This window comes from Neopelma chrysocephalum, unplaced genomic scaffold, assembly GCF_003984885.1.
Source record: "Neopelma chrysocephalum unplaced genomic scaffold, ASM398488v2 Primary Assembly neopelma1_44, whole genome shotgun sequence".
NCBI classification, from domain to species: Eukaryota; Metazoa; Chordata; class Aves; order Passeriformes; family Pipridae; genus Neopelma; species Neopelma chrysocephalum.
The window spans coordinates 8,107,856-8,251,305 of NW_020897703.1; the positions used below are offsets into that span (position 1 = coordinate 8,107,856).

At 39.4% G+C, this 143,450-nt stretch overlaps 6 protein-coding genes and 1 long non-coding RNA gene across 25 annotated transcripts in view; 3 read left to right on the forward strand and 4 right to left on the reverse strand.

Moving 5' to 3' along the window:
* The first annotated feature begins 7,261 nt into the window (after positions 1–7,261).
* On the forward strand, positions 7,262–45,225 carry LOC113965084. The gene is made up of 3 exons (XR_003533428.1): positions 7,262–7,689; positions 8,986–9,102; positions 45,126–45,225. It is a non-coding gene; the product is annotated as an uncharacterized LOC113965084 (long non-coding RNA).
* CPO (carboxypeptidase O) lies at positions 33,830–48,068 on the reverse strand. The gene is made up of 11 exons (XM_027677919.1): positions 47,951–48,068; positions 44,215–44,290; positions 43,678–43,802; positions 41,869–41,983; positions 40,727–40,828; positions 39,814–39,918; positions 39,096–39,206; positions 37,206–37,296; positions 36,417–36,619; positions 35,376–35,460; positions 33,830–34,180 (listed from the first exon to the last, which is right to left on the reverse strand). Exons 1-11 carry the CDS (start codon positions 48,028–48,030, stop codon positions 33,912–33,914), a joined length of 1,362 nt encoding a protein of 453 aa, XP_027533720.1. The 5' UTR covers positions 48,031–48,068; the 3' UTR covers positions 33,830–33,911.
* An 11,413-nt stretch (positions 48,069–59,481) lies between these two features.
* On the reverse strand, positions 59,482–70,552 carry FASTKD2 (FAST kinase domains 2). 3 transcript variants are annotated; one of them, XM_027678323.1, is made up of 12 exons: positions 70,439–70,552; positions 69,017–69,776; positions 68,512–68,615; positions 67,005–67,113; positions 65,674–65,797; positions 64,438–64,577; positions 63,967–64,139; positions 63,435–63,598; positions 62,219–62,440; positions 61,221–61,305; positions 60,100–60,214; positions 59,482–59,629 (listed from the first exon to the last, which is right to left on the reverse strand). In XM_027678323.1, exons 2-12 carry the CDS (start codon positions 69,674–69,676, stop codon positions 59,510–59,512), a joined length of 2,016 nt encoding a protein of 671 aa, XP_027534124.1. In that variant the 5' UTR covers positions 69,677–69,776; positions 70,439–70,552; the 3' UTR covers positions 59,482–59,509. The 3 variants fall into 3 exon arrangements, with proteins under 3 accessions (XP_027534124.1, XP_027534125.1, XP_027534122.1); XM_027678324.1 differs by lacking the exon at positions 70,439–70,552 and adding an exon at positions 70,119–70,369 and having other exon boundaries at positions 69,017–69,771; XM_027678321.1 differs by lacking the exon at positions 70,439–70,552 and adding an exon at positions 70,167–70,279.
* Positions 70,547–78,193, forward strand: MDH1B (malate dehydrogenase 1B). Of its 10 annotated transcripts, none has more exons than XM_027678326.1 (10): positions 70,547–70,614; positions 71,086–71,198; positions 72,130–72,264; positions 72,430–72,572; positions 73,177–73,459; positions 73,559–73,679; positions 74,671–74,812; positions 75,764–75,927; positions 76,852–76,991; positions 77,694–78,193. In XM_027678326.1, exons 1-10 carry the CDS (start codon positions 70,593–70,595, stop codon positions 77,748–77,750), a joined length of 1,320 nt encoding a protein of 439 aa, XP_027534127.1. In that variant the 5' UTR covers positions 70,547–70,592; the 3' UTR covers positions 77,751–78,193. The 10 variants fall into 10 exon arrangements, with proteins under 10 accessions (XP_027534127.1, XP_027534126.1, XP_027534136.1 ...); XM_027678329.1 differs by lacking the exon at positions 70,547–70,614 and adding exons at positions 71,294–71,389; positions 71,859–71,954 and having other exon boundaries at positions 70,802–71,198; positions 73,177–73,679; XM_027678325.1 differs by having other exon boundaries at positions 73,177–73,679.
* A 2,703-nt stretch (positions 78,194–80,896) lies between these two features.
* On the forward strand, positions 80,897–107,976 carry DYTN (dystrotelin). The gene is made up of 16 exons (XM_027678320.1): positions 80,897–81,937; positions 83,411–83,457; positions 85,494–85,568; positions 87,142–87,343; positions 89,248–89,333; positions 90,202–90,290; positions 90,954–91,025; positions 91,368–91,531; positions 92,377–92,488; positions 95,102–95,247; positions 96,857–97,034; positions 98,701–98,771; positions 100,861–101,020; positions 101,648–102,128; positions 102,686–102,832; positions 107,867–107,976. The coding sequence occupies exons 1-15, from the start codon at positions 81,918–81,920 to the stop codon at positions 102,787–102,789; spliced, it is 2,007 nt and encodes a 668-aa protein (XP_027534121.1). The 5' UTR covers positions 80,897–81,917; the 3' UTR covers positions 102,790–102,832; positions 107,867–107,976.
* FAM237A (family with sequence similarity 237 member A) lies at positions 107,646–111,781 on the reverse strand. Its single transcript, XM_027678336.1, has 2 exons — positions 111,054–111,781; positions 107,646–107,985 (listed from the first exon to the last, which is right to left on the reverse strand). The coding sequence occupies exons 1-2, from the start codon at positions 111,460–111,462 to the stop codon at positions 107,837–107,839; spliced, it is 558 nt and encodes a 185-aa protein (XP_027534137.1). The 5' UTR covers positions 111,463–111,781; the 3' UTR covers positions 107,646–107,836.
* Positions 111,782–125,940: 14,159 nt separating this feature from the next.
* The window catches only part of ADAM23 (ADAM metallopeptidase domain 23), a 71,515-nt gene continuing 54,005 nt past the window's right edge, over positions 125,941–143,450 (reverse strand). For 2 of the 8 annotated variants that reach the window (XM_027678313.1, XM_027678316.1), the window contains exons 25-26: positions 140,718–140,808; positions 125,941–129,195 (exon numbers count right to left, since the gene is read on the reverse strand). In XM_027678313.1, the coding sequence (XP_027534114.1) occupies positions 129,147–129,195; positions 140,718–140,808 (140 nt within the window). In that variant the 3' untranslated portion in view covers positions 125,941–129,146. Of the gene's footprint in view, positions 129,196–133,189; positions 133,245–136,077; positions 136,173–140,717; positions 140,809–143,450 lie in introns of those variants that run through there. The other 6 variants (XM_027678311.1, XM_027678315.1, XM_027678317.1 and 3 more) reach the window with 4 other exon arrangements.

The window sequence follows — 143,450 nt, forward strand, 5'->3', positions numbered from 1 at the left end:
TTTTTATTTATTCTTATTTTCCTCAGACATTTTGGAATTGGGTTTACTTGTTTTTTAGGCTAGCACATTTTCTCTTAATACATGGGGAGAACTGACCAAATACAGATGGGGAAGGAGGACCTGAATGCAAGAGGAGCCCCCAGGTCCTTGCTTTCGAACTGTTTTAACTTCAGGCATAAAAATATAACTAATCACTAGGGTATGTAACTAAAATGGAGTTGATCAATATGATCGTTGCAGTGATTGAGTATATCTTGGCTGTGACCTTTCTGATATCTACAGAACCAGGCTTTCTCCTTCATTTTTATCTGACCCTAGACAATTGGGTTTTTTTAACTGTCTCTAACATAAAAGTTGCTCCTCCTATTTAACATACTTTATTTTTCTGTGTATGAAAAGGTCGTAATTGGTACTTTTGACAAAACTGGTGAAATCCAACTTGCTTAAGTGTTTCCCTTTCTCTGCCTCTTCCCTTAATGTATGTCAAAATCTTTAAATTTAAAAAATAAAAAAGAGGAAAATTTTGTAAATAATTTAATGTTACTAGGCCAGCACCCAGTGGATCAAGGGCTTTTATTCTTGATTTCATTCAGAACTTGGCACATTCTGTCATTCCATCCAGTAAGACTGTTTTTAAGCTTTCATATCTTGGGTGATGCTCTAACCTAACACTCTTAAATTACTTTTTGCTGATTTCAAATAGATTTGTACTTGTAAAGATCCCTACATACCAAGAACAAAAACAATGCTTGACTATAACTCTATTTAACTCTGTCATGAAAAATGGAAATAATTTTCTCCCAAGATACTACAACTACTCAGTGACAAGTCTTTCATTAGCATTAAAACTACACCTTCATGAATGATCATTTCCAGATCAAACTTAGATGTTCTTCCTTTTGTCTCTTTTTATTAATAGTTTAGGGATGACTACTGCAGTGTTTCTCCTCCACAGCGTGCACAGGCTTCAGTGGCAAGATTTAGCATTGTAAGGATTGTTGGATCTGACCTACCAGGTACTAAGATCTGTCTCATAAAGCTGAGAATTTCGTCCTCCCTTAGAGGAAGAAATCTAAGGCTACTTGTGCTATATAAGTTACATATATAATGATATGGTTGTATATATAAATTATATACATAAAAATGTGGAGATCAGGAGTAGACTGCCTTTATCACCTCAAAAATGAGTTTCCCTACCTGATAACTTTCAAATGCAGGCGTCATTTTTCAAACAGGGTTTTATAGTTTTCCTTAATGCTTGTTGATGGCATTTTTGGTGTAATAATTGACGTTGGAATTCTGCGATTTTAAAAATGGAAGCTTTGATGATTTTTTTAAGTGTTTTGGTCCTAACTTCTGTATACTGCCAGAAAACAAGTTCTCCACCCTGTCTCTGTGTGGGTGTGGAGGTATAACAGTATACTGTATATACCTACATAGAAGAGGAAACTGAGCTACTGACTTACAGTTTGTAGTAGCCAACCGTGCCTATTGCTTTGATTTAGGGAGGGCACTTGCTGTTGCCACTGCATTTTAGGAATCATGTCAGCTTCTGTAGGAAAGTTTTCAGCAGTGCTGGGAAATACATGTTGCTGTGTACTGTGAATGAGTAGGCTGCAAATTTGGGGATTGGGAGGGGAGGTGGGAAGGGAGGGGGATGAGGGCTTAGCATGTACACACTAAAGGGGAACTAGAATGGAAAGAAACATGGCAATTTTAGCCTTTATTGTTGGGCTCTCGGGGAAAGGAAAAGCTAACCTGCAGTCCCTGGAAGGCCTATTGGCTGAAGGGCTGGTCTTTATATTTTGCAACATACATTTTACCCATCACTCTGTATTTTAAACCCCAGACCTGTCAGATTCCGGAAGTAGATCAAAACACTGGTTTAAACACTACTTTGTTACCAAGGCCGTGTCTCTACCAGGGAAGCTGCCCTACGTTAAAATATCAGTCTAGTTAAAATCACTTTGTAGCTGCGCCTGTTACTTGATTGCCTGGATTGAATTTGCATTGGCATCCTATGCAGTTAAGCTGAAGTGTAAGAAATGCTTCAACTAATTAACATACCTCTACAGGAAGGTTCTTGCACCAATTTAAGTACCTGGTTTTGAAATCACTGCATATAAACTATGACAGCTTTTCTCTTAGAAACAAGGCCTCAGTTTGGCATGTCTGCACATCTAGTTGAAAAAATAATAATGCAGGCTGAGATTTTTTTTTTTTTGCTTTGCAAAGTGGCCTGTTTTCCTTCTTGTTCTTTGAAACTTTTCTTGCTCTCTATACACATTAGATTTTTGTTTGGGGGATTTTTTTTTTAGCAACAACAACAACAAAAAAGTATGAATGCTCCCTATTAAAAAAAAAGAAAAAAAAAACAAAAACAAAAAACAAACAATATTGCTTGAAGGACTTTCATTTTGCACTATAATTTTTCTTTTACCAGATGTGTCTGACAAGTGCATTTTGGAGATGCCCTCGGTCACGTTCTCTCAGGCCTACTCTGGTATTTCTAATATATCACAGAAGTACCCAATCTTGTAGCCCTCAGTTCTGCCTTTTTTTGACATTTTATTTTTTTTAAGCTTTTTATATATATATATATATATATATATTACTTTGTCAGTTTTTTTGCTGTACAAAAAGTCTTAAGATTTAAAAATATTATTTGTATTATATGATGGTGGTATGTTAATGTTACAAAATTATTAATGAAGAAAAAATTTATTTTTGTTACTGGTCTGTTTCATAATTCTTTTTTAAATTGGTATATTGTAAGATATCTATGCAAAAATGTTATGTGACGCATTTTTATTTAAGAATGTAATATGTGTAATAAACAGTAGAATGTGTTTGGCCTGACAGTGTTTAGTGTGCCTTGTATATTATTTCTTTGTGAAAACTTCTGTGAAGAGTGAAATGACTTTTGAGTATGAGTTAAGGCTATGGTTCTATGAAGAGTTACTGACATAAAAAGTATAACTTCTTAGCATGCTTTAGCTTATCAGAATCATATTTTTGGATTTAAAAAAAAAATTTTAATGTGTTTTATAACAGTTCAAGTGTTGCTTGTTTTCATGCCGTGTCACATGTTGCTTTTGCAAAAGATGCCCAAGAAGGAAGTTCTTATTCTTAAAGCTGACCGGATTTGGCTTGTAATCCTACTTCTTTTGGAGTCAGTGATTTCTCTTATTTGACAATTTACACTCGTTGAAGCTTTCAGCCAGTATTATTTTTGTAACAGATACAGAGAACACTTGCATTTCATTTTCCATGCTCAGCTTTTAAACATTTGTCAGTCAGTGGTCAAAACAGGACTAGACTTTAAGGCTCCTGAGAGCTAGTGCTATGCTCTAGTGTGGATCTCACTGGAGTGCGGTGTTGTTCTCCTTCTCCTGCCTCAGTCATTTAGTCTCCCTCTTTAATGTCTGCAAAATTGCAACACAATTGAATCCACCTGGATACACAAGTACTAAAAATGTATTTAGGCAGTAAAAACAGTTATTTTGAGCACAATTACTTTGCAGTGTCATGGCATAAAATGAAATTACTTTTTCAAATCACGCCAGTATCCCTTTAGGTTTTTGCTGCCTTGTGCTCACATGCTGCAGCAACTTCAGCGGGCATTGCAGCAGAACTATTCTATCTGATGCCAGCTGGCTAGGTTTTATTTCTGGGACAACATGCCTCACTTGCCCTGTTGGGAAACCTGCTAGAACTGTTTATGTCAGACAGACAAAGGGTAGGATTCTCTTCCTGATGTCGGCGTCTAGAAGTCAGATGACCATTCTAACCTGCCCATTTATACTCCCTCTGTAGCTAACGAAGAGAGACACATCCAGAGGTTACTCACTCCAGGCGATGAGTCAAATGCAAAAGGAGCTGGGGTGATGTCAAGCATTTCTGGAAAACCACATTGTTAAGCTGGAAGACAAAAGTTCCACTGATGCCCATGGCTGTTCTGGTTGCTCAGGCTGTACCAGAGGTTTGATGACGGACATAATTTGTAGCGTTTGGGTGTATGTTAACCAACAGCTCTTGAGCACTGGAAAAGGGCTCAGTATAGGTCAAAATTTTGTGCTTGTATTCCAAATGGTCAAAACTGCACCATGCTCTGTCTGCTTCGGTGTGGCAGTGATACCTTGGTGTCATAGAGTGAGAGTGATTGAGGCAGTGAGTTGTCACAGAGCTTTTGGCATCCTACCATGAAAATACAAGGCTGAAGAAACCAGTGTCTTTGTTGTACATTGAAGTATTTGTCTGATGTAGGTATGAATGGAGTTGTGTTCGACACAGAATTAGTTCTGCAAATAGAACTTTGACTTTATAGCATTTTTCTTGTAAAGACAAGGTCTAGGTTCCTTCACTTTCTCTCTTCCTTGAAAACCTCTGGAAGTTTTTGGCATCTCACCTGCCTTGGTATTTTTGACAGTTACATATGTTATGTCTAAACATCTAGACAAAGATACTTCTAGAGCAAATTAGTTCTTTGCTCCCCACCTGTGAGAAGGACTTCCAAAGAGTTCTGGAACAACCTTTTGAAGGATACTTTAGGGCAGCACAGCCTGGAACCCAATTATCAATTACAGGTAGGCATATAACCAGCTTGTTTTCCAGGAACTTTCAGAAAATACAATGCTTTGCTATCACTTTCTCTTAGATGCAAGTAGGTTATTAGTCTCAAGGAATAGCTGTCAGACACTTCCCCAGGCTGGAGGCCAGGGAAAGGAGACACCGTGAATGAACTCATTCCCTCTGAAGTTGTTCAGGTAAGACACAGTCACTCACCTTGGACATTTCTCACTGTTGGGGTACAAAGTTCTCTGAGAAAAGAAACATTTATTCACTTCTGGGGTTAAACTGAATATGACCCTCCTGTTGAGCTCATCTGATGCAAACTCATCATGTGCAAACTTTGCATGACTTTTCAGACATAAAGTTGTACAAGAGTTTGGCTTGAAAGGGACCTTAAAGCTCATCTAGTTCCAACCCCCCTGCCATTGGCAGGGATGTCACCCACTAGATCAGATTGCACAGGATGCCATCCAACCTAGTCTTGGACATTTCCAGGGATGCGGCATCCAAACCTTCTTGGGCTTCACCACCCTCTGAGTAAAGAATTTCTTCGTAACATCTAATCTAAACCTGCCCTTTTTAAATTTAAAACCATTACCCCTTGCCTGTTACTATCTGCCCATGTGAAAAGTCCCACCATGGTTTTCATAAGCCCCCTTAAGGTACTAGAAAGCTGCAATGAGGTCTCCTCAAAGCCTTCTCTTCTCCATGCTGAACAACCACAGCTCTCTCAGCCTGTCTTTGTAGTTCCTTTGCTTCGAATGCCTCTCGGCTGAAGGAGGGAAGGTCTGAGGAGTTTTTATGCCTTTCTCAGGCTATAGGAGGCTGAGCGAGCTCAGCTCTGTCTAACCATGACTCTGCAACATGGATCTGGTGGGCAGTTTACTCCAACAGAGGAGGTTGTTAGATGTTTTAGTTTCCTCAAATATCTTATTTTCCAAGCAATTTGAGCTGAAAAAAAGAAAAAAGACAAATATTCCTTATGAAACTTAAAAATGTAGATTTTTCTCCCTCCATTTTTTTTTTTTGGCTTTACTTATTTCTAATAAAAGGGTAAATAATGAGAACAGCATTAAAAGTGAACAAAAGCAAAGGTTTGCCACCAGAATTATGTTATTTTACTACTTTTTACAAATATTTTTAATACTTCCAGGTTTAATTATTTTTTTAAGAAGTCAGTCAGTTTTGATATGAAATAAACAGTTTTTCATGAACAATTTCTGGTCATCTGGCTGGAAGTCTTTCCAAAGGGCCAGTGACAAGCCATATCTCTTGACTGAAAGCTTGTGTGCCTCATCGTGTACTTCTGTGGTGCTGAGAGATAATGAGAGTTATTGAAATGATTACATTTGGAGGCCTTCTGTGTCTGTGGCTTGTCCATTGACTGCAGCTTTCTGAACATCTTTTGTCTGAAACCATAACAGCCTGTTTACAGAGGCCCTTTGTTGTGTACCCCTGTGCAGTTTCAGATTCATTGTCTGCTTCTGTTTTGGCTGTTTAATGTTCACTGATGGAGAGGCAATAAAACTGAACAAAACAAAGATGTGCTGTAGCTAGTTAGTCATGAGTTTAAAATTCTTTAGGATTTTGGAGACTCTTCCAAACTCAGTCATTTACCTCTATTTGCTGAATTTCTACTGGACTTTTTGGGAGTGCAAACAAGTGGAAAAGGATAGGTGTACTTCAAATTCAACTTGAAATCCCCAAATAATATGGAGTGTGGGATCTAGAAAGCAGAATCCCATTCCAGGCAAATATTTGCCTCCTGGTATGAGGCTCCTATGTAGTATTTCTAATTTACTGAGGTAGTCAAAAGGCAGTGTCCCCTCCAGGATTCAGTCTAGCTGGTGTCATCAAGCTTAGGATCAGTACTAATCACACGAGTAAAGAGAAGTATGGTCAAATGATATCATTTAAAATCATTTTGAAATATTCAGGAAGGATCTTTGGAGAAATGGGAGCTTTACTGCCCTTCAACAAAAGCTTCTTCCACTTTTGCAGAAAGCTGCAAAATAAACACAGGTACCTAAAATTCAGCTATGAGAACCTTGGCCTTCTGACATAAACATTTTGGTCCCTGAAATAGAAGTTTCTTTCCATCTCTTTCCTGTGACCCTGAAATACTGCGGCTAGCTGATGGTGCAGAAAGAACTGCTACAAAGAAGATAATTTGGAATAAGAAAGAGGGCACAGCCCTCATAATCAAAGAGTAACACCTAATGCTCTGGGGAACAGCGAGTGTTGCCAGTTCATGAGGTTCATGAATTTTGGCACAGAATGGAAGGACTGAGCTACAAATCTTTGTCTCCATGTAAAGTCACATGAGGAGCACCAAGGCATCACTTCAAACTACCCTGAAATTCCAAGTAATGGTTAATAAACCTTAACTGTTTCCATTCCACTTTTGTCTTCTGATGCTCACAAGCATTTTCCCAAATTCTCTCAGCCCACTCCTCATCTCCCCCCTTTTCCATGTTTTTATGCTGCCAGATGACAGTTTCCCTTCTTATCCCAAGAACATGATCACCCCTTTACATTTAACTGATTCATTGGTATTTAATGATTCTGTGGCTGTTCAAATCTATAATGATTATCCATTAATTGATAAATTTTCTTCATCGCGTAGGATGAGTTAGAGGGAGATGAAGTGCGTCAGACAGTTTGACCGCATGCTGGTGAGGCAGTGGTGCGACACCCAAGGGACACCTGCTGCTCCCCTACACAGAGACCTGCTTTCTAAGTCATGCCTTAAGCGCTGTGGCGGTGCACAGCACAGAGCCAGTAAGGTGACAGGGCTGGGATGAGAGGGAGCAGGATGTGCTCCCTGCCCTGTGAAGAGCAGGGACCACGGCAGGGGCCCCTCTGGCGCCACACGGCTGAGGCCCTGAGGAGAGGCACGGGGCCCCTCAAAATGGCGCCTGTCTCCCCTCATGTCTCCCAGCAGGAGCCGGCCTGTCCCTTCAGGCACCTTTTGGCATCGACTGCAAACACCAGCCCTGTTCAGTGCTTGAGCAGTGCTTGAGTGCTTGGAAATGGTGCCAGCAGCAGGAGGAGAATTAAGGTTGAAAGGAAGCTGAGGATGGCATGTTCTCTTCCCATCGGATGGGTCCTTTCATGGTACATGGAAGTCATGTTACCCCCTCCCTGTACGGTGATTCTGTCACCCTTCTTCCCCCACCCCATACCTCACTGGTTTGGGGTCCCCCCATGGCAAAGTTGTTGTGGCTTTCTGCAGAGCCATGAGGGTTTTTGTTTTCACAATGCTCGTAACCAAAGAATTATAAATTGCCACAGTTCTTCATGGTGGGCATTGCTATTAACCCCTTGTCTTCTTTTCTCTCAGCATTCCTGGTGCTGGGTGCCTGGTTTTAATCCACACTGTGGCTTGGGGGAGCAGGCACCCAGGCATCCACAGATCATATTTTCATTAGTAAACTCAACCAAGGTCCATGGTCCAGTTGTCCATATTGCTAAATTGACCCCATCAGACACCCCCTGCAGCACTGCCTGTGTAGGGCTCACACTTGGCAGGTGCCCAAAGGCACAGATGTGTTTTGGGAGATTGTGTGGGGAAGGGTAAGAGATTTCACTGGTGTGACACATAATTTGTGCTGAGCCAGGCAGCCTCAGGAGGCCCCAGGTGTGTTTCCATGTCTGTATGAGCACCACCAGCACTCCCACACGGTGCCGTTCCCTCCAGCAGCTGCTCTTGGCCTCTCCCGATGACCACAGCTGTCTGCGAGGGGAGCACTACGGGCTCACGGGAGCTGTGTCACTGTGATCAGGTGTTAACCAAAAATATCTGTGCTGTGAGAAGGTAGCTGTGCTACTTTCTGAACACAGCCCCTGACAGCTGGGCCGCTTTGGCTTGGTGCCACAGATGTCCAACATGGTGCAGAAGCTTCCAGGTGTCGGCTGTGCCAGTAGCAGCTAGGATGGCTGCCAGGCTGGGCAGGCCTCCTCCTCCCCCTACTGCTGCCTGCACTGGGTGTTACTGGCAGTGAGAGGTAAGTGCATGCTCCAGAAGGAAGCTGTCCAGCTACGGTGGACAGGTGAAGAGAACATCCACAGGCTGAGTAATTTTGTTCAGCCCAAAAGACCAGCCCCTGGGTAGTTGCTGCCTGGCAAACATAAGGAAGACAGTTTTCTCTTTGATGTTAGTGGAAATTACATATCAAGGGGAGAATGTGCCCCTAATTAATCAGAAATCACTGTCAATGAGTCACGGTGTTAAAAGGATTTTGGCCACTTATCCTTCACTTTTCAGAAACACCCCGTTTCAACATCAGGAAGGACTTGCTTGAAAGCTACTTGAACATAGTCAACATCACTGAGGATATTGCATGTATGTTTGTCTCAATTTAATAGAGAAATGCATACTCAGATTTAAATGCCTTCTCGATTTATTTACAGAAGAGAAAGGGAGGAAGAGGACATTGAAGACAAAACATGCAAAGAAAATCTCAAGTCAAGTTTGATTTTAAATAGAGCAAGATGTTATGAGAAGCTGTATGGTGAGAAACTGTACCAGTAAGTAGAAATGCCAGATTGTTCCTATACCACCACACACATTTTAGGTAAATATAAATAGCACAAGTGTAGCATGCCCATGGAATTCACTTGCTCCATGGCTCTAGCAGAAACACAGCAAGGTGTTAATATCTGTGTAGACATTTTGCCTGGGTGATTCTGCTGTGAAAGGCTAATGCTAGTTTCCTCTTTCCATGGGGGGAGTAGAGATGGTCCACTTAACAGAAGTTCGAACATTAGGAATAAGCAGTGGGGAGAGAGCTTTTATGGACAGTAGCCAGGCTCAAGGAGGATAGTTTGAACTACCATTTGTTATAACTGGATTCTGTGCTAAATCCAGGAATTTACAAGCTAGTCTGCAGGGGACTTGAGTTGACTTTGACACCAAAATAGGAACGACTTCTCTCCTTGATCAAAACCAAATCCATGTAACTGTAGCCACTGGTTACAGTACCCATTGTTATAAGTGCATAAGCTAATTTTTCTCAGTAAGGTAGAGAGTAATTTCATTACTCCATGTGTTGATTTTTCTTAAAAGAATTTGTAAATAGTTTCAGAAAAATCCACAGTTCCAGCAGAAGATTGTGACCCTCCAACAGTGCTATGGTTTTTATTTGTTTGATTATGGTGCCAGTTGTCTTACAGTGTGATGGGACTGAAAACAAGAAGAGTCTGATGCCAAAATCACCTTATGCTCATGATATTTTTTTTTTTGCTTTGTTTGGTGAAAAATTATGGCTGGTGAAAATACTAGATAAGTCAAGGATGTTTATGATTCTTCCTTCACATACCATGTGTCTCACAGCTGACCAAGAAGAACTATTTGAAACAGAGGACTAAAAGTTTCTGCACCACTTTAGGGTATTCTAACTGCTCTTAGCTGTGTTGAGCATCTCCAGCTGTGGGGGTGACTACACACCTATTAAGAATTAGACTGATATCTATTTTGTGTGCTGGCAACTGTCAGAGTAAACAGGTAATCCCCATCACCATCATTACTGCTTTATGTGTGGACACACACTCATGCATGTATATTTATATGTGTGTATACACACAGGTATTTTGAGATATGTAAGTTCTTATGTTCCCTCCTTACCTTTCTGATGGTACCATAACACAATCCTTAAGAACGTTCTCCTACTCCCATGCCTGTACTTAAGCAATGTGAGAGAGGGGAGGAACAAAGCTCTTCTGAGTGTAATACTAGTATGGCATTAATAAACCTTGTCTGCCAAGCCTGATACTCCTGCGACACTGTAAACCTATCACTTTGGCCCAAATTCACAGTAGAAATCAATACCTAAATATCTTTATTGATATTGGGAGTCTTTAGCCTCCCAACAACTTCCTAAATCAAGGATGGTAGCATTCTACTACCAGACAGGAGTACCTGCATTAATGAAATTATCAGATCCCAGAGACACAGAGGCCCCAGACTGATTTCCCTGGTCTCACCTGTCTGCTAATTTGTTTATAACACCAGGTCATTCTTGATTTATATCACCTTCAATCAAGTTATATCCTGTTGAACATCAGCTTCTCTTTAGCTGGCTGCCAGCCTGCCAAAGTGATAGCTTCAGTGGCAGCACCATGTAGGTGAGTTACAAATACAGTAGCTGAAAGTACGGCATCGTCCTCTCCATTGTATTCTTTGTTGGATTTGTGTGATGCATCACACAGTGGCTGTGTGTAATCTGGAAAGGACCAAGCATGTGCTCGTGAACTGGATGAGCTCTCTGTCTCAGTAGGACTTATTTCTTTTCACACAAAGACATGTAAATTTAAGGTGCATATGTATTTCAGTCTTGGTTGAGGCCATGCTGATGTATGCAGTGTGATTCTGGTATGTATTTTGTGAGGCCAGTGCACCTCTGCTCTCTCATCTGAAAAGGAAGCAGTGCTAAGAATTCTCTGTCAAGGGTGACTGCAAAGATCAAACATTTTGAGGGCTGGGAAAAGTAATATTAAGAATATTTTTTGTTTAATAGAAAGCAGACTTTTTTTTTGCTGTATCCCTCAAAGTCTATTGCCATAAAAGACAAAAAAGTACCATGGTTCTGTAATACAGTATGTGCTAGTACACCTCGAGCTACTTAAGAGAAAAAGGAAGATATGTATGGAATACTTTGTACATGATATATCCTTGGAAGTGCTTAAGGGGATAATCCAGTCTCTTCCTTTCTTGAAGAATTGTAGGGCACAGTTCTTAAAGTTCATGATCCGTATAATATATGGGGAAGGCAAAGAGAAATTAGGGTATTTAGGTAGCAGTTATTCAATCTGATGTTTTTGGAAAGAGCGATCATTTCCAAAGAGAGGAAGATGTTAAGTTCCAACGTGTCTGAGCAGATAGATTTTTATGGACCACTCTTCAGGGCTGAATACAGGAAGAAATTATTTTTCTGAGAAGCTGACCCTAGCCTGGTGTCTGAGCTAAAGACCATTAAAGCTACTAGGCAGGTTTTCAACTTGAGTAGAGTTTAAACTGCAACTTTAATTCTCTGTATGGAGTATGGAGATTTTTTGATTAATACCAAAATTTTAAATTTTGTCATAAAATAAAATAGATTTTTTTGAAAAAGACACCAACAGAAGTGCTAGAAGACAGCCAATCTAGTTACAACACTTCTGTCAGCAGCCATTCTTTTGGCTCCATAAGGAGCAGACTCCATGGTTCTGCTCTTCCACATAGTTCTGATTTTAATAAGAACAGGAGGTATATAGAGAACAGAACATTTTCTGAAGGGGACCAGTACATGCCTCAGCACTAAAAATGTAGTAAATTAACAGTCTTCTCTAAGAACTGCTCCTTTGTATGATGGCAGCTCAGTGTGCTCTATTTCCTACAGAACCAGAGTTTATGACTAATATGCTGGTCAGATGTTACACGTACATTCATGCCAGTGATGGCAGTAACAATGGAGATGTTTTCCAAGCTTTACACAAATTTTTCTTTCCATTTCTCTTTAAAAAAAAAAGTTAATTATCAGTCCACCTCAAGCACTTTTTTCTCGTCATCTAACCGTCACCAACCCCCTCAGCACCCGTCAAGCTGTGTGGAATCTGAGATTCCAAGACCTAAAATCACGTGATATCCTCTTGGATTCATGTTTAATGTGGAATCTCAGTCTGAGTAAGGCCTCAGGATAAAGCATTTACTGACAGGGGGATGGCAAGGCAGTCAGGATTGTGTAGGCGTGCAGAACTGAGGAACCAGGGCTGCTCAATATGTTTTTAATCAAACTAAGAAATACAGCCATTGAATGAATAGAGCTGATTGACATGGGGAGTTCCTTGTTCTCCCCTTCCATCTGCAGCCTTTTCAGTAGCAGAGCAGAATAAAGAAATTTAAAAGGAGACTGGGACACGTATTTTCAAAGAAATGTTATACAAAATAGAAGCAAAATCCTCAATAAAAGAAAAATTGTTCTTTTGCTACAAAAAGCCTAATAAGGTTTTCCATGTTCTTTCCACAGAAAAGAATCAAACCCCCTCTCACAGTTTCCAGTGAACCAGTGGAAGGTTCAGTAATGGAATAGCTGAAAAAAATTCTGAGTAGAAATTGTTTTTCATTATCATTCTGACAGGAAAAAAACTGCTAGAAAAAATCAGCTGTCCCACTGCTTTAAAAAAAGAAAACAAAAAAAAAGAAAAAAATAGAATTGGGCTTTGAAATGTCTTGATGATGAAAAGGGAGCATTTCCAAGGGAAAATGCAGCCCTGATCTAATTATGGAAAGGAGTTCGCAGCCACACAGCTCTGACCTCATCACACCATGCGGGATCAGGCAGAGGATTGTCTGCACTGGGTAGGATGTGGGTAGCCAAGAGTTTGGGTAAAAGAGTGTTTCTGCATTTCCACATACCTGCTTTTTCTCCCATCAGCATGTTAACTGTGTATCCAGGTATAAAACATGGGAACAAAGATAATGGATGACCTTGAGGATAATTAAACTGAAATCACAGTGGTCTATTCTGAAGTAGGGAGCTAGGCAGAGGAGTTGTTTAAAAATAGGTAGATGGCCTACTAAAATAAATATAACAAATAAAAATATTAAAATTAAAAATAAAAAATATCCATGTCTGCATACCACAAGCTTAAAAATAATAACAGGTGACAGCAGAGTGTATGACTGTGGAAGGAGAATTTGACATAATAGATATTTCTGAAGAATGAGGGAGTGTCAAAATTCAATGGGATATTGTAATACGTACTATAATCTCTAGAGCAAGGATGGGTTAGGTTACAGAGTGAAGGGGAGGAAGGGGACTCTGCAGCTGCAAGATCATTCTATATAGACAAGAATTCAGTAGGTGAAGAAAACCAGATAGTAAGATATTTATCTATTAATGGCTGATAAAAGAAATTGTAAGTTAGGAGTAAATAAAAGGGACCATAGCGTAACTCTGAGAAACCTCCTCTGGGTAAGAAGCATGCCTAAGAGTAGCATGCCAATATTCAAATTCATAGAGGAAGAATTTTCTAATAAAAAATACAAGCTGAAACAGAGAAGCTAGTGAACAAGCTGTAGAACTGTGAGTAAGGATATTCAGAGCGTTAGGCTGAGCAAGGAATTTTTTTCTGAGTAACTTATAGTGGTCACAAACAACATACAGTAGATTTTAAAGTCTAGGTTGTCTAATGACTGCCTCTCTAGCTTCCCACTTCATACCCTTACTTTATGCTGAAGTATTTTCTAAGATATTCTTCTTTCTGCTATTCCCCTTCATATCTTCCACAAAACAATTATAACAACAATCCAGCTGTTTTCTTGCTGCTGTTGATATGTGCAGAAGACTCCCACACCACTGTGCAGATGATAGACCAGAATGTCCCAAAGCGTCCTTGAGCTGCTTAAACTCATATCTTGCACACGCTGAAATCAAGGAGCTAAAGTTAGGAGGGCTAGGAGGCTACTCCACAGAGGTTAAGATCAAACATATGCACAGAGTTCTTTGTAGGGAAGGATGTCCAAATGTCATGCAAAAGTTTGAAAAAAACCCAAAACCCCAAACCCCAAACCCCTGTATATTCACAGTCACAACAAAGATTATTTGTATTTGAAAAATGATGTGGCCAGAGCCTGATGCACAATGGCTAATATTCCATAATTAGGTTAGTCTTACTGGCTCTCTCCTGAATCCCACAAATATAAAAATTAAATTAAAAGAGTTCAGAACAGATTTTCTGTAACTCTAACTTCTCGTTCTGGGTCCTAAGTAAGTAGGTGCATGGTGTGCCTCATACAAACTGGACAGCAAAGCCAAGCTCCAACAAATAACTACTAACCCACATTTCAACCAAACTCATTGGTATCAGTGGAAGTTTTGTCTTAACAGTGAAAGTGGATCAGGTTCCATTCTGGGCTAATCTGTGAATGCTTGTGGTATTGGTAGAGTATCCTAGGAGGATGAACATTTTTTAAAAGTACAGGAAAAGGAGTCAGGAAGAAAAGAAATAGTAGTAGCTTTGAAAAATATTTAAATTAACTCCCCTTCCCAAGTTCTTACTTCTTTTTGTTCTAGCAAACCATCTATTTACTCAGGGAGTTTTCATCAGAGTGGTTTTTGCATATACAGGTAATTAGTTCACTGCTTGTCCTAAGTTTGGCTATCGAGTGATACTCCAAGATTTATTCCTCCTATGGACTAACAAGCTGGAAACCTTGTGATAAAATGAACCTTCAGGAGCAACCCTTATAAAAACATGAGGTTATCTTTAAGGAAGTGATTAGATTCCTTTCAAGTACTGCAAGTGAAAAACAGTCAACCTGAGGTCCTCCAGTTAATGAATTACATTTCTAGAATTTTGTTCCCCAGAACTCAGATCCAAAATCACAACTTCTGCCAGCCCTAGGGCTGCATTACGTTTCTGTGAAAATCAGAATAATTGCATTGGCTTTACAGGCAACACATGCAGGCTCATAATGATGATTAAAAGATGAGACTTTTCTATTAAAATGTTTTCAAAGGATTGGCAACATTTTTCCACATTTGTAACATGTAGGAAAATTCTTTTGTCATGGTCACAAACCCTTAGAATTAGGCAGGTATTCAAAACATGTCCTGGAGACGTGGGAAGGATAAATTTTTGCATGTCAGTTTTATTTCTTCTTTCATTTTGTTTTGTTTTACTTGCTATTTGTGCAGCTTCTTGATGCTAATTTGTGGTTTTCAAAAGCATAGTTATGTAGTTAATTTATAGAAGATAAACAATCGATTAAAAAGCTAGGTTCAGTCCTATGTGTACTTAGTCCTCAGGCTTCCAGAGAAATTTAAATGGTCCAGAAGTACAAATTCCTATTAAAAAGTTGGGAATATGCTGCTATTTTTATAACCTATTCCCACATCTTATTATTTAAGTAATTGTGTCCTCACCCACCCACCATGTTTAGGAAAGAAAAGAACTTTGCACAGTTGCATTATATATGACCGGGAAAAAAGAAGAGGGAAAATTTAAAAAAAAAGGAAAAAGGAAAAAAAAAAAGAAGAAAATAAGGCACACAACCATAGGACTGCAGAAGAGAAGAGATAGCCTCTAGTTCTGGAAAAACTTCCTGTTCCTAAATAGGTGATTAATCATGTGCTTGAAGTTAAGCACACACTTATGTGCCTTGCAAAATTGGGATATAGGAGGAAACTGTGTGCTGAGTAGAACATCCTGACTTTGTTTCTTAAAACATCTTCTTGTCTTTAAAATCTTGTCCGGTCTGTCTGACTGGAGAATATAATCACAGGACAAAATCGATCTAGGCTCTGGAGCAACTGATTACTGGCAGGTCAGCTGGAGCATATCCTGAGCTTGGGGCTAATTAGTGGAGTTTTCCAGTTGTTAAGGGATCTGCTGGAGAAGACTATGAAACCCAGCACTTGTATTTCTGATTTTATTAGTACTGGGACAGAAATTGGGAACAGATCCTCATTTGTTATATCCATCCTTACTTGCAAGTATCTGAGTGAAAAAAAAAAATTAATGAACAGATTCTTGTTTACATTCTGGTACCTTTGTATAGCTGGGTATAAAGGCCTTCATGTGAGAATAAACAAAAAAATGAAGCTGAATTATAAAGTGGTATAAATAGCTTTTCTGTAGATGTGAATCTGACCTCAAGTTTTAGGAGCTCCAGAACGAAAGAATAACATTGTTAAAAAATAAAGGGTCAGAGAGGCTTACATTCGGGTACCTAATTGCTTTGCAATTAGGCACGCAATTTGCTATTGAGCACACAAAAATAGAAGGCAAAGACTTGCTAGGAAGAGTAGGACAGTGTGATACGTAAAGACGTTTACCCTTAGGTAAATCATGAGTAGTCCTCCTGCAATCAACGGATTGGTGTAAATTGATCCTGGAATAAGATAAGGCTGAGATAACATTTGCTCAAGTTACCTGCCTTATTATTGGAGGGATTGTCGGCTGCAGCTGCTGCAGCACTAGAGGATAAAAGGAGAATGCTTGAGAACTAATTAACAAGTTACCAGCTGAGTGGGTCTCATTATTTTGAAATGTAAATACTTTTGTTGATTAAATCTGGACTATTAGCTCAGCTCTTTGAGCTGAAACAGGAAATTTCATCAAAAGTGAAAAATGAGGAAGCAAGGAGCTTTGTGGTGTTATTGAAATAGCTGATCCTTTGGGGAGTGTCCCAAGAATGTATGGAGAGCTAAAAGCAGGAGCTTTTATGTTTGAACTTACCCTCTGCAACTGGAGCTGTGAGAGGCTCTTGCTCTCTTCAGACTATGCACGAAGAAAGCCATAACTTACACTGACCAGCAGTTACCAAATAGTAAGCTTAATGATAAGACAACTTCCTATCCAGCAGAATCTTGGTAATGTTTCATATAAATGTAAGTTCTAGCACAGAACAGGCAAAAGTTTCTTCTCAGATCCTTACCACAGATTTTTTGTCTACCTCAGATGTCTGGAGTTCCTGTTCATGAACCCAAATTTCTGCACACATAAAAAAGGACGTGTAGTGGATTTAGACACCTTCCCAACTGACTTAAGTAAGAATAATCATTACTTTAAACACCCACTGAAAGGCACACTTTTTTATATAGGAGGTCTATATAGGTTTATATAGAGCAGGGGGGAGGAAAACCATTGAAGTGGGCAAAACAATAATGGGTAACAAAGCTGTCCTTTCAAAAGTTCTGGTTCTGTGGTGTGAATCTCTAGATCTGAAATATGTGTTCAACTTCTGAACAACATATTCTTGATCTATGTCAGGGAGCCAAGACCATAGCATTTGGATTTTGCAATCCACTTTTCTACTGTCTTCTTTCCAGCATAGCAGGAGACTCCCCAGGCTTATTATTACCAGAAATCGCAGGGATCTTCTGTCTACCTTTGAAGACTGTTACGTGAAATACCTGTATATTGAATGACCAATGGAGCAATGGGATAATCTGAAGTATTACTGCACAGCTGTACAGCTCAGCCACCTTGTCAAATTATCATACTCTGGGTGCTGAAACTTTCGCACAGTGAGCAGCGTTTTTCTTAAAGTTTGTGGTGAAGGGTTTGGGAAAGCTGACCAAACTTGCTATTGTGGTTTTATCTCCAGCATTACTATCACGAATTATTGCTCAAATTCTGGATTAGCATTTGTTTTCACTGCAAAGTAAAACATACAAGATAATTTTCGTGTGTGTTTAATACAGCACTAGTAGAGCATTATCCAAAATGACTTATACCCTCTCCAACAATGACAGCTCTAGGAAAAAGCAAATATTGCCACTCCAATAATGTTCGCCCAGCAATCAGTGAGTGGTATACAGCGCTCAGTATGTCTTTGCTGCAGGAATCAACTAGGAAAATGGAGAACTGAGGTCTTCCAATTAGAAATATATAATAAATGCTGACACTGAAGATGTCCACCCTGTGAATCTTTCTTAAGTAATGCATTTATCTGATTCTTAGTCAGTACCACTTGAAACTCCTACTTCAGTTGACCACCTCCCAGTATCCATACCTTCTATTTTAACATTATCTCCCGCATGTGAAAATAGATGTTTGTCACCCTAGGTCCACACAGCATTCACCAGTTCTGCCTCCAAAAACAATCAGTACCAGCTTTATCAGAGGACATAATCCTGCAGCTGGGGAGATATTGAAAATATGCTGCCGGGGAATGTTTTCTCCTATTCCTATGAACTGCATAGTGCCCTGATACAGACTTCATATACTTTGATTACATGACATCCATCTTCTTCCTGCAAACTCTTGTTTCCTTCTCTCTGCTTGACTGATGCTAAGATTGGCCTTCCTGTGTACCAAATCATTGAGATTTGAAATTAAAAGGCTGGAGTCTTGCTTAAGTTCTCCTTCACCACTTTATACTGTTGGTGAGGCAAGGGGGGCAGCAGTCCACTTCACACAGTGAGGACCGGAGTTCCAGCTCTTCTATATCCCTGGAGCACTCAAAGCAGCTACAGATTATTGATGTGAACCCCACACAGTCAGTGAATGAAAGCTAGTTCCGGTTGTTTGTGTCTGCAGTGCATGGGATAGAACTTCTTAAGGAGAGATTCAGCAACCACTCTAAGCAACTCCATCAAGGACAAATAGTTAGTCTGATTCCTACAGATTGTTAGTCTGATTCATGTATGCTATTTTATTATTCCGTTAGCATTCACAAATGTCTCAATATCCAGCATTTTTCCATTACACCCTCTATAATTTGCCACTGCTTCTCCCAGGACAAATATTTGCTGTGGAAAGATGAGTCTGATTATCTTGTATTTAAGACTGTAGCCTTTTCCTTTCCTTCTTTTCTGATAGCTTCATTATTGTTTTTGGCATCTGAGTCACAAGAAGATGTTACACAAAGGGTATTTACAGTATAATGAGGTTCAGTGTTGTTGAAAGCTAAAGTTCATTAGCCTCACATTTAAGACTATTAGAGCAGAGAGGCTGTAGAGAAGCATTGTGTTTGTCATTTGCACTGTGTTTCTGAAAAGCAAACAACACAGATACTCTGGACACTTCCTGGCTTCCCTTCTATCCTGGGAGCTGATTTTCATTTGCAATAGAGTCCAATATTGCAGAATGGAGATTGATGGAACCATTCAGCACAGTGTCAGCAAGTGCACGTCACCTCTGCTCTGACCATCACCAAAGTTACCAGGAGAATGAATCAGAAAGGATTTGAGCAAAAGATGTTGTCGGTACCATAGTGACTACGCAGTTGCTAAGGATGTGATTAGCACTCCAATTGCAGGAACGGGAGAGTTAATTGCTATGTCCTCATTCCATTTCTCTAGGGGAATACCTGTTTGCCAATTCTACGAGACAAAAAACCCCTGCCTCTTGATTTTATAGCATATGAAGCCAGCACCTGTTTGACCCTAAACATCTCCGTTATGAAACTAGAATACGTAACTGTTATCCACTAAGTGCAGCACATACAATGCTAACAATTGCCCTCTTTTTCCATTTTTTTCCCTGTATTTCTCCCTCCCATGCACAACACTCACTTACTTACTCACTTCCCTCTGGAAGTTTGATAGTCTTTTTTTTTTTTATGTAAGTCTGAAATGCAGCTATTAAGCTGAAGAAGGCTCAGGGAAATGAACTGAAATGTCTAGTGAGAAGAAAAATGGCACTGTAAGGATGGGATAAAAAAAACACTCAGGGTAATAGAGATTGATCACTCAATCTGTCCATGCCCTCAAATAAAACTGCGTGAATTTAACATGATAGGTTACAGTTAAGAAGCTGAATTGTTTATGTGGAAAAAATATAGTTTCAGATTATCGTGAGGGGACATTTATTTATTTTGCATATATGAGTCATTTAGGCAGTCCCTTTATGTGAGTGAAAATATGTTTATTTTCCCACTCCCTGCTGTTGTGTGTTCTATTAATATCACTGGTTGCAATAGATGGGTAAACTAGAAACTATTTGGTGTTGAGTTGGTTTTTCACTTTTTCTCTTCTTTTTCTTCTTTGGGCAGCTATTTTTATAAAGCAGTTCAAAAGCCCCCGGGCACTTTTCATACAAGTTTTCCTCCATTTTTAAAACAGGGCTTAACCCTGCAATAACAATCCACAAGAAAGAAGTAGCCTATGAAAGGCCTGTGATGTCTTTTATCCCTTTCAGACAAGATGGAGGTGACACTGTATTTTCCTAGCTTCCCAAAACAAAGCATTGGGCAGTCAGAAGTGGCCCTGCTTCCAGCTGCTTCTCTTTGACTAAAATAAAAAAAAAAGCTAGTAGCTGTCAAAAGAGATGCTAAAGTGAATAGGACAGGAGTGTTTCTGTGAGATACATGGGTCCCTGTTGTTTACCACTAACCACAACTACCATCTCCCCCTCTGTCACTAAGGACATTCCTGGTAGCTGCCACCACAGATGCTGTTGCCTCTTTCCTTATGGCAGAAGCTAAAGGGACACTGATAAATTTGTTCCTTCTTATGCTCCCCATAACCTCTTGGAGTTGTTTCTCTTTGTTCTGCCATTCCTATGGCTCTGTTTGGATTTTAGTAAATTATGGACACTCCAAGCAGGGATCTGGTGCCATATCATGCTTGGCACTGTACATACAGACTACAGTGAGGATACCGAAGAACTTATTATCTAAAGAGATGATGCACAACAGGTTTACAAAGGAAATCAGTGGAGAAAATGAATGCAAAGGTTCCCAGCTGAGCCAAGCAGTTCCCAGATGAGGGAGGTGTCAGACAGAGGAGAGCTCAAAGTCTAGGAGTTGGAGCCAAAAGACCTGACTTTCCAACCTGACTCGGCTGGTTTTGCTCATGTGAAAATGAGGGGGGGAATTAAAGCACCCATACTTGATGAAAAATGCTTTCCCCTTGATGGAGGCAAGGGGATTTTACTGGGGGCTTCAGGCAGTTATCTGTGGGCTCCTGAACTCACATAAACTGAATTGTGCTATTCCTGCTGTCTGGAGCAAAGCAGGATGGCAATGAAAATGAAATCTACTTCACACCCTCAGCCAGCATGACCCAGTTAGCTTGCAGCAGGCATCAATCAGGATGTTTGCCTCTGCCTGTGACTGAGCAGCAAGCCTTCTTTAGTGTTCCTGGCTTGGCTCTTGCTTTGTCCCTCATTTGTCTCCCATTTGTTATGTGTCACTCTCCTTGTGCTCCATACTGTCTAGGTTGCAAGGTATGTGCTATCTATGGGGAAGAGCACTGGCTTTGTTTTAAATGTCACTATACTTTGTCCAGCATGGCCCTGACCTCTTGGTATTGGTCTTAAGAGCTACAGAAATAGAAATTAATACATAAATTCTCCCAACCTAACAATAAAGGAATGGTGGGCTGGTCGTGACCCCATAATGTGTGTGAAGACTCCCTAGGGGTCTTCAACCGTAAGTTGTCACTCCATGATGGAACACATATTTTGAATGTAACCTCACCTGCCTTCTCCTTGTGGGCAAGCGCTTCTGTCTTTTTGTTCTTTCTTGGTCATATATCTCGGTTCACATACAACCCATCTATGTCCTTGCCCCTGCCAGTGGGAGGACAGTAATTTTGAAAGGGCATTAACAGTCTTATCATTTTGTACATGCTTTAGATCATTGAAAGTGCCAACTCTTCTAAGATACCACTGGGTAGTAAGCAAATGTTACATAAAGGCAGAGAGCTACATATTATGCTTCAATGGCTTAGGCAAACAGATAAGAAGACATGGACAAGCTTCCTGGAGAGGGAATCCGAAAAGACCAGCAACAGGGAGCTACAAATAGGAAGAATGCATTCGAAGAGAAAGCAGGAAATTAAGGACAGCTACATTGGTGTCAGTCCTACTTTCCTAAAGTCCAAGGGAGATGTATCAGCATCTACAAATAAGAGCAAGATCAAGACATAAGAACTTATCCCCTCACTGCCTATTGCTTGCATTGAATATGCTGATATTATCTACTTTCTCAGTTACTTTATTCAGCAAAGGAAATAAGCCTGGTAAAATGTGCCATATGTCTTCCCCAGGAACAAGTTCACATCATCTGAGTGTTTTTGATCTAGGACATAATTTTCCTCTGGTGTTACTAGCAAAATCAGTGGCATAACCCTATGAGTCATCCTGTACAGCAGCAGTTTTTGAAGGTGTTCTTCTTTCTAATGCTGTATATCTTTTAATAAGTCTTTTTCCAAAGTCCTCAGGCCCTAGGAAGCCAATTTATAACACATCCCTTTTTAAATGCATGTGCCAGAAACCCATACTTTCAGCATGTCAAGAATGGGAGCTTGACGTTAATTTCTTAAACCTGTAGCTGGGATCCTAAAATAAGCACCAGGTTTTTCAAGAGGGATGAAATTTAAAAGGCTTCAACCCATTATCAAGAAATTATGTATTTGGTCCTCTTGAAAAGCCAGAAAATAAAATAGACAGGGTTTGTGATGCAGGACTCATTTTCTACCATGTGTAAAGTGTTGTACTGCGTTCTATGCTGGTTTCTTTTTAGAGTTATAGCCATCCATTAGAGAACTGGACCAGGGTCCAGGAATTTTCAGCACCTCTTACTGTTGATCAGATCTCTTGGCTGCACTTTCACCTTCTATAAAATCAAAGGTGGGGAGGGAGGGTAAAAATCTAAGGGGAAGAGGGGAAATTATGATGACCAGATTTAGGAAGCAGATTGAGATCTCCTGATGAAAATGAGACAGAAGAGTCAGCAGTTATCATGGGCACCACAATCATACTGGACTAGAATGTGTGCAGGTAGCCTCCCCAGGAAAAGGAGAACTTGCTTTTATATTTATACAGGGATGTAGGTATAATTGTTATAGGACTGCACAGTCCTGATGTAATGACGGGAAAATTGCTCCTCTGTCCTGTGACTCTGTCTTATAACCAGCCCTCTGACCCAGAAATCATTACCCAATTACATTGTTCTGCTGGAGAAATTTCTGTTACTGCTCCAAAAATATGAAAAATATATATATTCTACCTGGCTTTTGGAGAGCAAAATGTGGCTGTGCCTGGAAAATTACTTCTTTGGCAACTATTTATACTAACAAAGCATGTTCCTTCTGTGTGAGCAGATCCCAGGAGGCAAAAGCATTTAGCATTCCATAACTTGGGATCACAGTGGCAAGACTGGGCCTTGGGGTTTTTTGTTTGTGGTTTGTTTTTTTTTTTTCTGTTTTTTGTTTTGGTTTATTTGTGGAGTTCTTATCATGACTAGAAGTCTCCTAAGCAACAAAATGGTAGAAAGAAAAATAGCAACTAGGCTAATAACAAAGCTAAGGGAAATCCCTGCCTGAGTCATCGTAGAAAAGGGAATTAGCAGTCCCCTTGAGCCTTGAGACACTTATTCAATAGAAAAATTGTTCAAGTTTATCATCCTGTCACCTGATGAAGCTGTGGGATATGTGCTTAACAGGTCTTCCTAATTTTAGAGCAAAAATCTCTCCTTGCCTTGCCTCCTGCTTGCTTTTAAAAAAGCAGCATTTTAACAATTGAAGAGCGAGACAGCCCTCTTTTCAGCAGGAGCTAAATTTGTAGAGACCAGATTTTGTTCCCAGATTGGCTTTAAATGGGAAAAAAATCCGGTATTTCTACAGGCTTGCTCTTACTTTTCAAGCCACAAACAGGAGCAGAATCTGACTCTTCAGTCACTTCCATAAGGGCAGCTCCTGCATAGCGTGTAGTTTCTTCATTTCTCTACACAGGCCTCATCTCAGATCTCTTCTCTCTGAAGGATGTGGTTTCTTAGGGCTGACGCTTGCTTTATCTCTAAGCATTTATGCTGATGCCTTAAGCATATTCCTACAAAAGAGAAGATCGTTCAACTGTGTTTCTAGAGCGTGCAATGGTCAGCTCTGAGTCAACACTTCCACAGGAAGCCACAGTGCAGTAATAAGGTGTTTCAGTTTGTCCAGCTTTCCAAAGGATCAAGGAACTCTCAGAACAACCTTTGGCTGAACTCAGGTATGTTCAAAAACACATACCAATTTTTGAATGAGCCACCCTTACTCTAAATGTCCTGCAGGTTCTTTCCTATTTTTGTGGCCTTTCAGCACATACATTACTTTAATCAACATGCAGTGTAAGTTATATGTTAATCTTAGCTCTCCTTGTGTATTACTTATTACATGGCTTCTCAGTATTAGAGCTTCTTTTTTCATCATCCCCTTGTGGTTTTGTTCAGGCCTTTTCATGTTGGTAATGCAATTACCAGCTATTTCTAATAATCCTCATCATTTTTATAGAAAACAATAATACAACCAAGCAGCAGAATTAACGAAGTCTAGTTTCCTCTGAAATTGTGTCCCTGCCCACACACAGTCTGTAACCCACTTCTGCACAATTTCCATCATAAGTGTGCCAAAAACCACCCGCAATTTCCTCTGCTTTTCTCTTGGAGGGGCCCCCCCTTGCTCTTTTCAAACAAGTCCTACTTGCTGATCTCAACATACACCCCTTTCCCTCTTAAAGGCACTAACGTGGGGTCTGTACTCCACACAGTCACCTTTTCTTATGGAGCTTGCAGAACTTCTTACTTTTGTGACCTCTTTCACATTGCCAGTTTGGCTGAAACAGCCAGCTGGTTCACGAGTTATTAAGGAGAGGCTGAGAGATGGACGGTGTGATCTCTCAGACCTTATTTCTTCAGGAAAAGAGGATAAAACCAGAAGGTGATTAGACCCCAAGTGTTTATGTCTATGGACCTGGGTTTTTAGAGCCGTCTTTATCCCATAGAGCTGGTGATTTTGTTGAGGAGTTATTATGTATACTCCTGCATATTATCTAATCATTACATTTTATCATCATCCACTGAGGACAATATAAATGTTTTGGTATAATAGTTGATTTGTCTAGTTGGCCGTGAGAGACTGGGAATTGCATTTAACCAAGGCAACAATTCCCATCTTTTTTAAAAAGCTTGGAAGTTTACAGGGACTTTATCTGACTCCTGATTCCCTTCTCTTAGTGTTCCCTGTCTTGTAAATTGGCACATGTTGCCAAAAGTGCCTGCTGCCCAAGGAGTGGATGGCATGGCTTCCTGTCGGGCTGTCAACACAGTTCTTTTAATCAGTCAGGGATTTGTTGCCGAATGAAAGAAATCTCCCCCAGACATCTTTCAAGTGAATGGTTTCCACAAAATTCCCAACCCAAGTTGCCGTGGGAAAGTGGGTAAAAAGGTTTTAGAAATCAAGCTGTGGTCTCAAGCATGTTAGGATTTACAGGGTCACATCCAGCATTGCTAAGGCCAGGAGAAGGCTGATAATGGACTCAATGGGTGCAGGATTAAGCCCATTGCCACTTAGCTACCATGGTGACAGAAACCTTAGAAATTTCTGAGACACTGCTGGTGTGCTGGACTAATTTCAAGCTTAAATTTAGAATAGTCTGTACAGCCAGTTTAACACTGCCATTTAAATTATAGTCATCTATCTTTTCTCCTTAAACGTATTAGATAATACTTATTTACAATATTTACTAATCTTGGAGGTACATTGTGGTTTTACCAATTCTCATTCTTTTCATCTAGAAAAAAGGGCTGCTCAACAAAGAGGATGATTTCTCTTTAAGCAGCTTCTGTTTCTACTCTTGGTTTTGGAAAAGGCTGTTGTTCTTTAGTGAAGAGCCCTCTGAAATGCTGGCTTTCTGTGAGGTCAGAACTTGTCTCCCGCTCACTGTAACCTCCTCCTGACACAGCATCATATTAATGTTCCTGGTGGGTTTCTCAAAAGCATCTGTGTGTTTTGAAGCTGAGAAAGAGGTGGAGCCAGTAATTTCACCGAGTACTACTGCACCATGTCAACATTTGGGTTTAGTCCTCTAAGTAAAACCCGCTGCACTTCATATAGAAATCTAAGGACTCTCTCAAAAAAATGTGACCTTTAAGCAGGATGTTTTTCACTAGAATACCTGTTAAACATACTATCAAATGCTTTTCATGGTTTTTCTTTGGAAAAGGAGAATGGGAAATTTGCACTACATTACTAAAATACTATGTGAGAAAAATGTGAAAGGCAAAAAATATTGATTAGATCTAGGATGCTATGTGTATAGCATAGACCTGTGTTAGAGTAGACCTATGGTTAGAAAGTTTCTTTTCCTTTGAAGCCATTTCTCATTTTAAAGCTGTGTCTCAGTTTGAATGCTACAGGGTTGTGAGTAGGGCCCATTCTGTGCTCTGTAGTCCATCTTGGTAGGTACCCTTACGCAAGCTGGTTCTCTTTCCCTTCAGTTCACATGTGCTTTGTTGGGTAGTTTCACTTTCTACTAAGAGTAAGACTTTCAGTAGCCATGTGTGCTGCACTGTGTTGACCTCACTGGAGGTGCTGTAGTCACATAAAAAAATATTTTTGCTGTTCAAATAGAGTTCAAAACTAGTTCTGCAGTAGATGTTGTTGTATTTGATGTACAGGGAGGTGAAATAAATGGTGTCTATCCCTGAAAGGTTACAATATGGGAAAGTGCCATATTAGCCTATTCAGAAAATAAAAATACCTGTTCTTTTCTGGTCACTTTTGCATCAACATAGAACCTCCGAGAGGACCTTCATCTGGACTAAAGAATAACATAGCTAGATCAGTGGGACTGACCAGACTGCCTAATTTGAGTGATTCTACACAGTAGGTGTAGGGTTAGAACAAGCATTGTCTCGACAGCTGTCTTAGGCTACAGAACTCAGCTGGAGTTCCTGATTTTCCTTGGTAGATAGTCAAAGAACTCAGTCTTCTGCTGATAATATAAAGTAAGCATACAGTAGATACAATATCAGATTCCTAATAACCTGGACAAAGCCCATACATTACAGATGAAAAAAGCTTCATGACCATCTTATCCATACAGTCGTTAAGGAAGTGACAATTTCTGGAATTTACTCTTTTTTCATCCCTGGCACACTGTGTGTCACAAGATAATCAATGAGTGAACCAGTGGCTGTCTTTGGATCCTTGAAAGTCCATGGGATCCACAGAAGTAATTAAGACAAAACAAGTATATATAGGAAAAATACATCTGCTGAACAGAGTCATAAATATTGGAAAAGGTTGAAAACTGAAGATGAACATACAACTCCACAGTTTGAAGGGGGACACAGAAGAGAAGAGCTTGAGACTTCAATGACTCAGGCATTGAAGGCAGCCATACCCAAAGATGTACCCCAGAGATCAATCCAAGGAGATAGATAGTCTTACATTGTCCATTTCTAACTTCTTGGATTCCACACATTTCCATGTCCTTTAAATAGAACAGGGCTCCTATCAATCTCTTGATCTGTTCTCCTGGCACACACAATGGCAGTCCTATGTGCAGATGGCACCACAGGGGTTTTACTGACTTTTTTCCCTAAAAAACATGTCAAAACTTCTTTTGGATTCACTGCTTCTCCACCCCATCGTTCTCCTACTTCTTCCCATTTCTTTGCTGATTACATTGCATGACTTTTCTCTCACTTGTAAGATATATGCTTTATTTCATAATGTTTCTCATGCACTAAAAAAACTGCTAAGTCAAGCAGTTACCAGAGCTGGAAGATCTTCCTCCAACTGTCACAGCCATCATGTAGTAGCCATCATGTTAACTTTAAGTACAGATTATTATTAAGGAGCTTGTATTACCTTGGCTGTTTGCCCAGCATGTCCTTGATAACTCAGGGTCACAAAAAATGAGTAATACTCTGGTCCTACCCAGTAAAACATAGGATCATAATGATGAAAATGGCCTTAGCATTCAAGAGTCCTTTAAATTTGGCACTCCAAATTACATGAAAAAATGGTTTAGATTGCTTTCCATGAATAATTGCTATTAACCCTTATTCCCCTTCTTGCCTCTTCCCAGGACTGTTATTGATTCCCAGTTGCTTGGATGACAAGAATATCCTTGAATAGTCTTTTAGGGATTTAAGGCACTAACAAGTTTTTGAAATGAATGGGACTTTCTGGGTAGCAGATGAAATACAGCTGGATAGATTTCTCCATGCACAAGTAGCTCACTATCTGCCTCTGAGATGGGAGCAATACCAAATAATGCATTTTGACTGTGCAGACTTGTGCAATCATTTCCCCGATAGAAATACATTCTCCTGGTGTGGCATGGTTTGTTATCCCTGAGTATTTATAGTATTTTCTTGTCAACTGTTTGACACTGAGCTGGCTTTCCCAGATTTCTACATCTAGATAATGATCCCTTTAAGTGTTTTCATAATTATACCATAATTGGTTCAGAACAATGTCACTAGTAACTGGTGAGGCAAACTCCAACAAATTCATAGACAGTTCCAGTATTGCAAGTGTTGATCACAAGGGACATTGTTAATCCCAAGAAAAACTCATTTTCCAAGTAGAAGCTAAAGCATAAGCCCCTCCAAAACCCCATAAAAAGATCTTCATTTGTTTCTAACTAGGAAATTTGGGAGGAAAAAACTATTGACAGGCAAACCTAAACACTTTGCAGAAACAGTGACTGAAGTGAGAAGAGAGAATTTGGGATAAAGTGGCCTATTTCATAGATTCATGTTTTGTGTTTAGGAACTGGGAACACAGGCATAAAACACAAACGTACTATTTGTGTGTTAGATGATGGCAGTGGATGGAGGATACTTGCTACAGTGGGTTGATTGACCTACCCTGGCACTAGTAGTAAATGACATGAAGGCCTGGACTGAAATCTCAGGATGGGAACTTCTCTTATGTGTCTCTGGGAAATAGACCTTTACACCTAATTATTACAGAGTGTGTTGCCTACTCTGTGTTCCTTGATGCCTGCTTATTGCTTGTGCTCAGTATTTCCCTCATTAGTTTTATCCTTCTTCCGCCCTGTGCCTCACTAATCAGAGCTAAGTAACATTCATCAGTAATCCTTTTTCTTCCCAGGACTCTCTCAGGTAAAGCTGTATGGGTGTTTGAGAACAGGAAGTTTGTATTATAAAAACAAGGACCGTCTCCTTTAGACACTCATGCAGAAGAAGCTAAAGATAGGAAAATGGCATTATTAGTCCATATATGACCTATCCATTTCCTCTTTCCCACTGCTAAAGCCATCTTTGTCAGCACAATAAATTTCCAACATTTTTGCAAATTCTCTCCCTCCTCTAGGGATTTTCCACTGCAGTTGGTACTATGCAATCCTAACTAATTTGCTCTCTAAATTACACTGCCTTCATTTGAGGCACTCCCACACAACAGAGTGCAGCTGTGATGGGATGTGCCTTGGGTCAGTGTACTGAGGTGAATTAAAAGATGTGAGGATGACATTACATTTGCTCTTTCTGCTCGCCACTGGCTGCCTTCTGAATAGTGCACTCATATTTTTTGCCAGCTTGCAGAAAAGGAGCGGGTTTTATGAATGCCTACTATGCACGTAAACAGATTCCATGAGATCTGGCAGACAGGAGCAAGTGATGACAGCCTGTCATCACATGATTCCTTTATATTTTATACCAATAAGGATCATCCAGATTTGTTAGAAGACAGATACGTGAAATATAAAATACATTTTAGACAAGATCTTCATTGAGAATACCCAAGTTTGCTAATCCTAATGCCTGGTCATAACCTCTGGTAATTTTTTCTTATTATTTGTCTCCCCTCAGCTGAGTGGTAGTGAAAACAAAGCAGCCTTGGCCAGCCATTCATGTGGAAGGAAATTGTTAGCACAGCATGGGTTCCACTGTGGTATTTGTGTATGATATAACTGGACATCCCATCTAGTCAAGAAAACCCAGCTCTAGATAAAGCCAAAAGAAGACACGGGGAATGAGATAAATCTTATCAGGACCATGCATACCTACAGAATGGTGGCTAAAGGGAATCCAAAACCAGATCAAGATACTTCGATTTCATTCAGAGCCTGACCTTTCTGTCTGAAGTAGGTTCCCAGACTACAATTGAAAAATTGTCTGGAACACACTGAGAACATCTTTCCGTGTTTCTGAATGGGTTTGTTCTGATTAAGGATCCTTAAAATTTTCATACACAGTGTAAGATGTTCAGGTCTGAGAGTTTCCCACTTGGAATAGAATCTGCACAAAAGAATAATGTTTGGAGCATAAGCAGATTATCAAGAAGTAACAACTTGCATTGCAAGTACTTCCCCAAAATGTCATCTGACAGAGGTGTTTTCCACAGTCCCCTCAAAACTGTAGGTTTCTGCTTTTCTATCATATGATGTTCTAAGAAATGAGGCTACACACATTCATTTAATACTGTAGTTCCCTTGTGATATCTTCACTTTCCTTAATGAGGACAGCGTTGCTAACTTGTTAGGAGCCTGAGGACTGTATCAAATTACATGGCGTGGACGAGAAATTAACAGAGGAGCTCCTTGTGTGACATGGAATGAAATCACTGACAGCCCTTTTGTCGATCTTTATTTTTGTATTACAGAGAAAATGTTAACAATTATAATATAGAACACTCTTTCTCAGAATTGGGATGTCCTTTTTTTTCAGTAACCTGAATGACCAAAAGTAATTGAACCTTCTCAGTACTGATTATATAATACAGCAACCACAATACAGGTGTTTAACTGTGAGAAAGAGAGGAAAGGATCATGGGTCTTGGTAAAATTATTGGGAAGAAATGACAATGAATAGAAGACTCTACTAGTTTTTCATAACTTTTAGTTTTGCTTGTGTTTACATGAGTGAATCATAAGTCACACTGTAGGATGAGTCTCAGTAGGATAATGATGTGCTTCTGCTAACATGCAAGAAACTGGAATGCAGCTCTTTCCATACTTCATCATAAAGCAAAACCTGTCAAGGGTCAGAGAAAGCAATAAAAACATGCAGGAGAGGGAAAGCCAGGATTCATGAAGTAAGGGGAGTTTCAGTAGAGACAACCCTACTGTGTTTTTCTTTAAAATTTTCCCCTGCAAAACATGGTTGGTAATATACACCCTCTCTGCAGTGATTTTTGTCAGCCATACATATCACTCTTTTACAAGCACAAAAGATACAGAGAGAAGTCAGCAAACTGGGAAGGTGTATGAAATATAGAGCCCATGTAAAGTTTGTAAAGATTAATTTGTTGCAGCCCTGGCCTTTTAGTGGTTGTGGCTTGCTGGTGCAATGTTAGTTCCTGAAACGGGTTGTAAGCACTCATTGCAGGATGTCTGTTCTGCAGTGGCAATGGGGCAAGGTGCTGCTTTCACACAACCTTCATTTATGGCTTCACTGTGCAAAGTGGGTGAGCCATTGCTAACAGGTCCAAGGAGCTGTGAGCCCAGGCATAATCAGTGTGCTGACAGCAGCAGACATTCTTCTAGATAATTATTATTGCCAAATATCTACTTTTTTTCTGTAAAAGGCTTCCTGTCCACTTCTATGACTCTTGAATACTGAGAACACTGGAGGCAAATTCCCCCCTCATTCTCTTGCTTCCGTGCCATGGGCAGGGGTATCTTCCCATGTCTGATGGATGTTATTACAATAAGAGGAGCTAGTAAGGGACTGAGCCATTCCACAGAAGCCTGCCAATTAACTTAAGGGCACACCTGGTTTTATCTTGTAGCGGTAAACATTTTTATCAAAAGATACCCACAATCAGCAAAACCAGCTCCCTTCCTCTTTGGCTTTAGCAGTACCTCTGAATCCAGTGAAGAAGTCCTGACTGGCAGTATTTTTGTACCAGTGTAGTCATGGGTTAGTTTTGGAAAGCACTTCGTGGCAGCCCAAGCTTGGGTTGGCTTTGGCAAGGTGAGCGTGTGGGCATTGGTTCCCAGAGGGCTCTGCCATCTGCTGCTGGTGGCACCGGGGAGCTTCACTGCTGTTTGCCAGCAAATGGCTACAAAACACTTGTGGTCAAACCCCACTTGCTTCAAGATATCTCACAGTCATGGGCCAGATGGACTTGTCTTGTTTCTTACAGTTCCAAAGACAGAATACACAAATACAAATATAAAGACTTACAAGTCACATCCTAAACTAAACGTAAGTTTGGGGAGTGATGCTCATGTGGGGGGAGGTGCTAATTAATGACACCTGCTCCAGAGCCCAGCAACAGACGGGTCTTATTGTAAATGAGTGGTTGGTCTGGAAAGACAATGCTCTGGGGAACCTGCAGGAGTTAGGCAGATTTAGCTGCACCAATTGGAAATAATCTGTGGACAATGAACACATGAGCTAAGATTTGTCAACTAATAGTACAGAGAAAAAATAGGATGTGCTTTGGAAAAATGACTGCAAGGTTGTATCTTTTTTTTTTTTTTAACAATACCATGGTGAAATGATACACATCCTTCTCTTGGCAGCATTGGAAGAGAATTGGGCACAAGAATTTTCCAGAGTCTGCCACAGACCCTCTATGAGATCTTAGTTAAGTTACTGAGTCTTGCTGTACTTTATAACTTGAGGACCGTAATGTTTCAGTTCTCTCAGTGTCTGTTATCTGTGAGTTTTCTGGCTGAAGCTCATGGTCTATGTTTTCCATCACTAGACTTCATGCAGTCGGTGGGGGGAAAGCATTCTTTCCACAAAGTTGGAAATATTTTGTCGAAAAATCTCTGGTTAGAACACTTTCTACTTTCAAGCACAATCTTGACATTTGCTAAGAAAAACAGATATTTCATACTTCCCCCCCCCCCCCGATTCTTCATTTTCTATCAGGACAAAAAAGTAATCTATTATCTGTAATAGCTAAACCTGGTGGACATATTTCTGGGATGTGGGACTCCTGGATTCAAAAGCAGAGTAAAGGTTAAAATAGGCCTTCTCTACTTCAGTGAATGCCCTGCACCCTCTGGTGTTAGCTGTAACAACACAGAAGCTCTTTCCTTGGCATTCCCTTTTGGGAGGCTCAGATGGAGAGTCCCTGCCCGGTGGGCTGAAACGTTTCCTTTCCTCAGGCACTCCACTGAGCTTTCAGCTTCGTATGAGGACCCCAGGCAGAGCCCTGCAGATGGCAGGCTCTCTTAAGTGATGGAGAGCCACAAAAGTGGGCCCCAGTCCTTCTGCAGAGTCAGCCCCAAAGTATTAAAATGGTTTACAAGAAAGAAACTCTTCTGTAAATAGACATTCTTTATGTACAATCTGTAATGAAAACCCTTAGGAGTCTCACTTAAGGAGGATAATTGACACCACCAGTTACAGTTTTGGAAGTTGATGCAAACAAACCACTCTCTGATCTGCTCTGTAGAGATAGAACCCTATTCTTATCTTTCTTTTCCCTTTCCCTTTTGAATTTTTGAAGGATTTGGGCAGCTTCTATCTTCACTAATCGGACTGCATCTAAGTGACAAGGCCTCATCTCTTCTCTGTCCCCACACACTTGTACCAGCTCAAATCTTACAGCTTGTTTCAGGCTGCTGTTGATGGTTTCCTGGTTATGACCTTTCACCAGCTTTTGAGGGCCTGTATTTTCTAGCAAATCCTGATGTGGCAGTTTAGGGAAGGAAGGTGGCAGTCAAGGAAGCCATCCAATTTTCTGTAGTGGGAATTGAGAACATTCAATTCTCACAGGTATCCTGCTAAGGTCAGCAAGACCCAGAAGGTAGTGGGTTCAGGCAGTGGGAAAATTGGGACAGAGTGGGACTATGGCTGACAGAAGGGCTACATAGGCCCAGGTAAACCCCTGAAAACATCCTTCAGAAGCAGGGAGTAAAATGCTCTGTCCCCATGGGTACTTACCATGAATGTCTGATTTGAAGTCCCTTAAAGAATAAGCAAAGCCAGCAAGTTAAGATTTGGAAATTGCCACAGCTCTTCATCCTTTCCTCCTTCCTTAAAACACAGCTATCAACCACAAGTGGATGCTTTTATCTTGTGGGATGAGCCTTTATTGAAACACTTGACATTTAGTTCCTCTGCTAATGTAATTTTGTATTTTCAAAGGGACACTATACTTTGGGGTATATGTGTGTCTCTTGCTGAGCTCTCTAAGCCATTTTTAAGAAACAGTCCATGTAAGTACAATACTGAGGCAAAGGCTCAGGGCCAGGCTGCTGCAGGTCAGAACCACAGCCCCATCCGACGTGTACTCCTGATAAACATAGTCTATGATAGTTGTCACAGCCAACATAGTCTCCTCACATGTGGGCTGGATCTGGTCAGGAGGGAGAAGAAATCCGTGAGTACCGTTGTCTCGCAGTTCAAATGTGTAGGAGAGAGGAATGCCAATCATGTGGGCCCAGTCCCGTGAGGAGCCTGAGTTATTGTCTGTGAATTTAAAAAAAAAAGAGGGAGATATTTGTATTAAGCATGGTTCTTTAAAAAAATACTTCTTGCTACAGTTAATGTAAGTTTATACCAGAATCCCTGGACTAAGCAGTAACCATATATCACTGTGATGTGGAAAACAGAGTTTAGGTGCTGCAATTCTTAATTATACTAAAAATCTTCCAAGGAGTTTCCTAAGTCACAATTCTTCATAAGATGGTATTGTTCAGTAACAGGAAATGAGTTTCAGGGATTCTCTGTTTTTAGCATTTTACTGTGTATGGGGTACAAGGTGGATTGGCCATTTGTCTGTTCTGGTACTTCATTTCCTACATTGATACTGATTGGAATTTCTATTTATAGTTGTTTTTAAGCATGATTTTGGTCAAATCTGAAAAATTTCTGGCTGCTTCCTGTATCACTGTTCATCTTACTCATGGATCTTTTTTCTTACCTATTCAGTATAAGTATAAACCCTGACAAAATACAGTCCTAGGCAGGGGCAAGTTACTTTACACTGCGTTGCTCATGCAGTAGGTGACTCAGAGACTGGCACTCAGAGACTGGGAGAGACAGACACTGGAATATGCAAACCACATGGATTCTGGAGCCAACTACTTACTGTTCTTGCTTACTGGGAAAATATTGAGTTTACCAGGCAGCCTCTAGGGCCCTCTAGTCCTCTTTGTAAAGGCTGTCAACTAGTATCAGCTGTGATGTTGTGTTTGTGATGTGGCTATCCAGTCTATTAGGAACAAGGCTGACACTGATATATTTCACACAGAATTGCAAGCAGCTGCCATGTGATAATATCTGATGGAGTAACTATAGCCCTGATTGGGATTTTAATTTTTGCTTGATTCCAGTGAAGGCAAATAGGAGTTTTGCTGCTGACTTCAGCAGGCTCAGGATGACCTATAACCAATCTCCTTCTGTCCCCTGTGATGTATCTGTGAGGAATCCATGTAGGAACTAGCTTCTGATCAATGCTTCCTTCGTTCCTGCAGTTAGCTTTATAACTTAGAGAGTTAACTTGTATTCAAATGACTGCTGCTTAGATGTTCCACCGAACCAGCCCTTTAAGTATTACTCAAGCGGAAACTCAGCAGAACAGTACTTACTGATGCCTGTGACACAAGAATTACTCTGTTCTTTGAAAAATAGAGCAATCAAAGGGAAAGGTAAAGAAACTTACATAAAATTAAAGAGGGTGGTCCTACTTTATAGCTGGTGCCATACTTTCCTGTCAGTGCAGCAGCTGCTTTCCTTCCAACTTGCATCTGGAAATTCAAAACAGGGACAGTATTGTCATCAGTGGCAGTATCTTTGGCAATTATTTTGAGTGGACCAAAATTTTTGTCTCTTTCAGCTTTACATTTACATATGATCAGCTTTAAGTTTTAATATTATTATTTCAGGTCTTTAAAGGAACCCATTCTAAACATTTGGACAAATTCTTCTTGATTTTTTAATGCAAATTATGTTAAAATTTTTTAAATTGCTCTGCTGCAAGATAGGGATTCTATTTCCTTTGTTGTGAAGCTAGAGGGCTGTACTTTGGAGAATTAAGAGTCCATGCTGTATAGCACACTGGCACTGACTACAGCAGTGACTGACCTCTTACTCTTGTTACTATTGCCATAGACTCTGTATCCCACCATCTTTAGAAACTGAGCCATAGACAAACTAAATGACTTCTCCAATGACTCATATGAAGTCCAAACCCAAATCCCTCATGCTCTTGACTAGAGCTTCAGCTACTGGAATCTTCATAAATACACATGTGAATGAACTCAAATCAGAACACTCAGAAACCGAGGGGAGAAGTAACCAAGAAGTAGGTGCTTACTTTACTCCCATTCTCCTGAGAGCACATTTGAAATACCCTTTCTGGACACAATCATGACAGCCATATGTGTATAATGTGCTGGCATCCTAAAGTGCAAACTCATTCTTTTACGCAGCAAAAAATGTTGCTCTTTTCCATTTACCTTGCATTGCATTAGCCCTATCTGTAATCATTCAATTTTCCTGATTTAAGTTGAAGAATTGGAATTTCTGAGGCAAATAAACCTTACTGATACTGCACAGAGCATCAGTAACTCTGGGAGCCAAGGCCCTGAATAAGCCCCTTCCATTCTTCTGAAGGAAAGGCAAGAGGGCAAACAGGGTTGTGCCACATGCCAATGCCTGTACTTGCTCTCTATTAGTGTAGAAGATGAATGTTTTGCCCTACCAGTTCTTCATTGTTACTTGGAGGTTCAGTTGTGGAACCATATGGACTGAGGATGAGCTGTCCATAGGAGTGGATCGTTAAAAAGCACGCAATGTCACTCGTCTTCTTTCTGATAAACTGAGCCACAGCTCTTGTCTCAGGTTCTGATTCTGGTTCAGAGCCACAGAAGACATCACTGCTGCAGTTAAAAGAAACACCAATACCTGGAGAGGAATACAAAAACTGAATCAAAGGAGAGACATAAAACACCAGTTCAGAGGCAACTGGGAAATTTACCTTGGAGTGTTAAAGCATGTGTTAATGTGGGCAGGGAGACTAGACAGCTCAGTGGGACTTTAGCATTATGCTCTGTTGGTACCAACTAAAATTTCCTACAAGACTGAAATATTTAATGCACATTTACAGGATGGCTGCAATGAAAACACTGTGACACCACCACAGTGTACCACTTGCCAGGGAAGCTTTGGGGCCTCCTTGAAATTCATGGCAAACATAAATAGTGGCTGTTAAGTGACTAACTCCTAGCATTGCTGTCTAGAGCTGATGCTTGCTCCTGCAGTGAATTAGAGGTATAGCTACTTAAGCAGCAATTTTCTACTTACAAAAATAAATGGCAGTTGAAAGTCAATGAGTTAACACTTTTACAAAGCAGAATTTTTTTTACCTACGTCTTGATAACAACTAGATGAGTGTTCCTTTCTTATAGGACTTCATCTTTTTTTTTTCCCGAAACTAGTTATTACCCTTGCTTTACATTTGTGTTCATGATCTGAAATACTTCGAACTTACTGCCCCAGGATGAATTGAAGTTTCGGTTCAGATCTGTCCCATAGCAGTTGCCATTCATATATGGAGCACGGTTTTTCCTCCACAAACGATTCTAAAGAAAAGTAACTTCTGTTACATAATAACAACTTAATGATCCACATGGCCCAGTAATAAGAGGGTGTAAAGACTCCTTTATTTTAGACTGTGCATTCTAAGTAACTCTTGCATTGTAAAAGTACAACTCTGTGTGCAAAGGTGATAAAGCTTAGTGATAGAACAATTCATCTATAACAGCCAGGCTGTCATCTGCCACAAGCCTGCATGCACCCTGAAATGAGCTTCCTGAGCTTTTTTTTTTTTAATTATTCTCTTTCTGTAATACTCAATACTGCTTCCATGCTGTGTTGCAGTCCTAAGCAAGACTTGGCATTGTGAGGGATAAGAGACAATAGCTGAACTTTTGTTTGTTTCAGATTCATGAAGATTAATTCTTTTTTGTCAGCTAACCTTGCTACTGCTCCTTGGTTCCCTACTATACTCACTGCTATACTTGGTTCTGTGCAGATCTCACTGCACTACCTTTATGAGCTTCCCAACTGAATTACCTGTGCATCCAAGTGCAGTGTGTGGTATGCCCCAAACCTACTGGAGACCTTGGGAGACAGCAGGATCCACATGGTGGTAGGCTGAGCCTGTTGGGCCATGCCAAGGTCCTACATTAAAAGGTGCTTCAACTCGGCTCAAGAGCCTGGAAGCATGATGTGAGTGGCTGAAGACCAACATTTTGCATTATCCTCTATATCAGAAAAGGACACAGGGCACACCTATTTTAAAGCCAAATAGCCCAATATTTGACCAATTCTCCTCCTGTCCCATGCAAAGGTGCTAAGACCCATCTGCTAGTTGAGATCTTTTGCGAAGAATGAATGACTCTTCCAGACATGCTTAACTCCATCAACCAGGCCTTGAGCTGTTATCAAGGAAGTTAAATCCATATATGAATATAAGCCAGCAATGCCCTGGCAGCCAGGAGGGCCAACCATGTCCTGGGGGGCATCAGGCAAAGCATCACCAGCCAGTCAAGGGAGGGGATTGTCCTGCTCTGCTCTGCACTGGGGTGGCCTCACCTTGAATATTGTGGCAGTTTTGGGCACCACAATATAGGAAAGATATTAAGTTGTTAGAGAGTGTCCAAAGGAGGGCAATGAAGATGGGGAAGGGCCTTGAGGCGAAGCCATATGAGGAGAGGCTGAGGTCACTGGGTCTGTTCAGCCTGGAGAAGAGGAGACCGAGGGAAGACTTCATTGCAGTTACAACTTCCTTGTGAGGGGAAGAGGAGGGGCAGGCACTGATCTCTTCTCTGTGGTGACCCGTGATAGAACCCAAGGGAATGGCCTGAAATTGTGTCAGGGAAGGTTTAGGTTGGATATTAGAAAAAGGTTCTTCCCCCAGAGGGTAGTTGGACACTGGAACAGACTCCCCAGGAAGTGGTCACAGCACCAAACCTGACAGAGTTCCAGAAGCATTTGGATGATACTGTCAGGCACATGGTGTGACTGTTGGGGACGGCCCTGTGCAGGTCCAGGAGCTGGATTCGATGATCCTTGTGAATCCCTTCCATCTCGACACATTCTGTGATTCTGTGATACCCAGAAACTCAAAAGCAATTGATCCTGTGGTTTTGTCTTCCCAATGCTCATGACATTTGCTAGGAATTTTTAGCTCTGCAATCTCAAGTGGCTGTTGATTTGCCAGAAGAAACAAAACCTCTCTGCCATGAAAGGATTTGTATGGGTAATGTCACTGTTTTCTGTTTAAATATAATGGCTATTACTAAAAGTATCGAAGTATCTAGAAGTAACAAAACATGTTGTGCACTATCATTCTAGTTCCTGGATTTTCACTACTTACTGTTTCCCAGGAATAGATGTAGCCATCAATATTGAGGACTGGCAAGACATAGAGATCCAAATTCTGCAGAAATCTTCTAATCTTTGGGTCAGATTTGTAATTTTGAAGAATCTGAAAAGAAAAAGTACAGAGCACTGAGCAGATAATTTACTGGCGATCACTGGAAAGAGCTAGTTTAGAACAATTATTGGAGAATCACTTACTCCTGGATATCGCTATGGTATCCAACATCTACTTGATCTCCCAGTATGTTGAGATAAACACTTTTGTCACTAAGAAAGTAACAGGATATCCAGTGAGAGTGTACTTCATATAGGTACAGTCTTGTGGGTATGAAAACTGCATGATAGCGTACCTGTGTGCCAGATACTTTCTGTACACATGGAACATTGCTAGACCACAGCTTAGGGTTTATTTCAGGAGGACTGTCACTTTGTGATACAGAAAGGCTTGATCCAAAAGCCACTGGGGGAAAAAGAGAGGGAAGGATTTTTGGAAGGATTTGGAAACAGTGCAGGTGGAGGAATTGATGCGCTAATTAATTTTGCCCCATATCTCAAACTGTGATTTGGACTTAGATCTCCACAGATATCTGTACTATGTACTAATTTTGAAAATCATATTTGAACAGAAAACATAATTCTTGGTACGATGATAGAGAACTGAAGTATCCAAAGTTATATTTTTTTGTTATCTAAATGAAAAAGTGAGAACTCACTTCTTTCACAAACCACTGACAGAAGGCTGGAGAGATCCATTCTCTGGCATGAATCCCACAGTCCATCCAAATTATCTTTTTGGGTTTATTTGATGGTTGACTGATCTGAGAGATTGTAAAAATAATAATTTAAAAACTGTTACATTACAATAAAATAGCCTAATGTAATAGAGAAAATAAAGGATGTGCCTTGAAATGCCATTGAGCCATCTGAGATTATTATTATTACAGACATCATTATGACAAGCTTTCCTTCCTAATAACCCCATCTCTGTAGTATCTCAAGGCATGAGCTTTAAAGTGTCTGTTGAGCAGAAGCGTCAATAGAACAGTTAATAGAACAGTTTCTCTTTTTTTTCCCTTTTTCGTTTGTATTAGTCATCCACAGGAGTGGTTGTTCTTAGTTGGAGATTCTTTTTTTATCATATTTTTTTAGAAGGGGAAGCAAAAAAAGGCAGGGAATCTAATTTTACGCAGTAATAAGGACAGATTAGACAATAGCTAACCCAAATATTAAGATTATGGTTTTTGCTACTGGGCCCAATAAAAAATGTCATGGAATACTCCTAGCAGAAAAGCTATATACTGTAAAAAGTAACAAAAATAACAAACCAAAAGTCTTTATCCTCACACAGCTGTTGCCAAGCTAGTTTCAGCTTGATTTTTATTTCTAAACAAGACTTTAGTTAAATTTGTTGTTTTCACTACATAATAGCAATAGCAAGCTTATGGTGATAGTGTATATCAAAGTTGGCAAATCTTATTGTACTGTAAAGGAGTAAAACCATCTCCTGCTATTTCAGTGAATTGGGATGAGTGCTATCTTGGGAAATATCCAAATCCTGTCTTCTTCTGTGTATTTTTTTTTCTTCTTAAGGTTCCTTTTATTATTAAGAGAAAGTTCCTCCTTTACCTGTAGATAATATATTGGTCGATTCTCAAATGTCATCCCCAGGAAGTTCTGAGTGACCAGCTCACTGTAGTTCGTCTGGATCTGAGTCATCCATTGATAAATCTGAAATAGTCACAGAGAATTCTTTGTCCAAAGCAGGAGTTTCCTTCTCTTTCCCACCTCCATTTTCAGATTAAAACATTTGCTTTTCTTTAGACAAGCAACGTTTTCCTCAGAGCTTATTTCAATCTATGATGTCACTCATACTCATGGAAGGTCTTTCACATGCGTGGTCATATCTCACCGCGTGTTAAAAGATGACATCACTGCAATACAACATGGATACTCCACTCTGGATGTCATTCAATGCCCATCCTATTGGGTATCTTCCTGCTGAGTTCACCAAATGTGAAGCCACACCATCAAATCTTCAAAACAGTATTACAGTCTCTTCCCTATCAGCACTGATTTTCAACATCTGACTTCAGCAGCACACACCCCAAATGGGTAGCTCAAACAAAATATACAAGAGGGTTGACTCTGTTCTCTCACTTTTCTTACGCAGCTAGGAGGAAGAATACCACCATGCTCTGCTTTTGTCCAGGTTTACTGACTCGTCTGTGAAACATAATACCAAAAAATCTTCACTGCCCACCCTTATGACATTATTCTCTCCAAAATTATCAAAAACCTGCCTTTAAATTATTTCTTTCTACAGGTCTCCCATTGTTCACCTCTTCTTCCTCTCTGGGATTCCAGACACCACAATAGTTGTTTCATTTCACATTTGGCTCAGCATCAAGCAAACAGGGATTTAAATGAATAAAGGCTAGAGACAATGATAAAGCATAACAGGGTAGAAAGGTAGCAAACCAATCAACTGAACCCCAGAATATCATCTGCAAAACAGTGTGGCTGCTTCATGCAGAGCATTTGGGTTTCGGTCAGTGGGGAACTGAGGATTTAATCACAATCAATGGCAAATCCATGTTCAATTCAACCACACCAAGATTCTAGTCCAAGAGTAAGGACTGATTCTGCAAAGAAGAAAGCCAGAAAGAGGTCCACTGACTTCAGCCGAGCTTTCTGCAAGCACAGAGTTGCCTGCTGTAGCATTCACAAAACTTAACAAAGAACACAAGCAGACTCGGGTTCTTCTTTACCTCTTCCATTGGATGATAATCGGTGTAGAGGTAACCTTCTCGGACCTGTTTATGGCTGCTCCTCTCCCTTGGCATGCTCTGATCCACAAGTTCCTGTACATCAGGTATTAGGACCCTGGGGAGAGGGGAAAGGGAAGGTAGAAAACAATCCCTAACAGTTGCTGCAGAACTATCATGGTGGCTACATTGTACATTACATCAGCAAATGAAAGGATTTATCCTGTTCTGTTGTGGATTGCCTGGCAAAATCATCGCCATCAGCATTATGGTAACTTTCATGTAAGAGAAAGTTCAAAGTATTGAGATTTTTCACAGGGTTTTAACAATAATGTTAAACAATACCTGACTGTCATGCTACCTTCTTTGCATGTCAGCTGCCTTCTAAAAGGTGGCTCCTGCTTTGAATGTGTTATAGGAACTTTAACATTGTCGTACTCCTCTCAACCCCTTTGCAATTTCAGCTTGACTATTAATCTCATCTCTTTCTCTGGAGCCCTGAGTAAGGTGGATAAAGTTCTGGCCCCAGTCCAAGGGAAAACAAAGTTAAGCTGCTAACTTCAGTTTACTCTTCCATTTTTGACTAGAATCAGTTGAAAACATTAGAAAACAAAGAGTCTTGACACAAAATAACATGTTAAATATCTTCTGGAATATTGTCCTGAATACCTAAACCTCATGCTAGATCATTTGCACTGGCTCCAACCTCATATCTCTTCATCTCTGGTCGTCAGGACATCACACTTAACTAAAAGAACTCATCAGGCAAGATGCAAGATGTCAAGATCAGCTTTAATTCAAAACAGCTTTGAAGTGGCACCAATCCTCAAACTTACTTTTGTTTGGTAAATGCCAGTGTATGTCTATAGGCCATTTGTCATCAGCCCTGAATGACTTCAGGATTGTTTATATTAAATATAGCTAAATTAAATTAGCTACTGGTTACCTGAAAGAGTCAGTTCTAAATGGGAACAGGACTGTGTGAGGAATAGATCTTATTTAATCCCATTTGGCTTTATAAACACTCTTTTTATCTGGATTAGATCTGGTTGGAAGTAGAAGCACGGCAACATATGGCTGGGTAGGTGTGATAAAGCATCGCGGGCCATTTGCAGGTCATGGCTCCCAGTTGTGTGCACAGTTGAGATCTTTGTCCCAAGATGGGATGTCTCTGTTTGACTGGATGGTGCCAGGAAATTCTTACCAGTCTGGTGGTGGGGACAGGGGTAGGAAACTGCAGCCTTGAAGAAACTAGATGACTATTCACTTTGAAAGGGCTCTTCTCCAAACCAGAGGAGCAACAAAAGACAGGAAGGGGAAAAGGAGACCTAGAAACTTCTTCTCTGCAGTGACACTGATTAAATCTTTGGGGTCTCCAAAATAGGAGAGCATTCAAATATCTATGTTTTCAAGAGCAAAGCATGGTCCTATAAATAGTGGTTGTATCAAGTTAGACTTCCTGACTTTTGACTAAAAAACTGAGTCATACGTCTAAGTGCCATCTCTGCCACTGAGAAGGCAACATCAGGAAACAAGACAAATTGGGCTGTCTCAGGTCCCAGCTCCAAATTCACAGTCCAGGATAGCTGGAAGGTGAATAAATAGGGCATAGGGAAATGTGCTTTTAAAACTCAAAGGTTTATATAGCATCTGTGCATTTGGCTGGTCAAGGTAAGTTGCAGGCATTTGGAACAAGTTTGGGTTCTATTGCCAGTACTTGCTGACTGTTCATTGGAAAAGGCTGCGTCCTTTTGTGATGGCAAGGAGGATTGTTAGAGCCCACCTTTCCCATCAGGATATTAGAGGGTGTACCTGTAAGAGATCATGTGCTGATCTAGGTTGTCTTTCACCTCCTGCACCAGAGGGGCTGAGACCCTTACGTGCAGGTCTTCTCCTGCCGTGATGTCTTCAGGCATCAAGGGCTTCCACAAATCCAGCTGTGCAGAGAGAAGAAAAAAATCCAGAAGTGAAGCTCTGTTTTCAGAATAAGAAAATGTATTTAAGATAGAGTAGCTGCATATCAATAAATGAAAGAAGTTTTCCTTCTCCCTATAACTCTCCCGTCATCTGTTCATAGAGCACGCAGCACAGGATTAGTGTTTCTGTTGACTCAGGCACCACTGATAGAGAGCAGCACCTTCACAGAGCCATACAAGGAAACTAACTTCACATAAATTCCTTCATGTAGTAGAAGACCACTTCTATCCTACACTAAGACCAAAAAAAAGTTAGGTAAAGCTTTTTCAAGTTTACTGTAACCTTCATTCCTGTCCAAAGCTACATGCACACCTGTTTTACAGCCCAAGACCCCACTGTGCTTTTCAGGCACATGTGGTTATTCTTACTCACCAGTAAAGTACTGTGAAGAAGCTGAAGATGCTGGACTTGCTGAAATGTTTCTGGCACAATATGCAAAACCTGATCCCTGGAAATTCAACAAAGAAACAAGATCAATTTTAATGTCTATTAAAGCATCCATGATTTCATAAGTCAAAAGGAGATATTTTGTTACTCAGAGGGAAGATAGAGCATGTAACTGAGTGTTGTTTCAACAAAAATGTGTCTGAGTGATGAATTCCTGGAATGTTTTAGCTGCAAATAGGACTAAGTGATGTGAGTTGTCTGTTGCTAGAGCATTAGCCACTCTGCTTCCTTGCTGGTGGCAATCCTTTATTCACCACATCACCTTCACTGAAGCCAGCTGCTCGCATGAGCCCTGGTGTGCGTTTCTGCCTTTGCAGGACCAGGGCCAAAATGAGAGCATTGGTAATATATGATAAACTATTTATTTGATTAGATGTCACTTCTCTATTTCCTCTCATCGGGATTTGTTCAGTAATTCCAGACTGACTTGATGCTTGGCTGATCTCTTTCAGCATGCAAAAACATAAGATAGTCAAAATAAATGAACATTGCTTAGAACCTGACATGTCCACAAACTGCTTGTCATGAAAATAGCCAATTTATTCCACAAATAGTGAATACTGTGGTCTCCAGAACTGCATATTCTTACTCAATTCACAGGAAATAAAAATTTCTAGTACAGGATCCATCATTTTATATTTCTAGAAAAGACACACAGATCCAGTGTCTTAGTATCTATTTTCATGAAGCCCCGTGAAACTTTCATTTACTACAGGCTTAATCTGACAAAAATATTGGAAGTTTACAAGGAACAAATCAAAATGGTTGGAAATGCAGAAAATAACAAATCTGTATGCTGTATTTAAAAAGTCCTTGTAATAATTCTTTTTTCTCAGTGTTTGTTCAGATTGGCTTTCCTGGCTGATAGCAAGTGTGACATTTCTAATGAAAGGGTTTCAGAGTGAGGAGTGGATGTTGATGAGTACATTGCATTACTCAAAGGTGAGATAGCACTTATCTACTACTGTTGTGATAGAATGGAGAATACTAGAAATTTTCCTATTTGTTAGCAACCAACAACTACTGCTTCACAGTCTCATGTAATGGCTTTAATGGACCTTGGAGCCTTTACAGGACAAGTACAAAAAAAAAGAACATTTTAAAGACTTTGTAAGAGAAGTTCATGTTGCAAAAGCCTTGCATGGCTTTTTATTAAAGCCATGGCCATTACAGTCTTCAATATGCTCTCATCACCTGAACTGCAACTGCCATCATTTGTGCTTCCATACAGAAATGTACAATTATCAGCTTAATAGACATGCAAATAGAATTCACTATTCATTCACTTTATCCCCAGAGAAATAGGGGGATTTTTGATTTTTTACATCTTTCCTGAAAATATAACCTTTGCTGACAGAGAACTTGGTAGTTAAAATGGGCCATTTACTACAGGTTCAGGAGATGCTGTTAATCCCTTGTCTGTGGGGCAAAATGATTACATGTCCATTGCTAGTGATTGGTACAACAGCCATGATATCTTTGTAATAAACCTTGTAGATGCAGGATAAACATCTTTGCTAGCAGAATAAACATCTCAGCTGCAGTTCAGAGTTTATTCTCTCTAAATGCCTGGGCTTGCTTTGCTCTTTGTCTATCAGGAAGGGAAACAATATCCTGTAATATCTTTCTATCCTCATTGACATTATGTCTTAATTACACCAAATCAGAGAAATTCCAGACAGTCAGATTGCTGCCAGATGGCCAGCTCTTATTTACTGATAAACCTTTCACAATAGCCAGTGTGGAGACAAATCATTTTTAATAGTAAACCAGGATTAGAAAGCACACATTCGTTTATGATTATGGACTAAGTTTCTCAGTGGAGAAGTGCAAAGTCAGCCCATGTGACCACATGAGAACTACAGTTTTTAAAATGCTATTTAAGCTTTCTTACCAAATTAAAGGGCTGTTCTCAGGACTAGCTGTGTTTCCTTGGATTCTCATAGATCGGACATTTCATTTAAGGTGTTGAACAGAGCGAATAACAATGAAAATGGGCTTTACTAATAATTTCATCTTTATGCAAGTGCTGCCCATCCAAAGTCTATTGATGGAGGGGTATAAACATAAGGCATACAGGCCAATGTGGTCAGCCATATGTTCCCTTTATTATTTAATTAAGTCAACTTTTATACAGTTTAGTTTGTTTGGGGCACATGCTTACAACAAGGTGATTGGATAGCTCAGTCTGTACACGCGCCTCATGTCTCCAGTTCATTGGACCTGATGTTCTGTCCACGCGATCTGAAGTCATAGTTGGAATGTAGAGGCCTTCCTAATTAGGAACTTTCTGAAATCTGCAGGTGCACCCTTATCTATACTTTCTCAAGGCTTTCCTGCTCTAAACATACTATGTTCTCAAACCTTATAATTAGACACACAGCTAACAAGTATAAACATTGCATATTTTCACACAGTCTATAAGCATAAACATTACAGCTTACAGCTTCTAGTCATGTCAAGCAAGGCCTACAGAAATGCAATGGAAATTGTTCACAATTTGAACCCTGCAACAAAAGTCACAATGACAACATGATATTTGTTTTTAAATTCCATGCAAGTACTCAACAGGTTCAGTCCTGGACAGTAATTAGGAACAAAAACGAACACTGCATTACCAAGGATCTGCTGAATTCTATTCACTGAAATCAACAGGCTCTGACTGCATCCCTAATACAAATCTAAAGCTAAATATTATCCAGGGGAAATAACACATTTTAAATAGTGACTCTTTATGTTCTGCTAGAAGATTTTCCAGGAGAGCTGCTGAATGGCTATACGTTGAAGTATCTTACTTGCCGTAGGTATTGCTTGCTTTTCTGTCCTTTTATGACTATATTCTGGGGATATAATTAGTCTAGAGGCATTCAGCAGTGGACTACTTTCTCTGTTTACTTTAGAAAATTCCCTGTATAAGCTTATACATGGATGGTGGTCTCCATACTGTGCTCGTGTCCCTCCTGAAAATCCCAGCTGCCACAATGGCAGAGTGACCTATCATTCCTTGAAAGCTGAAGATGAATGAAACAAAAATAGTTTAGACAAACAGCATGATTTTACATCACTCATTATCTGAAGAAGTGGAACTAAGAATGGAAAATACAGCAAAACTAGAGATTTCATGCTTTTCAGAAACATTAATCAGTAATAAAAAACGTGATAATCTCATTCTTTAAGTGACAAAAGATTGTCTGGAACAACTCCCTTAGCATTTTTTGGCAATTGTTACAGATTTCCAACAGGGCTTCACTATCTTTTTCAGGTAACCTAAGCTGTCTTTTATTAATAAATTTAATTTTGCTCAGTCATCTCTCTTGCTTTATACTCAGAAAAGACATTTTATTCCTAGAACATCTGATTTCAAAGTTCATTATGAAAGAGGCTAAGCCAAATGAATTTCAGCTAATGGAAGTAGAGCATCCTGAGGTGCATTTGAGGGCCATTCTGTGGCTCCTACTGCTGCAGCTGTAATTTCGTTGGCTTGGATTTGATTCACTCATTCTTCATTTCTCATCTTTATGTTTTGTTCACAAATCTTACAAAGCTTACAGCTTAGTAACCCTGTCTCCAGGTTTTCAGCTCATAATTGTTATTATTCTTTCACAGTTCCTGGGAATGTCACTGCATGCACAATTCTTCACGATACCACATTCACACTCACCTGTCATACTGCAATTTCAAGCTGAGTTTTCCTGGAATTAGCATCCCCAGAGAAAAGACGATCCCAAGAGAAAGCCACATCTTTGTGCAAAGCACCGACAGTGCAGGACTAGAGAGGAGGAGGAAGAGGATAGATCTGGACTGAACACTTGATTGCACAATTACAATATATAACTAGACTTATCCAGGAAGAAATCTGCCCTTGTTGAATCATTAACTTCACTTGTAAATAGTTCTACTTTTTCTCAATTCTTAAAACTTTCTTCCATACCCCAGAACACAAACATAACTAGCAACATTCTCACTGAATCACTTCTTCTAAGAAGTAAGATTTTTCTTTATGTCACCTTTCTGTCTTTGAAAATGTTATGTGACAAAATTGGTAGTGCAAGGTCCATGTCAACTAGTGAAGATTAGTTTATAAAAATCATGGGGATGGGCAAGAACAAAAGAACAATGGTAAAAAAAGCTCCATTCTTACTCTCTTTCTTCTTGTGTTTATGTCTTTATGAAACAATTCTTTGACCTTTTAACTGCAATTCTGTCACTTGCCTAACTAAAAAGAGAACATAAAAGAATAGCCAACACTCCTGTAAGAGGGAGAGATGGGGACATCAGAGTCTCAACTAAACCACTTTCATTTGGACCAGATCAGTCTCTGGCCAAAAACTAACAACTCTACGCTGTCGTAAAGAGTGTCTCTGTGTTATATACTCAGAACAGTGGGCTGGTTACTATCTGAAATATTTAATTTCTTGTTAAGTTCATATATCAAGAGTAAACATTTATTGACTACAGTTAAACATACAGCCCAGTTCTTCAGAAAGGAATTGTTTCACTCATCTCTCTTGGATTAAAGCTATCTCATGGTGATTTAATGAAGAAAACCACAGGGATTTTGGGTGAACAGAGTCCAGTAAGGCTGTTTGTTTGTGTACACATGCAATGGATATGATTCATCAAAGAATGAAGTCTTCTTACATTTCTAATAAGGTTGTTATCAAGGAAACAGGCAGCAGAACTGCCCCAGTATAAACAAGGAACAGCTTAACTCAAAAGTGTGCTCTCACAAAACCAGGCTGCAGGCAAGAGAATATATTCTTCATAAACCACACCAGACCCTTCCCATTTTATTGCAACACACTATAACCTGCTCAACAGCCTGAACGTGAAAATGCTGAATATTTCCCTCCATGTAGATTTCCAACCCACAATGTCTAACAGAAAAGCTGAAAGAAGTTCAGTTTGTGGGATTAGAGACAGCTTCACTTGTGAGGAATCAGAAAAACAAACTCATGTTGGAAGATCATATTGACACTCAGGACACCTGCTCAGATAATCTTTGTTTTTGTTTCCTTTGTCCACTGCTGTGAAGTAGACTAATGTTTTTAAGACTTCATAGTGTTGTCTGTGCCCTTTTAACAGACCTGGCTTTGAAATGGGGTTCAGTACCTTGACAAGTGCTTAGAATCTAGTAACAAGAAAGATGGAGGCATAAAGAGAAATGGAGCAAATCATGATAAGAACTAAAATTGAACTCCAGCCCAAAGCTTACACCTTCAACATAGAAAGCAGAAGCTGTTTATTCTGTAGTGAAAACATTACTCCTATGATGCCAAATAGTTATGAAGATAGATAAGGTCATTTTGCTTAATGGGAATAGAACTCAGGAGAAATGACAGTTGCTTGCTAGGTCTTTGATTCAGATTCCTTTGAAATCTAGTTGATTTTAATAGCCTTTAAATGAAAGTACAGTGCAAATAATCATGGACATTCCTCTGATTTAAGAAATGGACTTGTTTTGGGATTTCAGCAGAAGATTTGTTCATAAAAGACAATACCTAATTTTGTACTTATGTCCAGCTTGCAAGCAGCACTGCTGAATTCAGAATAAAGGCCATTAGAGACATTATTCTGCCACCAATGCAAAATAGTATCTTGGGGTGAACAGTTAACTTCAACAAGCCTATTGCCCTCTTGGGCATAAATAATGTCTCTCTCAGTAGTAAAGTCTGTTCTTCGGTCAGGTTCTTACTGGCAGCTGCTTATCTTTCTAGCAAATGTGGAAGGCAGCTTAATCCATTTATTCCCTCCTTGAAAACTGTGCACAAAAAGGCATGGGACTTTCTGGGGGGAGGAAAGGTCATAAACATGTGGCACAAACGTGCCATATGAAATCGTGTGGTGTCCTTTCTTCCAAAAAAGTTTACTTTGCACTGCTTCCATATATTCTTCTCAGAACTTCAGAGTGTTTTATTCAGCATCAGTTTAGCCTCTTAACTGCCCTCTTAGAGAAGCAAATATTATTTCCACTACTTAAAAGATTAAGAAAAACGGGGGAAAAGTGGCTCCCCAAGGTGACATAGGAACACTGCTGCAGAGCCAGGAATAGAATTCAGATCTCCTGACTCCCTGTCTGGTGCTTCCTTAAATATATGACCATCTGCTCTCCTCCTGGAAGTATAGATACTATATGCTGACTCCAACAAGCTGGCTGCTAAGCCTGTTAGTTTATCCTCTTTCTATCCCATACTGATATAATCTCAAGCTAAGCTTTTGGCCTGGAGTCAAAGTGATTTCCAGTGTTTGAATGATTCGACCTGCTTGTTATTGTTTTAACCTTGCACCACACATATGCTCAGCTATTTGTGACTTATCTGCATACAGTCTGTGTAGCAACAGCCACAAGCTAGAACTGTTTTGTTTAAAGATTCCATTCTGAAGCATACCACATGTTTTAAACAACTATCATACAGCATTGAGTTTGATCCTGGTAGCTGCTGCACCCAGATTTCCTACTGAGCTGCACGTAACTTTCAAGGACAAAGAGCTTATTAAAAAGACAAAAAAAATGTACACGCTCGTGTTTCTCCACAAACATCCATTCATGGTATTAAGCTTTCTCAATTAACAACTAAATTCCACACTGACTCCATCTGAACTAAAAACCTAAATGAACTAAATGGAATTCAACATAAATGATTAACATTTTTTTAAATCATCACTTCGATTCTGAGAAAATCATCTTCCGATAAATCTCCTCTCATTGCTGCAGAAAACTCGCAGTATGTGTCCAAAACAGAATCATCACTCAGTAGGGTCAAAACAGTAGCATGCAGACTAATGTGCCTTAAATCCTAGTCTTCTGCTCTGCTGAAGAGAGCAATAGGTGATTCAGCTGTTTTACTAAAATATCCTCTGGTTATCACTCTAGCTTTACTTGGAGGAAGCCCACAATGAACTGACAGTTCTGTTTCCCATTGTCTTGTCAGAATAGATAGTATATTCTGTAGGTATTATCTTTTCTATGAATTCTAAAAAATATTTCTTTTTTTTCTGAGCAATGTTCAAAATATTCCAATTAATTCTAGAAGAATAAATATGTGCTTGTAATGCTATAGCATACATATATATAGCAATATGTTGCGTGGAATCATTGTTCCTCTTAGTATGCCAAGTCTTCAGCTTTCACAGGTTTGTTAGAGAAGGGTTTTACTGAAAGTCTCTGGACTCCATTGTGATTTGACAGTGCTGACTGTTCTCAAGCCTCATTAGCTCCTAGCATAAATGAGAATATACTGGAAACTATGAGTTACAACAATTTTGTTCTAGAGTCATCTTGCTGAGATTTTCTTGTTCTCTCTTTTTCTGAGACTACTCTGCGAACACCCCATTAACCTTACATTTAGGACTTAAAAATAATCACAAACCAGAAAGAATTTCAGCTAAAATACTCTAGATTAGAATGACATTACTAACAAACCTTAAAATTAGTTTCATTAAGCCAAACTTGAATGTCCTGCAGATCACCAAGTGACACAGGATACATAAGTTTCAGCTTAGTGGAACTAATTCAACTACTGGCACATGATCTAGTAATTTCAAGATATTTTCATTTACAGAGACTTTCAAAGATTTTTCCATAGATTTTACAGCATTCTCACATATTTGAGCACAACTGTAAATACAAGTGTGTTGTGTCAGTGTAGGATATAACGCCGGCCTTTTCTCCACAAGTCCTGTGATGCAGTTTTTAGACAGCTTTGTTATCAGAGAGGAGCTTCAAGTACCCACCCAGCAAGCAGTTCCTTATGGAAGCAGGCAGAAGCAAGCTGACAAAATCTGTATTGGTTTAATTAGGCTGGCAGAGCAGCTTTCTCAGTCATCATTTTCTTTAACCAGGAAAGAAAAACGTTATTATTGTATTGTCTTTCCTAAACAACAGGTGGCCTGAGTAGTTATTTTTACTTCATCCTTTAGATGGCAAAATATCACTGCTAAGGACCTTGAGCTTTAACATACAGTCTGAATTCAAAATTGTATTTACCACGTGTAACTAAAGGTAACAAACACCGTTGGTTCAGTTCTAGGAGTTAATGGTAATCACATTTACAAGGAGTTGTGCACAAAAATCCTACACTCCTTATGTAAACACAGTTCCTATGGGAAATTTGTCTGCATAAGGATTGTGCAATTTAATTTAAAAAAATATTAGTAGTATATTTCAGGTGCAATGGTAAATTGCTGAACCCAAAGTCCACACATACAAGCTGCAAAATATTGCCCTTGTAGTCTGATCAAAGGAAAGACTCAATTTGCTCATAGATTTTAACGTGCCTGAATCCACTATCAGAAAAACCAGTTATTTTTTTCTCACTCGCCTTCTCCAGTCTTGAAAACTTCCCTTTATAAAAATACCTTCTGATGACATGATTGGAACTTGAGATTTCAGAGGTATTGCTCTGGGGGGAAGAGGATTTTCAGAAGTGTTTGATCCTGTACTGACGTTCTGAGTGGACAAGAATCCTTGATTTTGTGAAGAAACAAAATTTCTTGTAAAGCTTTAGCTGTCAAAGTAATACAGTGTTTGTTTTAATTAGGCCTTTTTAAAGAGGATGTCATGTAACATTAAAAGCCTGGCTTGTATTTTTAAATAAAATAAATACCTTTGTATGTAAATAAATTAGTATTATTTTATTACTACTAGCAGAACTGTAAAGGACAGCACATAAATCTTTATTGTTGCTTAATGGTTAAGAAACAAGCTTAGTGCACTGTATCCTAGAATAACCAACATTATTTTTAATGAGTTCTATTACAAGCACCAGAATACTTTGTGATTAGGTACGAATATGCTTACATGCAATTTCTTAAACTCAAACAATATACGCTGTATATAAAGTAATTAGCTTTTACAACTATAACGTATGTTCATATTAACCTTTGTCCTCTGTTCTATCAAAAATGACACACACACACTGAGCTTTCTGTTTAGTGGTAGCACCGAGCATAAATAGCATTATTTGCATGCATGCAGTTATGTGCATCCACGCAAGGCGAGTAATGCTACAAACCCCTCAACCACCCTGAGAGTCTGTTAAAAATGCTTATGATGGCCCTGAGGAACCTCAGAGATTATTAATGAAACCAATAGTACCTGACAAAAGATCTCAAAGCAGTTCTTGTCTGCGCCAAACAAGTCCATTCTACGTAACTTGTAAGCCAGGTTTGAGGTGTGATATATATCTATGGGTGTGACATGCAGTGGAAACAGCTTGTATTTTGGTGCCTGATTTTATTAAAAATAATTGCTGGTAATAGTATCTGAGGGAGGGACTGGGTAGTGGCACTTTGAAGTGCTTGTTGTGATAGGGCTGGGTAGGTTTGCAGTAAGGCTGTTGACATGGCTTGCATTGGTCACAAGGTTTGGGGTTCTTCAGCAAAAAGGCAGCCAAGACTTTCTCCACTCTCATGTCTGAACAGTTCCTACTCTTCGTACGAGAAGCGGATCTGAAACATCAGCCAGCTCTGCCTGGGAGAGCTTGCAAATCCAAGCAACTCAACATGGGGGCGTCCCCATTTATAGACAGGGAACACAGACACCTGGCTGTGCTGGAACTCTGCCCCTGCTGCCAAACAAGGCATTCCTTTGAGTCATGCACTACCAAAATGGGTGTGGAACCAGGAATCTGGGTGTGCCCCAGGGACCTCCCGAGTGACTTTCCTGTGGGCAGACAGATAATCAATGGCAAGCAGGAAGCTGAACTCAAGATTCCCCATGTCTCTGACTACTACCTTAGTGAGAGGTAATTTATCTCTGTTCAGAGAGTGGCTTTGAAACCTTCAGTGGTGTTCTCTTTTTTCCCCTTCAAATACTGAGTTACTGGATTCAGCAAATGAATATCAAACCTACACCAGCAGTGGAAAGTTTGGGAAGTTCTGTTTTTATTCTGCACCAGAACAAATCCAACCAACCTTCATCCTCCTCAGTACTACCTTTTGGGGGAATTACTGCCTATTGAGAAGCAAGTCTTCTTGCTGTCATCAGTGAGGCATTCACCATTTTGTACTGTTCCTTGAACACAGACTGATACAGAGCAAATCTCCAAACACACATGCACACACATATTTTGTCTACTTAACTTTTCAGATCTCCATCATTTTCCTTACATTTATACAGAAGTGACCCAGACTGAAGATTCATTTAGAAAATGGTTTGTCCCTGCGACAAATCATTCATTGGCAAAATAGAGCATATTTTAAACCAACAGATGCAAATGCCTCAGTAGCCTTTGCCCTCATCTTGCCCTGCACACTGTGGTGTGCAAGGGGTGTAGGTTGCTTTTGTATTTTCCAGAGAATTCTGTGTGTCAAGGAACTGTTGCTCTGATAAAGCTGATATTCAACTGCTGAGCCATTACAAAGGGCAGGTGATAACCCACTATTGGTCTTCAATACGTGTATTTTAAAAGATTAAGTAAGTCTTTTATTATGTGAATGACATTTCAAATGTGAACTCCATGCTTGGTTTCTTCTCCCTCCCTAGCTATTGTGTGCAATAACATCTAAACATACAAATATATAATCTCCTCCGCAACACGTCATTGTGTATTTCCTGAATCACATCCCGAGTCAGCACAAATCAAGACTTCAGTGACAATCCTCACCATTGACACCAGCCTCTGTGCAGTCAGAGGCCAATTCACCAGCTGTTCCCCACTGCAGAAGGAGAATGCTGGACTTACATAACAGTTCAAGTTTTCTCCTTTGAAGTTGTAGAGCCACTGCCTCAGCTGGTGTATGTTTGCTGTAGTGCCCTTTCCCCACAGTTACCACAGAGTTCTCCACCTTTCTAAAGGGTGGTCAAGAACAAGTGACATCTTATGTGCAGCAGAATCTGTACCATGAAAATCAAATGGACAAATACAGAAAATTTAGTAAGTGCCCTTTGTGGATTGAACTAATAAGAACAAACGATGGCACACACTCAGGAATGAAGAGTGTTTGATAGACTCCCTTACCTACAGCAGGGAAAATAAATTCTCCTGTTTGTAAAAAATTGCATGTTGCTTCATAAAGCAAGAGCTTATCTGGGTTTTAATAGGTGCCATGGCAACAATGTTACTGGAGTATGCATAGGAGCATTTTTGAAGGGAGGGAACAGGGTGAAACAAAAGGCTCACTGATTATCTGTGGACACAAGGACTTTTGCTGCAGACACAAATACAGATTCTCCTTCTTCTTGTTCCTGGGTGGCTATTTACAGTCACCACCACATTCACACTTTCACTTTATACTGCTGTTGTCCAAAAATAATGAAAAAAGGGGGAAAACCTGTTACAACTAGGACTGATTTTAACCATACTTCAGAGTTCTGTTATATCTGCGTCAGTTTTAATCAACCTCTTGCCTATGCAGAAACAGTTGCAATACTTGAGAAATAGACTTTAATTCTCTAATTCAAGCTCCAATTTATTTAGATTCTATTTCTTAACAAAAACCAAATTCTTGCAATGTACTTTTAGTCCCTCTTTCCCAGTCACTTTTGAATATCTTTGAGAATATCTTTTGAACATTTTGAGAGCAAAGTGAAAGTTTTAAAGAGAGTTCCTGGATATTTTTGTGAATGAGAGGCTGGAATATTTCATACCCTGAGAAGGCTGGAGTTAGGGCTCAAAAATGGTTTTAGACATAAGGAATTCCAAGCAAGACAGAACTGCAGATCACCAGGGTCTGTAAACCCAGATGCTCATGGAGACAATTTGCTTTTCCAGTCACTCATTCTCATTCTGCATTACTTCACAAACTTTGTTTTGATTTCGCTCAGATGGTACTAGTTTACTTTCTGTTCATGCAAGAACCTTCCTGACCCTTGCAGCCCACATTTTCTGCCTTCCTGTTTCTTGCTCTCATTTTAGATCAGTTCACACATCCATCCTACAATGCTTAACACAACCCTTTGGCCAGTGAAGTTTGCTATACACCTTATATTTCTAAATCCTTCTATGTTTTCTTTTTGATTGTGTGATATATGACAATGATCTAACCTTGTCACCCTTTGGTATGTGGATAGCCTTCAGATGACCTGGAGATTTCACAGGATGAAAAGTATATGTATTACTCTCAAGGAAAAATTTACCAGATAAGCCAGCTTTATAATGGCATTTTACTGGTTTGTAATAAGATTTATGAATCAAAAACTAACAGCAAGCAGCATGTAAAACCCAGGAATCATAAAAGGCAGTATCTGTTTCTTTGAGATTAGCAGGACAAATACTGAAGTCCACTATTTCAGACTTCAGAATGAAGGAAAGATTTGTATGCTTCTACTTTTCAGACTTCTTTGTGGCCCAGCTATAAAATATGCTGCCTTCATACAAGTCTGGTCAAATATATGGTTGCTTTCTGCAGCTGAGTCCACTGTCTTTAGGTCATAGGTATACAATTACTCTAAGCCCTATACTTGCTTTAACAAGCCTTCAATTCACTGAAAAATCCTCCCCTGCTTCAGCAGTTTAGTTTACTTAATTAATTTCCTATTTTCACTTTACAGGGAGTTGGGAACCTTGGCCTTGATACAGATCGGATACACGCCTGAACTACCTTTAGTCAGTCAAACACCACAGTCTGGGTTCCATCCATTGATAAGATACACCCATGGGCTGTATGAAATAAAGCCATTTGCAGCTTCCTTGTTCCTCACTCCTCATTGAGAAAAGATTTCCAGCCACTGCACGTACAAAGAGTTCCAAGTACGAATAAAACTTAGAAAAACAAGTTCCTGAGTCTGCAGGCAGACTATGAAAATAGTACAGAAAGATGCAACTTGCATCTCCAGTTAGCCTCATTGGCAGGTCAGCTAAAAACATGTATTTTTACCTGTTTTGCTTAAAAAAGATGATTTTGCACCTTCCACACCAAGCACTCCATGCAGTGACAAACCCCATAAGTATGGGAGAAAAATAATTATTGTTGATCTTCATTGTGAGTCTCCCACTAATTTTAATAATGACTCAGGAGAGGAGAATGGTATTCTAAATACAGATTGTAATGCACAGAACAGGGGATTAGATCTTCCTTATTACATGAATTGGACACCTGAAAAACCTGGCTTTATTTTCAGCAGACTAGCTTTTTAGCATATGTGAAGATTCAAGAAACCCACAGGTCTGAAGTCTCTGGCAGTAGCTACATGATGCTTAGAACTATCTATCAGCATAGATGACATAGGACCAACATAAATTATTGAGAGAGCATAAAGCAAGAAATTTTAGTAAGGACAGTGATCATAATGGCAGACTACTACACTTCCATGCTGCTTGTATTCATTTCTACCTATTCTTAAGGTGTTTAACAAAGAAAAAACATATGGTGATCATCTAGTTTAATAATGTGCTATGCCATTTTGTGCCCACTGGCCGCTAATTCTGTCCAGGCCCGTGGCATCCAAGAGGACAGTATACTTCCCTGCCCGTGTTTTGTCCCTGAAGGGATGGGAGTTACATACCTACTCCTGAAGACCTGACTGAAAAGCTCACAGCAGAGGGAGCAGTTCCCCAGCCAAAGCAAGAGCCACAGCTGACACTGCATTATTGGTTTGCAGGGCTCCAACTTTACAGAGCACCAAGTGCTTTCCCAAACATAGCTCTGTGCACTACCTGACACCCCAGCACAGAGCATTTCAGACTTCCTCCAGCACAGGCTGCGACAATGAGTCAGTCAGCCAGCTCAAACCAACAGAATGGCACTGACCAGTGTGCCTCACGGCTGAAATTGTACAGACAATGCTTTCTTAAAGTAGCAGATCCAAAAAGGGGGCATAACAAACTTCTCACCAAGTCACACAGATGAACTTTGCTCTGGTTGTTAAGTTTTACAATTGCATCAAATCTGTTTTCCTGTATGTGCTGCATTTCAGAGACTGAAATACTGAACAGCTCTCTCTGCTTTTTATGCCAGACAGCCATGACAACGCTGCTTTGGTTGCACTGCTTCCTTCGCAAATATGCACTGTATTCTATCTGCATGTTCCACAAGAAGTTGAGCAATGAATTTTTCTTAACATATTGCTTCTTTTCACCTTATGACTGCAATACCTTTTTTACCTCATCACTGTAGTAGTACCTTAACCATGTGTCCATGCTACTTCAGAAAGACAAAGAACGCAGTGCTTGTAGCTCAGCAAATGAAGCAAGGGCACCACGGTTAGGTAGTACACAGTCACTGTAGCAAGTATTGCTGTTTCCCTCTATGCCGATGGGAATGTGGCTGTGGTGCAGCAGAATTGTGACTGAAGATCTGATTACTGATTATACAGAAAGAAGCAAGCTGTTGTTTCCAAATGTATTTTGAGCACTTCAATGCTCTAAGTACTTCAGCAACTCCAGCAGAACAAAATGCATTTTATCAGTACGTGTTACCAAGAACAGAAAAGATGCATCAGTTCACTCTGCTCCTTCAGATAAAAGGCCCAAAGCTGCTTTGCACTTCTAGAACTCTGCCACCCTAATCAATCACACCACTACACAACAGGCCAGTGGAGATGCATCACCGTATGTAATGAGCAAATCGGAGTATTGCAACACCTCTTTGAATAATTGTGGAGACACTAATATCAGAAACAGAGAGCAGGAGTCATTTTGTGAAGACATAGAAGACCTGTGTTCTTGTAGTGAGATGTCTCAAAATCTATTACAGTAGCAGTGAAACAAACGGTTCAAAAGAAAAAGCATACAGTTTACTGAACCACTACTGGCCTGAACTTCAGAAAACTGAGGGGGATTGATTTCTTCAGAAACTTTCCACATAACCAGATCTTTTAATACACCACTTAGGCCAAGTTATTTACTGCTTTACCATATATAGTTCTGCATAAAGAACTGTATGGGATGTTGGGCAGGAATCCTTCTAGTGCCTAACTGTAGGCCAGGTTCCAATAGCACTTGAAATAGTCACATCCTTTCCCTGAACCAGCTCGAGAGAAATTTAACTTGGGGCACACCGGAGGGGAAGCAAAATACAGATTAAATTAAGACATTTCAACAGCAGTAGATGTCAGGATGCTTTTTGGATTATTTCCTTTTACTAGAGAAATTCCACTACCACTTCACAAAAGAAAATGCCCACTATGAGCAGGCATCGTTCATTTCACAAACTTTCATAATCTGTAATACTTTGGAGCAGGCAGTTGTGTATAAAACTACTTATCTCTTCCGTTAAAACCTTACATTAATTACAAAGGAAAAAGAGAGATCAGGAGACCCAAAATTTTTAGTTTATTTTAATTATTATCCTGCACAGTTGCTTCAGAAGAAGAGGAAGCATTTTCTAAATAAATTTTTCCTTTCAAAAACTCAACTGCTTCTTCATTTGTCATTTCCTGAAACTTCCTGTTCTGGATCTAGAAGAAAGTAAAAGGAGAGAGTACATTATTTTTATTATCCAAACTACCCTGTCCTACAAACCAAGTGTTCAGTGATGAGAAGGCCATAGGGATTTGCTGTATTTTAAAAACAAGTTCACTTGAGTCATTCACTCTATGAAAATCAGGGAAACAAGCTAGAGACACATAAGTTTTTTAGGCACAAAGAATTCAGTGGCTTGATTTTTTTTCCCCCTCAACTATGATTACATTTATTTCACTGATAATGGTAAGTGGTGGCTTGTCTTTTAGAGTTCCTCTGCCCTTTCTTGGTAGTGACACCATCACTCCGTTTTAACTAGCAAAGATACGCAATTACCACTCTGGAGAAGGCCCACCATCCCAGGTGAGCTTTCATGTTTGGTAGAACAATGCCTGTTCTACCAAACACACTCATCACTACACTGATAACAGAACCCAAACAGAGAGAATAACCTGACTCTTCTTACCAGAATCACGTGATAGCCCAGTTTATTTAGATGCCGCTTCTTCATTGCCAGCTTCCCTTGGGGGTGTGTTGTACCCATGCAGAAAGCAGACAGAGGAACAAACAGAAGAGCCAATCTACAACCAAGAAGAGCACAAATGCAGAACAAGCATTTTTAAGATAATGATTCAATGATGTCTTTTAACACAGCAGAATATACAGCTCTCTTTCTGGTAGGCAAAAATATCAGTACTACAAAAATTTCAAACTTCAGAATTAAGTAATTTAGACTCTTTCTTCTTCCATGAGCTCACACAACTTCCACCATCTACCCAAATACCTACAGCAGAATTAAGTACTTAGATCTCCACTTCTCCCACAATGAGAAGGTAATAGATCATTCAGCATTCTCCATTAATCTGAGAGATTCTGCATTTACTTTGATCTTTTGCTAATAATATTCAGAATCAGTTACTTCCTTCCATAAAAACCTACTTGGAAGGGAGAGAAAAGTTGAATGGCTTGGAACACTGACTTTCTGTTACACAGTTCACTAGCTCTCTTTTTACCAAAAAGCAAACTGTATAAAAATACATTGTGCAGTGATCCAGCACACAAATGTTAAGTATCACCCAATTCTACTTAAGCATTACTTAAATGGTATATGTCCTGCTTCAATTACTGAGAGGTCAGTCTTCTACACAAGATTAAATTAATCACCTAAAATGTGCATATGATGATCCTTTTTATTCAAAGTATATTTCAGTAGCTGAATTAACTGCCATAACATATCATTAAGATGCACATTTTTGAGACAAGAGAATAACTGAATGTTTAATTGGACACACAAACACTTGCAATTTTAAAATTCTACCTGCATTCATTACTAGAGTATCAGATCACTGTGATGTTTCCTGCCTCTTTCTCTGAAATGTTAATTTTAGCCTCTCTCAGAAGCAGGTATTGAGCTGGATGAATAGTTACTCTGAACTGGCACGGCAATTTTTGTGTATTTCAGTGACCATAAATAACAATTTAGTTATCTACTTTGCTCCTGCAAATCAGTGAACTGAAGTAGTAACTGGATGGAATACATACAAATAAAACTAGCCTGCTAGAAAAAATATGGAGTAAAAGAGACACCTTTGAACACCTGGGTCAGGATTATCATCTGTTGCAGCTATAGGGAGCACTTTTTTTCCTTCTGAATCCATTCTGATTTCAAAATCTGAAAAAAACCCAACAAAACAAGAGGTTACAATTAATGTTCTCATTTGAACACATTAATTGTTCAAACTGTTTTCAAACGAACAGCTCATTTGAAAAAGTTAATAGGCACCATTGCTGATCTGTTTCTAATTGCTGTTCTCTATTACTTGACTTATTACTGATAGCTTTTCCCTCCCTGCAACCAATATAAACAGCTATAGCTTGCAGATCTCCAGAAAAAATAAATTTGTTTTTGGAAACTGCAGATGTAACTTTATGGGAGCGAAATCATTGTTTAAAGAAACTACTCTTGATTGCAGGCTGTCATGCTTACTCATGTTTTCCTGTAGTCCAATTCCTCATTGGAAATATTTGGGAAGAAAATTATTACAAGTACAGAAGAACTGGTAAGCTGGATGGCTGACAAAAAAAATAAGCAAGATCAAAACATAAAAGAAACCAAACCTTCTGAAATGATCACCTGTCAAAAGGTCATATCACATTTCATAAAAGAAGGTGAAACCCAAACCTTAGCCAGAACTTCAGAGAAGAAACAAGTTAGAGAACAAAAGGCAGCTGCTGTTTGGCCTTGTTTCTAACGTAATTTAGTACCAACATGTCAACTCTCTCGAACAGTTGGCCATACTGGATTTATGTACAATTAACATCTGCTTGCTGATGCTTAACAAAAAGTCCAAAGCAGTTTTGAGAATAAGAGAAATCATTAACTTTTAGGAAATGGATTTAAATACTTTACCAGAAGCATCCTAGAAAGTAGATTCACCAACCAAGGACATAATTTGTTAAAAGACTGTCATCAAAAGTGTTACACTTTTAATCACTTGCACCCTATGCAAATTTATTACCACCTTATTGTTTTGGGGATTATAAATCTATATTAAAAAGAATTTGACAATAATTTAGCTTCATACCAACGTGATACTTATATGGCAGCTGAGCATTTTGCCGAAACATGTTCTCATCTCCTAGAAGCTCTATCAGTGCCTCCTGAGCCTTTCTGAGATTAAGAGAGACCAATGAGGACGAATTCTCGGTCACCACAAATGCAGGCTTTGTGAAGGAAGGGCTATCAAGTTCCATACAAGTTTTCACACAGCAAAGCATCATTTCCTTTTGTTCTTTGTAAAGACCATCTGAAAAAGGATACAAAAATACTACATACAATGTATCATCCCACAGGATTTTTAATTTTATTATCTTTTATAGTCTGTTCTAGCACAACAAATGAATTTCGATGTAAGAAGTGAAACCCAATTGATTTTCACTGAATATTATTGAGTCTCTTCAATGTATTGTTAAATACACACCATCAATTCACTAATTACAAAATTAAAGTCTATGGCAGGGAGCTTGCCCATTTATGCAGTCTTCCCCCTCTGCTGTACACAGCTCTGTGCGTGCTGTCAGTTATCATGGGAGAGTATGCATAAAAACCATTCATAAAATCCACACAATCAGGACGCTACTTATAAATCAAAAAGGGATATTAGACTCAGCCAAAATTTTGAAACTGTACTTGAAGAGCATTAAGCTGTGCAAATGCTAGGCAGTTACAGCTTTACAGCTTTCAGGTTGAGACACAGCAGGCTCAACAGCAAGACACAGTTTTTACACCGAATTTCTACTCCGCTCAACTATTCTACTACCTGTACAAAATTGTAATGTGGAAAGCAAATTCTTCTACAAACCATTACAAGTACCTCATTATAACTCAGAGCAGTCCAAATCCCACTTTTACTCATGATTCCAGGTACTAAAGTTAGTTTATAAAGGTTAAGACTTCCTATATTTTTAATAATGCCTGAACATCTACTGACTGTAGAACCCTTGGCTCTTGCACATTTCTACCACTTTCACAAATCCCATCTTCATCTCTGTTCATTTAATTGCACACCTACTATGAAACTGTTTCCACCATGGGGCCCAAGACAATAAGCTGATGCCCTAGTGCAAAGCCAGATCACTCAGAACACCATTACTAAATTAGCTCCGTCTTGAGGACTTCAAATTTAATATTAATCATGTTGGGGTTCTTTAATTTCTAATCTTTTAACACAATTACAACAAATTATGTACACAGGCAGACTATTCTTTTTAAAACAAGAAGATGACAAAGTAAGGTCTGACCTGACAGTATAAGTTCATCCTTGCTGTCCTTTTGCAGCAGCTCATCCAGTGCTTGATGGGGAAGATATCCTAACATGCAGAGTGAATATGCTGCCTTCAGCAGTTCTGTGTCGGAAATCTGAGGCAGGCATTTATTCAAGCAGCTTTGAAGGGTCTCAAAAAACCTTTCCAAAATCAGAAGAAAAGTATCTAAATACACAAATAAGGCTATAAAAACACACATTTCAAACAAAAATACAAGTTAGAAATCTTTGTTAGCTTGTGTTATTTACCACTAGCATTTGATTCTTACTTTGAGGATAAAGCTACCTATCAACAGATTTAGTAGCCTAGTCAGTCTAGAACCAAAGTCTTCAGCTAGACAAAAAAAATCCTATGTAGAAAAAATGTAAAAAGACACAGCAAATTTACTTTGCAGATTAATGAAACCGGATTATGAACTCTTCCACAACTGAAATCAAATACTAGTTGCCATACATTACTCTATAATGACTACGTAACGTATTATCAGGCATCCTAAATGAAAACCTACCGATGCTTTTGGACTCTGGGAACATAGTTGAGTCGTGAATACACTCGGAGAACAATCAAAAGGTTTTTCAAGTTAAGGAATTCAGGGTCTTCGGTCAGCTTCTCAGCAAAAATCTCCATCAACTCACTAGGCTGAAAGCCAAGTGCCTCACAGGCAGAAAGAAAAAGGATAATCTAAATGAAAAGAGAGTTTTATAAGTCAAGAAAGTCAGTGAAGTAAATCCTACCTGTTGATATCATAAAAGGCATTTTTAATGAAAGCAAATTTTTCAAACCATAACACCACTTTTATTTGTTTCTTTACTTATCAATAAATAGAAGAGCATTTTAAAAATTTAACTATCAACTTCATCAGACTGGTATACCTAAAAATCTGTTCCCCAAAGATCAAGCACAAACATGAAGAAACATAAGATGGAAAGCACCAGATACTCTACTAGTACTGCTATAAATTATTTGGTCTCAAACTCACCTGTCTTTTGTCCCAAAGGCAGGCAGTGGAATTAACGTAGTCTGCTAATGCTGAAAACAGTTTTACATTACGGTACTGGAGAGTGTGACAAGCTTCCAGAATGAGAATTAACTGCCGAAATGGAACATCATGGACATTTTCTGTAACAGTAGATCAAAAAGGGACAAATGTTACAAAGCAATGGGAGCTGTAGGTTGGAGACACTGTGGGAACAGTTTGGTTAAGGGATGGAGGAGGGAAAAAATCTGATATGAAACTGTGGAACAGACTGAGACTAGCTAGGCAAAGCTCAACTGAGCTAAAACACATGAAGAAACTGAGACAGGAGAAACCAAACTGAGTTGGCATCAAGCTAGAACACATTAATCAGCAAAAGGGGACAAATTTAGAAAATAAGCAAGAAGATTGTGTTCCCAGGACACCTTCCAGGTTTCTTGACTTTCAGCACTCAAAAATGCTGAAAAAAGTCGCTGCTCACTCTGTGTATGTCACCTGGCCTGTGTCCTGAGTGTGGTGGAAGTCCTATGGGAGAAGCCAGTATGTGTAATTAAACACTGTGTCCTAATACATATAAGGACAATAAAGGCTAAACACTTCTGGTTTATTTATGTTAAAAATGCTATTTTACTATTTTAATGCTTTTTCAGACACAAACGCATTTTTATTTTAAGTATGAATCAATACATACTGACCACATATACTTAAGCAATGTATTGTAAAGGTGTAGAGAGACGTGAAAGCATTAGCTTTCATTTAACGTTTCTTTGGGCTACAGAATGAGGTCACTTATTAAGCAATACTCAATAATTAAATCCAGTTCATCAGGGAAACACTATTTTTCATTTAGTTTACCAATTAATCACACTAAGCTGCCAATCCGTCCTGAAAGCTGTCTGTTTCCAATTCAGATTTGTTTTAAAATTTTATTTGAAATCTGTCTTTTCTTGATAGAATTAAATTCTTTTTCCTAAATCCTGTGTACAGAAAAACATAAACAAAAACATGTAATTCAGGTAAATGTTAAGAAGGGCAGAGATGACAAGAGCTATTTGTTTTCATTATTTATCAGTAATTTTCTGTCTTGCTTCTTGTCAAATGGCTCCACATAACTATAATATCCTGTAAAACAAAGATGTTTCCTGAGTTTTAAAGGAAGTCAGAAAAGGAAGATGAGACAGTAATTAGAAAGAATTTGGTATAAGGAAGGGAAATTTAATAAGTATATTTTTTTCTTACCCTGGATCTTTTTACTGCAGGCAGTCAGGATTGGATACGAACAATAATTCATTGCAACAAGAGCCAAAAACACACGCAGAGCATTCGGAAAAGTCAGATGATCTATTTCTTTCAAAACTGCCATCTAAAGTGAATCAGAGTTTATTAAATCCTTCATTCTTCTGGTATATTATCACTGCTTTCTGGTGAAGACATTTTCACCAAAACTTTCCCAAATTCCTTAGTTCAGATTTATATGAAAGAAAAAAAAGCAAAAAATAGCAAAAGCATAAAGTAACTACTTTCAATTTCTTAATATACAATTTTAACAGGTCAAGTGCTCTAGATATGTGTCACTATGCAAGTTCCCAGAAATTTGCCTTTATATGCTTCTTTCAAAAGAAAGAAGTCCCAGCAAAGGTCATTTCCAAATACTGTGAATATGTATCTTCTGCAAACTCTTAAAAAAGTAGCAGAAACAAAATTGGCACAGTTGACTGATCTGCATGCCCATGAAAGATGTAAGCCACCAAAGTGATCCATACTATACCGAGCAGCCTATCTTTAATACAAACACCCAGCTACAAATGTGAGGTGGCCAGCTCTGTGGAGGCAGAGGTGGTCAGCTCTGTTGCCACAAGAGAGATTTCATTTATTGAAGCAGTAATTAGATTGATATAAATGACAGTAAAAACGAGACTACAAAATATATTGGCTACTAAAATACAATATTCTTACTGCATGCATATCAAAGGTTAAATACAAAATGCACCTACAATAGAAATTACACTGTAAAAAAATAGCACCCTGTGGGCTCAGAAAATTAGGAGCTCCCTTTAGCTAACAAGTGCAAATGTTATTTTCCTTTCACTTTTATGATATTTCATGGATGCCATTACTAAGTCTGACCTCAGTGCCCTTCAGTTATGTGATGAAAACACAGCAGGCCTTGTTTGAAAAGTGGTTTCAAAAAGGATTTTTAAATCAGGGGACAAACTTCATTACGCCCTGCCATAAAACCTAAAGACTGCTCCCAACCTCACTCCCATCAGTCTTCCATCCCCTTACCATTACTGGACACAGCCCCATCACAGACCAGTTTTCTGTCGCCTTGTCTTCCAGTCACAAGCTGGGCAAGGGAATCAGGGAACAGCCTTTAAGTGCTTCTATGAAACAACATGTGGCCAAACCAAAGAGCCAAGGGCACTGCCATTTTACTGCCTCAACTCCTTTTGTTCCCAACCCCCAAATTTAAGTTCTTCCTGCAGATATACCTGGACCATACACAATTTATAAACAATGCAAGAGCACAGGCTTTGTGGAAGTAAAAATGAGCCTCCAACTAAACTTACCTCTAATTTCTTTTTCAGAAAAAACGGAACATCTTTTCCCATGCATTTCATCAGGTTTTGCAGAATAAAGATGTCTTTGATACCTGAAATGCGCTGCTCCACTAGTAACCTGATGAAGAAACACACACAAGAACTTTCCTCATTTCAGCAGAAACAGTAGGTACCCCCCTTCTTCCTCACTGATGTACCCCTAAGTTAAAGCTGTAATTCCCTGCTCCTTTCCCACCTCCTTTTTTATGCAATATTGGCATAACTCTACGTGACGTAGCTGCAGCACAGATATTTTACACACGGAAATAATTTTATATACTTTCTTAACATTATCCTGATAGATGAATGATGTTGCTGATATATTAACAGCAGGGGCACCTGACCAGACTGCATATGTGACTGTGTAGATGTGAGTCCCGTTAACCGTCAAAGAATTAACATCCTTCTGCAGAAAAAAAAATTGCATATTTTTATCTCAGAATCATCTATGTGCAAACAAGTTCTGAAACTGCCAGGAAACTCAGGAACGGACACTGACAACAATTTGTTGCAAGTGAGGAAAGAAAACAAACAAGCAGTGCTGTGGGCTGCAAGAACAGAAGGGGAATATCGCAACACAGGGATCATAGGCACAAGATGAAGGAATTCTGCATTCCTAGCACCTGCTTTTCTGTCTCAGAGGGTGGTATTGTAATTGTTCTGTCCAAACAACCCTTAAATATACCTGCACAGCTACAAAATTATGAAGTGCCACTTTCTAAGGCAGTGCACTGGTCTGAAATTCACCCCTGCAAATAGGCAAGAGCTCCAGACATCAAGACAGAGAGAGAGCTGTAGAGGGCTCTCCTGCTTTGCGCCAACTTTTAAGACACATCCACCTTCTCAAAGTAGAACGTGACACAGGATCAAAAGTACTAATCCATGGCAAGTTTTGTGACAGCCTCAGTAAGAACAATCTTATGGGACTGACCAGCTTGGTTAGTCACATAAATCGCATTGGCCCAGAAAAAATTCACTACAGCCAAACAAGTTATTCTGATAAAGCACTACAGAGAGGGACTTGCTGGATGCAACTAGTCTTCATCCTAATTTTTACTTACTAAATTAAAAGAAAATATTCCCAGGCTGCTAAATAGCATTTTTAATTATGAAAAATCAAAAATACTTCACAAAGTAAGCTAGTCTCACTACCTTCCATCTACACCCAGATAAAAGAGGGATAGATATGTGAAGGGACTTAAGATCACAAAAAACCCACACTGATGGAGCTGCAGCCAGAACACAATTCCCTGCGGACCAGACTAGTACCCTATACTACTGGAAGCCCTCCTGCTCGAAACTGCAAAGACAACGCCAAAAATCACTGTGTAGGACAGCTCTAATCTCATGTGATCGTTTAAATCCTAAAAGCACAGTATGTATTCTATGCGCAGACATTCCCTCGATGATTTCTAACAGACATGTATTCGAACAACATTGAACTAGGAAGAACACGTGAAAGATATGTTTTTCTCACTGTAATCCAGCTTGAAGAGCGCTCACATTCTTGTCTTTGTCCATCCCTGATAAAGTAGTTGCCAAAACGGAGACACATCGGTTATCGAGTTGATTGAGCTTCTCCTGTTAAAGTTTCCACAATGTCAGATTACTTTAAACCAACAGAAGTTTCAGAAAAGTAAAACTGACCACTCTTAATCTGTACCTGTCATTTTTTTTTCCCTCAAAAGTCAATTCACAAGCTTTAATTCTGCAGTGACCCCCACAAAGACTCACATCAAAATCAGTTGATTTGAGAGGGGTAATGATTTTTGAGACTTCTCCTCTGTTAGATCTGAAACCAAGCAGTGGTTTCAAAAATGAAGGAGACAAGAAGTACACACAAATGAACTATGGGAACCCTGTTTCCATAGAACACCAGCCTAAGCCAGGGATGTAACCCAGTTCTCTCTGATGCTGCACAGACTTCCAGAATTGCCCACAAGGTTTCAGCCCAGATTTAGGAGAAGGATCTTCCCACTTACTTGGCACACTCTCAGCAAAGTCTGGACCAGAAGCGTGTTCTGGGGCACCCCGAGGTTCACCACGGCGTGCAGGCTGAACACCAGGTCCCCACGCGTCATCCTGCGGGAGTCCCGCAGCAGCTGCTGGCACAGCTTGGCAAAGGCCGGGTGCTCAAAGATCAGCTGCTTCTCGTAGCGCTGCTGCTCCTCTGACATGTGTTTGAAGAGCCTCCACGTGGTGGTCAAACAGTTCGTGTAATGCTTGATGGAGAGAGCAGACTCGGAAGCCAAGTCCAGCGCATCGCAAGGACAGGTGCATTTCCGGAGACTATTAAAGAATGGGTCATTATGACCCACTACATGCTTCGCTTTGAAGCTCCCAGAATCATCCAACTTTTCTGCTTCCAAGGAGCTCTGGGAAGCCTGCTCACTCACCAAAGCCTCTGCACCTGTGCTAAACACATCCGTCTTTTGAGATAGAAATCGAAGTGATGATCCATGCAGAGAAGGAAAAATATTTAAAAATAACTCCCTGAAGTTCACATTTCCCAAGGGATCCCTGTATCTGCTAATCCATAAAATGTGTTTTCTTGTTGTGCCTGAAGATCTGGGAGTCAACACAGAACTGTACCTATGCAGGTATCTAACAGTATTTAACAAATAACTTATTCTCTTATTCATTTTTGCTAATTCCTCATGAATAGACTTCAAATACCAACTCAAATCCGATGAAATTCTACAAATGGAAACAGTTCTGGAGGAAGTGCATAAGATCACTCATCTGTAAAAACAATTGAAAATTATGGGTTAGTTACCAGACTTTGAACTCCTACAGTTTCAACTGCCAGATCTATGCACTTTTACAGGAGGGGACAAGATTTGGGAAAAGATCCCTGGAAAATGAGGGGCTTTTATTCAGTCCCCTACATTTCAGCCAAACATCTCGGCACAAGGCAAACTCAGCCCGGGTGTCAACTGTTTCCTCCTCTTTGCCGCTCTAATCAAAAGCCCTGCCGGGAGGCACAGGTTTTTCCTAAGTGACGTTTCCCAGGCAGACGCATCTCCAGGGCCCTGGAGGGTCCCCTTTAGCTCCGGGTAACAAAATCCCGCCCGCCAGCCTGGCCTGATCTCCCTGCCGCCACCCGCCGGGAAAGCCGCCTGCCCGGCTCACCCGCGGGATCACTCCCGGGCCGGGGACACCAGGCGGGGAGAAGCCGCTGGGTTTCGGGATCGCTCCCCCCAGGCGCCGGGAGCACTGCCCAGCGGAGCAGGACGGCACAAGGGGACAGAGGTCTTTGGGCGGCTCCGCACCGGCTCGGAGCTCCCGGACGCAACAGCTGGCCGGGCCGTGCCTGGCGCCGATCGCACCAGCCGAGCCGTGCCGGGACCAGAGGGCCGGGCTGGGCCGTGCCGGGGTCCCCGGCAAGCGGCGGCTGCCGTTACCTCTCACGCGGCGCCGCCGCCATAACACCGCCCGCTCCCCGCGCGCTTCCGGCGGGCCTCGCGAGAGGGATGGTGCGCGACGAGGGACAAACTACCTCGGCGCGCGGCGCGTTGCTGCGCAACGCCGGAGCCACCGTTGGGGGGCGGCGCGCTCATGGCCAAGTTCGTGGTGGCGGGTGAGGGGAGATCCGGGATCCGTGCGGGGCAGCGCCTCGTACCGCCACCAGGGACCCCGGGGCGGCCCCGGCGGCACCGCTTCGTACGGGCACCCGGGACGCCGGGGCGACCCCGGCGGCAGCAGCAGCACCTTGTACCGGGACCCGGGCGGGGCAGCCCCGCCGCGCTTGCAGCGGCCGTCCCTCATTGCGGGCTCCCCACCATCCCCTCTTCAGGCTCCCCGGGAGCCGTGCCCACACGGCCTTAGCAGTACCCGAGTCAGCGTTTTCCCCTTATCCCGTCAGTGAGGCTTCGTCCTCTGCTGCTATTCCCGCAGGGCTGGCCTCCTCGGCCCCTTGAACGCTGTCTGAAGAGACTGTTTCACCTCCAGAGCTACCTTTTGCTGGCTCACATTAAACAATGGTCTTTTTAGCCCTTATCAGTCAGTGTCACAAAATCATCCATTTGTGCTCCTGTTGCTGTGTTCACAGGTAAGGCAAACTGCCCTTACTATGCCAAAGCTGAACACTTGGCTGACTGTCTCCAGGCTGCCTTGCCCAACTTCAGGGTTCACAAGATCACTCAGCACCCTGACCAGTGGGAGGTAAGGGATTGTAAGCCAAGTCACTGGTAGGTGCCCCAGTGCTCTACAAACCAACAAATGTGCTTACGTGTACTATGTTTATTTTCTTGTATTAGTGGTATTATATGTGGGTAGAGGTGCTGCAGAAGCAGCTTTGGCTGTGAGAGCCAACCAGAGGAAAGATTTGAATGTTTTGAGCAACTGGCATCACTGTGAGTCTTACTACAGAAGATGGGTACAAAGTGTGGGCCAGCCTAAAGGTGTGTTTTGTCAATAAAAAGTTCAAGGAGGTTTTTTTTTGTTTGGTCAGTTTTTTTGTTTTATGTATACATGGCATCTCAGCCTGTAAATCTTTTGGTCACTGTGATTGCATATGCCTTCAGAGTTGTTACTTGTCAAGAGCATTTCTGGCAGTCGAGGGCTTTGAATTGCTATGGAAGTATGAAGTTAAATATCACATATTTGTTTACAATGTGGATGTGCCTTTCTGAATATTTGTGCTGTAGACATGTCTACCCTGTAGTTCCTATAAGGATCTGAAAAAAAATGCAGTCTGACTTCATGAGATAGACAGTACAACGATGTTTATTATCTCTTATATTTTGCCTGACACCTCAGCCAAGTAAGTCAAACAGTTAAGTGGAAAGCAATTAACCTCTTCACCTTCCTTATCTTCTGCAGCTAAGTAATCCTCGTCTTATTCACTGCTTCACAACATTTCCATCTTCAGTATACTAAGACAATTAAGCAAAATCACAGCAGAAGTAAGACCTTTAGGTGAGGTATCACCCTGCCTTGCCTTGTGCTGTTTCCCCATTTTGCGCATGCTGGTACATAAATTGTGAAGCACCTTGTGATTATGTATTGAGAGGAAATAGTAAGAATGTTTATAGTTGTAAGATTTAAGTGTTATTTAAGTGTTAAAACCTTTTGGTGGGGATGTTTACATTAGCAGTGGCTTCATGACATTTGTGAAATGAATGGATGGGAACACAGACAGTCTCCTATCATTTGGAGAGAACTGTTGGACCGTGGAGGGAAAGGTCAGCTTCTGGGAGGACTTAAAGATTTTCTGGAATATGCTCAGGTAATGAGCTGCCTTTAATACTGTAAATCCATGTTTTATAACAGTGTTGTTCTTTTTTCCTCCTTCAAATGTAAAATAAGGCTGTTGTTTGTAATGGTACCTTGCTGGATGTGGGGTGCCATTAGAGATTAGAGATTGATTAGAGATTGTCCTTTTTCTTCTTAGCAATATTATGGCATCACTTCTATGATGTTGAGTAAAGAAATGTTAGACATTGCTGAGGAGAACCTACAGGCTCATCTTGAAATTGTAAAAGAGGATGAAGAGATTAAAAGTCTTATCAAGCCCATGCAGATCTGGATCACCAGGTGAGAGTAAAGAGAATATCTATGAAGTTTCACTCAGCTTCAAAAGAATGCAAGTGTAACCATCTGAAGTTATGCACAAATCCCTGTAATTTGATGATTTGAATTAGGTTCTGTACCCCTCACTATGACAAACAAACTACTTTTGTACACTTTGCACCAGTTTAAGTGAGGGTTGTGAAAAGGCAACATTTAGACCCCAGATCAGTTTAGGGAAAAGCAGGTATCTACAATATAAGCTGGAAATTTTGTTGTGTAACTATCTTGCATTAAATGTTGTTGGAAATATTTAAGTAGATAAAGTCTCTTGCTGTTCTGCCTTTAGAAATTTCTGTATTTTAGCAGTCCTAACAGAGCACCTTAAACAATTGTCGTTCTATAAAGACACCAATTTTTAAGTGACAACATCAACTAAAATGTATAGGATGGAAAAACCTTCAAATTAAAGGAGGACCCAAATGTTTTAATTCTTAACCTGTTAAAATAACAGAAAGAGAAGTAAAGGATCCAAGCTAATGATCTATTTAAATGTGATCAAATACAAAATATACACTTTCCAAACAAGCAGTGGTTCATTGTTAACTTTTCTACATCCTCCTCTTATCAGTGCATCAACTCCAATCTGTTATCAACTGATCCCTCTGTTGGCAAATGGAGAAGTGTTTGGGATGACCACAGAAATCAGTATCCATTTGCTTGACACTGGCCAGTTTAAGGAAGTTCTTTGCAGTATTGTAATGGAAGCTGAAGACATGGCGTTCCCACTTCTCCGCAGTATTTTGGAGCACACTGAAATAGATGAGGCTTTTATTGAAGCTGATGTTATTATTATTCTTGATGATGTCCTCTTAAACCTTGAAGTCCAGTCCCTTGAGAACTACATCAGAGAAGTGAGTGAGATATGTCAAATGTACGCTCCCTTGATTGAGAAGAATGCCAAGAGTGAGGTCAGAGTAATTTCATCAGGAAAAACCTTTGCAAATCTTAAGGCGACGCTGATTATGACGTACGGCCCATCCATTAAGCCTGAAAATATCATTGCTGTTGCAACATCCTGGGAAAGTGCAGCTAAAGCCACGCTGGCCAGGAAGCTGAATATGAGCACAGCAGGTGAATATTTATGTAGCATTTGGGGAAATCAGTGCACCTTTGGGAGTACATATTTCATTGCAGAACACAGTTGATATGCATGCCGAAATGCAAGCACAGCAGTGCACCCACTGAATTGCATGGGTGTACAGAATGCCAGGGTGTCTTTTGCTAGCTCTGGGATGCAGCCCTGCCATTCTGGTGTGTATTTCATGCTGGAAATATACTAAGAAGGTCTGAGTTGTGTTGCAGATTAGGAACTAGGATGTCAAGGTTGCGTTTGTACTCTGTAGTGCATTGTTATTTTGGAGACACACAAACTAGCTGTGATTAAACATGGCAACATACTGCTGTGCAGATAATGAGAGTAAAGTAGAACTGTGTTGTACTATTATTTTGGGGTTAATTAGCTTTCTTTCTCAGGTCAGTTCTTATAGCTTGGTTATATTTGCACAGTTCTGCACTACATAGCAAAGGTGTGCTCTGACAGCCTGCTCACCATCAGGATTCTTTCAGTGTTGTAGGGATAGAACTAGTCATTGATGACAAGTCTAGATATTTTGGAGCCTAATAAAATAGAAAAGTAAGTTAGGCTGAGGGGCCTATCAGCAGGTTATTTGAGAAAATTCTTTTCCACCAAAGAAAGTAGGTGTTTTTTAATGACTTTTTTATTGTTTCTGTATTTATTTTTACAGGATTTTAAAATTAATATTGCTGTATATTTGCAATATGATTTGGTTTGGTTTTTAAACACTAAGTATTTACTGGGGTTTGTCTATTGTTTAAAATAGCATGATATAAGTTAAAGTTCCTTTTTCAACTTGCAGTGAGGTTTCATATATTAAGGAGAACTTGGTTGCATTTTTCAGATCAAATAATTTCTGCTAGCAAGGCAGGGCACTGAACTGAAGAATAATTAATCTTGAAAGAGATTTGTGAAGGTCATCTAGTCCAGCCTACACTGTGAAAGTGTTTGTCCCTTCATTAATATATATATTTTCCTCTGTTACAGGAGTTAAAGACGTGATTGTTTGGGGCAATATTACTGGCTCTAACTACATTGATTTGTCACATGCAAAACTTTATGGATATGACTCTGCTATTTGGGGCCCAGCTAATTTTCAACGTCCTTTGTTGAATATGATTTATGATAGGTACAGTACCCATTTATTTCTGTAAAGTAAAACTAAATAACTAAATTAATCCATATTTATCTGAACTGGGTGATAAAACATCAAGAAAGGTGTTTGTTTCCAAGATTTGTCTTTACTGATTAGCACTGTTTTAAAGGGAAACATAAGTTGAGGTATTCATCCATGAAAAAAGTTGAGTAGTTCCTAGCACTGTACATAGTTCTGGCTCTCCTGCCGACTTTGTTTATAACTGTATTTTCCTACATTTTAAGTGGGTTTCTCTTCTATCATATCATGGGCAGTTTGTAAGTAATGAAAGTCCAGACAGTGACTTAGATATCTAGTACACATGAAGAAACTTTGAAATAGTACTAAACAGATATTTGTACCTGAATTACATGAAACATTCGGCCTGAGCACACTAAAGTTGTCAGTTTCTCAAAATAGACAATTTGTTAACAAATGTGAAAAGGATACCTGGCAGTCAGATAGCTTCTTGTGGAAAGAACAGTAGTAGAGAAAGGATAGGCACAGTGAGAGGGCAGCACATGTGAGATGCACCATGGCCCAGCTATATGGAGCTCCCACTCTGGTCTAAACCCGGCATTTACTGAAGAGGAGACATTTCTTTTGTTCTGTGCTTGTACTGAGCCTAGCATAGGGGGATTATGGTTCATGGCTGGATTCTTACATAAATCAGTAATACATATAAATTACAGTAATAACAGAGGTTATAACTTGAGTAAATAACCTAACTTTCATAGTAAAATGGTGTTTGGCATTACTTTTTGAGCTACTTTTTGTTAGACCTTTTTTTTAATGGCTGTAAATGCCTTGCCTCCAACAGAGAAGTTGGAGTAAGTTTTGACTGTTTTCTTTCCTCAGGTTTAGTTCTTTTTTTGTCTACAAAACTACTCTTCCTGCAATCATCTTAGATTTTTAATCTCTTTTTTTACCCTTTTTTGTTGGTAGGGAATGGATCCATTCAGAATTTCTATCTGCACAGGGTTCACTGCGTTCCCGAGTTGGTCGTTGCACAGGAATGTTACCTGCTCATGCAGTAACCACTGTACTGCAGTACTGGTATCACGGCTCTCCTCCTGGGGAGATTGTTTCTGTGGGAGTACTTAGTGAAGGTAAATCTATTTTCGTGTTCTCTTGTAGCTTTGCACTACATATAATAGCTTTCCCCTATCTCTAACATTACTTTTTAATCAATATTTTTAATGTAACAAAAACTTGTAAAACAAATCATGTGAGGCTGAGAGTTTGTTTCATCATAAGAACTTCCAAATCTAAGTAATTTTGCTTTCCAGGGCTAGTGATTTGATACTCACTTTCTATTAGCATCTCTCAGGTTAATATTGTCTTTTTGCAGATTTTCTCTTAGTCTTTCAGCTTTAATGCTTTTCTGATGTATGTGTTTTGCCCAAGAACTTTTTATAGATCTTAGTGCCTAAGACAGAAAAGCATGTTCTTTTTGCGTAGTTATATGGACCAATAAATGTAATATTTCACAACAGCCATTTAACCCTTGTATGAAATAAATAATTTTTCCCCCTTTTAAGATGCACAATTGTACATCTTAAATTTGTACAGTTGTACAAGGGGTAATGGTTTTAAACTGAAGGATATATATAGATTAGATATAAAGAAGCTATTTACCAGGAGGGTGGTGAGACACTGAAACAGACTGCCCAGAGAGGGGGGAGATGCCCCAACCCTGGAAACATTCAAGGTCAAGTTGGATTCAGAGGAAGCTGGTATATTTGAAGATGTCCCTGCCCATGGCAGGAGGGTTGGACTAGAGACCTTTAAAGGTCCCTTGCAACCCAGACTAGTCTATGTTCTATGATTCATGTACGTCTAACTAAAGTACAAGGTTACTGTAAAAGGGGAACTCTTTTTTGAACTGTAGACTGAAAAGTGCAGTCTCCATTTATACTCAGATCTTGCAGTTGCAGACTTTTGCAAGTCTGTAGGATTTAATGTTGACACTGGTGAGGGTGTGTTTTGTAATAAGAAATAACATGTTGGGTCATTTTTTCCCTCTTCTTCAGGTCAGTTTTGCGTTCCTGAAGGAATTATCTTCTCTATGCCAGTGAGCTTCCAGAATGGTAACTGGGAAGTCATAAAAGAATTAGAAATTGATGGAACGACACAAAAAGTTCTGGGACGCTTAGCCCACGAGCTAATTCAGGTGAGCATTTCTTGTCTCCCCCGTATGCCCATTCTGCCACCTATGGGCACATTGTGATACAGCCTTCAGCACTGAGACCTTTACTCCCAATGTTAGATGTACACACTGCCCACATGCACTTGGGCATGATAAAGATCAGGTATTTATAAGTGTGAGGTAGTATTCGTATATTGAAATTAACAATTCTGCTGCCCAAAAAGGAGATGGTAAAATAAGTTTACCTATGTACGTGGAGAAGTTGCACTCCAAAGTTCTGCAGGCTTTGTGCAAAACAGAAATAGTGCGTTTAATTTAATGTTTCTGCATTCTATGCCACTGATGTTGATTTTGCTTATGTGTATTCAGAGTATTTCTATGCTAGAAGACACATCTTCTGGCATTTTTATGGCTGTAACTCTGCATGAATGAAGGCCAGATATTACTAGAATTCGGAATTTTTCAGAAAATACAAAATCGATGAGCACTAATTTCGTCATGGACTTTTTGTCACTTAGTGAGGCAAAACTAATTTATTTTTAGTATTGAAATATTAAAAAGATTGGTTCAAAACTCTACATTCTAGCTTTGGTCAGTTTTGGAATCTTCAGTCATACTAGTAACATGTAAGGATTATTTTATTTTAACATATTTTAGGTTTGTGCTAGAAATTAGAGCAGATTAAAAGAATGGATGATATTAAAACTGCCTTTTTTTCCCATTTAGGAAAAGCTTGTTGCACTAAAGGAAATAAAAGAAATACATCCATATGGAGAAGGCTAAGACCCCCACATCTTTTCCCAAGTTTTTCTGTGCTGCTTTTCCTACCTAATTTGCTTTTCAAGTTGTCTGTCCTCATTCATCAAAATAAGAGTAGATGAATTTAAAAGTGTGTTTTAGTTCTGTTTTTTCACTTTTCCCCTATTCTCAGGTTCTGAAATCCCTGCGCTTTTCCAATGTTATAGCGATTTCTTTCTACTTTTAAGTCATACAGACCTTTTTTCTAGTTAGTTTTCTTTCTCCCTTCCTTCAAATTCTTTCCAGTACTTTTATATCAGCACTTACCATACTATGAGCTGTTCTTCTCCACTAAGGGCAGGCTGAAGAATGGGAAAACTGTTTGGAGCTTGATGCCCAGAGCCTGTAGCGAGCACATAAGCCTTTTGGTTATCCATGCTTTTTTCTTGGGAAAGAACTACAGACACAATAAAATATTCTTGATAATACAGAGTTTAATTATTTGGCTAATCATGACCTTGTTTAACCCAGACAGGAGATTCTCAATTAGATAACAGTGTCCTTCCCTGTCTGCTCCCTATGTATACGGCACTGCTCTTCTGTAGAGCTGCCCTATTCCTCTTGTGGCTGCGTTAAACACGAAGCAGAGGCCTTCCCACTGCTAGCAGCTATCTGCTTAGTTGTGGTCTTCTCTTGTGACATCAGTAGCAGGTGTTCAAATATTACCAAAGTGCCCTGCTGATCTCTTTGAATGTGTAGGCATTTTAAAAGGCTGGCAAAAAATATGTAGTGTTTTGGGGTTTTTTTTACAGAAATGGAAACCTTGCCTACTGGGTCACTTTAGCCAGAGTTGTCTGGAGGAAAAATTCTTGAAATTCCCATAATAAAATAAGACTTTCATTGCTCCAAGGAGCAAACTACAAAAAACGTTTAAACATTGTCATAGCTTTTGCTGTATCTTCTTCATAAAAAACCAGGAAATCTCTAGGCAGAAAAATATTTCAAAATCAGAATGAATGTAGCATTTTTAAGCTGGAGACCAAAATAAAATTCTGACTGATTCTAATGAGTCTAGGATTTCATTTGCATCCAACAACCTATTTCTTCAGACCAATAAACTGTTGCAAAAACATAGTTTAGTGTCTAAAATGTTCATATTATGAAAATATTGAGTAGGACTGTCACACCTAGAGTAGCAATTTTCTAACTCCAGATACTTATTTTGAATGTATTGAAACACAGGACTTGTGTAATAATATATCTTCTTAGGCAAAATTGATTTTTCGCACGAAAATATAAGTCCATCTCCTTAGTGACAAGATAATTTTTTGTCCCCATGGAGTTTTTTATTTATCTCATGAGTTTCAAGGGAATACTCATATGTTTTAATTCAAACATGCAATTAATTAAGTCCTTGTGTAAACAGAATTATTGAGGAACCACTCTGACTTGTATGTCTTTGGGGTCTTAAAAAATGGAAACTGTGATAATGAAATGTTACTGTACTTGCTGATTTTATCAGTTATGTTTAAAGCAAAATAGAAAGCTTCCTGTTCTTTGAATCAGATACATATAGTTGGAATAAATTCATTATTTCTGTTCAAGTGGAGGTTCAAGTTCTGAACAGGAGTAGAATTCTTATATGAGGAAACCAAGAGGAGTATATGTTATATATAGGAGGAGTTCATATGGAAATTTTAGAGGCAGGTGTAATAGAAAATCTTGAAGAAAGGGGTTAGGAATCAGTAATTTTGTGAGGAAATGGTCTCCACAGAATTAGCTTCTAGTATATGCACAGGAAATTGGCTGAGTTTTTGGGGAGCATCTGGAGGTAGAAGTCTCAGGAGAGCATAGTGGGGTGGTACCAGTAGTCATTACAAACTACCTGGTTTGTTCCATAACTCCTTCTCCAAGACAGGAGAGGAAAAGTTATCTTCTCTAATGTGTATTTACACTTGGGTTTTTTTCTATATGGAATATGATTTGGCAATCTTTTACTCTTTGAATTCTTTTATTCTGCCTGTGGAGATAGCAGTTCAAACAAACTGCAATTCAAGCACCAACACTGCACAGCTGCTAATGAGAAGGAATATAACTGTTTCTGCAATATATAAACAGGCTTATCAGACTTATTCACTAGCTGAAAAGTTTTTTTTCTCAGAGGCTGGGAGGTGAAAGAAAAAAATGTTTGGGATGTCTCTTGTATCCTAAACTATTCTAACTGGATTTGCCTAGTGGCCTGCAGGGAAATTCATGTCTTCCCTTGTGGAAGCGTAATAGAATGGAAAAGTTTCTTTTCCTAGCTTTGCTTGGGAGAGAAAGACAAAAATTAAAATAGTAGGAAAGCTAAAATATGGTAACGTATTCGAAGTTGGTTACAGTTGTAACACAGCAATTGACTCAATCATCACTAATTTGTGTTTTCTATAAGTAATAAGCCAGTACACATTTTCTCACAAGTTACCAAGTAATGTTATATATACAGGATATTCATAGCTTTGATGACTCCTACTACCTGGATGTTAGAGTAGCTGTTGAAATATTTATGAAAATGGGCATTCAGCTAAATATATGGGTCTTACATATGTTATATATATTCTGCATAAACTCTTACATTTGGGTGTTGTGAAGAGTGTGTTAGCTTTCTGGTTGGTCTGAACAATCTTTATTCTAGGACATTACCACTAGGGCTTACTTTTTTTCTTCTTTGTGTAGCTGCACCAACTATTTGTTACAGCACACTGTGCTTTCTGCATTACTGTGCCAGCTTCCACCTTAAGTCTCTATAGCAACATGTTTCTCAGCAACTGGGAGATGCTTAGTAAAGGCCCCTCAATTTAGAAATATTGCACTCCAACCTTAGAAAAATGCTTGAAACAAAGATCAAAGAAGTTTTATCTTTAATAATTCAGGATATTTATTACTATTTAATTAGTGTTCTCTGTTTTGACTGCTTAGACAATTACCTGATACTTTGATCTGGGCCTTTGCCAGGCTTTTTTTGTGAGGAGCACTAATTTAAAAGCAAAACCTTTAGAACTGTGTCTTGAAATCAACTTTTAAGTGCTATAAAACTACCGGACTCCTCTGGCAGTGTCATCTGACTTTTGGGCCTTTAGTAAGTAATGAGAGAAAGGTAAGAGCAGCTTCTATATTTAAGAGGAGACAATAATTTTGGCCTTTGAACAGGAAACAAAAGTAGCTGTAGGTTATTTTATGCATATTTAAAATGTTGATCATATGTTGCCTGATTTCAAAAGAAAAAATTCTCTGTGATCAAGTCAATTGATCTGTTGGGAGATTTCTGCCTTACTTCATGTGGCTTGTCTTTCTCTGTACTGTAACTTAATCATGTAGCATGTTTAAAAGTGCATTTTATTTGCTAAAGTACATATTCTGAGAACCTGTAAGGCAAGTAAAGTACCTATAAGTAATCAAACATTACTTTTCTTTCACATTACAATAGGTTTCAAGAAAAGGACTGCTCTTGTTCTGCACATAAGAGTATTCTTATTAATGGGACCAAGATTTATAATTGTAAAAATTTATTTCCTGCACATTTGTACATAATTTTAATGTTCTCATTTATTTGTTTTCTGGTTCTTTCATTGTTAAAGGGCACAAGTAGCTGAAATATAACACACTGGCTGAAATGGTGTATGAATGAGCAAAGTTAGTTCAGATTTGATGGCTGGCAGATACTGCTTCTACTTTCATATTATGTTCATTATAAGGTAGATGTGCTAATACTGAAGTAGATTCTGTTCATTTCACCCAGGCATTTCTAACTGCAGTCAAGATCTGGACTGTCCACAGAGTTTTGTATATAAAAATGTAGACTGTACATACATTAATAATGCCTTTTGTAACATTTTGGAGGGAGGATTCATAGGTATGATGTTGTATAATGGTGGGCAGTTTGGTAAAACACATAAACACATGCTTAACTTTGAGACTATAAATACCCTAATCGAAGGCTATAGGGTCTTTCCATATGGGTCATTTAAATGTTGGACACTGCACTGTACTGAATAGAGATCTTGTCATTTTACAGTATCAGGTGCTCATAGATTATGCATACTGCATAATTCAGTAAGGATCTGTTCTTATTTGAGTAAGCAAATTCAATGAGTTCTGTATATTTTTACATTCATTCCATCCTCTCTCTTTATTTTATGTACCCTTGGTGTAGAGGAAAAACAGGAGGAAAACATGAGGCAAGCTGTGTGTTTGTAAGTTTACCTTCTAGGTTTCTTACAAAACATGTAGCTTTCAATAAACACTTATGTTTAATTCACTGTTTAGAATCTTCTGATTTCATTGATTTGCCTACATTGACTTTTCTGTCAGGCTATGCAGAGGCACCTACTACTGCATGTATTTTAGGAGTAATTGTATCATATTTGCATATATATCACATGTATATTTGCATATGCATATGTATATGCACACAGTTACATGCCTGTGTAAATGTTGGGCAGAGCTGTAGTCTTGCAGAACCCAGTGTTGAGTCCAAGCTCTAAATCTGAGTAAGGAAGAAAATAGAAGAACAGTGGAAAAGAAACATAGTGGTATTTCTTTCAGAGAAAGACTTAAGTAAAAACTGTGACATTGTAGTCTTTAATGAAAAGTTATGAAAGCAAATCTGTATCCCATTATTTTAAGTATTTATAGATTACTTAGAAACTGAAACACAAAGTAGCAGCTTTCACCAACTAAGATGGTGAGAAGCATATTTATGGTAGACTGAACAATTACAGATCATTGAATATTTATGCTTCATAATTGGCCAGTATTCTGTCATGTTTATGTCAAATGATCAATGATTCTCACTGGAAAAATGTAGTAAGTGAACATTTGTTTAAGTTAGGGTTTAACACCAAAGGTATTATTTAAGTTTTAAATAATTTCCAAGTATTTAATTTTTATTTATTCTAGCAAAATTTCCCTTTTTCTCCACAATAAGCTGTATATGTGGCCCTTGGAATCTTGTAAAACTTAGATCCATTATACCTAATGTTTTGCAACTGTAATATTAACTGATAGTTACTATAATTAATACATATTTTTATGTTTGAAAATATGATGTAGTTTAGAGCATTAATGACATAAATCCTGAGGGGACAGTTTCCATTATTATCAGGGACATAATTACTTTTGCTTTCAGAGTTGTTTAAAAAAGGAGGTTCATGGTTATCCTTCTTTTTTGCCTTCCAAGTCAGCTCAATAAGAAATAATGTCACCTCAGACAAAAACGTAAGTAAGTTCTGTTTGAAAATTTTAGGAAATACTCGTGAGCAATTGCAATCAATGAATCTTGGGAAGAGGCTGGTTTACAGTTATACCCTCTGTGACCTGAAATTGTACACTATGGACTGTGTAGTAATCCTGCATGTAAACACTGGACTCTTACAGTGAAAGGTCCCATTTCCTGTACTTGAAACTGTTTTGAGGATCAGTTTTGCCTTGCTGGAGTTTTGCAATTACTTGAGTTACTCCTGCTTTATGCTGAGCAGAGAGTGTGCAATTTCCTGGTGTTTCTCTGCACATGGCACCAGAACTGCTATGTTGTCTTATGTAATTCTGTTTAATTTAATTTCTGAAATGCAACCAGTAAATTGTTCAGATTAAAAGGTTTTATTTGAATGGTTCGATATGTCTCTGTCTGGAATATGTGCTTTTACACTTTTTTTGTTTTGTTATAGAATGCCTAATGCCATCTGTTCATTTCAAATGGATCCAGACTTGCAGGGTGAGGATTTTTCTTATTTTTTCCCAACTTTTCTCAAGAGGCATTTCTGTGTCTTTTTGAACAGAAACTACTGAATTGTAATGAAGTCATGCCACTTTCAGAATTTCTGTCCTGTAGCACATGAATGACAAATTACATGTCTGTTATGTCCTACCTTTACTGTTGGATCTGCCCTGGCACCTTCCTTGCCATTATCACATTGGCTCATGGCACACTGGGATCATCTTCCCTAATTTATAATATATATGCTAAGTTTTTTCCCATATTCTCGAATAGGCATGAAGGGTGGCCATACACTCCCTCTCTGAGTGCGAAATCTCAGCGAATGCTTCATCTGCTACAGAGCAAATAGCACAAAATGCAGAACTAGCAGGTAACCAGCTGAAGATGTCAGGGAACAACACACTCTTTGATATGTGCAGGAGCTCCTTTCTCAGCTTCTGAACTAAGGGCATTTATGCTTCTTGAGGTGAAATTTGACCCACTGCAGAATGATTACATGCTGATTTTCTATCCAAGGGGGAAACCCTGTTCCTATGAGATATTAAAGAGTTTAATGCCCCTAAATAGCCTCTCATAAATAATAATCCTAAAATGCTTTATATTTTACTTGAGCTTTTTTTCTTTGCTATCTTACTTGTGTGCTCTCACAAGTTAATTCTGGAACTGTCTTTGACAGGCACAGAATTCCCGACTTTGAGGCCACATTTTGTCTGTAAGGATGGACTTGAATTGAGTAGCAGATGGATACTAAAATAGATTCCCTTCACTTAGAAAGTCATCTTGCACATGGAAGGTGTTTGAATTGGATGATGTGTATGTTTCTAGCATTTGTATTTGAAAATAAGCATTTGGAATTTAATCCACAGCCTACTGAAAACTGTGGGAGCCTTTCTGATACTTTCAAAAGGGCTTTGGATCAGTTTACTGGAGAAAGGGAACTGATGATACGTGGAAGTCAAAACTCATTTTTCACATTGTATGACATGCTACACTACATCTCCAAATAATATCGCAAAACATAGTATGACGAGCAGGACTAAACAGATGGTATAGCAGTTATTGGCTTCTTTCTATAGCTTAGGCAGCATCTGGGAACCAGCAGAGCCCATAATTTGCTGACTATTAATATTAATCTGGTGTATTTGTGGGAAAGCGGTGCACACAGATTGGCTTGTTTCCAAACTGAACAGGTAAAGTGTTTTGTGAGTTATTTCTACTCAGCTATGCATATTTGTTGCTTATCTTTAACCTTAATCAACTGTGTGTAACTCTTTCTCTCTGAAGTACAGGAAAAAAGAGTCTCTGAGGACAGGAGGATAACTGATAAACCCCATTCTAGTTTCTAAAGTTTAGTGAACAAGCCTTTTTTTTTGTCTTGAAATTCCAGGTATGTATGTAAAGTATCAGGTATAGGTCATGTTCAGCAGACCTTACTTTCCACTCAGAAAAACATCCTATAGTGATATGAAAGAAATGAGCTGAAATCATGTAGGGGTATGGGATTTAGTCAAGCAGCTTGAGTGGAATTGCTAAGCAGAAATGTCAAAAACCGGTTACTCTGGTAAATTGCTTATCTTCTTCTGCAAGAGTCACAGATACTTGACAGAAGATTTGTTTAATGCTTGAAACAGTATACATCCAAAACAATAACCCTGCTGTGCAAACTGACAAAGTGTTCCTTGTCAAAGAGGATCTCTGATCAAGAAACCTGTTTGATTGAAGACATATTATTTCATTATGATCTTGGCTAAAAGTATGGGCAGTGCATAACCCTTTTCCTGATCCATGAATAAACTCAATGCCCAAAGAAGCAGGTGTGCTCTCTATGGTAAATTCTATTTTTACAGCCGTGTCACTGGTTACAAGATCTTTTTTCCCACCAAGTTATTTGAAAAAAAAAAGAATTTTTTTTTTTTTTCAAAATTTTCCTTCAGAGTTTTGACCAACTCCAAACTCCAAATTTTGTTGTTTTGATTTTTAGTTAGTTTTAAATGAACTGCTCTATTGTAATGTGTGTTTGTTTTCTTTCACAGAGGCTTTCAATGATGTTCAGAGCTCCGTCTACAGAACAGCCTTAAAACTACGCTCAGTACAAAGTCTGTGCCAGTGTTAGTAGCCAAAGAGAATCCTCTGCTTTTACAGGGAGAAGAATCTCTAAAAAATTTGCATTGCTGTCACCATGAGTTATTATGCTACTTTACTCTCTCATTTTCCACATGGGAATCTCAGAATGCATTATGAACACTTAAGATCTAGATAATGCTTCATACACAATTGATTTTTTTTTCCTTTTGAATGTCAGTGGAAATACATTAATAAAATTCTAAACTTATGGGAGAATCAAATTGTTATTACAGTCTGCAACTCTGCTATGTAGACATCACTGGCAATTATTAATCTTTGTGCATTATTATGCTTGTGAAAAATCAAATTCTCATTTTTCTTAGTAGCTGATTTGTTGGAAATAATCATGGATCATTGAAAATGCATTGACTGGCATTATTATTGATACTATAAGTATTAATGAGAGCAAAATAAAGTACAATAGACCAGAAAAACCCTGGCTAGAATTCATTCTCCCTGTCTTTGAAGTGAGAGAGAATTCTATGCAAGCAACGAATTGTGGAACAAAGTCCTGCTCACCTAGCTCACTTTGAAATTACTGGATGTAAATGCCATATTGAGCTAAATTTTATGGAAATCCTTGAATTTTCCATCTGAAACAATCTGTTGCTGAAAAGGCACAATGTTGCAAGTGAGGTCTTGGGGGTAACACAGAAAAGATGAGTAGTTTGTTGGCCTTGGCCGTAGTTTTTTTCATTTGGGCACAACCACAGGTACTGGTTTTCGTTACCTCTGTTGCCTAGTCCTTCGTGTCTCCTCTAGGCATTCAGAAAATCTACCCTATTTGCTCTACTCCTCCTTGAACCCTGGTGACCAGAAGTGCACACGGGTTTCCAGATTGAGTTTCACTCACACTGCAGTTTTCCCATCTGTGCTGGAAAGACCACTGGTGACATATTCTAGATTCTCTGCTTCAGCAATCTACAGACTTTCAGTCTACTACAGTTTTTCACTTCTGAAGTTAATGCTAATTGATCATGCCTCTGTGGTACTGAATGTGGCCTATAAGAAGCCATAGCTTTCTTCCTATGGGATTTTAGTTATTCCATAGGACATTTATAATACAGCCTTCTTACCCCTTTCTTGGCCATAGCACCCCTCTTCTCTTTGTATTTGTGCATGAGAAGAAAGCTTACATGAAAGCGTGAATTGTTTTCACAGGTGAGATTTTTCCTGCAATACTAAATGGTGTGTCGTTTTATACTATCTATATATAGAAAAAAACTTGCATCTGTAATTTGGATGCAGTTGAGCATACTATTTTCCTCTATAATTTGAATGCAATTAATCATGCTGTTTTCTCCCCTTCCTATCTATCCCAAAATCCCATTCAGGGAATTTTAGTTGAGCTGTTCTATCTTTGTAGCCTCACAAGTTTTGCTAGATCCGTAAACCCAGCAAGACCTTTCTCAGATTATTTCCTTTTTATGTTGCATACTGTTTTAGACTTCATTTTACAAAGTTGTCCTAGCTAGGCTTTTCTAATACAAAATTGTCGCTCTTCCATTCATGAAAAGGCAGGAATTCTCATTCATTTCTTCCTTAATTTTCCCACAGTGGATTTGATTGATGTTTCTCTGATTCAGCACATCCTATCAAGTGAACAGAGCCAGAGGGGAGAGCAGATTTCTCTGAATATGCAGCAAATCTCTAGAATGTTGACAGAACTGTTCCAAAGGGCAAGATTAGAAAAACCAGGCCAGGTAGATCCGAGAGCCGCTGAATTCACATTGAGTCTGCTCGTTGCCATGTATGACAGGTGAGAAGAAGAATAAATGTAAATCCATCATGAAGTATCATAGAATCATAGAATGTTTTTTTGGAAGGGACCTTAAAGACCATGTAGTTCCCACACCAAGTATTGTTTCTACCAGTCTTGTACCATTTCTGTATAAAACTCTCACATTTGATTTTTTTTTTCTTGGTATACAAACTAGGAGTAGTTCAGCTGTCAGAATATGAGGCAAAAGCTGTATCAGAGAAATGGTGGTCAAATGTTTCTAAAATTATCTGGAAGTCCAGTCTTCTGCTAGTCTGTGCCGGCTTTTTCTCTGAGCAGCTTTACAGAGTAGCTCTTCTTCTGACTGCCAAGATATTTTGATACACTTCTGCAAAGGAATCCGTATTTGCCTCTGAGGGACAGCACCCATGCACAGGTCAAGAATTTTCCAGTCACTTTTCTTCATTCATTTTTCTCCAGCTTAAAAACTTCATCAACTAATTATGAAACAAAATTGATGTCTCATAACTAAGCTGATAGCTCCTGCGAAGAGCAAATAGTTTCTGGAGGTAATAAGGAGGCAGCTCACTGAGTGTATTTTTCTCATGTATTGTTTTTGAATAATGAATTAGTTAACTAAAGGCAGGATTGGTTTGTGATCATATCAGATTTAAAAGGCTAAATTCATTGTACAATTTATTTACCATGAGTGAAATTTATTCCCTTATATATTGGAGCAAAGTTTTTTACTGAAAGTGAGTGAGATGTAAGTGGTCTCAGGACTTTTTCTTGAATCAGTATTCATTAATAATATGATCACTACTCCTTAAGGTCCCATATTGTTAATGTTTATTTCTTAGAAAAATCAATTAAGGCTAAGAATAAATGGTGTATTAAGAAACAAAGCTAGAAACATCAAGAGTATTTTGTAATTTGTGTGCACTCTAGAGAAATAATTTAGAAGAATCTCCTTAACAGGACTATCTTAGTCTTTTATTCTGTTTTTTTACGACTCTGTAATTTTCTTTTTGCTGCTTTTTTTTTTAAATTTTCACAAGTTTCTTGACATGTATATAGGATAGAAAAAGCTTCTTATAATTTTCTTCTAATCAAGTTTTCTCTGAGTGCTATTCTCCATAGTAACACTAGAAAGTATTTCATAGGAGGAGCACATACTTTGAAGAGTATGTTGCAGCTTTATGCACTGTGGATTTATCTAAAGACTCTTGGAAAAAATGTTATGTAGTGATATTCTGAAGTGCAATACAACTTTACGAAAGTGGTATCTTAAATATAGAATTCCAGGATTTCCTGATTTGTGCTTTCCAATTCATGTCTGCTTGGTCTTCACAAAAAAATAATTGTTTTGTTTATTAGATGCCTTTGTCACAAGCTTGGGTTCTAAATTAATATAGGCTATTTATTATCTAACGGTCAAAACTGAAGTCCTGGTCCTACCTATATACTTTTGTTTAAATTGAGTTGCAGTGAAATTAAATGGAATCAGCCCAAGAAAAGCTCAGTGCAGATTTGGGGCCATAGTGAAGCTGCCTGATGTTATAATGCAAAAACCAGGTTGTATCCTGTATTCTCTTCCATATTTGGGAAGGCTTTCCACAAATGAAGAGGAGATTTATTTTTTTTTAGGACATGTATTGTAAAAGTGAAATTATATTTTACTTGGAATGTGAGGTCTTTGAAGGAGATGTTGTGGTTTTGTTTTATGATTGTGTGGCATCTTGGAACAGTTAACTCTGATGTTATGTTCAGTGACAAAGGGTTCTAGACATAAATTATCACTGAAATGTTACATCAGTTATATTTATACATATAAAAGGGTATGAGTTTTGAAGTTGTCTCCCAACATAGCAATATTTTATTCTTTAGAAGTTTCAGTTTTTACATTCTTGGTGAATGTTTTGTGACTTATTTTATTTTCTTAGATCTGGAACAGGGTATGTCAAAATTAGATCTGCTGCAGCTGCCCTAATTGCCCTTTCAGGAGACACTCTACTGGCTAAATACAGAGGTGGGAAATATATGATTTTTATACACTGCCTGAAATACTGAACATGAAGAAAAATCTCCATTGTAGTTTTTTTACTTCAGAAGAGAATATAGTTCTGCCATGCAAAAAGTAAATTATGTTGGCTGCTCAGTTATAGAGAAAGGCTGATGCAGAATAATACTTTTCAATCAATGTCTGTAGCCATCTTTGCATAGTCTCAGAACAGATCATAGTAAAGTTTAAAATAAGTAGAGCTTAAAAATGAAGGCCATGTTCTATTTGCCTCACAGAAAAGAACAGAAAACTAGTTTTAAATTTCATTGGATTAGAAAGCCATTTTTTATATTTGATCCAGCAAGCTTTTAGACATTAGACAAAAATGCTTGAAGAACTAAGTATAACAGATAAAGGTGGCCCAGTGTAATGTGCAACACAAAGATTTCTGCCTGAATTAAATGGCTAAAATGGAGAACAAATGGAGCACAAGTGAGATATTCATCTCATACTTTCCCACTGCATACTGCATATTTCCGTCCAGATTACAATTTGCAATTAACAATTCACTATTTAAATAGGGCACTTCTTGTATAAACATATTTAAATATTTTTCTTAATGCCATGAGAATGAGCTCATTGCTTCCTTCCTCCTTACCTGTCTTAAATGCCAGCAATAAGGAATTGCCATAAATTCCTTACTTTCCTTCTCTTTCCCTTGTCATAAGAAGAAAGTATTGCCATAGCAGTCACTGTGAGCCTGTTAGGTGGATAATAAAGTGGAACTTTATTATGGGGTTTATTTGGTAGGCTGCAATTGCCATAGCAGTTTGAAGATAGCTTGAAGACACTTTAGGCTCTGCCAGGATTCCAGTTTCTTTCCTCTTGTTTTCAGCTTTCTTCCATTTTTATGCTGTCCCTGATGGGAAGGTGGCCTTGATTACCCGTAGTGCCCTGAGAAGCCTACTAACAGACTTAAATCAGGTAATGCCACTGCAATGCTGCTACACAAAGGATTTTGTAAGAGAAAGAAAATACCTGATTGATACGTTTTATGTTTGATTACCTTATGGGACTGAAGTCAATAGGATACTCTGTGGTCATAGGGAACTACCATGCAAAATAGGCAAAAGAATCAAATTCTGTCCCTTTTCTCCATCAGAGTAACTGCTTGGATCGGTGAATGCCTCTGCAGTCATGTTGCCTGAGCTTACACATCCTGGGAACAGCTGCATACAACTGTTTCTAAGGCAACTCCAAACTTCAGATGTCTGTACTCACTAGAATAGCTTGCAGTTGCAGGAAGATACCTTAGCATACAGGTATTTACAGCTGAACTGGTGCTTAAAACGGGATCTGAAAATGACTCCTGAGGTTTAAACCCAGTGTCCTTTGGTATTATAGTGTGGCAACAAAGTATGTTGATCCATATCAGTAAGTGAGTTGTAAGCAAATCATTTTGAGGCATGTTGAGCTATGAAACTGCATACTGATGATATGAATATGAACAGGTTTTCTTCAGATCAGTATGTAGAATGGCATTTCTGTAGATTCTTCACCATCTGTGTGCTGTCACCATATCAGCAGAGCATGATGGGAACATCTGGGTTTTATTGAGGTGTTTCTGAGCCTTTCTTCTTAATGCAGATCCCAGCCATTGTGGGAGAAAGCTGCACTTTGTCTTGTGTGGAAATTGCAACTCATGACTGTTTCCATGGGGTGAGTGAAATTCTGATGTCCTGGGAAATTATTTTGAATGTTGCTGATTGATTAAAACTACAAGTGTGTTACCACATAACATCCCCAAGTACCTGCTGTTAAGGGGCAGGTACCAACAGTCTCACAGTAAAGGAGGATTTGCATCTATAGAAAAGATGTTCAGTAAGATACTGCTGAAGACTTTTGCATTTATTCCAAGACCTTTAGAACCCAGTAAAATTTTATATGAATGGAGAATCTGTGCTAGCAAAGTCCAATGTCAAAGCTTTTTTTAGGAATTGTAGATGAGACACCCATTCTTTTCAAATGAGTGTATGAACTTGACACATGTATTTTTTCTAGGTTCTGAATTCAGCTATTGTTGAAGAAAAATTCCTGTCTTGGCTGAGATCAGAGCCTGCTGTTCTCCTGTGGCTCCCTACATGTTACAGATTATCAGCCACGGAAATGGTTTTTCACCAAGCTAGATGTAGAGTCTGCAAAGTTTTCCCCATTACTGGCCTCAGGTGCATCAGTTCTTACTATTGTTTGCATACTTTACAGGCTATAACTGATGTATTAAGCAACAAACTTTGGATGTAATCTAATTTAGTCAGTAAAAGAGGGAGAGAACCATCACAGGCTAGTGCTCAAGCCTGCATCCTGCTTCTCTTTAGCTCACTAGCACAGACATGATTATGAAGACTTGCTGAAGGTAAACTGGCAATTCAGAAGTAAAGCCTATTAAACCTGAGTATCTAATGTCTTAGTTCTTTGTCCCATAGCCAGTTGTATTAGCTGGCCTGTTAAGTTATCCATCTTAACATCTTGTTCATCTAAGTAATGGTATAAAATGGCATAGTGGTAAAAAAAGAACGCTATCCATTACCTCTGACCAGAATGCTCAGAAAATCAATTTACTGTTACTCTTTTCTCACTAGTAGTAAACTTGCAAGTTTAGTTTCTTGCATTTTTAGTTTTTTGCTTGCAAATCCTACATCAGTCATGTATTATGTGTCACTCAATATTACAGTTCATGAGAGCAGCAAATAGAGGTAAGCTGGCGCATAAGAAGCATATGAAGTTGAAACTGCATTCTCAAAAATGATGCTGAACAGCTGTTTCTTCCATGAACTGCATTTCAATGCAGTGAGTAAATAATACCAAAATCACTAGTGGGTTTGGAGAATAGTCCATTATCATTTGGACAAAATAACTTGCATTCAGAGAGTGTTGAGGAAAGTCATAATTCTAACAAAGCTGTTTCTCTGCATTTCAGAGCCCAGGGGTCTGTATTTTCAGTAGCCAAGCTCACTTACACCAAGTCCTTACTTGTGGGGAAGTTATTGAATCCTTTTGTTTTCCCTCACAGGTATCGCTGTTTGAAGTGCCTCAATTTTGACCTTTGCCAAGCGTGCTTTTTCACTGGCCGTCTCTGCAAACCACATAAGAGGTCACATCCTGTTGTGGAACACTGTGTGCAGGTAGAGTCCCATTGTACTGAATAATTTCCCTGTTCAGGTTTTTCCTGTAGGCAAGTAGGCAGTAGATTCTTGAGCTGCATTCATTATAAAATTATATGTGGATTAGCCATAATGGCCATGACATATTAGCATTATTAATCTGGGCACAGTGTGACAGGAAAAGGAAAAAAGGTGGCTTCTAACTTTAGAATGAGTGTTTTGTTCTGAAATAACTGAATAAAGCGATGAAATATCCTAGTGCAAGTCCTCTTTTCAAGGACTTTTATAGCAAGTTTGCTGTTTACAGATAATCCTTAAACCTGTGTCAAGTCTTGTCAGTGTATCCCAGTGCTCCTTCATCCCAATCCCAATGCAGACTCATGCAAAAATTAATTCATCCTAAAGTTGTACAGACTCGTCCACGAAATGTTTTTTCTCCCAGAGTTTTCCCACTTTATTGTAAACCCTTCTGATTTGTTGGTCTCTGTCAGTTAGGGATGTGGCACAAAGAGGCAGCATGTGCCCAACCAAGCTCACCTACTTGGACTCCATTACAGGGGCAACTTGTGGTTTCATCACACTAGTGGTGAAGTACAACACTGGGAATTTGTGTTTGAAAGGCCAGCTTCTCCTTTGAGCAGGAGATTCCAGATCTTGCACACAGCAGCAGACAGGTGGGGGGTTTTTTGTGGATTTATATAACAATATCCTTCTGTTCCAGTAAATGAGCTGAAAAGCACTTAAGAAAGTTTCCCTAGAAAGCTGAACTTCATGGTTTCCTTCCCAACACCATGCAGTTAACGTGAAAGTTACCTGGGTAGCCAGTGTCTGCAGTAAAAGTAAAGAATGTTGGAGTGCTCTTGTAGTCACCCTTTGTCCAGGGAAACATTAAACTGTTGCCACTTCATTGTTCTCTTTCTGAAGAGAACACTAACACAGTGCTAACACTGTGAGAAACTGTATCTGGATGCTCAATATCTGCATTAAAAACAGTTCATTCTTCCAAATATTCTTCCTTATTCTCCACCTGTGAAAAAGTAGGAGAACCAAATGGCAACTGATCTCCTCATGTGGAGACTTCTAGTAAAGACATTAAAGTGGTGTGAATGGGAGTGTGGATGTGGAAGCAACAGAAGGAAGGGCAAGAGGAATATAACAAGGCAGGAGATGATGCAGCCTAGATAAGCTGGCAGGCAAGATCACAGAACTTCCACACACAGCTTCTCAGGACAATCAAATCAGGAAAACATAAGGTAGCCTGAAACAAAAGACAAAGTGCCATCTGAAGATGTCATCACAAGATGATGATGTAAAGTTAAAGAACAAGACCTCTAAGACACCCAAATAAGGAGGCAAAAGATCACAATTACTGCCAGCTCCTAGAGGAGCTAAAAGTGCATCCAAAAACCAGCCCATGATCACACTAAGACCATGGAGGCTTAAGGTGAACTAGTATCTCTTGTCCTCCATGTTACTGCAAGTCATTATGGTCATATCATGTGTATACATACACCTGGGTGTGTGAATGCTGGAAAGACTACTTGGACACGTGTATTTAGTGCTTGTGAGTGAATATGAGTGAGTGAAATCAGTTTTGTTGTACAACGAAGTCCCTTTCCTCACCTATACTGTCTTGAGAGTGAGCTTTCCAACATTGTTGCTGCAATATTGCAACTAGATCACTGAACTTGGGTTTACTTTATGAAACCCTAATCCTACATTAACCCTGTCAATATTACTTTATAGGCCAAATATTACAATACAGGCCAAAGTCTCTACCAAAATTAAAAGATAAGCTACTCACTATGACAGGTACCACTTTTATATCCTTTGTGTGGGACATAAAAGAATCAGTAGTAAGCTGCTATCCCCATCCCTTCCACTCTTAGCAGATGCTGGCCTTGTCTGGGTAAGTTTTCACTTTATCAGGGAGTGAGCTGCTGCGTGGGCATTTGAAATAACGGCAGTTTTTCCTTTCTGTGCTGACACCTTGTGGTGATGTTACTACCACGTTGAGAAACACTGGGAGGCATGTGGTGTATTTTCTTTGTGTTTTCCTTCAGTCTGTCAGGGCTCACCCCATGTTTTGCAGCAGTCAGTTCCTGGGGCACAATTGGTTTGTGTCCTCCTATAATACAGCTACTGAGTTTAGTTGTTGTACCTGACTGAGCCTGATACTGTTGTGACAAATGGATGTGTATTTTACTATATGCTACGAGAGGAGGACATGAGTTGTGGAAGACTACATCTATGAATGCTTCATACAAATATAAAAGTACTTCTTCCCATTGATCAAGAGAGAACTTAGATGCTAGTTGGGCAGAATTATTGTTGTGACTGTGAGCTTAGTCATTGTAACTGCCAAAATCCTGCATTAGGGATTTCCAGGCTGCCTCAATTTGGCCCAGGCAAAGTGATTTGTTTACTTAAAGAATTGGAACTGCTCTTGCCTGTGGTCCTGCATCATCACCCAGCTCAGCTCCCCTTCTAGGGCTCAGATAGCAGCCACAAGCTTCTTCAATTGTTGAGCAGGTTGACCTTTGTTTTCTTATGTCTTGCCTTGGACTGTGACTACTTCTGTGCAACACCTGTTTGAAAATTCACTCCCTTCTTTGTTATTGCTCCTTCCGATAGATGTCAGCAAAGGCGAGTGCAAAGCACTTTCTCCGCACCATCAGGAACAACCTGTTTCAAGAGCGCTGCAGAAGAAAGGAGGCTCAGAGAAGAAGGACTCTGGAGACAGTGGAGGAGAGGCACTTCTCTACTCACAAAAAGACTTAGTGAGTTTCATTTTCAGATGAGTTCATAATCTCTGAATGTCAGGATATGGGATATTGCTTGACTATGCCCTTTGAGTAAATGATTTTGTTATGACAAGATACCATGTCATAATTTTTCAATTAAAAAGGGAAAAAATAACTGGGAAGTTGCTGCACTTTGTTCTGTAGCTTAACCATAATTACCATGCTGATGACCTAATGACCAGTTGAATTATAAAATATAACATGCTTGTGTCTTCCTTCCCTCCTTCCTTATGTTGTCTCTCTTGCTCTGTGCCATTTCTTATGCTCAGTCTAAGGTCAAGCATTGCAAATATTTAGTACCTGTCACAACTGCATGGGTTTTTAAGCAACTCCTCTGTGAAAAATTCTCTGGAAATTAACTGTAATACTTTCCATGTGTGACCCACAGTGCATTCAGTGACAGTCATTCTACTCAAGTCCCACTGAATTGCAGGCCTGCAGGATTACTCACAGTAGTGAGCTGATCTCACCCTTCCAGTTCTTTCAGACCAGTTGTTTGGTGTGCTGTGGTTAATATTTAAATTCATTACTGTATTTCCACTGATCACAGTGGTTAATAATGAGCATTAGAGGTTGTGTTGTGATTTTTCCCAATAGTTTCTCCTTCCTTGCTATGAGATTTTGGTTGATATTTAGGTGTAGAAACTGAAGGGAATGATTATAGGAGATAAGCATATAAACTACAAACGTGCAAAGGGTGAGATTCCTTTCTAGTTGTATAAAGACCTAGCAACTCTCTTGCATCCCACGTATGTTCTCCAAATGAGGCTTCAGTAGAGTCTGAAATAGGGGAAAAATGATCGGTCCTCTCTAAAAGAATTAATTTCCTCCTTGTGCAAAGGAGGACAAAAATCTGTTTATAAAACTGGATTTTGCTACTCTGGTAGGTTTGCAATTAGAAAACAAATTTTTATATGCTATAAGACCAATGGATGATAGTTACAGTGATTCTCATAGAGAATATTATTTCAGTGTTTGTTTTTTAGAATGTGGTGAAATGCAAAACATTTTTCGTTGCTAATATTTCCTCTCTTGTATTTAGCAACAAAACAATATGTCATCATTTTGAATGTCATTTAATTTTTCTGTGAGCAGTCAAGATTTGTCTATAATTCTGTGGGGTTTTGCTCTACCTACTGCTTGGGTAGCAATGGGACAAAGAAGAATTTAGGGCTGCTGTTACAGGTGTCACTATGGGACTGATAAATATCTGGCCTTTTCCAGGCATAGAATGGACTGAACAGCAGGATACTTTGCTATATTTTTGTAGTTGAATTTCCCGATATATTTAGCTCTTGGTAAAAGGAAGCGGAAAAGAGAAGCAGCAAATTGCACTGAAACTAAATGGGTGGAAAGAAGAACCTGTTGTTGAGATTCTGTTGGGAGAGTGGAATTTGTTTTCAGGAATTTCATTCTTTCAGCCAAAATGTGCCAGCAGACATGGCTAAACCATAGTTCTTGCTTAGTCAATAGCATAGCTGTCTGTCTACTCACAATGCATTAGTTTTATTTTGTTCTTTCTCGATACCAAAACCATGTGAGTCTTGATCCTTTACCTACTCATTATTTCTCTCTTGGCACACAGTCCTCCTGCAGAACTCAGTGCTTCACCACTCCCTGGCCCTGAAAACCTGTCTTCCCCAGGGGATAGTTGTGTCCCAGAGTCACCCGAGTTCATAGCTGAAAACAGGACTGTTATGCAGAAGAGTGAGAATAACAGAAAGACCAGAAAGACACTAGAGCAAGGCAAGACAATAGCTCAGGTGAGCAAAACATGAAGCAGTAATAGTGCTACAGCTGTGAAGAAGACCTACCAGGTTAACTGTCTAATTACTAATGAAAATGTATTGGGCAGCTTCAGCTTTCTGTCAATTCCTCACTTATGGAAAAAAAATGTGGAATATGAAAACTCAGTGAAGCTTGAATTTGATGTCTTCCCAAGATTAGTGACTAGTCTCCTTGACTTCCATAGCCTTCAGAAGCACCTGTAAGAATATTTGCTTTAGGTTTTGCTGAGTTGTCTTAGAATAGCATGCTAAAGACTAGCTAAGACTGGAGTCCTCTCTCTATTTTAGCAGGTAAAAAATGCCATCATATCCTCCTACTGCTGCCTTAATTCATATTAGGTTCAGGCCATTTTTGTTACCATGGCAATAGCAAGAGGACAGAATGGTCCCCTCTTAAGGATAAACCCAGAGTGGTGTCCACTCCAACTAAAATAGCTAATGCACAAAAGGTCTCCACTAATCTATTTCCAGCTTCCCTGCATAGAAATAATACTAGAGGAGTGCATAGGACAGTGTAGCTAAAAATAAGTACATAGTGGTTTTTTGTTTCTATATTTATTTGAAAGATTGGCAGCTCTGCACATACTCAGAATATAGGGAACACTGGATTGTGTTCAAACCAGTTTGTGTCATCCGCTCATCTTGTTCTTCCCAGGAGCCAAGGGGTGCAGTAACTGAAAACTAGCCTCTGTGTGTCAGGTCACTCCTTTGGCTGCTACTCCTGTGCTGCCCTTTGGAAGAGATGTCATTTAGGACTCTGCTGCCCAACTCAAGGTATAGAGCCAGCCAGCATATATCTGCAGGAGAAGTTGTGGGCAGACTTAAAGTGCTTAAAGATATAATTTTGACGGCTGGCATTTGTCATTTTAGCAGACAGTAAGATAGGACTTGCATCCCTGTACTGGGATTCTGTCGTGCATTGCTCATTTGTTCATTTTGAGTCTGGGCTGAGAATTCTTTTTGAGCAGTTTTATACTGATTTCCAAGATCTTATAGTGCTTATTTCCACTTTGCTTCAAAAGTTGTGGACAGTAAGTCCAACGATTGCTTTTAACAGAATTGATGAGTATGGAGGTCCTGGGTACCCAGCTCTTAGTCTCGTAATTTCCTGGCAGCCCTGATTCCAGCCCAACTTATATCATGCCCCAAAAGCAGATGGAAAGCATTTGTCTCCTTGACTTCTGGGTTACTGTTCCCTGCATGGCCCAGAGACTGCTACTTCCATGCAAAGACCAGGAGTTTTTCTTCTCTCTTCTACATCCAGTCTCTCTCTTCATCTCCTTGTCCCAAAGCAGTTGGGGGACTTGGGAGAGACTGTTCCCAAATAGGAATATTCCATTTTGCAGAAATTCTAGGGAATATATGTTTTGTTCTAATTTAAAACAAATTCTCATACACTTAGAATTTGTCATAGAACAATGAACTTGTTCTATAGAATGAATTTTCCAGTCTCCTCTAATAGCCATTAGAAATACTTTAATGCATCAGTTGATTGTAATAAGTTAAATTTAAAAAGCTAACTAGTAAATCTATAAAACAGACCAAATCCAGAATTTGTCATGCCTTCTTATAGTAAAATTTGCATATAAAAATGAATGTTACTGCTGATAAGGTTATGACCAGATACTTCTTTGTGTTCTAGGCAATAGCCTCTTTTGAAGCAGATGTGTTAAAAATGCACAAATCTATCAAAAGCATTCACAGTGACAGCAGGTATGTAAATGCAGTGGTACACTGACAGAAGACTGGTGGGCAGGGCTCAGTGAAGGGCTAGAAGGGCTAGAAGACAGATTATTTTTCTATACCTTGGAGATTTTGAGATTAAATAAAGGTCCTATTAAATGAGGATGAATGATAAAAACTCAGCAACAAAAATTGCAAATGGGGATCACTGGAAAACAATGTCTGGAAAAGCAAAACATTTTGGTTTGCTTTCATCAGCATTTCTGCAATTGCTAGTTTATATTTCTAAAGGTAATTTTTAAGGGAAAAGATGTTCATTCACGTAAAAATACCAGAATAGCATGCTTTTTCAAGTTTTTCTCTGAATAAGGCTTAATCAAAACAAATTTCATAATTTGCATGAAGTTTTTAAATCAAAGTACATTGTCTTTCTAAAAAATGTGCTGTACATCAAATAGAGATTAATAGGCTTAATACAATAACTATTGGTATAAAATCCATGACAGATTATCAGAGAAGTTCCTTCTGATGTTCAAACCTTTGACAGGAAAAAATATTAATTCCTAAACTACAAATTTCCTGAGAGGTTTGTTTGTTTGCATGGCAGGAGGGGAAGTTGCTGTATGGGCAATAATGCTAACCTTTTTCTTGCATTTTCGCCTTCCCCTCCTTAATATTTGTAGTCATATATGAATGTCCTCTAGATAAAACCATGGCTGTGACCCCTTAAACCAATGGAATTACAGTGAAGTGTAGTATTTTACCCTGAATCTACTCTTTATTTCCTTCAGTATGTTCAGTTCCCTCTGTTCCTGTTCTGTTTCATTCTAAGTACAATTGCTGCTCCAAATTCACACAAGGCCACTTCAAGATCAGAGCTAAACAATTGCAGTTCCATTGTAAGCCTGTGTCCTTACCTCACTCTCTGTTCTAACCTGGGCAAATAAAGAGATATGGCAAAGATCTTCAGCTTTCGTTTAGATTAGCAATAGTTGAGAGGATATCTGGGAAGCCTGCTCCTGAAATGCTGCATCACCCTCTGACCCAGAGCTTATCATATAATGGGGTGAATGAATCACATTACTCATGGGAAGCTCTTTATTCTTATTTGTGGACCAACTTCCAGCATTCATGTGCCTGTTCACAGAACTGGCTCTGAGTTAGTTGAAGGGAGTCAGCATTTTACAGTAAAGACCCCTTAAATGCTGTTATAAGGGACCACTGTAATATTAATCTTAATTTTAAATTATATGACTTGTTGTCCCATTCAGACAAATCTTGCATAATTCTAGAGAAATCTGGTGGGACTCTTGTTTCTAAGCCAAAGTATAACCAAAAGAAAGTGAATCAGATGAACTTCTGGATGTAACTAAGCAGGACAGATAACTATTTCAGCTCTGTGATATGAAGCAGTTGGTTTATTACAGTAGTGCTAACAAATTTTACTGTCTCCACCTCAGCCATGAGGAAGGCAAAACTATTTCTACCCTGACTTCTTAGAGAAATCCCAACTAGAACGGAATTATGGTATTTTTGTCATACTGTGCTCTGAGTAGGTAATTTCTAAATCTCTGGTATGTGTGCGAGGGTGGCACTTCTTATTGCAAAAATCACAATGTCTTTTCAAGGACGAGTGGCCTGTGCAGGAACTATTCATATAATCAAAGAAATTGCATAGAATACCATGAGCAAGAAGAAACTCTATCAAAGGGGTAGAGGCTGCTTTTACTTTGTTGTTGCCTGTGGCATGTAGTGGGAATTTTTGCAGTTCAGGGAGTTGCCATAAATAATTTGCTTCTAGGCAGAGGGACTACTGTAATGTCCCCCGTGTTGAAGCCACCTTTGTGGGAAAGGTAAAACCTCAAAATGCAAGGTTCAGTCCTGGCCGTAGCTCCATTCAGCTCACATCTTTCCTCATCTAGAACGCTCCTGTTCTTGCTAATTCCATGGATACAGCCCAGCTCATGAAACGTTGGTCTCTAATCCCAAAGCTGACAAAAATTTTCTAAACTGATAAAGGGGATAAAGTCTGTGCTAAAGTGCTAGCTCTTTTCCATGACTGCATGTATTTGTGTATGCATGATCTAGCAAAAATCCTACCCTCCTGTGTCTCTGGCAGGTACATGAAGGAGCAGTTCAACAAATGGAAGGACAAAATACAATTTCTTCACAACTGCCAGGAAGAAAAATGCTGCAAAATAGAGGCGAAACTCCAAAGACTGAGAGTAAGCCATAAAAACCTGCAAATGACACTGCAGCAAATGGAGCAAGAAGTAAAGGTATAGTGACAAATATACCAAGAATCAGAGCTATGGGCAATTACTGAACACTGACTACTGCTTCCTGCGGACCAGCACTCTTGATACTATTTAATGCACCTTCCACTAGTATTTTCAGTTATCTTAGGTTCTTGTCTTCAGAGAAAGCAGATAGAAAGCAGCAGGGATTTTCTTGTCATTCTATGTATATTTAGCATCTAGCACAGATACCCATACTAGGATGTTTAGATACTACTGCAATGAAAATAATGAATATTCCAATAAGAGTGAGAAAATGGTTTCCAACAGAAGTGTTAGATACTCCACTGCAATCTTTTCTTCAGAGAAGAGTCCTGTGTTGGCATTGAATAAAGAAAATACTCTTTTGTCATTCCTAATTACTGTCTTTTACTGGAAAGTAATACAGATGTCTTACAGAAAATATTTTGTTTCTTTTCAATTGGATTGATTCTTGGTCATTAGAATTATTTGTAAGATTCTAAAAAGGCCCTTATTTCACAAAGAATGTATACATATTTGCCACCTACAGCATTTTGTAGCATTTTCTGCAATGCTGCTTTAGTGCTACTGGCAAACCAAAATATCAGTTATTTTCACAATGTATTTTCTGTGTTTTGTCTATTGTAGACAATGTTACAGTCATCAGAACATCCTTTTGCGCAGTATCAGAATACAACGCCAAGAAATCCACGTGTTCTGCTGGAAAGGAAAATGCAGGGTGGATTAAATCCGGCCCAAATAAGACCTACTTCCAGAACATGTGCAGACTGGAAATCTTTGAGTCCCCCCAACCCTGCAAATAGAATGCAGCTTTTACAGACACCTGAGGTTCCCACTGCAGTGGACTTTATGTTTTCAGACAACCCACTGGAATCAATGTCCCTGCACAGTGACAGACCTTTTATGGGACAGTATAAAAAAGCAAGTGAGAATCAAACATATCTGCCTAAATTGACAGAAAACTCTCTCAGTGGCATCATGAGGAATACAGTTCTTACTCCCCCTGCAGTGCAACTACCACCTGATGAGAAGGAAATCAGAGAGGAAATGGAACTGCAGCAGCTAGTGATGAAACTGAAGGATGGATTGTCTCTCCAAACTCAACCAGGTATAAGCTCTCCCAGTAATCTCAACACTGTCTTCTCACCTTCATCCAGTTTACTCTATAATATTGTTCATAATCATTTAACCCTTCAAGGAAACGCAGAATCTTGCCTTAGCCATTGTAGGAGTATTCAAGCTCTGTATTGTAAGGTAGAGCATATTCCAAATATAACCTTTAATGTTCGACTAATTTGAAACTGGATGAGTTAGAGCTCATAAGAGAAAATCAGTCTCAACAGTTAATTAAGGAGCAGAGTTAAACTGGTGAGGGCACTGGAGGTCTTCGCTGTTGCCACTTCTGTGACACTGTAACTATGACTCCAGTTGCAGGCGGACTTCCAGCAGTACAAAATCCCTATGTAATCAATGGTCTTACACAACAGGGCTTTGTTCAACACTCAGGATGCCTCACTTTTGATAATGAGGATGTAATCAGGAATATGACAGAAAAAGCTGCCATTTCTACAGAGTTATCTTAACTTAAAGATTTATAAGCAGTTTTCCAGGGCTCTGGCAGCATTCAAAAGTTTAGAAAGACTTAAAATCTGTTCTACTTTTCAGCCCAACAGACTACTTTGCAGCAGGAGCTGTTCTCTACAGCTGAGCATGTTTGCAGGTCCTTTTCTGACCTCATCAACCAAATAATTTCACCAGCTTTTGAATGATGGAAACCACCATTCACCTTACAGCTTCACTGAACTACTTAAGGTAATTGATGCCATGTCAAACTCTTTAAAGAGTCTCAGGTGTTGCACTGTAATAACACAGCAAACAGATTTCTGCATTTCTGAATGACTTCACCAGGAACATATTAGAGAACAATATTCCTTTTCTGTCATTTCCAGCTCCTATGCAGTGGATTCCTCAGCAGTGCAAATGATTGCCCATTTCTCTCTCTTTAGCTGATATCCCATGGTCGAGTTACTTCTTTGTAAGTAACTCAAGTATTTCTTGTTGGTGCCAGCAACAAGGAAAACTTTCTTTTTTCTTGTAATGCACAGAAGTATTTTAAAGATCTGAGAAATGAAAATTATGCAGTACCACTTCAGAGAGAAAAATATAGATTCAGTTACTTACTATCACAGTTCTGCAGGAGGTGCATAAAAAATAGTGAATGAGTACGTTCATGTGTGCTCAAAACCAGTTATGGTTCAAGAAAATGTGCATAATTTCAAGGATTTTAAGGATGTCACTGAAAGTGTACAGCTTTGCAAGAGAGAAAATACTCCTAGTTATTACAGAATTTTTTCTGTGATTACTGAGAAAATAAATTTGGCTTGGGTAAAAGCAAAATATTTTTGAAAGCTTTGGGAGAAAAGTGAGGTAAATTATATATTCTGAAGCTTTGCTTCATGTGTAATAAAACAGAGTTTAGGTTGATGTGATTGAAAAGACTAATGAAAAGTGTAGTGCTTAAAAAAAGCTGCTCAGCAGAACTCTTAATTTTCCACATAGATTTTCCTTGTCTTGTATTTTTCAGAATGAATTGTAATTAAGATAAATCACAGAATCACAGAATATGCTGTGTTGAAGGGACCCAAAAGGGTCATAGAGTCCAGCCCCTAGCCCTGCAAAGGACCATCCACAAGAGTCACACCATGTGCCTGACAGTATCATCCAAACGCTTCTGAAACTGTCAGGTTTGATGCTGTGACCGCTTCCTGGGGAGCCTGTTCCAGTGTCCAGCTGCCCTCTGGGGGAAGAACCTTTATCTAATATCCAACCTAAACCTCCCCTGACACAACTTCAGGCCATTCCCTTGGGTTCTGTCACGGGTCACCACAGAGAAGAGATCAGTGCCTGCCCCTCCTCTTCCCCTCACGAGGAAGTTGTAACTGCAATGAGGTCTTCCCTCGGTCTCCTCCAGGCTGAACAGACCCAGTGACCTCAGCCTCTCCTCATTGGCTTCGCCTCAAGGCCCTTCCCCATCTTCATTGCCCTCCTTTGGACACTCTCTAACAACTTAATATCTTTCCTATATTGTGGTGCCCAAAACTGCCACAATATTCAAGGTGAGGCTGCCCCAGTGCAGAGCAGAGCAGGACAATCCCCTCCCTTGACTGGCTGGTGATGCTTTGCCTGATGCCCCCCAGGACACGGTTGGCCCTCCTGGCTGCCAGGGCACTGCTAGCCCATATTCGACTTGTCATCGACCAGGACCCCCAGGTCCCTTTCCACAGCTCTGCTTTCCAGCCTCTCATTCCCCAGTCGGTCTGTACATACAGGGTTGCCCCATCCCAGGTGCAAAATCTGGCACTTCCCCTTGTTGATGGTTGGTGATTGCCCAGCCCTCTAATTTGTCAAGGTCTCTCTGCAGGGTCTCCCTGCCATCGAGGGAGTCAACAGCTCCTCCCAGTTTTGTATCACCTGTAGACTTGCTTAGTATCCCTTCCAATCCTGTGTCCAATCATTTATGAAGATGTTGAAGAGCATAGGGCCTAAGATGGAGCCCTGTGGAACTCCACTAGTGACAGGTCACCACTCTGATGTTCCCCCTGTTCACTATCACCCTCTGTGCTTGACCCATGAGCCAATTGCTCACCCACCACACGATGTGTTTATCCAGCTGTGTGCTGGACATTTTGTCCAGAAGAATACTGTGAGAGACAGTATCAAAAGCTTTACTGAAATCCAAAAAGCTTACATCAACTGGCTTCCCTTGATCTACTTAGGGGTAATAAATGGACTGTCTGACTCATTAAAATGACTAGAAGTCTTATTTTCTGTTGGTAGCACCTCAGCCTTCTTCTTGAAAGACCTTACAGTGTGGTGACATTAATGAACATTCCTGGTTCTTTCTGCTAGTTTTGGTCACAGAACGCCTGAATTACACACACACTGCAAACACTTAAGAATTTACAGCAATGGTTAGCTACTGGAAACTAAGTAGTTTGTCTCTAGTAAAGGAGGTATGAAGATGGTGAAAAGAAACTTATTGAGGAAGGGCCCCAGAAAACAAATAGTGATGAGGTCACTAGTAAGTGGATACAGCCATACTAGCACATAAACAATACAGTGTGAGATAGAAGCTTAATAGCTTTTGCAAGATGCCAGTGCCAAGAGGCAAACAACAATCCAAGGAACCTAGTTGTTGATTATGGGAAGATATCCATCAGTTTCCGACGAGGCTTTAAATCTCCGTCCAGTGTGTGCATCTGAATTAAAAATGGTTGGAAACAGTGACAACTGACAAATACTGGTTTGGTCTGATGCAACACTGAACATATCTGGAGCCCAAATTCTTACAAATAGATATTCCCGAACTACCATGAACTCTTACTTCATGGCAGTGTGTAAAGACTGAAAGAAGTGTTTTCCCATGCTAAGAAGCAGTTGTTTAGCTCCCAAATACCTACAAGATGAAAGGGACAAAATCATAAGGTCTTTCTTTTGCTGTTACTCAGTTCAGCTGACAAGGAATCAACTTCTGTCAGACATGTTCATCCCATCCTTCTGACAGACTCAGACTGGGAAACAGTAAGCCAGGTGCAGTATCTGCAAAAACAGTCCTAACTCACTCAAAGATTTGCCATGACCTTTATAAGGAAGAGTGGTAGGAGGCAATGTCCTGTCTTTAAACACAGTAACATTTTGAATTCTTCCTGTATAGCAGATCTGCTTTCACCTCATACTCGGAGTCCTTACTTTTTCTCGACATAGACAACCTTTTGTTGTTTGCACTTTATCACTTGCAGGTTTACGTGTAATGAATTGCATCTCCTTTTTTATTTCAGCACAATTAATTACCCAGATTGTGTCCTTTACATCAGCAATTACCAAATGTTCTCCATAGTGTGACCTATATTAGAGATTCATCTGTTTTCTCGGTCTTGACTCCACATCCTTTCCTCGAAGGCCAAATTTTGCTACAGACTATTAATTAAGAAGCTTGCTGAAGCAGAGAAGAATTGAAAATTTGTTTAAGCTAAATATCAGCTTGGCCCATAGTGGTATTTCACCATTTCTGTTCCTATCTGAAGGGAAGAAGAAAGCTGCCATGAGCCATTTCCTAAGGGATCCTGTTGTTGCAGCTGGGATATATCTAAAGTGGAAGCACCAGCCTTTTCCCAAAGGACCCCGTGGAAAAGCAGCTAAGATAAACAGTACCTGTTCGGGTAATCTGTCTGATTTTATATTTTCTAGAGCTGAAGTGCATATGGGAACAGGTAACATCTGTTCTACTACAATACCAGTTGTATTGTAGTACTGGCTGAGGCATCCAGCTCTTAACACGCTCTTTGTCAGTTGCTGGACTTAATAGCTGTAGGGACTGTGGTTGAAGACATGTCTCTTATGTTGATACAAAGTTGCATACAATGGGGCTTTTAGATATATTAATCTAATTTAGTTAATTAATAACATAGGAACAGGAGAGAGAGGACCTGTTGTAACAATGGTCTTGCCACCCTCCCACACGGTAGCAGAGCACACTCATAGGCTGTGGCTGCAGTTGGGGGGGTGTTTCCGAGCACACTAAACTCTGTGTTCCTGTGCTTATCCTGCTTTAGTGTTCCCTCTTCTCTTGAACACTTTAAACAGTTTGTTGCATGGGTAACTTGAAGCACAAATCCAGTGCCATTGACACTGATAGTCCTCTTACAGTTCTTTGTCTGCTTCCTTAAGATCACGATTTCACCAAGTGGGACTGTGTTTAACCTTTACTTTGTTCAGGCCCAGTAACCATTTTAAGATTTTCTTTACACATTTTGTTACTTGAACCTATTTCTCCAAGTTGGTGAACAATCAGCAAACCAGTTTTTCTGTGGGCATTTGGAGGAAAAAAAAAAAAGAAAAAAGAGCAATGAAATATTGCTACACGCTCAAGGAAAGAAACTTTGAATGAGCAATTAAATATAATTGCCCTGGAAAGCTGAAATTTGTAGTTGCATCCAGCCAGTCAGACAAAGGAAATATTTTATCTCATAAAAGCATGAAATATTACCTGCCCTAAGTTATGTTACATTAGTTTAATATCAAATTGCCTGTTAGAGTTATAAATAACAGAGGAAACTGATTTTTCTACAAAGAGCTTGCAAATGAAAACAGAAGCAATTGTAAGTTATACATGAGTTCCTTGTATTAAACACTTTAAATGAGAATGTGTAACATTTTAAGTAGTGTTTTTAATAACTAAGAACTTAGGGAAAATATCATAAAAATATAATGTGAAAGCAGAGGAGCTGGTAAAATCTGTTAACCCTTTTACTTTTGCTGGAAAACTTAAAACATTTTTGGAAGGTATTTTTCATGTAAAAATATATACTGTTTTTCTTTTAGTAGGATGATGCCTTTGACCAGTGATTGCTTTGTACAAGTGTACAGCTACACATACAATCAAAATCACCATCTTGACTCTAATCCAGTCTTGGAACCAGTGGAGGGTTTTTGATAATTTCCTTCTCTGCTTGTCTGTGTTTTGTTGAAGGATCAGTTATTTCCTGTTTTGGCACCCAAAATCATGCCATGTGTGAATGGGTCACATGTATTACTGAGATACACACAGGTTAAAGTAGGCAACTGCTTATAAATCATGCAGTTTATTAAGGAGATGAAATTAATAGATAATTTAAAAAACCATAAGTCCAAGTTAATCAGAGATATGGTGTCCATGCTTATAGGCCTTTTTCTACATGTAAATTGACATCAGTGAGGATTAGAATGCAAAAAATAAAGAGAAGTAATTAAAAAATATCTACAAGTCAAGATCTTGAACTAAAAATGTGATTTCCTCTTTTTTCCTAGCTCTCCAATGACTCTTCGAAGTAATGTAGGTCTGCTCTTATGCATGTGGATACTTATTAAATCTTCAAATGAGTCTCTCTTCTTCAGAATTGGCGACCTCTGAATATGAGAAAATATCCCTGAAAAGTGACATGAAAATGCATATAAATAAATGATTTCCAAACAGCAAAGAGCAGCTGAATACTCAGTTTCCCACATCTGTTTCTTCTGCTTTTAGCTGCTGCTGGTCCCCATTTTATCAGCATTGCCCCCAAACCTCTTGCTTTGGTGATATCCATAAACCTCCACTTGCAAGAGTTGCCTGTCAATGTCAGGTCACTTTGATCTTTTTCCCCCATATGGACCTTTTTCTTCAATCTTCCTATAAAACTCTTCTACTTGTAATTAGCAGCACTTAAGTCTGCTCATAATCCTACTGACTCGCCAGCTTGTTATCAACCTCCCTACACAGTGCATGAGATCTCTCACACTGTTTAATTGCAGATTTGTTATTTGCTTGAGGAACTATGGGGCATTTTCTTTACAATGATCTCTAAAAGCCAGCAGATTGGTTTTCTTTCTTTTAGACATATTTGCCTTCTGAAAAAATAACTGACTAATACTGCTTATTTACCAGACCTCAAATGTGTAGTAGCATCAACCCACTACCCTCCCTGACACCCTGCAACGTTGGGACAGCAAATTACGTGTCTTGGGCCAAGTGCAAGGACTGTTCTGAGCCTAATTAGCTGTACCTGTGAGGGAGGTGTGCACAGCTGTGGCAGAGTGGCAGAGGGACTGCTGGGCAAGGAGAAAAAGGGTGGAGAGACTTTTGTGGCTGCAGTCTTCAAGTGTTTGTATTGGGGATTTTTTTAGCTGCTCTTCAGGAAGATTTGTTGTGAGTACAAAAGCTATATTTGCCTTATGGTTCTAAAGTATTATTTTGGTTCATGGAGAGTTGTTACAAATATCATGTAACTACAGTGTTGTAATATTTTGGAAATGCTTTTATGAAGCCTGCTTTTTCACAGTGTTTGGATTTTGTTAGGGGAAAGATGAGTTACTGAAAATACCTTGGCCAGGTAACTGTGGAAGACTCTCCCTACTTGTCTCATTCCTCATCACTTGCTAGGATGTGATTTCTGTCTGCAGTTATTACCAATTGATTTCTGCTTTCACTGATGAAATAAGGCAGTAGGATCAAGGGTTACAAAGATTAAAACAGCTGGCTTTGTTAAGAAACTGTGAGACTTGGATAAGAAGTTAGATAGCTCCTCCAAAAAATAAAATTTAGGCTGTCACTGCTGTAGCCTGATGTTAATCAGTTGTACAGAAAAATCAGATTAACTGATTACAATTCACAAAACAAAGAGGGAAAGGAAGGAGTCCTTGTTTTTCTTAAAGTATGAATACTTAGTAGTGCTTAAAATCTCTGTGTAAGTGTAAACAAAGTCAGTATTTATCACAAAACCCGTAATTTGATTCTGCAAAGTACATCAGACTGTTACGCTTAATCTTGACTAGGAACAAAAGCTCTTTGTTTAGGAAAATCACGATGTGATATAGATATGAAGAGCCAGATGTAAACAAAAGGCTAGGTAGGAGTTTAGACAGAGATATTCAAAGCTGCAGTCCTGAAAACAAACATTAATCTGGTGCTTTCACCTGATGGGCATCTAAGTTTTTAACAATACTACTGCCTCATGTGTCTAAAGCTGCATTCTCTTTGCACCCAAAACTGCATCAGTCTGGTAAGGACTGAGCAACTTGTTGCCTTTGTCATGTCTAAGGCCAATTGGAAACTGGAAGTTCCAACACAGTTAAGATCCAGTCAGAGCAATGCAATAGCTCAAATTCTTTGTGGAGCAGGATAGGATACACTCCTTGCTTTTAAAATGCAGGTAGTGGTTGTTTGGCACATATTTTAGAAACTGACCCTGTGTGTGTGTTCTTCAGTCTGAGGGGATTGATTCAAACACAATTCCTATATCCTAGCTTAACGGCTACGACACTGTCTCTAGGTAACAGGGGTAAGGACCTCTCAATCCTTCCTGTTTCAAATCCCAGCTTTCAATACTCAAAAAAAAGTTGAGGTTTGTGGGCCGGAGCTGGACTGTCCAGTGGTATAGTGTCCCTGTGGTGCAAGAACCCTGAGTTCAAGTCCATTTTTAGAGATACTCTAATAGGTAATTGCCGAGAGAGGTTCTTCATTATTCCATGGGCATTCCCCCCAAAACACCTTAATAACTCCGATACTGATCTAGAAAGTGGAGATATGGGTCTCAATCTGCTCAAGTGTAAAGACCTTCTTACTGTAGGCCCAATGCACTACAGCTGTTGGTGATGCCAATGGCCATTCTACCTCTCCATTAAATTATAGCACCTGCCCTTATCTGGAAGTGGATATGCTCAAGGGAAGGATACATCTGTTGGCAGCAGGAACAGAACTGAAGCCTTGGAAGGGACTGAGATTTAGGAAAAGCTATGCTGTATCTCCCTTCTGGTAATGGGGAGGGTAAGTGACGTGCATATGGAAACACTTTAAGCCTGGGGGTTCTGCTGTGGGGCTGGGAACCTGGAGATAAGGAATTGCAGCATTTAACGTTACACATAGTGGTGTCTTCCTGAAGCTGTAGCTGTGCCTGAAAGCCTGCATGCATCTAAGTCCTAGTTCTGTTTCCACTCTGTGTTGGGTAAAGTTACCAGTATGGAAATGGAAAATAACTAGTGGTTGATTGCTAGATAGCAAGTAAATGTACCCTTCCTCTTCTGCTGAAAGACTACCCTGCTCCCCAACAGCACCAGTGCCCTGCATTCCTGAGGTGACACACCTCTCAGAATGGGGAATTCGGAACTAGCCTGTATTCATAGCACAATAGTGGTAAAAACGCTGGTGTGGAAGAATATATTTGTATTTTCAGTTGCTGAGCTGCCTTCTTTGTTCTAATCCTCCTATGTTTCACTTTCTGAGCCCCTCCTTCTCCATCAAACTGAAACTTAAAAGCTGTTGTTAGAGTTCAGATTGTTTGGAGGTCAAATTTTTACTGAGATCACATTGAACATAAACGTAGCTCTGTACTTGATTAGGAGGAGTTTGTGCAGCACTGTCCTCTGTTTCTGGACTATAACCATATAACACAATAAGACTATCTCTTTTCCACTAAACTCTAGTTATTGCCCATGAGACTTGTATTAAAGGAGCAGTGACCTTGGTTTCTCCCTGTGAACTGAGAATGTAGAGTAGCAATCTTCTGCTCAGCTTCTGCTAGCTGCCTTCTCCCTAGGCCATGGGTTCTGGAGAGCACACAGTCCACATAGATATCCCAGAAGAGCTGAGCCAGGTCCCAGAACAAAGCCCCATGTTTCAAGTTCTCTGATGATTTCAGAAAAATCATGAAGTCCCAAAAGCCACTAACAGAATCAGAAATGCGAGGCTTCCTCATCTCCAGTAAGACAGCTGAGGAGGATTCCCAACATTGGGGGTCTGCCCACCCAAGAGCTAGTGGATCAGTTTGACTATGGCAGAGGAAAGGTGTCATGCAGAATGCTGCCATGATTAGCAGAGAGCTGGTGAGTCTCATGTTACAGTGGATTCTTCCTCTGCTCCCAAGGTCCATTGTGTCACTAAAATATAAGAAAACCAAAAGAAGCTGAAAATTTTCTCGCTTTTAGATGCAGAATCATATAGAAGGCACTCAAATGTTAATTGTTTCTCTGCTCCTTAAAGACGTGTGTATGCTTTTTTACATATGTGAATATAGACACTAGAGGAGTTGCAATACTGTGTGCAGCAGAAGCACGTGTAAAAATTTGCTAATCATCTTCAAATCTGTATGATGAACTCTTATTTGGAACTTCTTCACGTTGAAAGTTTTTTACCTTTCTTGATTTACAGATCCCTACTTTTTCAGTAAAAATCCATTCCTTTTTACAGATTTTAAGCCTTTAGGCAGTCTTGGTTTTCTCAAAATTTTATGAGACCTTTAAAATAGTCTTCAGAATCACAAGCATCAGTGGAGCAGCAGGTGGAACTTTTGTTGAAAATGTGTTTTAATGGTTCTAGTTAATGCAAGTTGCAAATTCATCCATTGACCAGTGGTATTTTGCCTGCTAAAATGCAATACAGTTCTGAAAAGAGAGCATAGCAAAACCATGGCATGGCAGCTGTATTGTACAACATGTATACATGCACGTGGAATCATACAACAGTTTGGGTTGGAAGGGACCTTTAAATGTCATCTAGTCCAACCCTTGTCCTATTGCAACAGGCCCTGCTAAAAAGTCTGTCCCCAGCTTTTGTATGGGCCCCCTTTAAGTACTGGGAGGCTGCAATAAGGTCTCCCTGGAGCCTGCTCTTTTTCAGGCTGAACAACCCCAACTTTCTCAGCTTTTCCTCATAGGAGAGCAGTTTCAGCCCTCAATCATTTTTGTAGCCCTTCTCTGGACTTGCTCTAACAGGTCCTTGTCTTTCCTGTGCTGACATATAAAAAGTACAGATGCTTGTTGCAGATCACTAACAATTGTCTGTTAAAACTCTGAAATTTGAGAAGTAGCACCTATAACGGTTGAGAGAAATCCTGAGAATTATAACTTTTTGTGGACAGAAAGGCCTAGTTGTCTCTGTCAGTTTTCATTTCTAGTATGTGCTTGTATGTTGAGTTTTCAAACATGCTTCTAGAATTTCTAAGATTGTAATGAGTTTGGGGATTGATTTTAGTGTTGTTCATGGCATATGGAGAACTTCCCATTTGTGGAAATGAGCAACATTTGAGATCTGTGTTTAGGACAAACAATTCTGTTTAACATATATGCTGACCATCTGAGTATTCACGCTTTTACATTTTCAGTTTGATTGTTGGCAGGGGGTAAGCTACCTTTCTTAATGAGCTTAACTTGATAATCAGCTGGCTTTTTGGTGTAGAAAGTCTCTTCCATGAGTGATCATGAAGAGCAGAAGAAATGTTCCTTTGCTGTGTGAAGGAGAATGCCAAAGGCAGGATATGGATATGCAGAGAGATTGTACATGAAAGGTAGCTCAGACACAAGCCTGCGTGCAAGACTAGAGAAGAGTAGGATGCTTTGTGAAACGTATTTCATTGTAGAGCTAGAAGACTCTTCAGAGACTTCAGTCCTTGCAGTGATATTCTTACCTGGCCCCCTGTCTGGCCACCTGGTCATGTTCTGGGAACATTTTTTAGGTATTCAAACTTTACTCTCCAACTGCTTACAGTCACTCTTTAATCTGAGTTGGGATTTCGTGAGAAGTGGCTTAACAGCCTTGGCTCTGAACCTTCCATTTAATGAATAAAAGAGGGCCAGCTTGCTCTTCCCACCCTGCTCTGCCTGGTGGGATGTCACTTATTACAGTAATGGGGCTGTCCTCGTGCTGCTCCTAAGATCTCCAGTAGCATCATTCTTCTGTACCTTACTGCACAAGGCAGGTTTTGATTGCTTTCTCAGAAGCAAACCAAAGGACATCCTGTGAGTCACTATTTCATTGTTGTTTGTGCATCAGAGCCCTTCCACTGGGCAGCAGACACCTGTACGTATATGTTGTGCAGTATGCACATACCTATCTGTTTACTGAGACTTTTTCAAGAGACATAATTGACTTTTTTACCAAGCTTTTAGTTTTCAAAGCAGCCTAGCAATCTCAGATATGACCATGTGGGTGGGGAGACAGATACAAGACAGCAGTGGTGGGGGGAGCCCCAACACCAAAGAGTTCAGACAAAGGAGTAATAATAAAATGGGCTAATAATACTAAATAATAATAATCCTTAAAAGGATGGTTCTGTGACTTGGACAGGGCCCATCTGGTTTGTACAGGTTAACAATCGAACAGGTTGCTTTGCATTTTCTGCTCCCCAGCACCTATCAGAAACTTTTGAAGTTACAAAACTGAGTAAGACAAGGGTTCTGGATTTGTCAGAACAAAAGGACAGCCCTGGGTAGGGAGCTGGTAGGGCATTAATATGAGGGTGGGTGCCCTCGAAGGTGTGATGTGAATGCCATTAGTCAGGGCCAGTAGCTAAGGCTGCTAATCCTTATAGCCTGGTCAAACTTAGACAGTGCTGTGCTGTTAGCCTTCCACAAGGTTCGGGATTTTATTTTTTTTAAACAGTTGAGCACTGAGGGCAGGCTCAGGAAATGTCAGATTTCATTAATCTCTTACTTGTGCCTGTGGTGAATGCTTCCATGCAATTCTGCCCCCCCCACACACACCCAATCTTTAGGTCTTTCTGTCCGTAAATTGAAGTTTGTGTGTGTGTGTGCACGCTATTCACACCTTCCGGCTCTGACTTTTTTCCTCTCATTCCCGCTTCTCCTTGCAGTTTCCTCTCCCATTCCACTCCCCGTCATGAATAATGCCGTACAATAATAATTTAAAAAGTTAATCAGTTCATTCGTTACCACCATTTAACGTGTAGCTCTCAGTTACTAAGTTTCTCGACCCTGGAGCTGCCGCAGCCGGTCCGGCGCACCAGGGGCGGGTGCCCGCCCGGCGCAGCGCCCGCAGGGATCCCCGCGCCGCTCCCGCCAGGAGCCGGGCAGTGCAGCCACTCCAGCGCCGCTCCCGTCCCGTCCCGTCCCGTCCCGTCCCGTCCCGCCCGGCTGCGGCGCCGCCCGCAGCCTTCATCCCTCACCCCTTACCTCTGCGCTCCGACGAGCAGGGCGGGCCGGGCAGGGCAGAGCTCTCCGCGCCCGCTGCCGCCGCCGCGCTCCTTAAAAAGCCGGAGCGGGCAGCCCCGCTTAGTTTTTACGTCAGGGCTCGGGAGCAGCCCCCACCCCCGGGGCCCGGCCACGGCTCCCGGGCACCCGGAGCTCCCTCCTTCCCTGCGCGGAGCTACCCCTGCTGCAAGCGTGCTCTGCTTCTCTGCCCTACCTGTTCCCCTCCGCTTGCGGACCCCGGCCCGCCCGGGAGCAGCCTGGTAGCTGTGCTGCCTCTGGCCGAGGGGAAGCTGTACACAGGAGGCTGGAAGAGTAACAGACTTGGCAAAGCTGCAGCCCTCCTCTTGTCCCCTCTCCTACTGGTGCTGCATCGGGGGGGGGGCAGAAGGGGAAAAGTAGAAAGCAAGTCCCCACCTTGGAGCTCAAGTTGTGCAGACCTGGCTCGGTCCTCAGGTATCTTGCTTTCTGTGCTTGGCTGCTGGAGGTCCCTCCACCCCAGAGCAGAAGTCTGTGTGACACAACTAGAGCTGTTTGCTGGCTAGAGGTCAGCACATTCAGCAGCAGGTCCAGCTCTCCTGGGAGTTGAAGCAGAGACCCAGACAAGAGCAGAGTCACAGAAGAAAGCCAGTAAAGGCATTAATTGCTGTAGTGGAGCTGAGATGCATTCGCTGCAGCGCAATTTACACAGCTTTACCTGAAGAAGAGCTACCTTGGAGGGCTGCTCACTTTCCAGTGGAGAGCCTTGGCTACATTTTCCCTTCCAAGAAAAATAACGTGGTCTATTATTGCTGCATTTTCTCTCTGTGAGGTGCTCTACTGGAGCCTCTCTCCCTTGTCACCTCTTTGTAGCTGCTATCAAACCCCTGTATGTGTTGGTGAAATGGGCTAAGCTGGTAGGGAAGTTCATAGGCCAAACCATGTAGCGCTCGCTGTCTGAAGCCAGTGCAGCTGCACCAGTCCATACGAGCTGGGCAGCAACCCACTTGTTTTTCCAAGACTTTCACTGGCAACTCCCTCCTGTCTTTGCACTTGGAACCATAATCCCTTCTCCAGGAAGCAACTGTGCTTCAGTAGCACTAGTCTTATATTTGTTAAAGTCAGTGGGGCCACACTGGTTTAAATCAGCTGGAAAGTTGTTAAAACACTGGTTTCTCTGTTGTTCGTCAATACCTTTATAATTTGAATTCTTTTTGTGTATCCAGTCCATGCAAATGGTGAAGCATCTTCCTTTTCTAACCCTTGATCTTGTGATGTACCTATGACAATAAACACTGCTTTTCTCCTGATGCTTTATCTCCTCTTCTCAATAAGCAATGCCTGCGAAGGTGTATTTTGTGTAGGTAATGCTACTGTTTAACAAAAGCGAAAGGAAATTCCTGTGAATGAGAGAACATCCAGATAAAACCCCTATAAATAGCTATGTTGTAGGACTTTGGCAAATTTGCAAATGTTCCATTTACTTATCAAGAAGTATGGGGTTGGAAATGGGGGAATAGTGATCACCAACTGCTGAAACAGACTTCAGGATGAACTGAAGAGTGCAATGCCTTGCAAGGGGCCCTTGCAACATGGTGGAGGAAGCCTCTCATATATAGAATCTCCAACATTTCTTCTCTGTGCTATTGAATACAGGCTGTTCCAGTAGACTTGCTTCTCCCAGGTTCTAGGGCTGAAATGATCTTTAAGAATCAGCTTTTTTTTTTTTTTTTTTTTTAAGTCTGCTCTTTAGGAGCTGGTTCTGGGCCCATGTGCAATTTAGAGCCTTTTAGGAAAGTGAGTAACCAGCGTACTACTCCTCTGTGTTTGAGGGCTGAACTGGGCAAGGGAGAGAAGGGAAGTGTGCCTGTAAGACATACATGTTGTGATGTTACTGAAAGGCAGCTCATGGATAGAAAAGGCTCTGAGGCAGCTTGTGTTTGTGGATGGCCTGGGTACAGGAAGCCAGACAACAGCAGGACTAAGATGCCGCAGGAGTGGTTTTTGCTGATGTTTCTGGGTCTGTGGGGCATTGCTCCAAGTACTCTGCCCTATGCTGTTAAGGGAAGAGCAAAATGCTGCAACTGGAAAGGAAAAGGTAAAATGTTTCTTCTGAGTTTATACATTTCTGTCAATGTGCAACATTTGGGGATTCATTGTTAAGAAGTGAGTTTATTTAATTGAGTCCCCTTCTGGGATGCACTTTATCTGGTTTTGGATCAAGAACAACATTGGTTTCATTGCACTCAGAATCCTGGTAGACCCAAGGGTGCTGAACCAGGGGTTCTCACAGAAATGAGAGTTGTTGCTCAAGGGAAATACTGCTACAGATAAAATACTCGGCTCCACAAATACTTCCTGAGCCTACTACACTCTGTTCCCACTGAATCAGAGCACTCACATTCTATTTCTGGGAAAGAGGTTTTTGATAATTAGATTGATCACCTCAGCTTCCTAGTGGAAGGATTGGCCATCCATGTTGGAGAAACATAGAAGGATTGGCCATCTCGTTCAGTTCCAGATACTCTCCCTCAGTACAGCTTTCTGTGCCCTTTTTAGGCTATCAATAATCATTCTTCCATTGTGGTGCATGATATATTCCCCTGGCAGCCAGTGTTCACATCTTCAGTGGGTCTCCATATCTTATAAATTTAATTCAGATTGGCTGTAGGTCAGAGTAATTTGTAGAGGGATATTTTTATCAAGAAAAGTTGATTCTTTAACTCAGGGATGAGACAGAGGTTTCAGATCATGTAACACTACAGAAAGAATGCTATTCCTACCAGAAAAATATAAAAATATAAGCAAAAGTTAAAACAATCATGTTATAGGAATAGGGGATGAGAAGTGAGAAAAGTAGGAGGCCACTTCACTGGTATTTGTATTTTGAATAGAAAAAAGGCATAAACAGCCATGTGCACAGTTGCTTCCTTCCTGCATTTGCTCCTGGCAAATCTTCCGATGTGGTTTAACATTAGCAAGTAATAGGCAATGGTTTATGGGTTGCTTGACCTAAGTAAGTATTTACAAATTTAAACAAAAATTAAATTCAGCACTGAGACTAAGAGACACCAATGTGTGATGGTGTGTACAGCTTGCCTGTTACTTCCGTAAGCAGCCACACCTGGACTTAGTATTAAGCTGTTCTGCATGATGAAAGACACACTTAAAAAAAAAAAGCTTTAAAGACATTCTTAGCTGAAAGTTTGAGGTTTTTCTGAATTGGGTTCAAATTATTCCAGCTTTCTGTGAAACATGGCTAAGTGACAGCAAAGCAAAACTTGTGACTCTCAGAGAGGGGGAAACCCAAAAGTCTTTTAATTTTTAAATTCATGGTACCTGGCAGAGGCTTGATTTTCCCCCCCCCCCCACTTCAAAATGCACAAAGGTGAAGTGTGGAATTCTACTCGCATTTATACCTTTTCCAACCCTTTTTTAAGCAGGAGATTTAACTGTCTTTAAAGCTGGCTCCCTGACAAATAATACCTAAAAGCTTCTTGGAAATGAAATTAAATACTTCATCCAAAGTGTCTTTGTAGATATTTTTTTATTAATTCTTAAAATTAAATTTGGAGAGCTTTGAGTCAGGACTCTCAGTGGACTCAGTGAATGACAATGAAAGCCTCTGAATGCTGAACTTGTTTGAAAAATACCTGTATCAAAAAATATATATTTTTGGCTAGTAAATCATATAGGATAGTGAGGAGTCTGTATCCTATTAGCAGGGGACTGATGTTTTGTAAGTGGAAAGATGGGCAGAATTGCACAAGTTCTTCACCAAATTATTTGATCGCACCCATACTCCTATCCAGGATGTTTTGTGTAATCTTTGATAAATAATCTATATCTAAGTATTGATATCTAAACATACTTTTTTAAACTTCTGATGTTAAGTTGTTGGGTTTTTTTTTCTGGTGGATTGAATCTGCACTCAAAGCATTTCATGACCCTACACTGCTCGAAACAATCCTCTGGATCTATTCTCTGTTGAAAATCACTGGATGTGATGCAACACTTCATCAGTTCTAACTGGTGGAGGGATGTAGTTACTTAAACACCCAATTCTTCAGTGCTGTACACTCTTGCTGATGACCTGAAACATCTCCATGGAGCTGGCAGACAAGACCTGGGACAGGCAGTCCAGTGTATTTCTGTGCCAGGAGCTGGAGCCCTGTGCACGCTCTGGCATGTCTCTGGCCTGTGCCTGAGAAGATGACTTTGGCAAGCTTTGTGGTGCTCTGCTTCTGCTGTTTTTCTCTGTGGGGGTATCCAATCTCTATTGGATTTCATGGAGTTTGAGAAGTGTTGGTGAAAACAGTCCTCCGAAAGTCTGTAGTTCAAACTTCTGCTTGCAGCAGGTCTATTAATAACACTGGATCGAGTCAGCTGCGGCTGGACTCCTGGTGTAATTTTTTTCCTCTTCTATTTAGCTTGAGTTTCCTAATTTGTGGCTATTTTCCCCTGTATGACTCTATCAAGAAGAGTTTCACTCTGTTTTCTTTACAGTTATTTGAAGGGAAGCTGTAGGCACTCTCTAGATCATCCCTTTGCCACCTTTTTACTAGGCCAAATAAGCCAAGTTACCTCAGCCTGTCTTCATGGGGTAGCAGGAGACCATCTTGGTTGCCGTATGCTGCTTTGGTTCTGTGAGAACTTGTAACACCACTGTTTTCAAAGGGCTTTAGTATCTCACCCCACAGAGCTTGATAGTGCCTCTGACTTGTCACCTTCTTTGGCTAAACCTTAGCCAGTTATAAGTTGCAATATTCAGGTATTTCTTTCCTGATGCATGCTACATCTGCTATTCTCCTTGCCTGTAGCTTTAAAAGGCAATGTTTCTGTTACTGTTAAGTCCTACCTTTAAACCCTTCTACAATGCAAGGCTAATCTTTTGGTTAATTTCTAGACCATTTTTGTGACACTTAGAATGCAACTTGAGTCTGGAGCGTTTGTGGTATTTGTCAGGAATACCACTGGGTTTTCCCACTTGCTACTGATGATTACTTGTGTATTCAGAGAAATGTGCACGCAGATCTTCACTATGAGCTGGAGATGCAGTTAGTATTTTATATAAGAAAACCATGCCAAAGCCCATCTAGTTTTTACAGGATTTATAGTTCTTAATATCTTCTTGATAAAGCTGACATTAGGTGAATATTTGTGTGGCATGCAAGCCATGTAGTGTGTTTTTTCTTCCCTGCTTGCTATCAAATGGGTCATATTCCTTTTCTGGTTTCCCTACTGTGTGGCAGATCTCTAGATCTTAGCACTTAGAGGTTTACCTCTTATTGCTAGATGTGCTCATCCTGTTTCAGCATTGTGTAGGAACTTCATTTATTACGGCCTTTCACATCACTCGTGTATTTTGTCCTTAGTGTAAATGGGTCCAGTGTGCATTCTCTTACACCTGCAGATTTCTGCTTCCACTAGGTTTGAGGAACTGCAGCTCCTTATTAGAAGAGATCTATCCTACCTTAATAATGTGTTTCTCTCTCTCTCCCTGTCTACTGGCTGTTGTATGTGAGCAATTCTGTCACTAGGATCATATTTGGAGTGTTTCCCCAAGAGTAAACGTGGGTGACATTTGTCAGAAGTTTGAAGTGTCTTCATCATTGACACTTATTTAAATGAATTTGTGAAACAGGTAACACTTCTTGTGGCAAATGTATTTAACAAAAGCTTTGAAGAGGCATGTGGAACAGGTATTTTTGCAAGTGCAAGCTAAGCAATGTTGGTTAGAAAACTAATATATCTTTTTGGAAATGTAATTTGGTGAGATGTGACACTGTAAATGCAAATGACCTTTGTAAACAATGTGACCATATTTCTATCTAGACTAAAACATTCCAAGAAGATAATAAAAAACCCCTAAACTGATTAATATAGTATATTGAAAGTTAACTGTTCGTGTCCTGTGAACAGGTTATCTCACATTAGCCATTCAGTTAAAGAGCTTTTGATTAATTTTAGTGGCATCCTGGATATTTATATCCACACAACTATTACTTTTTGAAGTAAGGGGTTCATTGCCACTTGGGTGCTGGACTGATATCTCTGTGTTCCAGTCACTGGTTCTTCCTGATTCAGCCCTCCTCCTTCCTCACGTACTCACAGACAATGAAGAAACCCTTCTTACCTTCAGGCACTCCAGGCAGAAGGGAGAGTCACTCTGGGTATGTCACGGTTAAGAGTGGTTCAGTGATACGTGTTTTCATAAAACTGCCACTAACATCGAAGAAAGCACCGCTATTATGGGATCAGTTTCTCCCAGGGTGTTACAGCCAAATCCTCTGGGGAAGAAAAACGCTTTCACAGTGTGCTCTTTCCTGAAGGTGAGTAGGATTGCAATGTGATGTCTCCTACCTTTTATTGCTCTAAGGGTGTTTCTTTCCTGCCATGCCAGGGGACCAGCCAGGGAAGTGTGCCTGCCCTGCCACTGTCACAGTGGCCCCGCAGCACAGACACTCCCCTGGCAGCCAGGACCCAATGCTGGGAACCTGCACATTCAGATCCAAAGCCATTTGGGGAAAATAGTCTGCAAGAAGAAATTGGAGTGAGGACAGCAAATTACTTAGGGCCAAAAAGTAGGTCAGAGGAGATTCTGGAGAGTAACAAGAATATTCTGTCTCCTGTGAAAAGGGATGGTCTTGGGCGATCTGGCTTTTGTTGGTTACCTGTTCATTCTCAGATAGACCAGCAAACAATGTGCTTTACTGTATGTTCTGCTACTAGTTCTGGGCTAGGGTTCCTTGACACTTGTAAAGTACTTGTATCTCTAAACCACACTAATGCTACTACTGTTGTCAGAGGAAAATGTTTTTTTCTGTGCAAGATCTATCATGCATTATTTATGGGCAGGGAAATCTGTCTTCTTGAATGATTTTTCAGAGTGAACTAGTACAAGCTCTGTCATTTAGTATACTTAGATGAGACAAAATCCATATGTTTTCAGTAGGGAACAGTGTTGATAGAGGCAGATAGAGCATTGTTGGGTATTTTTAATTTAAAAAATCCATAACCCTTCATTTTTATGTATTTTTTAATAACTCAGACCACTCAGCTTTTGAAACTCCCTTTTTTATTTCACAAATGTACCCTTTGAAACCTATTCTCAAAAGGGATGCTACAAAAGTGATACTAGAGTGGAAATTCTATGTAGCAAGTTTATCTTTAAATTGGAGCTTCTAGAAAGACTGTAGTTTGATTTAACTAGGTCCTTTCTCTCCTATTATTAATTAGGCATAGCTAAAAAGCTGCCTATTTCACAAAGACTATAATTTATTTTTTTAATACCTGTGTGTATTAAAAAGGTGGTGTCTCAAACCTATCAGCCAAACAAGTCTGCCCAAAACCAGAGCTCCCTTAGCTTGCTGCTAAAGGTTACCTTTGAGTAAGACAGTTCCTGTCCCAGAGATCATATGTTTGAAGTGAAAAATGCCCAGCCAAATCAGAGGAAGGAAAACTGAAGCAAAAATATAACGGGACCTGAATCTTTTATCTACTTGTCCAGCCTTCTGATGCAACAGCACATGGACAGGATTCTGCTATGTAAGGGAATTGTATCTTCCTTTCTGCATATGAGGCAATTTTCAGTCTTGAGTTCAGGACCTCCTCATTACACAAAGGAGAACTTAAAATCTTTAATTTCCTGAAGCTTTTCAGTGAAGCTTTTCAGTGCTGGAGGGCACTATAATAGTTCCAGTTTCTTGGAACTGCTTTCTCATTGCACAGAAACCCTAGTCAAGCATGCATTATCTGTACACTATGTTATTGATAACAATTGTTAACAATATCTGTAAGAATAACTTCATAATGGAGCAAGTCTTGCAATAGCAATACAAAGTTCAGATGTGCCTGAAAGGAAATAGGGCAGAAATGACCAACTCCAAAGCTTGTTTGTGCACTTTGCATCCAAGTTCATTGTTGTGGCACCCTTAAGAGCAGGGCATGTTGACAAGGGAAAAGGTCTGTGGAGGAAATGGACGGTCAGAATATGTCAAATGCCAACATAAATATATGAATGGAGTACAGAGGTTTAGACTGTGGTTCTTGTATTTTAGAAGTAGCCGGAGCCCTCTCTTTGAAAGCACTGATGAAGACTGCTTAACATGACCATGAGCACTGCTACAGCAAGAACTGTACAGTCATTCTCTAATTATATAGTTTTTGGTGTGTTTTGGAGCAAACCAGACTGCTATAAATCATGTTTTGGGGAGAGGTCCTTGTTAGGGAGATAAACATCTCTGTTTACACTAAGCTGAAGAGATGAGTGTTAGCATATTTTTGTGACTGCACTACAGCTGAAATTCAGGCTTTGCCAAACTTAAGTGCTATAGAGAGGTGGAGCTTTAAGTGTCCACCGTGCTGCTGCCACACAGCCTGGCACACTGACTAGGGGAAAGGAGGGAGGTGTTGTGCCACTATGATCTGGGCACTTCCTTCAGCTTGACAGAAAAAGGTGCAATTCAGCACAACTCCCATTACCTTTGTGCAAGTGTCCTTGGACACTTTACTATGCTGAGTAAAAGCTGCAGGGTCCCAGGAAAATCAGCTGGTGCTGCAGGGAGGGGAAGAGGCATTTCTCTCTAAGAAAATACCTCTGCTGTTACAAGTACTGTGAATATTTGGTTGTGCTGCAGCTCCACAAGGCATCCAGATGCCCCATCGCCTGGATTAGACAGTAGGCATAGATCTGTTCAGGTTTCTGCAATACTAAATACTCCTTTCTTGTAACAGTAAAGCTTTTATGTACTGATTAGGAGTGTTTCACTGTGCTGTGAATCCATAGCATCCCAAGTAATATGTGTGTTAAAGAATCCCCTCTAAAGAGCAGATACATAGTAGATGTTTAAAACCTCAGCAACCCAAAGACCCAATCCAAGGAAAACTATCCTGAATTAATAAGGTCAGTGCTTATTCTATTTCAAGGCAAATTGTTAAATTTATATCTTGTATCTAACATGTGAGGGCAACACGCATAAGGATACTGATTCTTGTTTCCAATATGTACAAAATACTTTCAAAGGAATCAAACGGGGAAGCTGGGAGCTGTCAGTTGTTAGCCCAGTGATTCCTGCAACGTATATGGAACCAAGTTTAGCACAGCTGTCTTGAACTTACTATTTTAAAATTTATCTTAAAGCTTGCGCAAGTAGCACTAGGTTTGAATTATTTTGACACATTTCATTCTTGAGAATAAACTGGTTGCCGTCTCAGCTGGAGATAGGAAACCTGTCAAAAGTACTGTTTGTTTGTGTCATTATTCAGCTGGACGCTGCCCAGGTTAGACTGCAGAAAAGCAGGGTGTGTTTATGTGTGGGGACACTTCCCTTCTGCAGAAAAGGCAAAACAGATGTTATAAACCACAGCATATTATCAGTGTGTAATGTTAAGGAGTGTGTCATGCTTACACCTTGGTCACCAATTAAAATATAGTTTTAATGAACTCTCAACTTCTTGATGTAGTGCGGATGCAAACATATTGCTTCACAGTCTCTAAAATATATTCAAAGCCTTTAATAGCTGATCTGATGGCTGAGTAGATCTGTGAATGTATGAGATATATACATATAATCTTTCTGAGAACTGAACTTGGATCAGAAAATTTGCTCCGTCTTCTGCCTCTCCACAGTTCAGTGTCACATAACTGTGTGTATCCTGAAGAGGACCAAATCCCGGGTCAGAGCTACAGACTAAACCCAGTCCTTTGTGGGGGATGCTACTGGGAGACTGAGGCACTGGTTAGGTCAGTGCTGAGAGAACTGACCTGTTTCCCCTGGGGTTGTATGATGGATGCTGGGCACAGCTGCATCTTGCTTGCAAGAGCAAGTAAAAAGGATTTAGTTCCTTCATGCCTTGAGTTACCAGCTTTGATGGGGAAATTCTTATACTGGCTCAGAAAGTGCCACACTAAAGCATGGTCTGTTATAGTATTAGTGGTAAAGATGAGGGGTATCTTGTGACTTATGACAAAAACAAGATCTTTTAAAAGAAAATTTTAACAAGAACAAATTACAAGCTTACTACAAATTAGAGCATTCAGAATTATGCTACTCTCACAAGTTTGAGTTGTGGATGTTGCTGCTGGTCTGATGTGGAGTCCTTGTACTTACCTAGGGATCATGTCTCCTCTTGGGTTACATGCTCCCACAAAATAACTTAGACAACAGGCCAAAAAAACCATGTTTGCTGAGTTCTGAGCAATAAATCACTGCACTGAATTACATTATGTGTGGCTTCAAGATAATGTTTTTGAGACCTTTTGCTTTCAATAGTACCATTTTGAGCATCACTGCCGCTAAAATTCCTATTTACTTATTTTTTTCTTTAAGCTTTCCAAGGGTACTTAAACAGTCTCTGTGATACTACTGATGGATGATTCATTTTACATTAACTTTTCAGCTCACATGGGTAGGAATCTATTGTAAGTGCATTTAGGAAAAAAAAAAGGATTTTTTGGGTTTGTAAAAGATGGCTTGTTGTTGTATTGATTTTGTTCTTGATACTTAAATACCCCAGCATGATCACTCTTCAGTTTTTTGTGATGTAATTGTGAAAGTTTTCAAAAACAATTCTAAGAATTTTTTCTGGTAAAATCAAAAGTCGGTATTCATCTATCTCTATATTGCTTTTCTATTGATATGCTGCAAAAGACTTGACTCTTATTTTAAGGAATGGCTGTCTATTCTAATTATAGCCAAAACATTGCATGTTTGTATTGAGTTTATAGAAAAGTCCTAGATTCAAATGACAGGAAATAAAAGTGGATGATAGTGGATCCATTAATGAGAGTGTTCCCTTGCTCTATAGTTCTAAATGAGAAACATACTTTCATACATAACCTTGGGAGATATTAAGACAAAAGTGCATTTTGTTTTTGTTTCCCTGTCTGGAGCTGGAGAAAGCAAAACAATATCAGTAGTTATCTGGTAACTGTGACATGCATGCCTTTAGTTTTCCCAGGCTGGCGTCACTAGAGTTAGTCTGGAAAAAATCCAAAAAGGGAAGCTGAGTTTCATTCAGTAATCCATTGAAATGATGACCGTATAATCTGGTTATTATGATGTAATTATTTTTAAAATACTTTGAAGGCCTCATTTTAGACTCTTGTCATTATGTAATTCAGATTTTTGAGCTGCAAAAGGCTCGCCTCGATTTACAAATGCATCCAGGTCTCATTCAACTCAGTGACACCAGCAGCTGGGACTGAAGCAGGCCTGGCAAGCCCTGGGTGCCGATGCTCTGGTTCCATGCACGTTGGAAAGCCTGTGTGCAATGTCCTCTCGTAGACAGAACCTCGCTGTGAGATCCAACAGTGTTAGAGATCTTTGATAAAGGAAAACTCCAGTCAATTTCCGCTACCAGGTGATAATTCCTTGAACACAGAAATTAAATAAAACTGAGAGAATAAATACAGAAAAAAAATTTGAAAATTAAAAACTACTCCGTTCCACGTTCATGACATTTTTAATACTCATCTTGCTAATATGCAGAACAAGGACTATTGAATTTCCATTCATTAGCAGCCAACAGGATATGAATGAGTATTAACTTCAAACAGAAACTTGATTTATAACAACATCAAGTTGTGCACTTAAAAAAATAATTACAAATCATTTTAAAAAGGAAGAATAACAGTGGAAGCAGTAATGAATATAAAACATGACTGATTAGGCTTAAAACATAGCTTCAAGTATTCTATGGCATTTCCTCAGACATTTGTCTCATCTGTTTGTGCAATACCCATCTTTGCATAGTAAAGAAAAATTGGTTAAACTCCAGCCTTAAGTAATCTTTTTCTTTGAACATGCACCTATACAGCTGTTAATTTGCCTAGCAGACTTCTCTTTTAGGAGCATCAGATCAAATCATAAGATCATGCAGCAAACTGGAATGAGCTATACAGTTACCACAGTTTCTTGTCCAACTGAGTAGGTAAATAATGGAGCAAATGTAGAGTGGATGAAATGGAGGCAGAGTCAACCCAGTCTTCTTTTGATGACACTTTGCAATGAACAAAGTAACACTAAATGGATATGCACTTCCCAAAGCACAGCAAAGGTGGGATGTAGAAAATCAACACCTACCAAACCCAATTTTTTATCTACTGCCATGAGAAGCACTTCATCCAGTACCTACTCTGAGCTGTGTTGTCACTTGTGTTGTGCACACACAGGGCAGAAGGCGAATGTGTTCTTCCACGTACACACAATGGCTGATGAGTGAAGCATAAATTCAGTCAAGAAATTGTAAGTCCTATGAAAGGGCTGGTGTAAATAAAAAAGTTACTCCAGCACTGAACATATGTTCATAATAGTTGGGGACCACTGTGGTCTGATTTAAAACATCACATCACACACTAATGATGTTGTTTGTGAAATGCTTCTTCAAGGTTTATTACACAGGTAGTTTATGTATATCCAGTTGATTTTACTTATTTTAATTTTTGGTAACCACTAGTGTTTCTGTTGTGGGTTATGCTTGCTTTGGAAGCAGAACCCTAACAAAGTTGGATGTTATGAAGCAAAGCATTTTTAGATAACCATAATATAGTTGCAAGTATTTTTGGTTTGCCATCAAAGGATTGTCACTAATGTAATTTTGCTTGAAACCAGGCAGGAATTATTCAGAATAAGATTTATAATTCATAGTAATGTCAACTACCTGTGTGCAGCACCTTTAACTCATAATGTAGTTGTGTTAATGTGATTATGTTAAAGCTGATTAAAAAATTTAATAATAACTGTCAAGCAAAACAATATATTGTACCTCTCTTGTGAGACTGTTGAATTGAACATTATCATAATAAGAAAAATAACTGAAATGATGTTTTCTAAGTCACAGGAAATCTGCAGCATTTTCTTAATGTTTTGGCTCTTAAAGCTAACTTGGGTAATGGATTTCACTGAAAAAAGATGGAGTATGTAATGTAACTGGGCTTCTGTTGTTACTAATATTCAACTTTTAAATTAAAGCCAAAATTACAAAAGTCTTTAATTCTGATTATCAGACGCAGAAATTAAATTTTTAGGTCACTTCACTTACAATGACCAAATTACCTGTTTTAAGCCAAGATGCAAAGGATGAGCCAGACTGGACAGCTCTATACTTTTAGGGAGGCCTAGACATCTGCCCATACCTTTCTCAAGGCAGATGCAGCCAGGCTAGCCTGGTTCCTGGGGCACGGTACTGCTGCCCAGGACTTCTCTGCAAAAATCTGCTTGTATGCAAGGTGTATCTAAAAGTAATAACAACACACAACCCCCTGAACTTACATGGCATTCTGTACACGTTGTGATGGTAACTGGCTATCAGTAGCCAAGGGTCAAAGTATTAATCTTGCATTAAACTTTGAAAAGTGAGATGCATCAAAGAGATACAGGGAGTGAGTTAGAAATGTCAGTCACCTTTGCAAGTTGCTTTGAGTGGATGGGCAGAAGGCAAGAGAAGAATAACTCATTCCAAGCTTTTAACATTTTGTGAGTATTTTAAGGCTTATTTAAGTTTTTATTTTACAGGAAAAAAACTAGCTACACTTAAAAAAAAAAGAGCTTGGCACTTCTGTGATTATCTTGAGAGGGTGTTACTTATCCTATATTATGGAAAAGTCTGCATAACAGCCAAAAAAAGTAATCCAGACTTATAGTCAATACATAGATATGCATTTATACATTTTAATTGTTTTTGGTTTCAAGCATACAAACTTCAGATCACATCTGTTTGGTGTCAGAACTCCCTGCATCTGCATGCTATTTGCCTTTTTTTGAGCAAGCCCAGAACATCCGCTGTACAACATGCTACAGAAAAAAAGGGGAGAAAAAAAAACCCAAAACCAAACCCAACATCAAAAATAGATTTACATAAAGAATAGAACCTTTTTATATGGAAATTCTTTTCTCTTTTTTATATATATATATTTATATATAATCTGTGAAAATGATACATCAAAATCTTATTTCCATATTTACACTTTTTCTTTCTTGGAAAAATTCCATCCATCATTCACTAGCTTCCATAACTAACAGGAGACCAAAACAAGGTGGACAGTGAGCTCATGGAGCAGGGAACCCTCAAGTCCAGCAGCAGAATGCACTGCGTGGCTGGAAAAGCTATTGAAGCCTGGCACTGGCTTCCCAGTGGTTTGTATTTATTGGGCTGCAGATTTTGCTTGGGGTCAGCTTGCTAACTTGGTTGTTTGTATGTGAGCCATGCAGGTTACCCTTTCAAAATTAGCTCCTCATGCCACTGGAGTTTGATAAGAAAAAGGAAGTCATGCGAACTCAAGTGAAGTTAAGAGTGCCAGCAGGCTGGGAAAAGAATCTTCTGCTATTCCATTATTTTGGAGCAGTTCTCTTATTGCACTTGGTCTGTGTGTCTCCTTTGTTTGAGGAAAAAAAAACACCTGATTTTGAAACAGTTTGCTTGTAACACTTGTCAGTTAATGTTACCAAGAGAAAGGTGAATAGAGGAAGTATTTCCAACTTATCTCCAAAAAGGACAGTGTTCTACCAACTCACATTCCAATATCCCAATATTGTGTTTAGTCACTGTTTCTCAAGTTCTTCCTTACAGATTTAGTTCCTGTGCACCTACAGCAAAGACATCATACCCAAAATCCAGTAGTGCAAGAAACAGCTTTTTGAATGGCATCTCTTCAGATAGGGCCTTGTTGAGTTGGATCGAACCTTCGTTTTTTGACATTTCTTCCAGATTGCATCAAAAGGAGATGAGAACAGAAAAATGCAAGACATTAGTTAGATATAACAAGAACAAAGTCATTGCTAAGGTCATAGTAAAGTGAAAGGCTCACACTGAGACAGTTTAACCAGTAACTTTTCCAAGAACTATTTAAGGAATTTAGTTGCATGCTTTCTGCAGCATAATATCAAGTACTGGTTTCCTTATGCAGTTTAAAGATCATACTGGCATACAGAATACATTTATTTCCGTAGTACTTCAAGTGGTGCTCTAAATTTGTAGAAACTTTCAGCTCCCAGTAACACGTTTCCACTAAGCCAGGAATGCATTTGTACAACTGAAAAGAATGAGTCATAAGTGCCAGGACTGGAAATACGTCAGCCCATGGAGACCTGAGTTCTCAGAGCAAGTGCCCATCTCTGGCTACACCAGAATTTAGTTTATGTAATCCAGTGTGACAAAAAAGTGAGTGCCTCTGTGAGCTCTTACTGCACTATTGACCATAAGTGAATCTTAGTAAGGTGCAAAATATAGCAGAGACATTGCATTCGAAGGAGAGTGGACAGTTTTGTAAATTGTGTTATTAGAATTGAATGTTAACAGTGAACAGCAAGCTGGTGATATCCAATCTCCTGCGATGTTGATGTCCTATGTCAAACAGCAAGACATAAGGAAGCAACAACAAAAATTGGGTGCAACCTCCCCAGTATCTGGCTTTATGTGGGGCATCAAGCAAGGGGCTCATGCATTTAGTTTTAACATTGGGCATACACACCACTACCGCCACCAAACCAACATGCAAAAAATACAGAACAGGAATTCATAAATTCCCTGAAGATACAGACCAACCCCTGGATTTTCTATTTTCTGCAGCCCTGCTGACCACTACCACTGCTACAGTATTTATAAATATTCTATACACAAGGTTTGTCTGGTGGTTTTAAAGACTAATGGATATATGCAAAAACAACTTATTTTTGAAAAGTCTTCCAGAGGGTAGTGGTTCTTGGCAATCCTTTGTTTTGTTTTTTTTATTCCTTGGACACCTGTGCCTAGATTTTTGTAAGATACTTGTTTAAATACTGGGGGTTTCTGAAAGAAGATCACTGCATTCATCTTCCAGTCATTTCCTCTCCAGCAGTACTGTACTAATGCTCTTTTTGAATGAGGCTGACATTACTTCAATATCTCAATCCCTCCCCCTGTGTACTACAGGTAGATTTGAGGTGACCAAATTTTTTTTTCAGCCCAACTTGCAGAACTGCACAACAATAAGTATGAATATAATAGAACTTGGTTGAATGTGAGTTAAAGACTGCTGTGTGTCTGCTTGTCCTGCCAGTTTCAATGGGAAAAAGATGTGTCTGGTTCTCTTCCCCCTCCCCCCTTTTTAAAAGCTGTCTAGCATACCTGAATTCAAGCACTACCCATCAACAACTAACTAGTCAGTCCTTTTAAATCAACAACATATGTGAAAAATCCAGATGATGTAACTTGTCCTCCTACTCTATGGAAAGTATCATATTCCAGTTTGCTTGAAGAGGATGTCATTAGAATAGATGCTGAATTATGTTCTGTTACCTGAGCTTATTTTAATTGAATAAATGGACTTTATAAGTCTAAGAACAAGGTGCGGAGGACAGATGCTATGCTAGTTTCCCAGTACAACTCTGTAACAAAACTCTGTCTTTTATCCTATCAATTCTTTTTTAATCTCACATCTCCACAAGTGCAGTATTCCAGCACAAACCTCACTGTGCATTCTGTGTCCAAACCATATATTTACTCATTTCCTAGTTTTATTCTGCAGAAATACAGAGTTTGAGGAATAAGATACTGACCAAAACCACTGCCTTTCTTCACTTAGGATATTCTGCTAACAATGTTATATGAGAAAGAAACATGTGAAGAACTAGAATAAGAGCCTGAAATATGGAACATGAGATACAGTGTCAATAAGGGAACATAGTACAAAGCTTTAACAAGAACCTGCCACATCTCTGTACTGTGATTGTAGCACTTCAGGGGTAGGCAGTCAGGTGTTACCCTGCAGGAATCCAAATTCTATTCTGATTCCCTGACCTGCTTTAACAACTTTGTCCCAAATTATCAACCATTATAACACTAAAAGGAAGACAGTAGTCTTATTTACTTAAATTGCCAGATAGTACAAGTTTCTCTCTTTCCCAAGAAAATTACAATAAAAGGAAACTCAGTAAGTACCAGGTCCTGGATATTTGCACCTCTTTATAGCTACATGTTATAGTACTGCAATGTTCCTTCCAGTATGCTTCAGTTAAAAGATAACTGGGGCAGAAGAGTCCTCTGTAGGAGGACATATAGGAGAATGATGCTGCTTCCTAATTCTTTGATGGTTTATGTGGAAGATCTTAGAACATAAACTTATTTTTTGCATTTAGAGTTTTAATGCCTCTAAATAATGAGGGTCAGCCTTTCAGTCTGTAATCCAACTAGGAAAAGAGTCTCTAACACAAAGAAAATTATAGGTGATTCTTAATCAAAAAAGCACACCATGGTACAGCACATCACTGCCTTTCTAACATGGTCATCTTTACAAACAAAAAATATTTCAGAAAAGAAAAACTGGTTTCAAAAAAGGCTGAATATATCTAAGAAATACCTTGCTGCAATCTGATGTGGGTTTTTTGTGCAGCTAACTGGGAATGTGGTCACAAAGTACGTTACTTGCAAATGTATGCCTTTGTGATCACATAAATACAAAGCTTTATTTAAGTATTTAAAGATTTATCCAAACCCAGTATTTTAACCACTTCAACTAGCTAATGTTTTCATAGGCATTCATAAATCATGGTTCAAATGTTGAAGAGCTTAAATAAATGAACTTATGCTACAAAACTGATTCAAATTAACAGAATGAGGGACTAAAATTAGCAACTTAAAATAAGACGTTGACCTTCTGTTTATTCTAGTAGATTGGAAAAAAAGTGAGAAAATACCTCACATTTGATTCTAATGCTGACATCTGTGTAGTGATGACTATGGCCTATGATTCATATTGATGGTAATGCTGGTAAGGGACCACAACCTCTTTCCTCACAATGTTGCTGCCAGCATTTCACTGCCTTATCTTGTGGAAACCCTTGGGGTTTAAATGCAACTGCACAGACCAGTTAAACCTTGGCATCTGTTATATCTGGGTAAGTCTTTGGTTCCTCCATTAAAGGAACAGAAAACCCTTTGGCTCTTCAGCTAAGAACAATTGCTGGAAATAGAATTGTGCCTTCAATCAATTCTCTATCTGCTGCTTTTGTATTCTGTTATAAGAGGCAGCTTTTCATGTGCATTGCCACGTCGCTTTTACTAGCATTGCCTGTTGGTGGTGTTGTTTTGTTACCAGAATTGCTTTAACACTGTTAATGTCAGTAACAAAAGCATTAATTAGCTTATATTATTGCAGTAGCTCAGCAGAAGTCAGTGAATATATGCTAGAAATAAAAAGTGTAGGCCCCTGAGCTACTCTAATGGTAAAAGTATCCTTCCTATATTAAACACTATATACCGAAACCTTGCACAGACTTGCTACACCAAAATTAACTTCACATTTCATGAACGCTGTACTTCTGCACGTTACCTGGCAGAGTTCAGGTAGCAACAGGTAGGACTCCCTTACTGCTATCTAAACACGAACAGTTTTAAAAGTACTATGCAAGGCTCATCTGAAGTAAAATCTACTTAACGAGGTTTCCACACACAGTCGTTAACTCTAAGCCACCTGAAATGTGTAATGAGGCTCTGTGCCTCCTCAGAAATGTCATTCATTTTTTCTTTCCTATTCTGTCCACACATTAACTTGATGACAAAAACTAACCTCAGATTCACTCTTGAAACTGGATGTTGTTCGTTGATTTGTTTTTACTTTGTTTCTCCAAACTTGCATCAAGCCTTCTTTTACACTTCCCCTCCAACCCCCACCCCCCTCTCAGTTCATGAACAAAGTTTTGCTTAGTTGCAGCTTACGTTTGATATGGACTTGACACCACAGTACCGTATGTTCATATGAACATCTGATAACCTGTGAAACAGAAATCACATCTCCCAGTTTGTAAAGCATTAGCTACCTTCTCTCATATTTGCTGAGACTAAACATATCACTTGCTTAAAAAGGTAAAGTTAAAATCCCTCTTTATTACGCTCATCTGTCCCTCCAGATCTATCTGAAGCCAAGTATCAGGGGGTCTACATATGCTAGCCCTCTTTTGTGTATAAACCAAAAAGCCTTTTCAATTCCCCTCTGACCCCCAGAAGAAACATGCACTTCAAGCTGTGAGCTAGGCCAGGCCAGTGTATTTGAGGTTCTGCTACAGAATAAACAGTTGTATCTTGCTCTTGTGAGAATAAGAGCTTCAGGATGCATTTCCAATACAGATGATCTATAGGGACAGCAAGCTTCTTCATTTGGGCTAACGAATGACACCAGGATGCAAAGCTGAACACTTTTGAGAGCAGTTTGAGAGGTGTGGAACACAAAGAAGAAATGATCAATGACATACTGTATTGTTTCAGACATGGAGGGATTCTTTTGCTGATCTGTGTTCATCCACGTTGGAGCTGTGTCCGCAGCCAGCCTGCTCACAGCTGTGGACAGGGGCTGCAGCTCTGATGCATGAGAGCAAAGGTGGTCAGGACACAAGATGGCTTGGAAAGATTCAGAGGAAGAAACTGACTACATTTCTTTTCTATTTTAATGACATGTATTATGTTTTCGACAAACTACCTTGTGCAATACAAATGTATTATTTAGGGATGAGCACTCTGTTTCTGCAAAGTCTATGAGTTGCTGAGTAATAGACATACGTCTCTTACAGCAGAAAACTCATCCAAAAATATAAGCTGACATTTATTTTTTCCAACAAAATTTAGCTTGGTTAATTCCCACAGGAACTCACAATATCCGTGTTTCTAATATTAGTGCTTTAAAGGTGCATGCATTGTTGTTCTTAATATACCAAAAATTTTAATAGAAATATTAATGCAAGCCTTGCAGAAAATGTGGCTGTATTTATTAAAAAATATAATTGCAGTGAAGCGCAGGGGAAAAAAACCCTCTGTTCTGCAACTTACTGAAATTTTTATGTATTGTTTATATGCTCCATTTACATTAAAAGACAACTAAATTATTTTACTGTTTATAAATATGGAAAATCTCAGCCATATGAGATACAGTGCAAAAGATATAGGACTACCTTGTTTAGAGCTGCCCTGCAGTAACTTCTAAATACTGGAAGCTGACCTAGTGGTATTTATTGTACAAATAAGTGGATTGGATTTATTTAACTAAGAAGACGTACGAGAAAACAAAACCAAACCTCAACCACAACAACAAACCCAGCAGCTGAAGGTAAGTCTATAGTCAGAACTAAAAAAGCTTTTGAAGATCATACACCCATGCTTACAGATGGATGTTTTGGTGCATTTTGTATTTATTCTTTTCTTACTAAAACAAAGGAGAAGCAATGAATCCCAGGGCTGCTGCATGCAGCGCTGCAGCTCTTGCCAGTGTCAACTGGAAGCACAGAGAATGTTACTTCCCTCAGAGCAAGCACTTGGAGAAAAATGAATGAGGCAGGTGCTGGGTCTTTCTGAGAACACCGACAGTGGCAGGCAGTGTAAGAGGGAGTAACTGCCTTGTCCAGGAGACAGGACAAAGCCTGTTTGCTGTTTTCAGCAGGGCTGAATGAGATTTTGAAGTATTTTGCTTCTACATGCATGCTTAATTAAGGCCAGCTGAACCTTTGAAAATATAAGAGTTTAAATTAGAAGTAAACATTTTCAGGTGACTTTTTGAAAGTGAATTACCAGATAAATATGACCTGATCACTAGATTCTACTTTGATAGTGGCCTTAATCAATTAGGGAGTAATTTTTTTCTTCTCAACTCAGACTATTCGTATGAAATATGAATAGAGACCATATAAAAAATTTTTTAATTATTTTAAAAACCTCCTTGAAGAATTATGGTTTATTGTTTGATCATGGCTTAATTTTGATTCATGTTATTGAATAGAAATAGCAACTTGAAATGCCATGAGAAATTACTTGTGCTTAATACTTCCATGATTTGTAAGGTTATAAAGTGAGATCCTTTTTACTAAATATGGACCATGCATGGAGGTAGACTGGACCCTACAAAAAAGGCAAGAATTAAATACCTTTGTACAAGACTCTCTTTTTGCTTTAACAGTCACAAGCAGAATGACTGGTATGTTACTCCTCATAGTTATAAAACACACTGGACTAGAAATGGGAGAGAAATGCTGTCATTTTTCTGGAAACAGCTCAAGATTTCAAAATGTTCTCTCTACACTTGATTTTTTTTTTTTTGAAGTGTACTGAGAATAAAAAAATAATAACCACAAAAAAGTTAGCTCTGGTACATTGAGTCAACACATTTGTTGCTGAAAACTACTCTGCTACTGCCACTACTGACCATTGACATGACATCTTTAATTATGGAAAAGTTGAGCAGTTTGAAAGTACTACTGCATTCAAAAGAAACATGTATCTTTTGGGGGTTTTTAACCAGTGCAGTCAGCTTCTGAGAACAACACTACTAACTGGAGGTGAAAAAAAGACCTTGCTTCCTAAATCTTAGCTGAGTTAATGAAAATTAAATTAATTATTTTATTGTTGTTCAACTTTGCACCCTGATAACATCTGCTATTTTCAAATCCATTTCCTCCTCTTGTTCAGTGTGTGTGTGTAGTTTTTTTTCTTGTTTAAAGCAGTTTGTTAGAGTTTGGGGGACGGGCTTAACTTGGAAATCTTGTAGCAGGAACTCAAAATTTAGTGATGTAAGCCAGAAATAGAAATGCCATAGCCACCGAAGAGAAGACATGCGGCATTGCTTACTTAAAGCCCCATCCTGTCCCCCCAAGGACAATAGCTGCTACCAGGATGGCACCAGCGATGGAGCCTATTATAAGATTGGTGGCACTAGGACCTGTGACAAAGGATTATGGTAAGACAGACATAAGAACCAACGACTTTATTCACATCATGTGAAGCATCTGAAGGGTAGTCAAACAATTCAAGGAATATAGACAGCACACAAGGTGATGCCTCTAGACAATCTCAACAAGCCCAACTTAACTTACTCTTCTTTAACAATAGGAATGAACAAAGCTATTGGTCTCTGCATTGTGCTATGCTGACTTCTACTAAAGATAAAAATCTAGTATTAGTGAATTCCATTGTAACTTACTCCATTATCTGTGAACGAACAGTCAGCTGAGGACACTAAGATATTTGTGAATAATCCCTTAACTTAAAGGAAGAAGTATGAATGCTGTATGTTTTAAGACTGCAGCAAATAAGAAAGGAAAAAAAAATCAAAAAGCCCTGTCTTTTTCATGGAGCTTCTGAAAGGTGTAGATTTTTTAATTTGAGCTGAGAGCATTCAGCACCACTTGCTAATCATAATCCAGACTCCCTACGGTTACATCAATGCTAAATTTACAAACAATTGTTTGACAAAAGCAAAGGACTATATAATAGGGAACAAATGTTTAAATAAAAGCTGTATTCCTCCTAAGATTTCCAAACATCAAAGCATCTCTTCATTGTCCTCAAGAAGGTACTAAACAACAAAGTGGGGAAGGGTGGAGCAGGAAAAAAGAGCAACAAAAAGAAGCTGCACAAAATATGTTCGTGCAATTTTCTGAAGAGGGCAAGAGACCACCTAAATAAGATATTAATAATTGACCCTTAAGTGCTCTACTTACATAGGGCAGAGGAAAACTGATAATAAGCTTGAGTAACATTTTAATTGCTCTGTACCAAAACCTCCTATCACGCAGTTTTTGATGTAAAGCTAATTGCATCTGAACTCAAGGCAAAAGGAAACCAACTCAACAGTTCTTCTGCAGTATATTGTACACTTTTTGTTTAAACATTTACGTTTTCAGGAATAGCTTTCAGAAACAGTTCTTACCTCCTATCTCAGTCTCCCCAAACCAACACTTCTACACAGCAATGAAAATTTTCCTAATTAATTATTCTGAAACCGAGTTTGGAAAACTGTCAGACAGCTAACATAAGGAAGAAAGAGGAGCAGCCAGAGATCAGCAAAGAAAGAGCAAGGGCAGCTGCAACAACTGAAAGTTTTAAGCTGTTAGGTCGGTATCACAAAACCTCCTGCCCAGTCCCACACACTACAAAAGCACTTGTCACAAGTCTTAAAATTTACTGCAGCAACCTAACTTCATTGCATCCATTACATGTTTCCCACATCAGTGCTTCTGGAGATCTGATTAGCTAAAAGAAACCAAGTTTTAAAAATTGCTTCCTGCAGTTCCTATACAAAGAATATTCAGGAATAGGAACAAAATACTTGGACTGAAATGAAATATAGTGAGCTTTACAGATGAGCAGTGCACAAATTTGACAACGAAAATTAAAAGGTAATTTTTCACAATTTGGAAGAATGTATCTTATTTGAACTTACCTTTAAAGTCACACCTGACTCAAATCAACAGGAGTGACCATGGTGGAGGGTAAGTGCCATTCCACAGGCATTATAGTCCCAACTAAGGCTTGCTTGCAACAGCAGTCTAATGAGCCTAATGAGCTACTGTGTCTAACTGAGATCTGGTGTTTACTCTGGATTTTATCAAATGATTTCACACAACAAAAGACTGAAAACATCGCAAGTACTTTATCTGTAATAGATTTTATAAGCCTTGAAAAATTCTAAAGCTGATTTCTTTCTAGCCATAGAATGCTATCTTCCCACAAAGAGGTACAAAGATTAACTGATAGTAACAAAGTCATAACTTAACTTAGATAAAGAAGTGCCAAATCACCACTTTTTACATCTCTCATTCTCACTATGTTTCCTGATTGTTAAATGTCAAGGGGTGTGGAGGGAGAGGGTGTGTATCCATTTCATAGTGCACATCTATTCACCAAACAGCAGTTTGTTCTTTCAATACAGAAAATCAATATTGGTTTTGTTTACTATAAATACGGAAGAATTCAATCAAAATTTAAACAGAAGAGGATAATATACAAACCAGTTAGGTTCAGTTAATGGAAAAGTATAAATATAAAAATGTATATAAATATATAAGCTGGTAGAATAGGTATGATGACTAAAACAGCAACCACTTGTTTCTGAGAACAGAGTCCTCCCAACTGCTGAATTCCAGTTTGAAAACACAGATTTAAGAGGATCACTGGCAAGTTGTTTTAAGACCACAATGGACTGGGCACATAAAAGTACTTACAATGGGACTACTTTTACATGTTATACTTCACCTTAAAGTTCTATGCCTTATGTTTTACTAGGCATTATCAAAAAATTGTATTATTACTAAACCAGAATTTTTCTACCAGTAAAGTGACATTTATGAAGAAAGTATAAATCCATATGTTTCAGCTCAATAAGCCTCTCTAGTCACTGAACTCCGATGCTTGACAGGAAACCAGAAGTATGAGGAAGGTTTTAATAACCACCATACTGTGGGGTCATTTTTCATCCAGACTATGACAAGATGCAATACTTGGGTACATTTGTTCTTTCCACCATACTACTGCTATAATCTACAGACACAGATTTTTCAGGAGGAAGCTCCTGCACAACACCTGGCACACCACCTTTTCCTGCAAAGCACTACCTGCTCTGGCATGGCTATTTGTACCATCCCAGGTCATATTTTAGGACCCCGATACAAACCCTACTGAAGGTGTTAAAAACAGAACACACCTATAATTTCAGTAGACTTCAGACTATTCCCTAAGTCTTCATCATCGTCAGCTAGATTCTACAAGAATTAATATACACTGCTTTGAAACTCTGCTATTATTAGAAGTTAAAGCTATTTCAGCACTTCAAACAAAGGTTTACAATTTGCAAGTGAAGTGTTGAGGAAGGAGGAAGAAGGGCAGGACCTGGCACCAGGTTGTGCTTGATGAACACACCCTCCGCTGCAGCCACTGATGGTAACAGCCACCAGGGACTGAAGGGTATTAGGAAAAGAGAGGGAATTTGGATTCCCCATGTGCTTTCTGTAAACCAAACAAAAAGTAGCAGTGGCTTGCCTTGAATGTACATTTGTATCTGAAGGAACCAGAGACCAGAGAAAGATTGATGGGATGCAGGAAAGAAGAATGGACAGAAACACAAAGAATGAGTCAGGTAATGAGTGATAAGAGCAAAGATGAAGAAAAGCTGGACTTAGTGTAGAACAATACAGGAGCAAGAACAAATGGTCAGGGACATTGGTCAGAGATGAGTGGCTTCAGACAGCAGGTAAGGGGAGAGAAAAACAGAAGGGTACAAGGCAGAATGTAAGCAAAAGGCAAGTGGTCCTCAACCTGTAGGTAAATTTTCTCCTTCCAAATCTGTGTCCCAAACCTCTACAACCTTAACAGTTGTCAGTTTTTAGCAAAAAGCTGTAAAACCCACCAGTAAAACACAGATCTAATCTTTCTCAAGCAAATAATCTATTACCTTCTTCCTTCTATTTGTTTTCTATTAGTTGTCCTCTCTGAACACAAAGGTCTCTACTCTTCTGAGAATCCGAGATGAGTTTCATGTACCAGACAGGTTCCTAGGGCTGTGAACTCAGCATGTGAACACAAAATGCTGCCTTGCCAGACTAGAATTGTACATGCATGCCTTTTCACACAGCTTGTTTAGAAATCAGACTGTCCTGTCATGAGTTCCCCTTCAGAGAGGTGCCACTGCCACATGACAGATGTAACATATAGTACTGGAAACCTGGTGAAGTTGGAATTCTCAGAGGAGCAAAATAACACCGCTTTAAGCTGTAGTTTGTACAGTGAACGCAGAATGAAGGGAGCTCTTACATGGGCCTTTTTATGCATGTGTGTATATATATAAACAAAATTTGTATAAATCATAGCCATTGTTAAAATGGAGGTAGGGGGATAATACTTAAGGTTACAGTTTCCTAAAACTATGAAAAGACAACAAAAATTGCTCATATATATTGTGTATATGTGAATATTATACTTCAGCACTGTGCTATCTTCGGGTAACAGGTTCCTAGCAACAGAATTTTCAGAAGCTTTACTGTAAGACTAGCTGTCTGTATGACTACCATCAGCTTTCATCTGCCTAGCTTATCATTAGACTGAAAGCCCCACAGACTGTAATAAACAATTTCTGCATTTTATGAAATAGTCCACATTACTCAGTCTGTTTTGTGAAATAATCACGAAATTCCATTTTTTCTCCATTATTTTTGTAATTTGGTGTAATGGAAACATTTAGACACTTAGTTTTATGGTGACAATGTAAAAAATTCACAAACTTATTGTTTTATGCCCCACATTGTCCCAGACAGGAGAAGGTTCAACACTGCATGAGCAAACCACATGACACGGACACAGTCAAATCACAGGACAAATACGGTCACCACATGACAAAGCTAACGGGGTCATACACAGAGGGCTCAGGTGCATACGGTTACCTCACAAACTAGGCACCAAACATAAAACTCAAACTAAGAAAAATGCTTACTCTATTCCCCACCCTGTGCCTCCAAAAATCACCCCCAAGGCCAGAATGGTCCCTGCCACTGCACCTATTAGCCTGTTAGCGGCCATGCTCACTGTGTGGAGGGAAAAGGGAAGATTTTTTAAGGAAATTATCACATATATGTCTGAAATGAAAACATGAAACAATTCCTCAAAGGAATACTTTATGCTATAATCCACTGTTTGGATAAACAATTCAAATCTCCTCACAAACCTTTATTTACCAAATACTGCAGCTTTAAAAATTCTGAAATGACATATTTGGTTTCCTTTGAATGTTTGCAAATATTTCAATGAGAAGTTTTCCTGTAAATGAAAGACTATTCCATTTACTGTTGTGATTCTATTATTTATTTAAAAGAGGAACATCCTCAACCTACTGCTTATTTATAACAACCAAAATGTAAATAAATTACCAATAAGAAAACTTCCTTTTGATCACCAGAAACTTACTGTATCCACAATATTACTAAGCAAATGAAAACTGTTCGGAAACAGTTCCACTGCAGGGAAAAAAACCCAAACACAACTTTGAAATTCATTTCTTTACTAGATAGTAATATTTTCCTTTGTTACCTCATTTATTAATAGGACTCGCTATTTATCTATATGATCTAAAGACAGACAACATCTTTTAAAAGCAAAAACCTACCTTAGAAACACGCTTCAGGTTACACTCTGGAAATTCTGATATGTTCAGGTAGTCTCTCTTAAGACATTAAGGCCTTATTTTTAATTTTTAAGGATATTTGTTTGAGAAAAAACATCTGTACATTTCCTATGTTAGAGATTAAAAGTTTGATAGATTCATTGACTCACAATAGACCACAAGCAAGCAGCTGAATTCCCTATCCAATGGGAACTTTTCCAAGGGACAAAAACTTTATAGATTTCATGCTGAATGAAGTCTGTTTTGAAATGCTTTGGGTAATTTTCTTCCAAAATTTTCTTCCAAAAGTTTCATAAATATACACACACAAACACACACACACACACTTGAGACATAAGTTTTATACTAAAATAAAACTACTCCACTAGTCAAATAAAGGACTAATTCTGCAAATTAAATGGTAAAGGAAGAATCTCGTGTGCCAGTACTCTAAAGTAACTCAAAGTTTCTGCAGTAACCAAAAACTAACAGCAAGAACTCTTTGTCTTCCCCAAACTGCTAAATGCTGTGTACATCTGCTAGTACAGGATACAGTAGGTTGCTGAGTTTAGAATAATTCAAGGGTCATGTATTAACAGCGACATAATAATAAGGACCACTAATTTTTTTAATCCTGAAATAGAAAATGGAGCCAAAAAGCAATTGATGGATGATGGAAAAATCTGAAAAGTGCAGCAGAAGTAGCAGCCAATTGTCAGTTATCATAATAATATATAAATAATTAGCAATACTTCCTAACTATACATGTTCTAATTGTAGTAAGAAAAATGCTTGGATTTATGGTGTGAAAAATCTTAAACCTATTAGGTTTTAATTTTCACATCATGAGTGTTTCATTTCTGAAACATAACAAAATTCAAACTTATGGCTAAGGAAAAACTAGTATTTTGGTTTCTGTCTCAGATTTGTAAACTGGCATATGACAAAGGGAGTAATAAGGGGAAAAAAGTTAATGGAAACTACTTGAGTATGTTGGATCTTTACAACAGACAAAAGTATTCTTGAATTCTTCTGAAATCTTCTCACAAAGGAATTTCCTCTATAAGCACGCAGAAAGAAATCACAGTAGCTCTGTTAGTGTTCAGGGTCCTAAATTCATTTCTAGGGGATTTAACATCAATAAATTACTCTAACAATATAAGAAATATAATCCATCTTTTGAGATCATTGAGCCACCTTGTACAAAAGCATAGTCTGCCTTTTCGCAGAGGAATTCGTTAAAAAATGCAGTCTAAATGTTGTCTGTACCTACTGGCAGAATTCCATGCACATACTATTCATTTAAGGCTTTTGCCCAGTATATTTCAGCATTGATGTATTAATTTTCACACAGGCATTTCCATTCTGAACTAGAGGAGTTAATCTGGCTTACAATAACATAACCAAGGTAAGCATACCTCCTGTGTTGCCCTTCCTACAGACCTTTTTAAAGAGAAGGGAATTAATTCTTACCTACAGGATTTGGAAACGAGCAAAATAAAAATCACGTACTCTCTCAGTGTCACAGCTGTAAATGCTGCTCTCCTCATCCACACACAGAGAGAACTGAACAGCTCTATAGTGCTGGTCTCCATAATTTTTTTAAGACTGTAAGCAGCGTTCTACACTCAGGAAGGTTTTTAGGGGAAGTGGAATGACAAGTAGCTGCGTAAGGCAGGGTGCAAAACAGGCAGCTACACTGAACAGTGGTGGGATTAGAAATCCAGGAAGCACCTGTACAGATTCCCTCATACAAATCTGGACTGTTCAAGAGAGCCTCCTTCACAATAGCAATTTGTTTTAAGACTATATCTTCAACAGTTCTTGGTAAAGGTTTACTGGAACCATTCTGCTAAAGGGCAACAGGAAAAGGCACACAAGACGGATGTGGAGCCTTTCTGACTCTTTCTTTGAAACCTTGGATATTTTAGAGTAATCAATTAGAGTCTGATCCCTAAGGGCTAAATTTTTAAGCAACTCTATCTTTTTCCCATCTGCCTTGTAAAAAGGGGAGAAGAACCTGGAACTGGGATATGGAGAAAAATTTTGTTTGTGTTTCTCAGTTGT

What these genes read in the sequence shown, in the direction of transcription:
- CPO (XM_027677919.1), bottom strand. Translation starts at nt 48,030, where the DNA reads ATGTGGCTTTCTCTTGGGATCGTCTTTTCTCTGGGGATGCTAATTCCA. An exon ending in ATTATCATCCAATGGAAGAG is followed by an intron (nt 40,829 to 41,868) that starts GTAAAGAAGAAC and finishes TGACTATTTCAG; the next exon opens with ATTTATCAATGGATGACTCA. An exon ending in CTTCAATTCATCCTGGGGCA is followed by an intron (nt 36,620 to 37,205) that starts GTAAGTTCGAAG and finishes ATTCCTCTCCAG; the next exon opens with GTATTGGTGTTTCTTTTAAC.
- FASTKD2 (XM_027678323.1), bottom strand. Translation starts at nt 69,676, where the DNA reads ATGAATAAGAGAATAAGTTATTTGTTAAATACTGTTAGATACCTGCAT. An exon ending in GCCATATAAGTATCACGTTG is followed by an intron (nt 61,306 to 62,218) that starts GTATGAAGCTAA and finishes GGTTTTTTTCAG; the next exon opens with ATTTTGAAATCAGAATGGAT. An exon ending in CCTGACCCAGGTGTTCAAAG is followed by an intron (nt 60,215 to 61,220) that starts GTGTCTCTTTTA and finishes TCTTGGTTGTAG; the next exon opens with ATTGGCTCTTCTGTTTGTTC.
- MDH1B (XM_027678325.1), top strand. Translation starts at nt 70,593, where the DNA reads ATGGCCAAGTTCGTGGTGGCGG. An exon ending in GGCCAAGTTCGTGGTGGCGG is followed by an intron (nt 70,615 to 71,085) that starts GTGAGGGGAGAT and finishes CTGTGTTCACAG; the next exon opens with GTAAGGCAAACTGCCCTTAC. An exon ending in AGCACCCTGACCAGTGGGAG is followed by an intron (nt 71,199 to 72,129) that starts GTAAGGGATTGT and finishes TGTTTACATTAG; the next exon opens with CAGTGGCTTCATGACATTTG.
- DYTN (XM_027678320.1), top strand. Translation starts at nt 81,918, where the DNA reads ATGAGGCAAGCTGTGTGTTT. An exon ending in TCTACTCACAAAAAGACTTA is followed by an intron (nt 95,248 to 96,856) that starts GTGAGTTTCATT and finishes CTTGGCACACAG; the next exon opens with TCCTCCTGCAGAACTCAGTG. An exon ending in AGCATTCACAGTGACAGCAG is followed by an intron (nt 98,772 to 100,860) that starts GTATGTAAATGC and finishes TGTCTCTGGCAG; the next exon opens with GTACATGAAGGAGCAGTTCA.
- FAM237A (XM_027678336.1), bottom strand. Translation starts at nt 111,462, where the DNA reads ATGGACCTTGGGAGCAGAGGAAGAATCCACTGTAACATGAGACTCACC. An exon ending in GTTCACAGGGAGAAACCAAG is followed by an intron (nt 107,986 to 111,053) that starts GTCACTGCTCCT and finishes GTCACTTTTCAG; the next exon opens with GGATATTTTCTCATATTCAG.